Genomic DNA, 144,179 nt, shown 5'->3' with positions numbered 1-144,179 from the left:
TACTCGCATCTACTCGGCACCTCCAGCTTCTCTCTGCCTGACAGAAGGGTTTTCAGCATATTTCTGACGGGTTTTTATTAACATCTGTGCCAACACAAGTTATTATTAATTGCATTTTCTTTGGCAAGCACTCACCTCCAAAGAGGTTTTATGCACCAGCATCCTGATCATCTATGGCTGCGAGTGTAAGAGTCACTGCAGTCATCCCAAGGAGGAAATTTTCTGGTCTAAACCCATCCGGATGTGTTCCTATGCAACCTGATCTCTGGAAACCTGCAGGAGAGTTTGACTAGATGGTCCCCAGAGGACCCTTCCAACCCCTGCCATTCTGTGATTCTGTAATTTTGTAAAGTTAATGCCTAAAGTGATGCAGATTCGCTTTATAGCCAGCAGAACTCTAAGTGATAGAGTCTAGAACGGAATTAATTCAATGCTAAACCAGATGTCTGAATAGGTCAGGTAGGTAATGACTTCAAAATAACTGATTCATTATTTTGCTTGTAAAAGAATGGGTATGCATTGTCACAGCTATTAATGCTGAAGTTACATGAAGACAATTCCACTCCACTCAAAAGCCACTCACATAAAAACAATCCAAATCACAACTGTCTCTGTCACTCAAGATGGGATTCTTCTTCTACACTACTGAAAAGGAAAATTAGATACTTGTTCAGACCTGCATGATTTCAGGCTCCATCTGAAGGCAATGGGGAGAGATAGGTGTATTCAGAGGATGATTTTAAAATAGCAGCCTGATGTAGATGAGAGGAACCATCTCCACCCTTACAAAAAAATGAAGTCAGTTTGCTAAGTAATAAGGAAGAAGGTTGCTGCTTTTGTTGGCGTTGTGGCTGCTTGCAAATATGTCCTTTGTGGATGACTCTGGATGACTTTGTCATCAGCCCATGTGCCCATGCAAGCTACTTCTGGGCCAGACAAAGCCTGTTTTCATTCTAAACATTTTCATTCTAAACATTTGTTTGCTTAGTTTCTTATATCTCTCCACAAAGGCCTCTTGTTACTCTCTAATGACCCTGATGCAATTTCCCAGATATCATGCAGTCAAATGCAAACCCAAATATCACATGAAAACTGAGGCTGTTGCTTTTTCCCTCTTCTAACTTTCAACTAAGTAGATATTTGCCACTCTTGCTACTGTAATGCCTCAGCAACAGACACCTGACCATGATGAATTTTAGTAAATTCCCTTTAAAACTATAGAGATTAAATAAAGGTCTGTTGCATATTTCTCCCCTAAGCCTTTAGGCTGTTAATAAACAGAAGAAAATCTTATTTCAATGACTTCTAATTAACAGTCTTCTCTGCTTCTCCCTGGATATCTTGAATATTTAGTGCTTAACTGGGACTCAGATGGCCAGTGTTTCCTACAGACATCCCTCCATGATGATACTAGAAGATGGATAACAAGTAATGTCCAATTTTTGTTAAAAGCTGCACGTGCATGGAAAGCCAATGGCCAAAAATTGCTCACTCCCTTTCCCTTTGGCATCGACATTCCTAATTGGCCATTCCTAATTATTTTGATCGAACTGTAATAAAACATTAATCGAATGCTTTTGTATTAATTTTTAATTTCTTTTTGAAGGCAAGAACTGCTACAATTAAATCAGCTACTATTTATATATAGCAGTGCTCATATAAGCAACTTCTCCCAGTCCACCTTCATGGGGTTTTTGTCTGCTGTTTCAAGCACATTATAATATTGTCAAAACCTTCAGGCTTGAGCAGTGTTTGTGAGTGACAAGAGGTTGGTTGTCCTTATGGGATACATCTGGTTTTGTTCAAAGCTGACTGATTCTGGAGACTTTTCTCCCCTTCCATTTGATCTCTTTGAAAAGGGAACTCATTTTCACTTCAGAGTCATTGAAGGCTCCTCAGTAACAAATTTACAAGGCTTATGTGTCACAGCACATTACTGTTCAACCCTTGAGAAAATAACCACAGTTATTAGCTTATTTTAGGGCCTTCCATTAAATTTGAGGGTACAAATGAAAATACATTAGTCAGATGAATTCAGCTGGCTTTGGAGAGATAATGTGTTCAATAGGTGTTCTGATGAAAGTATTTAGCTGTGTTACTTCATGTACGTGCCATAGTCTTCTATGATGTCTTATATTTCATCCCTGAAGAACCTGTCTTTGGCTGGAATTATGCTTATTTTTTTCCAGTCTATTTTTATGCAACTATTTATGCACTCAGTTTATTTATTGAAGTAGTAGTTTCAACTGGGTCCCAGAGATTGTCTTGCATCTCAGAATGCCATTTCAGATCTTGTCGGTCCTTGTCTCCTGCTGTGGACCTGGTAATGGTCTTACAATTCCTTTTTGATTCCCACATAATTTCTGTGCACAGCTCATTAGCATTGAGTCTTCCAACTGCATATAACTCTGACCATTTGAGAATATGGCAGGGTTTTATCCCATGAGGTTAAATGAGGTGCATTGGGTTGGGTGTAGGTTTGCCATGATTCTTGAAAATTTGTCCACATTAATTTAGGGCCACCAGGATGATCAGAGGGCTGGAGCACCTCTCCTATGAGGACAGACTGAAAGAGTTGGGGCTGTTGAGTCTGGAGAAAAGAAGGCACCAAGGTGAACTTCTTGTGGCCTTCCAGTATCTGAAGGGGGCTACAAGAAAGCTGGGGAGGGACTTTTTAGGATCTCAGGTAGTGACAGGACCGGGGGGAATGGAAATAAAGCTGGAAGTGGGGAGATTCAGACTGGATGTGAGGAAGAAGTTCTTCCCCATGAGAGTGGTGAGAGCCTGGAATGGGTTGTCCAGGGAGGTGGTTGAGGCTCCATCCCTGGAAGTGTTTGCAGCCAGGCTGGATGAGGCTCTGGCCAGCCTGATGTAGTGTGAGGTGTCCCTGCCCATGGCAGGGGGGTTGGAACTGGCTGATCCTTGTGGTCCCTTCCAACCCTGACTGATTCTATGACTCTATGATTCTATGATTTTGGAGTTTCATAACTTGAGATGAACACATTTGGGCCACTCCCTGCAAGTGAAGTGCTAGAGCATAACCAGAGAAGGACAACAAAGCCAGTGAAGGGTCTAGCAGCTTATGAGGAGCAGCTGAGGGAACTGAGGCTGTTTAATGTGGAGAAAATGAGGCTCAAAGGAGAACTTCTTATTCTTTACAGCTCCCTGAATGGAGGTTGGAGAGAGGTTGGTGTCAGTCTCTTCTCCCAAGTAACCATCAACAGAACAAGAATAAATGGCCCCAGACTGTGGCAGGGAAGGTTTAAATTAGACATTAGGAAAAATTTCTTCCCTAAAATGGTTTTTAAGCTCTGGAACAGGCTTCCTACAACAGTGGTGGTCTTATCTTTTTGGGAGGGATTTAAAAGCCATGCAGATGTGGTGCTGAGGTTTAGTGATGACCTGGCAGTGCTGGGTTAACAGCTGGACTTGATGATCTTAAAGGTCTTTTCCCAACCTAAATGATTCTATGATTTTTCTGTCAGCAACTCCTTTTTTTTCCCCAAACTAATAATGTGTGGGTTGCCCTCTATTTATTGGATTTTTCAATTTACTTTTTTTTTTACGTTTTTTATCCTAACCCTGAATAACAATAATACAATAATACAGACTATCTTAAGTTTTCCAGCCAATTTAAACTCAAATGTTTTATATCTATGTGTAGCAAACTATCATTGTTCTACCATATGAAAACACTTTGTGGAAATTAAGTTCAAACAAAACTAGAACAATTGTTGTTTGAAGCCTCTGCTTTCTTCCAGGGAAAGAAAAAAAAATATCACAAGACTCAGTCTCACAACTTGGAAAACCTTGAGAATCCCTTTGTCTTCATACACTATCCAGAAAGATTTATGGCTTTCAGAATAATGTAACTTGGGTACTGTGGAAATTCAGTAACTCTCAGAATAGGGCTGACATTTTAATCTCAGCCTGACTGATCATATGAGACCTTCTGTGAATGTAAAGGTCTGAATAATCCTTCTTAAATCCATTTCTGCTTTACTATTCCTGATTGATAATGCTGATTCCACCACCTCCACCCCCACTATTTTCCACTACTTATCAGTACATCCTGTAAGAGCAAATGGTTTCATGAGGACTTTGATAGACTTTGGTGTAGCTGAAGGTTGGTACCACCTCACTCCATTCATTATCTGCCACAAGCATGTAATGGCCAGGGCACTACACTGTTCTATAAGGACCACTGATGAAGACCAGCAACTGTGTGAGACAAATTATTCTGACAGCAGAAAGGTGGTTTGGTTTGGTTTGGTTTAGTTTGGTTTGGTTTGGTTGGTTTGGTTGGTTTGCTTTTGTTGGTTTTGTTGGTTTGGTTTGGTTTGGTTTGGTTGGGTTTGGTTTGGTTTAGTTTGGTTTGGTTTGGCTTGGTTTGGTTTGGTTTGGTTAGGTTTAGTTTGGTTTGGTTTGGCTTGCTTTGGTTTGGTTTGGTTGGGTTGGGTTTGGTTTGGTTTAGTTTAGTTTGGTTTGGCTTGGTTTGGTTTGGTTTGGTTTGGTTTGGTTTAGTTTTGTTTGGTTTGGCTTGGTATGATTTGGTTGGGTTTGGTTGGGTTTGGTTGGGTTGGGTTGGGTTTGGTTGGGTTTGGTTTGATTTGATTTGGTTTGGTTTGGCTTGGTTTTGCCAGGATTTTTTATGTTCACACATTCTGTGAATATATTTCTAGATGATTTAGAGGCTTCCTGACAGAGATGGGTCTGGGGGATGAAGAGGGATGTCTAATTTTTGAGGATGTAGATATTAGAAAGAAATTCTTTATTATGAGGGTGGTGGGACACTAGGGCAGGTTACCTGGAGAAGCTGAGGATGCCTCATCCCTGAAAGTGTTTAAGACCAGGCTGGATGAGGCATTGAGCAGCCTGGTTTAGTTGGAAGTGTCCCTGTTCACAGCATTCACAGCTGGAACTAGAGGATCTTTAAGGTGGCTTCCAACTCAAGCTGTTCTATGATTCTGTGATGTCAGAAGAACCTACACACCTCTGGTGATCTCGTCTGGCACAGCTTCCTCATTTATTTTCTCTATCAATGCTACAGCCATTAATTGTGGCTGGATAAAGGAGACATGAATATGCTGTCAATGTCTTCATGTTAAATTTGTTGGATTAAATGATGGCTTTAACAACTGCAGTGAAGCCTCAAATTTGGTAGCACTGCTGGGAAAAGAATGGACTGATACTAACTTTCTTGATATTGGATAAAATTGATCCTAGCACCATTAAAGTGGGTGTTTTGTCTCTTCTTCACTTCCTCTGTTGACTGAGTCATTGAAATCTTAGTCCCGGTGTGTGCCTGTCCTGCTCTTCAAGCCCTGATTCCTGAACGAGACAGTGAATTCACTCAAACTGTGAACTTCAGTATCTCTTTTACTCTATTGTCAGGTGCCTAGCAGCTTTGGTAGTGCTCACCCAGCTTAAGCTAACTCTTTTTTTCTCTCCTGGATGTGTACTAAAGCTTTTAACACTGCTGCCATTTAACCAGTTTAATGAAACCAGTACTTCTGGGTAGGATTCAAAGCCTACTCCACAGTGAGAGGTTGCCATTACCATGGGTTGGGCTTCAGGTCTTACTCCTCATGATGTACTGGAGGCTTTGAAGCCTGTGCTCTGAGGGTAAACCTCTAATGCCTACCAGATCACAGGACTATCCTCTCTTTAATGAAAACGAATGGTCCTGTGATGAAGAGTACCAAGGCCAGCCACATGACTGAAAACAATCAGTATCCCTCTTCTGATTTCTGTGATGATTTAGGAATGTTAACTGACCATCAGCTCACTGGAGCATTAAAACAGTGTTACACAGGAGAAGAGGAATTCCCCCTGTGATTATTGAATAGGTCTGTGCAGGGCAGTGTGTGTGATGCTCATTTTGGTAGTGCAGCCTCAATTCTGGTTCACAATAGGATTGGTTTTTTCCCTAGCATGAACTCATTCAGTAGCCTGTGTGCTCAACAAAGGCACAGCCTGCATTCCAGCCTCTTGCCAACAGCTCCATGGTTTGTGTTTGGCTTGGTCTTTGTTTTTTGGGGCATTGTTTCTGTGATTTAGTGATATAAACAAGGTTGAATTTAATAACTGTGTTGCATGAGCCTGAGGGCTTCATGTATTTTTAGCATATACCAGGGATGGGGTTTTTTTGTCTGGTTGGTTTTGCAATTTGGATGTTAAGTGTTTAGTTTATGAAATGCAAACCACTGATTTTCCAGAATTTGGGATTAAACTAGGAATTCCTAGATTGAAAACAGGAGCATTTACTGCTTGCCTTCGTAGTTTCATCCCTTCCGTTTGTGCTAGTGCTCCAGATGGTTTTGCAAATGTGTCTGAAATAGCCAGTAAGTGTTGTTTGTTTGTTTGTTTGTTTGTTTTCTGAGTCCTCATCTATCCTGGAAAAACGTGGCCACAATGGATATCTGAGCTCTGCAACATCATCACTCTCAGTATCTCTACACTGTTGTCCCTGTTGAGCCTGTCCCTCATACTGACACGGGGGGGTCTTCAGCAGGCAACGGAGTGGTCTGGTGCAACATCTGTGATGGAAATGGACTAAAGAAGGAATAAAGGAGATTTCCCCTAAGTGCTGCCTCGATTTCTTCTCATTAGTCAGTGTAAGTTTTGAACCCCCCAGAATCTGGAGCTTTTAGCTTCACGTTTCCCCAGTGTACACAAGATGAATGAAGATTACGAAGAAAAATCTAAGGACAATTTAAAGGATTTTATCTAAATGAATCTTGTTTTTAATGAGACCATCTTTTGAAACCTTTATGTTGTTCAACCAAGGGTGGATTGTACCTTGGAAGGCTTACCTGTTACTGGCTCTAGTGGATAAGAGTTTTTAAAGGTGAGTAGGTATAATGAATATATTTATACTGAAGATCTACTTATTTGCTGTTAGTTTAATTGATGATTTCACCTTTCAAAACCAATGGCAGCATTCATCTACCATCATCTTACCCAGTTCTGTGACTAATTTACCTTTCAAAACCGATGGCAACATTCATAGAATCATAGAATCAGTCAGGGTTGGAAGGGACCACAAGGATCATCCAGTTCCAACCCCCCTGCATGGGCAGGGACACCTCACACTAGATCAGGCTGGCCAGAGCCTCATCCAGCCTGGCTGCAAACACCTCCAGGGATGGGGCCTCAACCACCTCCCTGCACAACCCATTCCAGGCTCTCACCACTCTCATGGGGAAGAACTTCTTCCTCACATCCAGCCTGAATCTCCCCACTTCCAGCTTCATTCCATTCCCCCCAGTCCTGTCACTACCTGAGATCCTAAAAAGTCCCTCCCCAGCTTTCTTGTAGCCTCCTTCAGATACTGGAAGGCCACAAGAAAGTCACCTCAGAGCCTTCTTTTCTCCAGACTGAACAGCCCCAACTCTTTCAGTCTGTGCTCATAGGAGAGGTGCTCCAGCCCTCTGCTCATCCTGGTGGCCCTTCTCTGAACACCTTCCAGCATGTCCATATCCCTCTTGTAACAGGGGCTCCAGAACTGGATGCAGTTCCTCTACCTCATCTTACCCAGTACTGTGGCAAACGTATAGAAAAGTAATAAGGAGGAAACTATTCAATGTATCAATAATATTTACCATTGGAATAACTTTGATCTTCTAAACAAGCATGCTCCACCAGGACTGTTGTCATCCACCCTGTGCCCGTAGCACGATTGTAGCACACATGCCCCTCACACTCACCCACACCTGTGGCTGATGTTGTAAAAGCCCTTCATGAGGATTGGTCTCTTTGATTTGTGACTACACAGCAGATAGCTTGGTCAGTCCTGCTAGAAGTATTCTAATCTGTACTTGTTGCTCCTCATTCTGACACTGGTCAACACTGAAAAGTGTCTGGACCCACCCTCTTGCCCACCCCCTTCCCTATGCTTTAGCTCTTGCTGAGCATTGAGAAGATTCCCTCTCAGGCTGCTCTTTTCCAGGCTGAGCATCCCCAGGTCTCTCAGCCTTTTCTCTTTAATGAAATGCTCCAGTTCCTTCAACATCTTTGTAGCTTCCACTGGACTCTCTCCAGTAGTTCCTTGCCTGTCTTAAACTGGGAAGCCCAGAACTGGACCCAGTACTCCAGATGTGGCCTGACTAGAGGAAAGAAGAGGGGGAGGAGGACCTTCTTCAGTCTCTGGTCACACTCTCCTAAATACACCTCAGGACACCATTGACTTTTTTGTCCATGAGAGCACATGGCTGGCATGTGGTTAACTTAGTGTCCACCAGGACTCCCAGGTTCTGCTCCACAGAGCTGCTTTCCAGCAGGTCAACCCCTATCTTTTCTATTTGCTGTGACACATTTAAAAAACAAAAGAGAATAATAATTCCTTTGTGAAACAGGATTTGTGCAAAAAAAAAAAAAAAAAAGAAAAAAAAAGAAAGAAAGAAATTTTTCAGCACTATTTCAAACAGTGTAAACCAAGAGTGTCTCCCACAAAGAGTTTGGACCACATCTAGAAGGATGGTGTGCTTGTAACCAGTGCTCATTCCAGAATAACAACTAAACATTTCAAGTGTATATCTGAATGTTACCTAAACCTTCTAATTACATTCAGATTATCCACAGAACTGAGATGCTAAATGAGATTCTGATTCAACAGCTGCAGAGATAAAAATAACCCCAACCTACCCATCTTTTCATAATGTTCTGCTTGCCCCAACAGCTGGTGCCAGATTCAGACAGCACAGGAACTGCAAGAAAATGGAGGTGGGTTGGGCTAAACACCAGCAGAGTATTTTGACCTCCTTCGTGGGCTGGATCCTAACATGGGGTGAGGCTTTTGAAACAGTGCAGCTGAGAGCAGCTAACTTGAACAAGCTGAGATTTCACAGCTCACTTTCCAAAGTCACTTATTTATATCAGATTTGAGCCCAATCCAAACCTGTAGATCTCACACTCTAGACATTAAAAAGCAGGGGAAAACCTTCAGCTTTTTAACCTCACCCTGTTGATCTTTACCCAGAGGATAAACAAGATTCTCTCTCCATTTTCCAAGTCTCCTGCCCTCAGGATACGAGGCCATCTTTTCCTGTTATCCTGGATCTTTGTTTATATTTTGCCCCCCATCCCTGTATGTTTTGGAATTGCAAACTTTCCCAAACAAGTGTCATTTGACGGCCAAAGCAGATGTGCAATAGCAAAGCTTTCATGCAGCTTATGTTGGAGACCATGTGGCTGTTCAGTACTTAAAGAGGGTCCAGAAGAAAGATGGGGACAGGTTTTTTAGCAGGGCCTGTTGTGGCAGGACATGGGGTGATGGGTTTAAACTAAACAAGGGAGATTCAGATTAGACAGAAGTAAGACATTTTTTAGAGTGAGAGTGTTGAAACACTGGCACAAGTTGCCCAGAGAGGTGGTGGAACTGTTCTAAGTCAGGGTTTTTGGGGTTCTGAGCACCCTACTCTAGTTGCAGATGTTCCTGCTGGCTGCAGGGGCATTGGAGCAGATGTCTTTTAAATGTCCCTTTCAACCCAAAGCTTCCAATGATTCTATGTTCCATTTTTACCCTCTACTGTTCACCAGGGCTGATATCCCCAGATTTCTTTGTAACAATTGCAGACTTTTCATAGCTGGGCATGAAAATCCAAAAATATCACTCTGATAATTAAGAAGCCTATGAGCACTGCATGCTAACAACCAGAGTTAAGCTTGCTGGGCTAAGTATACCACTTCAGCTTTAGCTGAGGAAGCTACATACCTTTATCCATGATGTCTACCTGACCTATCAGAGTTTCTATAGCTTCTTAGATTTTCTTTCACCCACCTAGTTTCAGGAAGCAAACAAAAAAAGTCCTCCTTTAGATGTCATCCTTCTACTGAATAGCCTGAAGATCTGCTGTGGGTTATGTCCAGTGTTAGACAAAACCATATATAAGCTGGCTTATGGCCAAAGTCAGTACCTTCCAGCATATGCAAAGCCAAAGGTATTCAGAAAAATATACAGCTTGAAACAGCATTCCAGCCAAAACCCTACACCTCTCACAACAGGAGACAATTGAGAACATGAGCAAGAGACTTCTTTTTTTGTGTAGTCAACATGCTGTAAGGTTCCCAAAACACTGTAAGTGGGGTTCTCTGAATTCCCCAAACCCAAGAATCTCACCCCAAAAGACAAGCATGTTCAAGGTGCTTCAGAGACTCATTTCAATGGGAATGCATTTTCTTACAGCATTTTAGAAACTCTAGCCCAGACATGCATCTCTAAATTTTTATGAGTCAACCCAGGTGACTTCTCAAAGAGCCCCATTGCAATCCCAAGACAGATCTGCTCCACCTAAAAGACACAGATGGAGTTTTGTTTGGGATACATCTCCCCTAAGATTATTGGAGACATATAAGGGCACTTTCATCAGGAATTATCCTGCTTTGCTTCACAGTTCATGGAGACAAATAGGCATCTTGAGGTCCTGTCTATCTAACCAAAATTAGACATCTACTTCAGAGAGAAGCAGATCATTTACTGCACCTCACAGGTCTCTGTTGTCCAGAAAAAGAGATGAGGTTTGTCAGCTCAGTGGCAGATGTCAGATATTGTAACACTCTGTGACCTGAGCAGTTACAGTTCCTGATGTGTACCTCAGAGACTCTCATCTTTTCACCACTTAACCCTTCCTGGTTTTGGTTTGGTTGTCTGGATGCAAGATCTACCAGGGCTAGTCTCATGGGTTTTCATAGAATCCTAGAATCAACCAGGTTGGAAGAGACCTCCAAGATCATCCAGTCCAACCTATCACCCAGCCCTATCCAATCAACCAGACCATGGCACCAAGTGCCTCATCCAGGCTTCTCTTGAACATCTCCAGGGACGATGGCTCCACCACCTCCCTGGGCAGCACATCCCAATGGCAAATCTCTCTCTCTGTGAAGAACTTCCTCCTAATATCCAGCCTAGACCTCCCCTGGCACAACTTTTAGCTTTTTCAGCAATTGGAGCCACATGTCTCTCCTGTTTTCCAAAAAACTCTCTAACCAGGCACCTCCCAAGCTTGTCCCACCTCTTCCCTCTTCCACAATCCTAATATTGCTTCCATTTACACTTTCAAGCTGGCCACTCTGATCGGGCTCTTGGTTACAGCAATATAAAGTATATACTAAAAAGAAAAGAAAAAGAAAAAGGAAAAGGAAAAGGAAAAGGAAAAGGAAAAGGAAAAGGAAAAGGAAAAGGAAAAGGAAAAGGAAAAGGAAAAGGAAAAGGAAAAGGAAAAGGAAAAGGAAAAGGAAAAGGAAAAGGAAAAGGAAAAGGAAAAGGAAAAGGAAAAGGAAAAGGAAAAGGAAAAGGAAAAGAAGAAAGAAAAAGAAAAATAAAAAAAGGAAAAAGAAAAAAACAATCAAGTGGCTTTCTGCCACAACTCACTGGTGCCCTAGTTCTGTTTGCTGACAAATATGTTTCTCCAAATGGGTATCAAGCAGGTTGAGAATGTGATTTTCTTCTGCTGGTAGAGCCTTCTTCCACCCTGTGGACTTCTCTTTGTGGAGTCCTTTCTCTGTAAAGATGACACTCACTGACATACATTGTCCTCCTTCTTCTTCCCAGAGGGGAGCTGGCACAGACTTCAAACATCATCTCTAACTGCACCAGGCCAGCCCTCACCACTGTTATTAGTTAGTGTCTGCAAAACATCTTGCTCAGGTCAGCACCACCATTAACTCCTACTTTGTGCTTTCCTCTGGAGAGTGCAAAATGCTTTGCAAAAGAGAGAGGGCTATCAGAACTGCTCTGCAGGTGGGAAAATCTGGGTTCCCAGTTCATCCAAGCTCTAACCTGAGGTTCAAGCAGTTCCCAGCCAGATTGCCTGCTCTGTCGATTTGCTAGGGATTATCTTCCCGGCAGAGCTGGTGGAAACAAGTGTACAAGCTCTCATAAATCAATTCAGGTTGAAGTTCAGGAGCTGAGCTCTCGTGAATCACTTCAGGGTGAAGTTCAAGAGCTGAAATTAAGTCCTTTCCAAGACCTGAGCACCTCAGGCATGTGCACATAGGCTGCTCTGCTATGCAGAGTCTAAGTGCCATCAAGGTAGCAGGGAGAGACCTGACCATAGATGTGAAGTCATCAAGAGAGATTACAAGCTTGAAGGGCTGCTGCTAGCCCTTTTTATGTCATCCTGGAAAGCCACGTGGACCAAACATTCTGCACCTAGTAACATCTGTCCCACAACTATTGCATCAGTCCTACCCTGTATCTACCCTGCAGCAATCTGCTCACCATAGACAGGACCTTACTCTTTTAAGTACAGCACTGCACACTGTCTGCCTTCCAACCCACACACAGCGTGGTGGGGAGAGATGAAAAGTTCACAGCTCATTCACAGAGACATAATTCAGGTTGTTGGTTTTTTGGTTTTTTTTTTTTTGCTGTGGCACTAACTCAGAAATTGTTCAGACTCCATCTCCCATTCACTCATAACCCAAAGCTGTCAGCAGGAGAAATCCTTCATGCTGTCTAAGGTGTGACGCTGTTAGAGTGTGACTCACCAGGCACATTTTGGGATTAATGGAACCACAGCCTAAGGGGTCTCTAGGGAAACCAACTCAGACACTGGTGTCTAGAACTATGTGGAATGAATCTCATCTTTTGGCTGATTGTTTCTGCATTTTCTCTTCTCTGTGGCAGCACTATTCCTTCACCAGCCATCCATTCTCATTCTGAGGAGCATAAAAATGCCTGTTTACATCTTGAGAGTGTGTACATCTCTGTGCCCACAATGCAGAGGAGTCATCTCCTGCAGGTACCTGATGGTTTGGGAGTTTAATCCCCAGCTGGCTTTGTGCTTGTAACACCTTTAATCACATCTGAACATAGAATCATAGAATTGTTAGGGCTGGAAGGGACCTCAAAGAACATCCCATTCCAACCCCCCCACCTTGGCCAGGGACACCTCCCACTAGATCAGATTGCTTAGAGCCACACCTAGCCTGGCTTTAAAAACCTCCAGGGATGAGATTTCCACCACCACCTCCCTGGGCAACCTGTGGCAGTGTCTCACCACCCTCCTGGGGAAGAATTTCTTCCTAACATCCAATCTGAATCTACCCTTTTCTGTTTTTTTTCCATTCCCCCCAGTCCTATCACTACCTGACACCCTAAAAAGTCCCTCCTCAGCTTTCTTGTAGGCCCCCCCTAAGATAGTGGATATTTTTCTCCAAAATACTGTCAACTTCAGTCCCTTTAAGGGAGATCACAGGCAGATCACAATGCACAGAACAGTGAAGAGACAGAAAGATTCACCACTGTGAGAGCAGCTGTGGACATGGAAATGACTTCTTAGAAACATTGTCAAGGGAAAAAAGAAAACCAGAGAAAGGCATTTAAATAACAATACCAATTTTCTTCATAAACCTTTCAGCAGTTCCCTTTGATTAAATCTGATCCAATGTTTCTCACTGGAATCATTGATGATGCCTGACAATTAAAGACATTCAAATGGATACATTTAATTTTTGTCATGTTGCAGTGCTCAAAGAGATCCAAGACAGATGACATCAGAGAGGTTTAGTCATGTATCCAGAAGCAAAAACATTCCTTAAAAAGGAATAATAATAATAATAAAAATCTCTTTGTGACTACCTTTTAGAAAATTCCTGGGAGGTAATGCAAGAGATCATAAGAGACCAGAACTCTGTTGCAAGTAATTAGACTGGTTGACAGTGGCTGAACATGAGCCAGCAATGTGCTGGCAAGAAGGCCAACAGCATTCTGGCTTGTGTCACAGTGTGATGAGCAGGAGCAGGGAGGTGGCAGTGCCCCTGCACTTGGCACTGCTGAGGCCACACCATGAATGCTGGCTTCCCTTTTGGGCTCCTTGCTGCAAGAAGAACACTGAGCTGCTAAAGAATGTCCAAAGGGCAACAAAGCCAGAGACAGGGCCTGGAGAAGAGGTCTTGTGAGGAGCAGCTGAGGGAACTGGGATTGTTTAGTCTGAAGAAGAAGATTCATTGCTCTCTACAAGTCCCTAAAAGGAGGTTGTAACGAAGTGGCTCTTGGTCTCTTCTCCCTAGTATCAAGTTACAGAACTAGAGGAAATGACTTCAGGCTATGCCAGAGGATATTTTGCTGGGGTATTAGTAAAAACTTCTTGACTGAAATAGTGGCCAGGCATTGTAACAGGCTGCACAGGGAGGTAGCGGAGTCACCATCCTTGGAAAAGTTAAAATATATGTGTAGGCATGGCACTTCAGGAAATGGTTTGATCACCATGGAGGTGTTGGTTTGACAGTGCACTTGATGATCTTAGAGGCCTTTTCCAAGTGAAACAATTATGTGATTCTATGTTTTTAGTTTTCATTTGAATAAGAGCATATGAGGAGTGACCCAAAGCTGACAGGGACTAAAAGAATTCTGTATCTTTTAATCTCCTTCCTTCATGTTTGACCCATCAGTACTTCTACTGGAGAGCTCCACTGCAGTCATTGAACAACTTGTGTCAAATTGGCATCCCAGAATGATGAAGCAAATGCTGAATTCCCAAGGAATCAGTTGTCAATGGTGTGCATTGATTTTGTGCACTCGTTTCTTCTTTTGCCACTTGAGGAGTGAAGCCATGAATATGGACAGGGCCCTAATGAGGTTGTACAGCATCACTTTGAGAACATATTGAGTCCACAGGCAGCAATGATTGCTCTTAATGAATCTTCATGTTTCAATTGTATTTACTTTAGCATAATAAATCAATAGTGCATGCTCTGGCAGCTGGAGGATTGCTGCCTATACACCCAAGCTAAATCAGAAATGTCAAGACAAGCGCTCAGGATGCAAATCATACAAGTGAGTGTAGAAAGGACTTCAAGAAGTGATTTAATCTATTTCCTCTCCATTCTAGCCAAGCCCAGGCCACTTCATGACTCCTACTGCAACCAACCCAGACCCGTCTCATTTTATGCTGTAACTTTTTTAACACACCTTTTGTTTTATTTTTTCTATCAACAGGATCTTAAGCAGCAGAGATTAAAAAAGTCATTTTCCCACTCAATTCAGCACTGGTGAGGCCACAGCTGGAATTCTCTGCTTAGTTTTAGTTCCTACTGTACAAAAAATAAGATGTGGATGTGCTGGAGATGGTTTAGAGAATGGCCACAGAGTTGGAGAAAGGACGGGGAAGCTGCCATGTGAAGAAAGGCTGAGAGAACTGAGTTTGTTCTGATTTGAGAAAAGAAGGCTTATCACCATGTTCCAGTATTTAAAGGGTGGCTACAATGAAGATAGACTCCCTCTTTACAAAGAGTCACATGGAAAAGATGAGGGGCATTGGGTAGAAATTATTCCTGGGGAGTCTCTGGTTGGGCACCAGGTGTATTTTGCTCTGGGTTAGAATCATTGATACACAGAATCATTGAATGATTTGGGTTAGAAGGAGCTTTCAAAGGTGATCTAGTTCAATCTCCCTGCAATGAGCAGAGACATCTTAAACTAGAGCCTCATCCAGCCTGACCTGAAATGGTTGCAGGGCATCTACCACTTCCCTGGGCAACCTGGGCCAGGGTTTCACCACCTTCATTGTAAAAAATGACTTCCTTCTATCTAATCTAAATCTCTCTCTTTTAGTTTTAAACCATTACTCTTTATGCTGTGGCAGCAGACCCTGCTAAAAAGTCTGTTCCATTCTTTTTTGTAGGTCCCTTTTAAATATTGAAATCTTGTAACAAGGTCTCCCAGGAGCTTTCGATTGTCCAGGCTGAGCAACCCCAACTCCCTTGGCCTTTCTTCATAGCAGAGATGTTCCAGCCCTCTGGTCATTGTTGTGGTCTCCTCTGGCTCTGCTCCAGGAGGTTCATTTCCTCCTTGTGCTCAGGACCTCAGAGCTGGACACAGCACTCCAGGTTTGCAGTAACTCGAAAAGTCTGCCACATGCTGTGGGGCCAAATGAACCATGATTTGATCCAAGATAGTAACATCTTATTTAAATTTTACTTAGGCAGCTGTAATTGAAGCAGAGCCTTCTTCACAAGGCAAATTTCCATGCTGGATATTTTTTTAAAGTCCAGCATCAAAAGAGAATGTTCAATACTACTAAATTAGCTTGAAAAATGAATCTGGGGACATAGCCTTCCATTTCTTCTCCCAAATGATCATGTAATTAAACATTCTTTTTGCATTTGAGTAATTTCTGTGAGTTTCAAGCCTTTGGGCTATATTCTGAAGTGGAAGATTGATTTTATAGGGGATTTGATGAAAAAAAAAAGCTCTATTTTTGAAACTGATTCCATTTCTGTACCACATCTGAGTGAGATTCATCCCCCTTATGATTTCCATGACTTCACTGGAGATTGATGTGAATTAAATATGACTGGTGGTGCCTCATAAATTTCCAGATACCCATCTGGTAAATGGTTCTGCACAGTTATAGGACCTGTGGCTTTGGATGTATTTACAGCTAAAGGTATTGCAACGTGCCAGATCCTATTAGAGGGTGTAGTCACTGACACAGTAGTGGAGTGCTGACTTTGCAGATGGCATTCTCTTCTCCCAGTGAGGAGACAGCTGTTGTAGCTGTTCTGAAATGGCAAAAGAATACCCCACACCTCAAACTGTCCTGTGGCCAAGAAAGCCAATAGTCTCCTATAGCGTGGCTAGCAGATCGAGGGAGATTCTTCGCACTCTACTCTGGCCTGGTGAGGCCTGGTGAGGCCTCACCAGAAGTACTGTGGCCAGTGCCAGGCTCCCCAGTTCAAGAGGAGCCTGGAGACAGCCCAACAGACGCCCACAAAGATGATGAGGGGTCTGGAACACCTCTCTGACAAGGAGAGGCTGAGAGACCTGGGGCTGTTTAGCCCAGACTAATAGGGGATCTATCAACAAATATAAATATCTAAAGGGTGGAGGTCGTGAGGATGGGGTTGGGCTGTCCTCAGTGTTGCTTAGTGACAGGACAAAGGGTGACAGGTACAAAGTAGAGCACAGGAGGTTTCATTTGAACTTAAGGAGAAACTCTGAGGGTGTTGACGCTCTGGAGCAGGCTTCCCAGAGAGGTTGTGGAGTCTCCTCTGCAGACTTTACAAACCCACCTGGATACATTCCTATACATTCCTATGTAACCTGATCTAGGTGTACCTATGTTAACAGGAGGGTAGGACTAGGTGATGTCCAGAGATCCCTTCTAACCCCACCATTCTCTGGTTCTGTGATATTCAACACATCAACAACCCAGGCATATATGGCATAACAAGTGAACCAATCACATCACTGTGTTGATGTGCCCAGGTTAATTTATCCTATTAATTAATTAATTAACTAACATAATTTTAACACCTCTTACACTTTTACAACGAAGCCACTGCTGCTCTCTCTTGGCTCAGCCAGTGTCCAGCTCTGGTGTTCTCAATGTAAGAAGGACACAGTTAATTAATTAATTAATAGGAGCATCATGCTCACCTCGTGTGTTCCTTTCACTGTAGGGGCCTGGTCTACTCAGGCTTCGGAGAGTGCACCCAACATTGCACTTCCTAAGAGAAACCCTCCTTGTGGGGGTTTGTCAGTCAAGGCAAAGCCTGGAAACACTCTAGGTCAGGTTGTTTGGGGCTCTGAGCAACCTGCTCTAGCTGAAGATGTCACTGCTGGCTGCAGGGGGTTAGACCTTTAAATGTCCCTTTGAATCTAAACCAATGACCATAGTGTCTACCACATCCAGACCAAAAGCAGAATCACCTTTCAAGAGCTGAATCAGCTCATTCTGACAGAAACACATCTACTTCTCAGGACACAAGCTGTGTTCCCTAAAATCTGGTCAGATTTGGAGGCTGAGTTGTCCTTCAGATTCATTTCTCATCATGTTGGTGTGAGTTTTCTCTGCTACCTTTACTGTAATCCATCTTTTCATCTGTTGATCTAGCTTATCAATGAGGCAGACTCATGAATAGTTGCCTGAGGATATAAATAGTTTGCTGATTAACCCAGCATTGGAATGTTGGCTATGTCTGCATGACAGCCTAGCTAACTCTTGAACTCCAGATGGTGTTTTCCTTAAACCACCCTCTCTGTGAGTATGAAGGACTTGAAACACTTCTACAGCACTGGAGCCCAGCCCAATGGGATCACCTGGCCAGCATGGGAGGGCAGAGTCCTAGCACCCTCTGGCATGTCACATAAAACAGCCCAGCTGCCAGAAATCAAGCCCTGAGCAAACACACACCTTGTGACAATGGTGAGCATCAGACCTCTAAGTCCCATGGGCATAGTCAAAGCATTTGGCCACATGGAGCTCACTTCAGAGCATGCAAAATTCATATACCTCAAAATAAACACAGTCTCAAGTTCTCCACAGTATATGAGGTGAAACGCTTGAGGTTCAACAAGGCCAAGTGCAAGGTCCTGCACGTGGGTTAGGACAACTGTCATTAACAATACAGGGTGGGGGATGATGGGATAAAGAGCAGCCCTGTAGAAAAAGACTTGGGGGTGCTGGTGGGTGAGTAGCTGGACATCAGCCAGCAGTGTGCACTTGCAGCCCAGAAAGACAGTCACATCCAGGACTGCATCAAAGATGTATGGTCAGCTGTGGTGAGACCTCACCTGGAGTACAGTGTCCAGCTCTGGTGTTCTCAATGCAAGAAGGACACAGACCTTCTAAAACAGGTCCAGAGGAGGGCCACGAAGATGATCAGAGGCTGAAGCAGCTCTCCTACAAAGACAGGCTGAGAAACCTGGAGAACAGAAGGCTCCAGGGAGATCTTATAGTGGCCTTCCAGTCCCTGAAGGGGACCTACAAGAAAGCTGGGGAGGGACTGTTTAGGAGGGCTTGTAGCAATAGGACAAGGGGCAATGGTTTTGACCTAGAGCAGGGTAGATTTAGAGTGGACGTTAGGAAGAAGTTCTTTACAGTGAGGGTGGTGGAACACAGAAACAGGTTGCCCACCCCTGGAGACATTCAAGGTCAGGCTTGATGGGGCTCTGAGCAACCTGCTTTCGTTGTGGATGTTCCTGCTTACTGCAGGGGAATTGGGCTTTAGAGGTCCTTTCCAACCAGAGCATTCTATGGTTCTATGATAGCTATGCAAATACTCTCACTGTTATGAAATACACACAAGAGAAGATTTTAGGTACATAAGATGCCAAGGCTTTATAACCTAGCCTCTATAAACATTCTTCTGATTCTTTCCACAATGTAATTATTAATCCACACATGACAGGGTAAGAAAAGGAATATATTTTTTTTAAATCTTCCTAGTGAAGGTCATGGATTTTTTTAGTTATATGCCTCTGGTTTTTTCCATTTCTTTGAAGAGCAGAGAAAAGGAGAAGTTTTGCTAGGCTTTAGAAATGAACAGAATAAGGATGACACTAATCTATGTCGAGTTTTTCAGACCATTTATCATTTTTAATTAGGCACCAAAAGCAAAGGACATGCTTAGAATCATAGAATTGTTTCAGTTGGAAAAGACTTTTAAGAGCATTGAGTCTGAGGGTTTGTAACAACAGATCTCAAGTGGATGACCATCCTTTGAAGGAGCCCACAGGTCACTATTGCCCTGTTTCCCAACTCAAAGTGGAAATCAGTCCAAGCAAATAATTTCAGCTCAGATTGTTATTGTTTGTATAACTGTGGCACTTACTGGCTGTATCAATTGAACAAATTAACCTAAAACCTAACAGAAATAAAAGGATACAAAGAAATGGCAGCTGGCTGGAACAGCTGAAGTAAAGGACTCTGCCAGATTTGAACTGAGGGTCCTGCTTAACAGCCTTTGCTGTCTTTCTTGATTAAACCTCCAACAACACAATGTCTGAGAGCTTTGCAGCACTGAGATTTGTGTTCCATGTGGAGACCAGAGATGAGTGACACTCCTCAAGGGTTTGTATTGGGACTGCTGCTGTTGAATATCTTTGTTGGTTGGACAGTGGGATCAAGTGCAACCTCAGCAAGTTTGCCAGTGACGCTCAGCTGTGTGGTGTGGTCAACTTGCCAGAGGGACAGGATGTCATCCAGAGAGATCTGGACCAGTTTGAAAGGTGGGCCCATGCAAAATTTGTGAGGTTCAACAAGGCCAACAGCAAGGTCCTGCACCTGAGTCAGGGCAATTCCAAGCACGAATGCAGGCTGGGGGATGAGCAGATTGAGAACAGCCCTGTAGAAAAGGACTTGGGGGTGCTGGTGGATGAAAAACCAAGTATGACCCAGCAATGTGCACTTGCAGCTCAGAAGCCAACTGTGTCCTGGGCTGCACCTCCAGAAGTGTGGGCAACAGGTTGAGGGAGGGGATTCTGCTCCTCTGCTCCACTCTGGTGTGATCCCACCTGGAGTACTGTATCCAGCTCTAGAGTTCACAGCACAGGAAAGACATGGATCTTTTGGAGCAGGTCCAGAGGAGGGCCATGATGGTGATTAGGGAATTAGAACCCCTCTGCTCTGAGGACAAGCTGAGAGAGATTGGGGTGTTCAGTGTGGAGAAGAAAAGTCTCTGGGGAGACCTTATAGCAGCCTTCCAGTACTTAAAGGCATTCTACTGAAAAGATGGGGAGGGACTTTTCACCAGGGAGTGTAGTAATAGGACAAGAAGTAACAGTTTTAAAGTGAAAGAGAGTAGATATAGATTCAACATTAGGAAAAACGTCTTTACTGTGAAGGTGGTGAGACACTGGAACTGGAAAGTTGTCCCAAGAAGCTGTGGATGTCCATCCCTGGAAGTGTTCGAGGCCAGGTTGGATGGGGCTTGGAGCAACCTGGTCTGGTGGAAAGTGTCCCTGCCCATGGCAGTGGGTTTGGAACTAGCTGATCTTTAAAGTCCCTTCCAACCCAAACCATTCAATAATTCAATACCCAATTTCAACACTTACTACCTCAAGAACTACAACCAGAGTTTGGAAGAGTTAAACTTCTTTTGCCACAGCCCCCCACGTCTTGCCCAGCCTCAGCTGCCTGTTCAGAAAAGCAGAGATGAACTGCAGGTCCTGCAGATCCTGTATGGTGTTTGCCACACACATGGCTGTGACAAGGCATCTCAGATGATATTGTCTTGCCTGTGTTTAAGCAAACAGTTGCCACCCAGAAAGCCCAACCAAGAGGTTGTATAAGGGAGCAATGCCCTTTCATATGTACAAAAGCCACAGTGGCTCCAGGAAAGCTGGAAGATTTATCTAAAGATGCAAACTGTGGTGCCCTGTGATAATAGTTCACTGTTTGCAGGCTGGCTTTTGGCAGGGAGTGTGCTTGCTTTTGCAGCCACAATTAAAGAAACATATGTAAATACTGGCTTTTATTATGGGGCCTTTTGATATCTAGGAATAGACCAAGCCTTGCACAGCATGAAAAGCACAAGTGGTGTGGAGTATGCACAATGTTGAGCTTTGCTATCCTGACCATCTTCAAGCACAAGACTCCCTGGAGGTTAATGTGATGAGTGATGCAGACTTCCTTGCAGTGAAACTCATCCTGTTGGGAACTGCCTCAGCAGAGCCCAGTTCTGTGGTCTTGACAACCCCTGCAGAGAGAAGAGGAAGTGATCAGAGGAGGTATGAATACCACCACTTCTTGAGGTGGAAAAGAATTCACCCTGCTTGCACCAAAGAGTTAAACTCAGCTATCTCCCTTGCAGCCTGTGGTTCACCAGTGTGGCACAGAATCACAGAGTCCTTTTAGTTGAAAGAGACCTTTAAGATCATCAAGTTCAACTGTTAACTCACTGCTGTCAGGTCACCACTAAGCCATGTCCCTCAGCACCACATCTACACAGCTTTTCAGTCCCTCCAGGAATGGTGACTTTTCTGGGCAGCCTGTTCTGGGGCTTCCACTGGCAGCAGAGCTGATGGGGCACAGACTCTGCTCACATCTAACTCTTTCTATGATGTTTGGATCTTGCCTGGGCTTGAGTGGTTGCTCTGTTGTACAGTCCTGTTTATTTGATCTGGGACACTACTGACCCAGCTCAGGAAAGCCCCAAGTAAACCCCCAAAAAGGAGGCAGTTTGAATAGATGTTGAGCTTTAAGCAGTTACTAAAGCCTCATCAGCTTCAACAGGATTTGAACAACTGACATTTAGAACAAGTCTTCTTTTTTTCTCCCCTGACTGTAGATAATTTCTTAAAATGAAGCCTTAACTGATTGTAACCCCCTATTAAGAGATTCCCTGTCAGCTTTACATTGTTCAAATTGATTATTTTCTCACTTGCAAGCAAATTGGAAGACAGGATTTCATTTTGAGGTTAATTACGGTTTCACATTTTATCATTATCTTTGGTATTCAGGGTAGCAGAGGACCTTGGTTCAACCTGTGCAGGGATAAATGGGTAAATCAGAACATCTTTACATCTGCACATTGTGTCTGATGTTAAGTCCTCCAATCTCCACCCATACTGCTGAAAAACTTTGATGGAAAGTGCAGAGACTTGATGCAGCAAGTTTCCAGAGCTGCATGCATCATCAATCAGATATGCCTGGAACACACACATAAACAAAGGGAAATTGGTAAGCTGCAGTTAAACAAGATGAGGATGACTCACTACACAGTGAGTACAACCCACTCACCTCCCCAGACAGCGTGAGATATGGCACAGCTGCTTTAGAATTCACCCTCAGTGTACCAGTGGCGCTGAAGAGGAAAAAGATACTGTAAGTTTTCTAGCCCAGCTGCTCTTGGCAGTGGGGTTTTATGTACAAAACATTTCTGTCAACCTCATTTTCTCCTGGGAATCTTGCTTCCTGTGAATGCCTGAAGAGAGCAGGATCTCAGGGAGGTCAATAGAATTTTTTTTTTTTTTTTTTTTGCTTAAAAACATCAGTCCTCTGTCTTACTTGTGACCAAAAACTTGGATATCTGAGAATAAAATTTTCCAAATCCTTGATGCTGTCCTCAGGATCCATCAGGATATTTATTCCTTGGGCAACTACATTCAGCCTGGATTTTAGGCTCTATCCAGCCCAAGATGAACCAGTGTACAGACATCACTTCCACCCTGCATGAAATTGTGGAGCATGAATGATTGCTCTTTGCTATTCCTAGCCAGAGTATTGATTTGATGGCCAATATATGTGTGATGGAGCATGTAACACAAATATGAAAAACTCCTCTGCTCTGAAGGCTTTACAATCTGAGAGAAAAGAAAACACTGTAAGAACACTGTAAGAACATAGAGGACTGAGTGCAAATAGAGAGATAAGGTAGAGCTTAGGGAGAAGATTGATGTTATAAATGCCAAGAGTCATATTTTCTGTTGAAGCAAATAAAACTTTGTTGAACTCTACTGAACCTCACTAGGGCTATGACAAAGCCTTGAATACATGAGGAGCAAGTCCAAAGCACAGCAATGGAAGAAAAATCTAGTACCAAACTCTTCTGCCCTTCAGAGAGGTCACTTATCTCTCCATGAAATCCCTTTCAGAGTCACCAGGTAATAGAGAAGACATCAGCACAGAGCCTACACACCAGAAAAGTTTAATACATTTGATACCATTATCTTAAAAGCACTGGAGCCTGATGTTTCTCTTCCCTCAACATATATTATGTCATCTTCCTGGATAATGTGCAGCTCTCCATGGGAAGCATGTCTTTCTATGCCTGACATTTTCTAGATGACTACAGCAGCACCCACAATTTACCAATCCTTTCCCCTGGAAAACCCAGTGCCAAACCTCCTGGAAGATGGTTGCGATCCCTAGGCATCGGAGTTATGCTAATGCACTTTAACTCCTTTGCTGTTATTCATCTCTTGATGCAGAAAAAAAAATAATAAAAAATGAGAATGGGGTCTCTTTGGGAAAATTATTGCTTCTGGAATATCATTATGTCATTGGCATTTACTCTGCCAGAACATGAGAGGAAGAGTGGCAAATCGTTGCTGTCAATCTGGTTATATCTAACATGATTTGGTCTGCAAATAACCCTGGATTAGAAGAGGGTTTGCCTGGTTTGTGCAGTCAATCTGGCAGGTTTTGGCCATGGAATTATTTTCTGTTTACAAGGAAAGATGAGTTGTCTGGGGGAAAAAAAAATACAAACAAAACACAACAACAAAAAACCCAATCCAAACCAACCAACCAAACAAAACAATCAAAATCATCTGGAAAATTACATTTATGTCAGATAAATTCTTCCCAGACAGAATTAATTCAGGAGAACCAACTGTCATTTCTTATTCCACCTCCCCCCCAACCCCCCCCCCCAGCTGTATTATTTTTCTTATGCATTGAAAGGGCTTAGAACATAACACTTCTCTCCATTAGTAGATGTAATGTTTTGCTAGCATGTAGTAAAAATGCCTAATTTGCTTGCACAAATATATCCTGGAGGCAGCAGATATAGAAGAAATGCATCATATGAGGGAATCAAGCAAGCAGTATAAACTCTTAACTGTAATATTCAGCAGCTCAACCAAGAAAACTAAACTGCAGCAGACAATAAGTCTTTAAGATCTGATTCATAGTAAAAAGAGATGGAGGAAGAGCTTTTGACCATAAGACTTGCTGGGATTCTTCCTCTGCAAGAGGTTATAGTTCTGAGTGAAAAAGGATAAGCAGAGCTGTTCTAATTTTTTTTCTTTCTTTCTTTTTTCTGCAAGAAGGATTTTGAGTAAGCAGGTTTAAGTTGGAAACAAGGGATATCCCAGCTAAACAAACAGAAGAAAAATCAATAGTCTTACAAAGGGTGTTCAGTGACTGCCAAAAAATACCTGCAGGGGGCTGCAGGAATCCAACCTTCACTGATGTGTCAGTGACATTGGACTGTTTGGTGTGGGAGACAACCAGCTCGAAGGAGAGTCCTCCAAGCAGGCAGGTACCTTCACACTACCCACTCAGAAAGGCTCTAATTTAAGTTTTTGTTTTGAAAACAATTCTGAGATTTCTGAGAAGTGTGATAGAAAGCCAGCAAGTTTCAGACTCAGATGGTTTCATAGTATCATTTTGGCTGGAAAAGATCTTTAAGATCATCAAGTCCAACTGCTAACCCAGCACTGCCAGGTCAGCACTAAACCATGTCCATCAGCACCACAATGCTTTTAAATCCCTCCAAGGATGATGAATGCATCACTTCCCTGGACAGCCTGTTCCAGGGCTTAAAAACTCTTTCAGGCAAGGAATTTTTCCTAATGCCCAGTTTAAACCTTCCCTGGCCATTCCCTCTTGTTTTATTCCTGGTTACTTGGGAGAAGAGACCAATCCACAGCTCACTACAACTTCCTTTCGGGAGTTGTAGACATCAGTGAGAACTCCCCTCTTCCCCCTCTTCTCCAGGATGAACAACTGCAATTGCCTCAGATTCTTCTCACAAGATTTGTGCTCTAGACCCTCCACCAGCTTTTTTTCCCTTCTTTCATAGAATCATAGAATCAACCAGGTTGGAAGAGACCTCCAAGATCACCCAGTCCAAGCTATCACCCAGCCCTATCCAATCAACCAGACCACGGCACCAAGTGCCTCATCCAGGCTTCTCTTGAACATCTCCAGGCATGGTGACTCCACCACCTCCCTGGGCAGTCCATTCCAATGGCAAATCTCTCTCTCTGTGAAGAACTTCCTCCTAATACCCAGCCTAGACCTCCCAACTTTCATACTGAGCTGCAAAAAAACCCCAAACCTCAGTTTGGGGAAAGAGGCAACTGTATTCCCCTCTCCCTGTTTTCCATTGACATGCCCAAGCCCCAGGCTCCAGTGAGATCCTGTGGCCTCCATGCCATCTGACCAACCAGTGTCTGCAGGCAGCCCAGTGCTGCTGGGGAAAAACCAGCATGGCCCAGGCATACCACACACCTGGCCAGCTAGGATTCTGGAGAGGCAGTTCAAGCAGACAGCTTGGCAAGAACCCTGAGTCTGTTATTCACTGTGTACTGCACTTGTCAGCTTACATCATGACTAACAACATTTATTTATAACATCAAACATTTATCACAGAAATTAGTTACTGTGTAGGCATTCCTGTTTTCAGCTTGGAAGGTCTTAGACTCAGTTGATGCTATTAGCCACAGAGGTTCTCATCACTCAGTCAGAAACTGTTTGAGGCTTGATCCAAGGACCCACTAGCAACCACTCTTTGTACATATGAGCTCTATGATGCAGTTGACCAGGCTGTGTAAAATGTTCCATTTCCAGTCCCCTCCACAGAAATGTCAAGTGTCACATTCTCTAATGAGAAGGTGCAGACTTTATCTCAGCCTCCAGAGGGTTGTGCTCTAGCCCAAGCTTTCCACATGTATGATCTCTGGTGTCAATCAATATGTTTGTTGCCCTGCTTCAAGCAGCTTTTTCTTCCAGACTTTTCTTTGAGGTAGCAAAATGCTTCTTCATGGTGTCCATGACCTGGAAGGAAAACTACTTCCCCTGGATGCAGAGTTGCTGGAGCATATCCAGGGAAGGGCAACGAAGCTGGTGAAGGGACTGGAGACCAGGTCTTATGAGGAACAGGGATTGTTTAGTCTGCAGAAGAGGAGGCTGAGGGGAGACCTCATTGCTCTCTAAAACTCCAGAAGTTGCAGCCAGGTGAGGGTTGGTCTCTTCTCCCTAGAATCAGCTGATAGGATAAGAGGAAATAGCCTCAAGCTGCAAGAGGTGAGGTTTAGGTTGGATATTAGGAAAAATTTCTCTACAGAAGGAGTGATCAGGCATTGGAACAGGCTGCCCAGGGAGGTGGGGGAGTCACTATCCTTGAGGGTGTTCAAAAGAGCTGTAGACATGGCACTTTGGGATATGGTGTAGCAGCCATGGTGTTGTTGGGTTGATGGTTTGACTCAGTGATCTTAGAGGTTTTTTTCCAACTGAAACATTTCCATGATTCTGTGAAATATGGCTGTAGTGATGCTAAGTGTTCTGCTTATCAGCTTTCTGGTCACACATCACTGCCATTATTGTCTCCTCTCTCTTTGCTCTGCAAATCTCTAAGGAAGAGGTAGAGAGGAAGAGGCAGGCACCCAGTTTCCTCTGTGTCTTTTCACACATCCTGTACCCTGGAGCAGTTTTACCATGTTCCCAGTGTAAATAGTGCTGGTTCAATAATGCATGGGTTTCTACTCACCTTAATTCATCCTAGTTCCAGCAAACTGCCATCTTGAGTTCAGAGAACATTCTTGCTTGTTTCTTTGCAAAGGGGTATTTTGTTTATTCTTCCTGAGCCCAAAGAGTTTACTTTTTTTTCTGCCTAAACATAAGCAGGACTTTTTTTTAGAAACTTATTTTTAAGAAAACTCTTTTATCCAAGGACTTCATGAGTGAATGGTCCCCTGTGTATATGTAATCATAATTGCAAAGCTTATTTTGCTGCTCCCAGTGGCATTGATTGTGTGAAAATAAATGTTGAGTACTGTGAAGCAATTAATCCTCAAGTCTCTTGGGAGTTTGGTAGGTAATTATTGCTGTTCTCATCTTCCAGACTGAGGTGAGCAACAGGAAGTGGAAAAGTGAAGACTGGGAGAAAAATCCTCCTAATGCTGATCAATACCTAAAGGGTGGGGGTCATGAGGATGGGGCTGGGCACTTCTCAGTGGTGGCCAGTGATAGGACAAGGGCCAGTGGGTACAAACGAGAACACAGGAGGTTTCACTTGAACTTGAGAACAAACTTCTTTCCTATGAGGGTCATGGAGCACTGAGCAGGCTGCCCAGAGAGGTGATGGAGTCTCCTTCTCCTAAGACTTTCAAAACCTACCTGGACACATGTTCCTGTGCAACCTGATCCAGACATAGCTGTGTTTGCAAGGGGATAGACTAGATGATCCCAAGAGGTCCCTTCTGACCCTTATCATTGTGTGAGATGCTGTGACAAACATTCACAGCACAAAGTGTAGGACTTAGCAGCATCTATGTTTATGTCCACAGTGCTTCTGGCCAGAGCATGGTTAGAATCATAAAACACCTGTACTTCTTGGCAGAAATGAGTCCACAGATCAACAGAAATTAATTTTGAAAATCCAGACTGCTAACTCCCCATATTTATTATGACATTGGAGTAAGAGACTGCACCAGATGAATATTTGAAGTAAATTCAGAGAGCTCTTTGTATAATAGTAGAATGATGCTGCTTAAACCAGCTCAAGACATGGTTCAATGTCATGGTTCAAACCTACAAAAAGAATTCCACAGGGAGAGCTGGAATAAAAATAATTTTCTTTTAAAAAGAGCCCTTTAGATCCCTTTCTGATTGATAATGATTGATTTCTGCCCAGGGAAGTGGTGGAGTCATCATCCCTAGAGGGATTTATAGACCATGCCAATGTGGTGCTGAGGAACATAGTTTAGATCCAAACTGGCAGTGCTGGGTTAAAGGTTGTACTTGATGATCCTAAAGGTCTCTTCCAACCTAAACAATTCTATGATAAATAAGGAAAGTTAAAAGACAGGAAACAACCAATGGTTTATGCCACGTTTTGCAAATAATGCAGTCCCACACGTGGCTGCAAATTGTGTTTGCAAAACAGCCCAGTGAATGTTGTCTTGCCTCTAATCCCCATGCAAATCACACACAGGAATGTATCTCACAGTCTGCTTATGGAAACGTGATGGTATTACTTTATTTAAATGGGGTCCCAAAGTGGAAAGTGGAACAGATGCACTGTGTTGGGTTTGGAGAGAAAGCTGAATGGGGAACATAACCCCAAGGGCACAGAGCAGCAAACCCAATCCAGCCTTCAATGAACTGCTGCATCAATCAGCTCTCAAATATTGCCTTTCTAGACACTACCATTTAATAGTCTTTGTATTTCTGATTGCTAGAACAGAGAGAAAAATATCAGACAGGAAACAACTCAGTTGCTTTTATTTACCTCTGCTACTATCCTCCATCCAAAATTTCTGGTATTTTTATGGGGTTTTCCCAAGCAATACCCAGAAAGAGAAGCCATGTCATGATGCATACCTCAGCTCTGATCTTAATTAACTTCAAGGAAGAGAATTAAATAATGGTAATGAGAATAGGCAACCACAGAAAAGATTGTAGAATTGGTTTGGTTAGAAGAGACCTTTAAGATCACCAAGTCCAACCTTCAGCCTAAGAGCACCATGGCCATTGAACCATGTCCCAAAGTGCCATGGCCACACGTTTCTTGAACACCTCCAGGGACAGTTATTCCACCACCTCCCTGGACAGCCTGTTCCCACTCTTTCCATAAGGAAAATTTCCCTAATATCCAACCTAAACTTCGCCTGGCACAATTTCAATCCATTTCCTTCTATCACGTGGTACTAGGGAGAATAGACAGAGCCTCACCTCACTACAACCAGCCCAGGACAGTGATCACTGAAGCAACTCTGCTGCTGCTGATGTGAGGAGGAATTGGAAGAAGAGTTTCTTAAAATGCCCAGGACTGAGATGAGAAAAAACACCTCCTAGTCTGCTACATCCAGAATAAAAGCAGAAAGGCTGTTTAACCCCAAACAGTGACTACCTTCTCAACCTCACATCACAGTCCTGAAGCACAGTAAAATCTTTTGCAGAGATACTTTGAATAGAATCAGTGAGGTGGGTACCAGCCTCTCAGCAGGGGAGTCCCAGTGAAAGAAAAGCTGAACTTCAGAGCAGTTCAAAGGAAAGTGAAGCAAATGAGCAAAATCTTCCACAACATATCTGATTGATCTGCATACACAAAGACAGGCACAGGAAATGCATCTTGGGTTTGTAATACATTGGCTTAATACTTAGGAATTCTCCTGTCCCCACCCAAACAAGGCAAAAAATAATGACCATCAGCATGCCAATCCAGAAAACCACTGTGCAACAGTATTTTGAATCCTTATGGCTCCTAGCATTGTCTCAGAAAGGATATACAGGAACAAGGAGCTGGACATCACCTGGCAATGTGCTCTCACAGCCTAGAAGGTCAGCTACATTCTGGTCTAGCCTGGAGAAGAGGAGGCTCAGGGGTGACCTCATTGCTATCTACAACTACCTGAAGGGAGGTTGTAGCCAGGAGGGGTTTGGTCTCTTCTCCCAGGCAACCAGCACCAGAACAAGAGGACACAGTCTCAAGCTGCACCAGGGGAGGTTTAGGCTGAAGGTGAGGAGAAAGTTCTTCACAGAGAGAGTGGTTGGCCATTGGAATGTGCTGCCCGGGGAGGTGGTGGAGTCACCATCCCTGGAGGTGTTCAAGAGGGGATAGGACGTGGCACTTGGTGCCATGGTTTAGATAGGCATGGGGTGTAGGGTGACAGGTTGGACTTTGATGATCCTTGAGGTCTTTTCCAACCTTATTGATTCTGTGATTCTGTGAAAAGAAGTGTTGCCAGCAGGACAAGGGAGGGGGTTCTCCAACCAGGTGAGATCTCACCTGGAGCACTGTGTCTGGCTCTGGGCTCCTCAGTGCAAGAAGGACATAGTCTTTTGGAACAGGTCTAGAGGAGGCCACAAGAAATGACCTGAGGGTTGGAACATCTATGCCATGGGGACAGGCAGAGAGTGGTTAATCAGTGTGAGGAAGAGAAGGCTCTGGGGAGACCATTTTGTGGCCTTTCACTAATTAAAGGGGCTGGAAAAAAAAAAAGATGGGGACAGACTTTTTAACAGGGCCTGTTGTGACAGGACAAGGGGTGATGGGTTTAAACTAGAAGAGTGAGACTTAGACTAGAGAGAAGGAAGAAATTATTTAAGCTGAGGGTGGTGAAACACTGGCACAGGATGCCCAGAAAGGAGTAAAAGCCTCATCCCTGGAAACATTCCAAGTCAAGGTGTTTGGGACTCTGAACAACCTGATCTAGTTGGGGATGTTTCTACTACAGGGTAGTTTGACTAGGTGACATTTAAAGGTCCCTTCCCACCCAAAGCATTTTATGATTCCATAATTCTATGAGTGCAGAAGAGGGCAACAGGGATGCCAGAAGTATGGCCCAGGCACCAGGCTAGAGAGGCATACAAAAGAGTGACTGATATGCAATGCTAAGCCACATGTAGAAAGGAGGGTATGTTCACTGGCATTGGAAGATTTGAGGGCATGGGATGAAATGAGCAGGGGGTGGCTTGAAATCAAACACCAAGGCTGCTCCTGGCACTCTGGAGTTCACTGGATACCTACAGGAGATCAAATTACTTGGACCTCTATCCAGTGCAGCCCACGGGGCAAAATGTAGCAGTAGTTGCAAGTTTTCCTGTAAATTTCCTGTAACACTGAGAGTCTTCCTATAATGTTTTCCTTTAAAGTAGTTGAGACTTTTCCTGTAAAGTCAGTCACAAGCCACAAAACCTTCAGATCCACTCTCTGCAGAGAGACTAAAGAGCAGCATTTGCCAGTACCTTCACCTCTGCCCTCAAGGGAAATCTGTCTTTAACAGACACTTGAAAGCATTCAGGCTGCATGAATAAATGAAATCAGCAAACACAAATGGCTATTAATAGCAGCGAGGGGCAGTGACCAGCTAATGGGCCATTCCCCTGTCATTTTACTATCCCAGAGGAGCTTTATATAGCCTCCTGGCCCTTCAAATTGTTGTACAACTAATTGATGTAATTAACATCTCGTCCCTCGTTTTACGCTGGCAATTATAAGCTGTGGCAGGCTACTGATGAGAAACAGGATATAGGGATGAGATTTTTCATAGCAAATGCAAGAGATATGGGTTGGCCTTGCTGGAAAGCAGCTCAGAGGATAAGGACATGGAAGTACTGGTGGGCAACAAGTTCATCATTAGCCAGCAATGTGCTTTTGTGACCAAAAAGGCCAATAGTGTTCTGGGGAGGATGAATAAGGTGGTGACTGGCAGGTTGAGGGAAGTTCTCCTCTTCCCTTTACTCTGCCCAGGTGATACATCTGGAGTATTGTGTTCAGTTCTGGGCTTCTCCGTTCAAGAGAGACAGGGAGCTACTGGAGACAGTCTAGTTAAGAGAGAGAGAGAACTACTGGAGAGAGACCAGTAGAGGCTACAAAGATTCTGAGGGGAAAGGAGCATCTCTGTGAGGAGGAAATGATGAGAGATCTGGAGGTGTTTAGCCTGGAGAAGAGCAGCACAAGAGGGGATCCTCTCAATGCTCAGCAAGAGCTAAAGGGCAGGTGTGAAGAGGATGGGGGCAGATTCCTCACTGGTGCCCATAAAGGGACAAGGGGCAATGGGTACAAACTGGAACCCAGGAAATTCCACCTAAACACAAGGGAAAAAAACTTCTTTCTTTTGAGGGTAACAGAGCCCTGGACAAGACTGCCCAAATAGGTTGTGAATTCTTCTCTGGAGAGTTTAAAAACTGCCTGGGCATTGTGGTCCTGAGCAACCTGCTTTGGGTGACCCTGCTTTAAACAACGGTGTTAGACTAGATGATCCCCAGAGGTCACTTCCAGCACCCCACCATGCTGGGATTCTGTGACTCTGTTTTTCTCATCCTTTGCACATTACCTTTTAAAAGTGAATGGTTTATTGATTTGTTCACAAGAGCCAGAGACTGGATATAACTTTAGGATTTTTACAGTTAAGCCCTTTCTCTAAAAATGAGCAGGTTTCCTGGTCACATCAGGAAGTTCAAACAGCCTGGAATTAGGGAGCTGTCTCCAGGGCCTCCCCAACAGGGGGATTTTCATTTTCCCTCCTCAGCAGGTAGTTTAAAAGACAAAAAAATCTGTCCATCTGTCTGAGCTCAAAAACCTAGCAGGACTGGGGAGAAAAGAACAGAAAGGAGGAGGTTATTTTTCATATTGTTACCCTTATTTATGAAACTTGTTTGGGTCTTCACACTATAACAACCATCTACCTGTGGTTTCTCTTGAGCTAAAGGGACCATTGCCCTTATATTAAATTAAACGTTGAACATTGTGCTGGAGAGTGGAGAGACTTCCACATTTGCATTTAAAAAATGCAGGTCAATCTGGTCTTGAGCTGTTCATCCAAAATAAGAAATACAGAAATGTTATGCCACTGACCTGCACCTTGGAATTCTTGCTCTTGTTGTGCCTTTCTCTACCTTTTTCTGGGAAAACAGCAGGGAGAGAACACACAGATTGACTGGATCAGGTTGGGATTTGTAGACTTTGGTCCACTTAAACCCTTCTAACCCAGCAGCAACTTCAGAGGAAGCCCCATCCCTGGGGAATGGGAAGGCATTTCCATGGAAGCTTTGCCTTAACCATTCCCAGCAGTGCTGGGCTGCTTTCCCAAGCACAGTTCAACCCACCTATAAAGCTCATGGCAATGCTGGACCATCTCATGTGCCTCTAATTGCTACCCATTTGCCATCATTCTCAGCATTTCTCAGTACTGAATCCAATAGGGAGCCCCAGGCTCTGCCAAGAAGTGAGATGCTTTTGCCCTGCATGCTGTAGCTTTGCAAGCTTCTTGCTCTGGAGCTGGAGGAACCCCATAGTGACAGCATCAGCCAGGGGATGAAAATGGAAAATAAAGCTTTGCTGTTTTCCTCAGCATTGGTTCCTTGACAGCTCATCGTAATGATCTAAACTTAAAACAAACAAACAAAACAAAACACCAAAACAAAGTGAAAAAGGAGAAAAAATACTGACAGAAGTAAAAATTAAAAGAAAGAAAAAAAGGAAAATAAAAAAGAAGAAAGTAGAAAAGAGAGGGGTGGAGTGAAAAGGTATGTACTACGGGCAAGTGATAAAAAGAGAAAATAATTAAAATGAGGAAAAGGAAGGAAATGGGGGGGAGAAAAAAAAGGAATGATAGAAGGGGGAAAGCAAAAAGAAAGAGGGAAACAATAAAAAATAGGAGAGGGAGAAGAGAAATGGGAAACAAAAGTGGTGGAACAGGAGGAAAGAGGGAGAAGAGATAGAGGGAAGACAGGAAAAAGAAGAAAAGGGGGGAGAGAGGAAGGAGAAGGGAAAGAGGAAAAAGAAAAGAGGAGAGGAAAAAGAAGAAATGGGGAGAAGGGGAAAAGAAAAACAAAGGAAGGGGTGAGAAAGGAAGGAGGGGAAAGGGAAAAAATGAGGAAGGAAAAGGGAAACGGGAAAAAAAGGAAAGGAAGGGGGAAAGGGAGAAAAAGGAAGGGGGGGGGAAGAGAGAAAGGGAAAAGAAGGGGGGGAAATCAGAAAAGAGAAAAAAGAAGGAAGAAGCAAAAAAAAAAGAAAATTAATAAAGGGGGACAGAAGAAGGGGTAGGAGGAAGGCGGAGGGAGCAAATGGGTAAAGAGCGAAGACGCGCGGGAGGGAGGAAGGTGAAGGACCTCAGGGACAGCCCGGGAAGTGCAGCGGGCACCTGGGGCGGGGATGGGGGGACGGGAGGAGGCGGTGCCGTTCCCGCCCCGCGCAGGGAGGCGGCCGGGGGCGGTGCGGAGGGCTCCGGCGGAGCGGGCGCGGAGAGGCACGGAGCAGCGGGCTCAGAGGTGCCGCCTGCCTCCCTGGATGCGCTCAGGCCGGTGCCGGGAGCGGAACGAAGCGCTGCCCGCGGCCGCCCCGCCGGGACTGTGCGGTGCGGGGTGTCCCCTGGTCCAGCATGGAGTACTCAGTCCTGGGCATCCTGGTGCCGCTGCTCGGCTGGTTCCTCTCCGCGGTGAGTCCGCCCGGAGCTCAACTCCTGGCTCTTCCCCGCTCGACGTTTATCGGTTTAGCCTCCGGCAAACTTTGGGCAACTTTGCAGGCGCAATTGGTTTAGGGCAGGTGTTTTTGTGTTGGGTTTCCTTCCACCCTCCCCTTAAGATAAGGTAGAAAATAGCAGTGGCTTCAATTTCTTTTTGGTCAAGGTGTGCTCCCTGTTCAAGACTGAGAGGTTCTCCCGAGCTAGAGGAATTCACCCTAGAGGAATTCGCCCTAGGTTTTCAGTGGTTTATTTCAGGCTCTTGGGTTCCTTGTCAATCAGGTTTGCAGCCTGGCTTTCGGTTTGCTTTGGCATCTCTTCAGGAGCTTGACCGTTTCGTGCAAAGATCCGTCCCAGACCTGAGAATAACAGGATGAAATTCCTAGAGGGGGTGCAGTTGGGGCTGGGGGGCTCTCGGATGGGACCTTCCTCTGGTTGAAGAGCAAATGCCCGTGAGAAGTTCAGCAAAGCGCTGCCCGCTGATACTAAAATCTCACGTCAATGACCCGTTTGAGGAAACGGCAGAAACTGGGAGCAAAGGACGTGTGTGCTTTCTGGCTTCTGTGTCCCTTCTCCTTAGAATTTCTAGGCTCTGAGTGGGGCAGGGCTGTTTCCTCCCCCGCCGCGGATGGCTCACAGCACTGCGTGGAACTGGGGAACGGGATCGTTTCTGCTGGAGATGTGGCTCCGTGTGCACACACGTGCGTGTGGAAGCTGCTGCTCCGAGCAGAAAGCGCAGGGTTCCGCACACATTGCTGAAGCTTTGTTCTTGCAGATCATTTCCTTGCAGGGATTTCTCTCATGAGACCATTTTTATTCAGCAGACTGAGGTGGGGGGGAGATGGGTTCTGGCTCTGGTTGAGTTTCCCTCTTGCTTCTAATCTTCTTCCACATTTGTTTCCTCTCGGTAGAAGGTGAAGTTGTCTCACCAGCATCCTGTTGGGTTGGGTGATGTTGCCCGCAGGAACTAGGTTGTGCCACTGGTACTTGGTGGCAAGTTGCTTCTGTTTGCTCTGCTCTGCTGGTGATAGTGGCTCACTTGGAGGTGATCTGATCCCCAGCAAACAGTCAGATCACCTAAGCTGAGCCTCAGAGGGTGGAATGTAACCCAGATTTGTCACTGCATCACTTGTCTCTCCTTTCTTCTACCCCTGTCCCTTAAGAAATTAGACAAATGGACTGATTTTTTTTTTTTTTTTTTTTTTTTTTGGCTGTCATCTTGAGCTACCCAAGATGGGTACCCAATGTACCCATCTACATTGCCAAAGACTTTCTTTGAGGAAGCAGAGGCTGGGAAAATGGATTTAAATATTTTTTTTAAATGACCAGGCAATTAGTTCCTGGAATTCTAGAGACTTTGCTTAGGAAAGATCCAAAATAGCTCATGTCTAGGGCTGGAGCTAGGGAAATGAGAAGGGGACAGAGCTGCTGGAGCTGCTCCAACTCCTGCTTCCACTGAAACCCATGGCAAAAATCCCATCACTTTAAACATCACTGGCATGAAGAGGTCCTCTGGAGCCAAATCCTGCAGAGTTGAGTCACATAGTCTGCTGAAGTTCAACATGCAGTTGGTGGCAGGATTGGTCCATTTTGCTGGTTCTCTTGGGTTGGTTGGTGCTGTCAATAAGTAGAACTCCTAAAGCTTTGGGACAATGCAAGGCACAGCCTGGGTGCAATCTTGTCCCAGCTCCTCCTTTTCAGTCCTTTTATGATCTTGTTGTTTCATGCTTTATCTCACTTCCTTGCCCTTGGTTTAGTGGAGCTGTTGGTTGCTTTCTCATTCTTTCACTGTGTTAATGATCCTGGTTCATACCAGTGGGTTAAAGAGATTCGCATGCTCCTTATCAGCCCTGATCTGAAGTGACTGATACTGGAGTGCCTTAATGCCAGAGAAAATCTCTGCTGGTTTTGTTTCTTGGTTTAAACCTGGGCTAACACCACCCTGCAATGTACAAACCTGGTGCTGGCACCTATGATGGCTCAGCAGGAAAGGTTTTTTTTGTTGTTCTCATGATTTCTTGTGATAATTTTTATTGGTATGTCCTTGGGAAAAACTCTGGATGAGAAGGATTGGCTGATTGGGAAGTTCAGTGTTATAAAGCTGTTGTGGTCATGTGGGTTCTAATGGCTGTTATAAACTTTCACCTCTGCCTCTCATGATCTACAAGTGTGGGGAAGAAAAAAAAAAAAAAGGAAATTGGGCAAAACTCATTTGCTATAGTTCATCACACCATGCTCACCAGGGCCCTGCCTCCTGCAGCAGTCAGCTTTTGACATTGGCAAGTGCTAAAGTCAGTGGTGGGGGCATGGGGCAAATCCAGAGTAATCCCTACAGGGTCAGCTAAGGTTTTTAGGGGTGTAACTCAGATCATCTGGACAGGAGAGCTACAACTTGGACTATTTTTTTTTTTCCTTCAGAGTGTGTCTAGTAAATGAGATGTGGATAATTTGAAGCAGTTGGTGGATTCCACATGCCTTCAGATTGCAGACTTGTTGAATTAGCCAAGTCCGTCCAGCTGGTGTAATTTGTGCTTTTCTTCAGAGTTTTATTCTGCTCCAGTCACGAAGTAGATGAGTGATGGAAAGGAATAAAATAACTTGTCTCTGATCCTTCAGCAGTCTGAGTTTAAATGCTGGAAACAGGATCATTGTGAGGAAAAAAAAATCAGACAAATTGAAGCTCATGGGACAACCACTTCAACCCTGTCTGCATCTCTTTCATCCTGTCATTGACTGAGAAGTTAAATGCATTTAAACCAAAATAATCAATGTTTCTGGCAAAGAAGCTACATGCTCACTAGAATCCTCTAACCTAATTCCTGACACACAAAGATCCTTTCGAAATGACAGCTTGTGTTTAACAAAGGCCTTGCCCCAAAACCTCAGTGTGTTACTGGGTATAGGGTTTATTCAATTTATAGATTGTATAAATGCATGACTGACTTTATTTAAAGTTATCCTGGAGAACCAGTTTTCCAACCCTCTGTCTGGGTAGCTCAGAAATTCTCATTGCGTCTCTATAATGCTGGAAGTTTTCAGAGGACATATTTTCAGCAGCACATATCCTTGGAAGCTCTTATTTAGGGTAAAGCAAGGCAAAAGAGCAAAACAGGCAAAACCACAGTAGCTAAGGGGGGGGAAAAATTCTAATGTGGAGTGTTTAAGACTAGTTTCCAACAGCAGGTTGCTCCAGCCCCACAGCATGTCAGCAGGAGAATTCACATCCTTAAATATCAAACTCTACCCACAGCCAAGAGGTCTGTGTCCAGCAGAAAAACTCAGGAGAACCAGCCAGGAGGGAAATTGTGGTGTATCCTAAAAGGAAATGAGGCTACATCTGGAGTACTTGGTCCAGTTCTGGGCTCTCCAGTTCAGACAGGGAGCTCTTGGAGAGAGCCCAGTGGAGGCTACAAAGATGCTGAGGGGACTGGAGCATCTGTGAGGAGGAAAGGATGAGAGCCCTGGGGCTGTTGAGCCTGGAGAAGAGCAGAGCCAGAGGGGATCTTCTCAGTGCTCAGCAAGAGGATGGGACCAGGCTCTTGTCAGTGGTGCTCAGTGACAGAACAAGGGGCAGTGGGCACAAACTGGAACCCAGGAGGTTCCATTTCAACATGAGGAGAAATTTCTTTGCAGTGAGTGTGCTGAAGCTCCAGAGAGCTGTGGAGTCTCCTTCTCTGGAGAGATTGCAAATCTGCCTGGACATTGTGATCCTGGGCAGCCTGCTGTGGCTGACTCTGCTTTAGCAGGGGGGGTTAGATTAGATAATCTCCAGAGGTCACTTCCAACCCTCACCATGCTGGGATTCTATGATTATGAGACCATAGGGTATTTTTTAGGAAGAGGGATAGTTGCTGAATATTCCACCTTAGGAGGCAGATGGGACCATGGATAGAGAAAGCTGCCTGACTTGTGAATTTGGAGGTGTATGTGCTTGTCATTCCCTTTTCCCCCTTTTAACAGTGCTTTAAAAGCTGTTTCAAACTGCTGTGTGTTGTACTCTCAGCAGCAATGTGACAGCCAGAGGGCTGCACCAGATAAAAATGCAAATTCTGGTGCACTGTGTTTTGTGCAAAGTCCATCCAGTGCTGACTTGAAAGGCTGCTGTGACATTTTGTTCTTGTTTTCATCGTTTGGTACTGACATGACTTTGCTGGGTGGTTATTTGCCTCTCTCTTCTCACTTGAACATCTGAGGAGGGGGTCACAGTAGTTGGTGGATGCAAAGCAGGAAAGGTGCTCTTCACATTTTGCAAATGGGCAGCTGGGACATGAGTAAGTGATGGGTCCTGGGTCATGGACGAGGTGTTTCAGCTCTCCTGAGGCATCAGTCATGAGAGCACCTTGGAAAGTGGAATTTCTGCTGTATTTTAGTTAGGAAATAAAGCAAAAGACAGCCTTTTCCCTTTATCAGATGGTCTCCAGTAAAAGCAGATGGAAAGATTGGTATCTCACCGAATTGGAGGGTTTGGAAGGGACTGCTGGAGATCTAGTCCAACCTCCCAGCTAAAACAGGGTCACTCAAAGCAGGGTGCCCAAGGTCACAGTGTCCAGGCAAGTTTTGAATCTCCCCAGAGAAGTAGGTACCACAACCTCTCTGGGCAGCCTTAGCCAGGGCTCCAGCACCCTCAAAGTAAAGAAGCTTTTCCTCATGTTCAGATGGAACCTCCTGTGTTCCAGATTGTGCCCATTGCCCCTTGTCATGTCACTGGGCACCACTGCCAAGAGTCTGACCCCATCCTCTTGCCCTTTAGCTATTTATCAGCACTGAAAGGATCCCCTCTCAGTCTGCTCTTCTCTGGGCTAAACAGCTCCAGGTCTCTCTGTCTTTGCTCATTAGAGAGATGCTTCAGTCCCCATCTTTGGACCCTCTGCTGGACTCTCACCAGAATTTTCTCATGGAAGTCCATCTCCCATTTGCCATGTAATATGCTGACTTCATCTGGTAGGACTGGAAAGTCACCTGGTGTTTGGGCTAGCTTGTAGGCACAAACCTTTGTTGGAGGTGGAGAAGAGAGGGAAGAAGTACAGGAAGGGTATCTCCCTATTCAGCATCAAGTGTCCCATTTATTGGCAGTCTGAGGAAGGGCACCAGACACCAGGTAGAGCAACATGACCCAAGATGAGACCTGACCACACTTGGAGGAGATTTGTCACACTCTGCGTGGCATCCCTGGCTCAAGCTCAGGAAAGGAGTCACATTATCTGTGCAAAATAAAAGCTCTTACTCAAGTTTTGATGAGGAGTGGGACTTTGCTTGGTTTTGTGAACACAGGAGGTCATGTCCTGCCCTCAGATCAAGTCAGCACAAGTGCGGCATTGTCATTTCACAGCTGCCAGTGGGATCACTGCTGCATCACGCTGGCTCAGTGGAAATGGGTAGGTGGGTTTCTAGTGCTTGGGAAAGGTTGTGTGATGAAATACAGCTCTAGTCTCTGCTTTTATCAATTTTTTTTTTCTCTTCTGTATTGGAGAAAAGAGGATTTTCTTTTTTTTTTTCTTTTCGAGAACCAAAATCTGGAGGATGCAACCCAGAAAACCCTCAGTCATAGGCCAAAACCACCTAGGTCAAAGGTGCTTGGAGACCCCAGAGCAGGACTAATAGCCAAGAAGGTGGAATGGAGGCCATGGACAGGCAGATCAGGAGCTCCTGCTCCCTCTGTGAGACTTGCCAAGCCTGCCTGCACAGCAGCACTGGTTTGTCCTCCTGTCCAGTTCAGCCAGGCAGAGTTTTACTCAGTGAGTGCTGAGTGTGTGCTGTGTCACTGCTCCCTTTCTTCCATGCTCCCAGATGTTTCCAGAAGTCACAAGGCCTTACAGCTTCATTTGGGTGGGGTCTGAGCCAAGAGGGGAAACGTCTTTGCATCTGAAAGTGAGATTCCAGAAGACTGCAGTGGAAGAAAACTCAGACCCTTTGATTTGAGGTATGAGAAGGGCAGGGAAGTGATGCCAGCCATCAGATTGGCCTCCCTCCAGAGCTAACACAGCTATTGCTGTGCCAGGAAGGTCCTGTGCATGGCTGGGGAAAGCTGTTCACCAGCTGGCCAGTCTCCTTGTCACCATTCTTTTTTGGAGCAACCTGCAGCTTGCTTGGCTTCATGCCTGACCACCAGGGATTTCTCTGGGATGATTCATTTCTCCAGGCATGAGCTTCACCTTTCGCATTACAAGACCCATAACAGAGGGAGAATTCATTCATTAATGCTCAGAAAGTGCCTTGGGGAAGGTTTGAGAAGAGGATGGACTTCCTGAAGCCACCAGGTGCTGAATGCTCCTTGAATAATACAGCCCTTTTAATGGGGTGATGCCAGACTTCCTCAGCAGTGGCTTCCTAGTAAAGCAAAAGGCTTCTCAGGGTGTAAATAAAAGCATAAAGTTTCTTTCTGATGAGGATGTTGTTAATAAAGCACCAAGACTCATTTGTGTGTGTGTGTGTTCTGAAACCTCAGCTTTATTAGAATCATCTACTGGCTGTTAGCCTTGCTACAAATCACTTTGAATCTGCTTACCCTAACGAGGAAAGAGCTCTAATGGCAAGAGCACTTATGCTTAGTAATTGCCAATCTGCACAAATATGAATATGCTGTGTGAACACAGCTTGACCTGCTGGAAGTCAGCAGGTGAGGTTAAGAGGTGGAAGCAGGTGTGATATTTCCTTTCTGTTCTGGTTCTTGCCTCCATAATCCTTCCCCCACTCACCCACTGGTGATGCAGATGCAAGGCAGATGTGGTGCCCTGAAGCAGCCCTGGTGTGAAGGTAGCTTGGGTGACATCCACACTCAATTCAGCAGTTTTTAGGTGGTTGGTTTAAAAAGGTAACTCAGGGACATTTTTTTTTGTGCACAGGGTTATGTGTGGTGGCTTGCTCGAGGCTGGAAGGCACACATTAGTGCTGCTTTGCTGGTGGCTTATTGTGCTGGATTTTATCCACAGCACTAACTTTCTATATGGTATTTCCAGGACTTAAAGAGCTATTTGAGCTTCTGAGCCGTGCCTGGATTTTATAGAGCCTGATGTACTTTACATTAACAAAGTCACTTTTCCAGTCAACTGAAACATTGGATATTAACAGCCTTAAACTTCTCAATTAGTCCCATTAGGTGGATTTCTCACCCCCCAGGGCAGTCACTAACCATCCATTTCACTGTTTGCACTGCTGGGAGATGGAGATTTAACACTTCTGCCATTTGCATTGAAATTCAAGTGTTAGAACTGATTTGGGGATGTTTCCTCATTCAGAACCAAAGTGGGATTATTTGATGCATTTCACTAGTGGGCCAGACAACAGATTGGTGATGCTCTTAAGGTAGTCTCCTGGATGTCACACCTTAGCTTCATTGATTGACATGGATTAAAAGTCAAGAAGAGACCAAAGGAACTGATTATGGAGATCCCAGTTCACTTTCCTGCTTTTGCAGCAGGCTCAGGGATGTTCTGTCCTGGCAGGTGGAAGCTGAGTGCCAGCTTTGCTTTTTTTCTTTTTTTTTTTAAATCCTCATCCCTGTGAAATTGCATCTTGTCAAGAGAGAAAGGGAAGGGGGGAAAAAATCTATTTAAATAGAATTCTTGTCTGGAGGGGGAAATATCAATACTTTGTGTCTCCTTTGAAGGATGAAATCTATTGGTTGTCTTCTGTAAAAGATTTTTTTTTTTTTGTTTGAGGCTCCAACCTTGATTCTGTTTAACAGATGTTTCAATTAGTACTTGGGGATCTGTCACATCACAACCAATATCTCAGCAGTAAGTGTCTCCAGGGCCCTAATGAATGTCATTGTCTATCACAGCTAATCAGTCTGTCAGCTTCCTTGCAGGTGACCTCAGAGTGGAATTCACCTTGCAGATTAGGACATCCTAGGGGTGACCCAGATACTCTGAGCTCCTGTTGTGATCAGCAGTGTTGGCTGGCTCAGTTCAACTCCTCGCTCTCAGGTACCTCAGGCCATTTGAGATGCAGGAAAATGCTCAATTGTCCCACACCATCCTTTTTCTGCAGAGCAAAGCCCTGGCAGATGCTGTGCTATCTGTCAGCCTCACCTGGATGCTGTGAACAGAGACTACAAAGTATCTCAAATGGCACCATGTGCCCCTGTTATGAACCTCTTTGAACCCTCACTGGCTGTGGTGGTCCTTCAGTCCTCAAGCAGACACCTGCATTTAGAGATCTTAAACTGCAAGCTCAAGCCCCTCCCCAGGCTTCTCATGTGTTGTGTAACAATAAAAGAAGGAAACCTGCTCATGCTGAGCTTTTCTCTGCAGCCTGCTTTATTCATTACTGAGAAGGAGCTTTTATTTCATCTCTCCTAAGTGGCCAGACTGCTGCAGTTTAAACTTTAAGGAGCATATCCCTTTGCAAGGAAAAAAAAAAAAAAACAACAAAAACCAACCAACCAACCAAACAAAAAAACCCTCAAAATTAAATATGGTGACTGTGATGTCCACCCACCAACCCCCCCCCCCCAAAAAAAAATAATCCCTAACAGCTTTTTACACTTGCAACAAAATGCAAAGCTGCTTCAGTGCTGACACTCAGCATTTTCATGTGCTCAGCTTGGAAAGAGCCAGAATCCAAATCCTGCTGGAGGTCATACCTCTTCCACCACCTTTAATTTACTGTAGCCTAATTAAACTTTTATTTTAAGTGACTGTAGTGATTGTGTTTGTACAGCTTCTTTCCCGTTGCAGACCCCTAGCCAGGTATCAGGTGAAGGATGGACCTCTTTGGAAAGCTCATCCCATTCGTGGCAATGTGGTAAACAGAATCATAGAACTGTTTCAGTTGGAAAAGACCTCTAAGATCATTGAGTCCAACCAGCAAGATAAGACCACCATGGCCATTAAACCATGGCCCAAAGTGCCATGAAATAAGCATTTTTAATATTTTGTAAGTCATTTTCCCCTGCCTTCAGGAGTTTGCTGAGCAGAGATGGAACCCCTTTGCGCTAGCAGCAATGCTTGCTTGCACAGAGAGGGAGGGAGAGATTTGTTCCCCAGGACTGTTCAGCCCTTGCTTGAAGAAAAACTACTCAGCTGTGGAGCTGCAGCAGGGCTGGTGGGTCAGAGAGCCAGAGAATCATTTAGGTTGGAAAAAGACCTTTAAGTTCATCAAGTCTGAGCAATCTGGAGCTGATGTAGGTCACAGGATGTTAGGGGTTGGAAAGGACCTCCAAGATCATTGAGTCCAGTCCCCCTGCCAGAGCAGGACCATAGAACCTAGCACAGGTCACACAGGAACACATCCACAGAGGTCATGAAAATCTCCAGAGAAAGAGACTCCCCATCTCTACTTCGCATGTGTCCAGCTGCTAAAGTGACTTTATCCTCCTTGCCATCAGTGACTGGGCTCAGTCCTGAGCTGTGCTTAGTATTTCTTGGCTGTTTTTTTTTCCTTCTAATTTGGGGCTAGTAATCTGGGACAATTCAGCAAGGAATGCAAAGGGATGTGGCTACTTTCTTCCCCTTCACCAGTCCTGCCATGTGCTGGAAGCTACACAAACGAGTGATGGAGCCCTTCCACCAGCCTTGTGCTTCTTGGGGACCCTTTAGGGACTCCCTCCCTGAGGAGGCTGCAGGATTTTCCTGTTGCCCTGAGATCATTTCAAAGACAGGTGCAAGTGCAAAAGAGCCAACACTGAAACAAGCCACTTGATTCCTGCAATTTCTGCATCCCTCTCTGTGGTTCCTTTTCATCCTGACTCTTAAGCATAATTGAGCTTTTCCACCTTTTTTTTTTTTTTTCACAACAGAGATGTTTTTCATTTTGCTTGACATCCACAAAGGCAGAGGAAAAAGGCTGCTGCTGAGATGATTCCCAGCTTCACAGGGCACCAGAAGGAGGCCAAACACTACATGAAGAATTACAGATATGCTCAAGTGTTGACTGCTAGGCTGCTTGTGGGTTGCTTTTATATTTTGGGGGGGAGGCAAATGATATTAACCATAGTGGCAGAGCTGTGTTTTGCACTTAATTCAGGCTTCACAATGATTGCTCTCAAAGAATTTTCACCCCCCTTTTGTTCCTCGCTGCTCTGACTCCTGTTGCATAGTCTTATTTTTGCAGAGTTTCTCTGTGCAAAGCCTTTTTCACCTCTTGGAGCTGGTGCTTTGCAGTTGGAGTATTGGATGTGGGTTTGGGTGCAGGAATTCTTACTCTTTCATCCTCTCCACACAATTTCTTTGGCAGCAGCATTTTTGGCAAAATTAAACTTTGTTCCTTCTTGCCCTGCTCTCTCCTTTTTTTTTTTTTTTCCCTGGGAAGTCATACCTGTTTCTGCAAACAGTGTGTCAAAAGCTTATCTTCAGGCAAGAAATAACAGCCTATATTACAACAACTGGAATATATATTTATATATACTTAGAAATACACAATTAAAAAAAATCTAGAATAACATCTGTGCTCTCAATACTTCCATAAGCCTGAAAGAGAAATAAATCTGAGTGGTAATTGCTCTAGGTTTAGCTTGAAGATGCTTATCAGTGGGCCAACATGAAAGAAGAGCCTGCTGGTTGGAGAGTGTCTCACTGCAAACCCATCTCTACCACCCTTTGTGTTACAGGTCTGCAACTTAGCTGCAAAAGCCAAGCCCACAAATTAACATTTATGCTTCTGGTGTGCATTGAAAACCTCAGACATTGATTTTTTGTGGTACTCCATGGTTTTCTTCACACCTTTCCACCTGCCCATTTCTTGCTGTCACAGAGGTGCTAGTGTTCACCCACCCCTGCAATTCTACAAGGTCTGATGGCTATTCCAGCTCTTTCCTGGCACAGTGATTTGTCTACTCTTCAGGTCTTAATTATTATTATTTTTTCCTTTTTTTATTTTTTTCTGTAATTAACAAACTTGCCTAAACTCATAATGGTTATTTCAGAGCAATGCATAGCCTGGAGTTTCCTGGGTGTGTTTCAAAGAGCTTCAAAAACATTTTTTTTCTACCTCTAGCTGCAGTAGTCAGTCTAAAAAAAAAAAAAAAAAACAAACACCAAAACAAAAACAAAAACCAAAACAACAAACAAACCATGTCCCATTTATCAGTAGTCAATCATGGCTATAACAGCAATTAATAAAACTCTGCTGTGAGGTGTTACCTTTTGGAGATCCATTTATCTTTGTCCCTAGCTCTTTGGGAGGCATTAAGTTGGGTATCTGTCATTGGGTGAGGCTGCACTGGCAGTGTGTGAGTTGCACTATAAATGAGTTTGCATACAATGAGCAAGAAGCTCCTGATGTTGGCACATGTATTTGTACCTTCCACCTTATCTTTTGGTTTCATTTGGCTCTTACAAGCTTGGGGATATAAGGAAGGAACAAGCAAGTCTCTGCCAACACAGGGCTCCTTTTGTATTCATTCAGTTATTTACCTTCCCCTTCTTAAAATGTTTTCTGTTTTGTTTTGTTTTTCTTATGCTCCTTTGGGTAGGAAGCTGTTCCCAGAGCTAGACAGTGCTGGTAGTTAAACTATGTTAGCTAAGCCCTCATGACTCTGTAGATGGAAAGGAAATTAAAAGTTGGAGCTTGCTGTCTTGGGTCTACTTGACCTGAGCCTCAGGATTGTCTTAAGAGACCAGTAAGCATCTGGAAATATTTTTAAATCTAGTAAAGCTGAAGCTTTGGTTGTCTGTTCAATTTTTTTTTTTAATTTTCCTACATATTCTTGAGAGATAAAAGCAGGATTTATTGAAGGGATGTCTTCCAGAAACAATAAATTTAGCTGTGGAAGAAAAGCTAAGTGAAGGACTGAGTAAAGATTGGAGTTTCCTAAAGGAAAGATACCAGTGCTTGACAGCACTGGAGTTACTGTGGAAAAAGAGATGCAGAAGGGAAAAGTATCCAAGTGGCTGTTGCAAGCTCTGATGGAGACTTCAGCAACTGGCCAGGATGTGTGATCCCAGTATAATATTTGCCTGGGAATATGGTGAGGACTAGGATGAAGGAGAGGAGGAGGTTGTAGTACTGTGTGGGAGAGCAGCTGGGAGCAATGGGCAAGAGAGACATGAGGGCAGCAGTCCTGAACTCCAGCTGAAAAAGGGGTTAGGAACTGTAGCCTGTGTGTAACAATCCCACATAGGAGCTGAATCTCCTGTGTGGGTGGATCACTGGGTCTGCTGATCCCACTTGGATCACTGCTGTCTAGAAGCATCTCAGTGCTGTAACAGTCTGAGGGACAACCCTGGGGGACACTCAGAGCCTAGGTGCAGTTGTCTCTCCTGTACTGCCTTTTCCCAGCACTTCCCCCTCCACCTCCCACCCTGCACAGTGCTCTGACAATGTATTTCTCCTCCTGTTTCTCTGCTGCAGATCTGACAGGAGTGGTTATTGCACAACTGAAAATATCATCATCATAATGAGAGAGCAACTGAGTCTTTGACTCAGACCTGATTTCTCTTGCACTCTGGGACTGCTGAAAAGTCAAGCCTGTGATTCTAGGTGGGGTATTAAAATGATTGGCAGGTCGATGCCCCTCTACTTTGTAATTATTTCTTTTCTTCCAGTTCACCACTCAAGCTTCCTGGGCTGTTAGCTGTGGAAACAAGTATTAAATATATATTGCAGCCCTGGGAGGAAAGGCCAACCAGTCAGAGTGCAATGCACCTAAAAATAAATGCTTCTTTCCCTGGCAGAGTAGCCTGAAGAGTAATACAGGCAAGGAACAACATCTGCTGAGTTAACTATGAGTAGAAGGAGAGGAATCAAGAAATTCAGATGGAGCTGGAGAGGGGCAGCATTTCAGGATGAAGCTGAGAAGGTCTTCATTCAGTTTCAGGCTCTGTAAATGATCTCTCTACTAGAGGTTGATCTTGCAGCTGAATGTCCAAAACCCAGATTGGAAATGAGACAAAAATACACTCCCTTTGCTTGCCCATTTCTTTTCACTGTTGTCTGCCTCCATCCTAAAGACCTCATACTTCATGTTTGGCTTGCAAATCAAAGTCATGGAGAAGATGTGGTTACCCCCTGCACAAGCACTTGGGATACCATCAGGGAATGGAAGCACCTTCTAAAGTAAGGGGCCAGCGCTGGTGCTGGAGTGTTTGTATGCTCCATGTGATTGGATTTGGCTGTGGGAATGTTTGTAGCAGTGAGAGGAGTGAGATGTGAGAAGAGCTTGGCCAAGAGCAGCATTGAGAGCCAGAAAGCCAACTTCTCTTGTGCTGGGGGTTGGCCCATTTCTGAGAGGGGTGTGTCAGGTCCCAGGACCTGTCTCAGAAGGAGCCTTCCTGTGGGATGTGTATGCTGTTCAGCTGCTGTAGGGAGGGCAGCTGTTGTGGCACTGTTCACAATGCAGTGCTGGCCGCCTGCAGGGCAATGCCACCTTTAGCTGGAGCAGAGCATTACTGCAGTGTGGATCTACCTGCCAGTGCAAGAATGGGAGTTTAACTGGGCTTGGAGACACATCCATGTTTGGCTTTGAGACTGGTGAGAGTAGGAGATGGAAACATTCTCTTGGAAAGCTACTTCAGAGAAGAGAAGGCTGAGGGGAGACCTTGCTCTCTGCAGCTGCCTGAAAGGAGGTTACAGGGAGGTGGTTGTTGGTCTTGTGTCTCAAGTGACTAGCAACAGATTGAGAAGAAATGGCCTTGAATGAACCAGGGGAGGTTTGGATTGGATGTTAGGAAAAAAAAAAAGTCTTTATTGAAAGGGTGGTCAGGCTGCCCAGGGAGGTGGTGGAGTCGCTGTCCCTGGAGGTGTTCAAAACCATATAGACATGGCACCTCCAGACATGGTCAAATGGCCATGGTGGTATTGGGTTGATGGTTGGATTTGGTGATCTTAGAGGCCTTTTCCAACCTTAATGATTACATGATTCTGTACTGGTTTGTTGAGACATGAGTAGGTTCTCTTCAAGGTTTCATGCAGTTGTCCTAGTATTAGAGCTTTGCCAGTTTTTCTGTGGGTTCCACCAGGAGATGATTATTTCAGCCTCTAATCCAGCACCTGGTGGCTGCAATGGCCTTACTGGAGCTAAAAACAGAGTACCTTTCTTTCCCCATTGAAGCAGCATCTGATCTCCTTTGTGTCTGCAAGGAAAATGCAGCTGAGTTCTGTGACAATGCTATCCTGATGGAAATTCCCATAGGATCATTCTGAACAGCATGGATTCAAGGCCTCACTTCTAGCATCTGCCTCGGCATCCCTTTCCCTAGCAGGAGCTGTCACTGAAAAGAGAAAGATAAAAGCATGCAGACACTTGGTCATATATTCATCCAGCCCCAAGAATTTAACTAATAGTTGTGCTTGGGAAAATCCTCCCCTGCAGTTACCATCCTCAGCCAGAATAAATCAGCTTAGCTCTGCTGACGTTAGGGCTGCCTTGCCATGCTGTCTGAGGATCCCACTGTGAGACTAATGCTTATGAAAACTCTTACAGGAGCAACCCTGGAAGGCTGAAACCCAAATGCAGCACAGGCAACAGCAGTCCTCCCTGTGGCCCAGAGGCTGGGGTTAAATGAGATGTTTCTCAGGGAAAACCTCGAGGTGGGTGGGTGGGTGGCACAGCCTTGTGTGACCCAGCCTTGCCCAGATCGTGAGGTGGGAATTTTGTTGTCACCATACGGAGGAGCCTCCACCAAAATAAGAGGACTCTAGAACCAAGCCAGGATGATAGCAGTTGGAGGGGGAAATAAAAGAAGAGATCCTTAACTGCTGCAATGGGATGGTGAGGTGTTTAGGTTGGACTTGATGATCTCGAAGGTCTTTTCCAACCTGGTTAATGATTCTGTGATCCATGAGGAACAGTTCCAGCCTTTGGTTTGAGGGCACTTTTGAGACAATCGGAAACCTCTCAGTTCCTGTGAAGATAAATAACAGCACAGCCAAGGAGTTAAAATTAAATGTATAGAGATTCTGTGCTTCCATGGGGAATTTCCAGGAGTCAGCAAATTAAAACAAGAGTGAACTCCAGCAGCTTCAGCCAGAGAGAGGAATCTTTTGTGTACATTTTCTTGTATACACTCTGTATGGCCTCTAAAGTAGTAGGTTCTGTATTCTAGGAGGTGTCCCTGCCCATGGCAGAGGTTTGGAACTAGGTGATCTTTAAGGTTCCTCCCAACCCAAACCATTCTATGATAATATGGCTTTATATGACTTTTTCTGGTCCGTAAATGGGGTGAGGAGAGCTTATGTGGGGCAGTCTCCAAAGGGTTACACACAGCTTAGCAGCATGAGTTTGCTGTACAGGCTGGCTGGGGAAGGGAGAGCAGGATGCCAGAGGTTTCCACATTTCTTTTGTAATCAGTTAAGTGTTCTCACTCTGATAAGCAAAGTATGATTTTAATTAAAAAGCCATTCCAGATGGATTTAACTTTTATGCCACCAAAGAGGCAAATTACTGAGGATATAAAAAGAAAAAAAAAAAAAAAGTAATCTTCTCCTTCCAAAGAGTTTTAATCCACAGTGGCTTGGATCCCAGGTCAGGAATAATTTCCCTACTCCTCAGAAAAAAGTGTTGGGATTTTTGTTTCTCACATCTCAGCAGCAGTCCACTAAGAGATCTGTGCTTTGACTCTATATAGTGAAGAGTAAAGTTAATTATGTAATCACAGGGGGCCTCTGCACTCAGGGAGCCAACCTTGATCTTTGTTGCCTTTTAAACAGTGGCTTTGCAGGGAAAAGCTGCACATTTTGATGGACTCTGATCCATCCAAGGAAAGCACTTCCCTCTCTTTTCTCTCTCTTTAATATGCTTCATCAGGTAGCAAAGCCTGCAGCTGGCCATGGGCTAAATCTAGGGGACTGTGTTTGGTAAAAAATGGGTGTAAACCTAGCAGAAAGGAAAGATGTACTCAGCACTGCTGAGGCCACACCTTGAGGACTGGGTTCAGTGTTGGGCCTCTCACTACAAGAAGGACTTAAAGGCGCTGCAGCAGGTTGAGAGAAGGGCACAAAGCTGGTGAAGGGTCTGGAGAACAAGTTTTGTGAGGAGCAGCTAAGGAAACTGGGAATGTCAAGCCTGGAGAAAAGGAGACTCAGAGAAGACCACCTTGCTCTCTACAACTACCTGAAAGGAGTTTGGAGCCAGGGGGTTGTTGGTCTCTTTTCCCAAGTGACAAGTGATAGGACAAGAGGAAATAGTCTCAGGTTGCACCAGGGAAAGTTTATCTTAGGCATTAGAAGAAACTTCTTCATGGAAAGTTTTCTCAAGCTCTAGAACAAGCAGCCCAAGAAAGTGGTTGAATCTCCATCCCTGGAGGTGTTTAAAGGATGCAGAGCTGTGGTGTTGAGGGACATGGTTTGGCACCAGACTTGGTAGAGTTAGGTGACGGTTGGACTCCCTGATCTTAAATATCTTTGCCAAATGAAATGAATCAATGGTTCTATGTTCTTCTGTTCACTTCTGTTGTTTGGTCTTCTCTGGTCATGCTGTGGCATGAGATGCTACTGTGAAATAACTCCAGTGACAGCTGTCTGATAGCAACTTGTGTCATCAAGGATATGACCAACAGGGTTCTTTCCCATAGGCTGATGTACAAAAATAGCAGCTGGATCAGCAATGAAGCAAGGTGATAAGCACCATCCAGAACTCACCAAGATCTTGCAGATTTTTCAAGTTGTTTATTTATTTAATTTATTTGCCCACAAGAGTATTTCCAGCCCACACAATCACAATCACAGCCTGGAGTGGTGCTATAAATAAAGGAGGCAGGATCGCTGGGTTTCATTTTCCTAAAGCACTTTGCAAGGCTCAGTTTTGGATGTGTAAGCTGGACAGGCACAGCAGTGGATGGCTCCTTGCCCAGGCTGGGAAGGCTGTGGAGGAAGAGATTTCCCTCCTCACCTGCAGTCTTGTCAGTAGGGAAAGCACATCACTTACAAGTGACAGTAAATGCAGCTGTGAAGCAGCTCGTGTGACCCTGCCTGGACTGCTGTGTCCAGTTCTGGGATCCCAAACAGGAGAAGGGCATCAGACTGTTGGAGTGGGTCCAGAGAAGGGCCAGGAAGATGATCAGAGGGCTAGAGCACCTCTGCTATGGGGTGTTGGGACAGTTGGGGCTATTTGGTCTGGAGAAGAGACCTTATAGCAGCCTTCCAGTACCTGCAGTAGAATACAAGAAACCTGGGGAAGGACTTTTTACAAGGGCTTGCAGAGATAGGACAAAAGGGAATGGATTGAAGCTTGATGAGGGTAGGTGTAGAGTGGATATTAGAAAGAAATTCTTTACAGTGAGGGTGGTGAGACACTGGAAGAGGTTGCCCAGGGAGGCTGTGGATGCTCCCTCCCTGGAAGTGTTGAAGGGCAGGTTTGACAGGCACTTGAGCAACCTGGGCCAGTGGAAGGTGTCCCTGCCTATGGCAGAGGGGTTGGAACTACATGATCCTTAAGGTCTCTTCCAACCCAAACCATTCTATGGTGATTCTATAATTATGGAAAGAATAGGATTTATATTAAAAAAAGGATTTATATTGAAATCTATACCTCATGAGAAGGTGTTGAGATTTTATTTTATTTTATTTCAGGATTTGTTGCTGCTTCTCTTTTTTCACCCTCTGATGCTGCTGTGTCTTCTGTGTGGTTTCCTTGATCCCAAGTATGGGAATTTAGGAATGAGGAGACAAAGCCACGTTTCCACACCTGGTGAAGCCACTTTCTCTCAGAAATGCCTGTACCTTGACAAACTCCTGAGGGATGCAAAAGGCACAGCTGTATCCTGGTGCCAGTTTTGCTGTGGTTTAAAAGCACTCCAGCTTTGTGCTGTGTCATAAGTGCCATAAAGTCTCATCTACAAACAGCAGACCTTGACAGTGCTTGCAGGGCTGGGAATGGGATGCCCTGGGCGGGAAGAAACCTCTCCAGGCAGGAAACCCAATTAAGGGAAGTTAATGGCATGAGGCAGATGATGGTGAACATAATTTTTTGTCATTGTGGTGGGCAGACATCAGCTGCTGAATAGAATATCCTCATTTTTCTCTTGTCTAGCTGGCAGCCTGTGTAGGTGGGAATTGTTTCTTAAAGATTCCCATCCTCACATGTAATGCCTATTGCCAACAGCCTGTGCTACATTGTCTGGAAGACCTTCCCTAGCTGGAGCAACCTCTGCTATGGCAGTATGAGCTTCCATCATTGAGATGCATCTTCAGCTTTGACTGTTGAAAAGCCTCAGGGAAAAGGTTCAACTCTTCACAGGCTCAGTAAAGGAACTGGGTTATGAAATCCCAGCACTGCAGATGTGTTCTAGCTCTGTGTTCCCAAATTAACAGCCAAATGAATCTGATAAGGCATGTGCAACAAAACCCTCCTTTATGTGGATGGGGCATCTAAGACAGCAAGTAAGTTCAACCACTGACCCACAGCACATCTGCAGCCCCAGGAATTGCACAATCCATTTGTTTTTATTCCATGAAGTATGTCCAAATAGTTTGCAATTGGCAGAAGTAACCAGAGTTCACTGTGTCCCTGGCTGATGATTCCAAGCCTGGGCTTGTAGGGTGCAGCAAACCCAGAACTGATAACATGGATGTCCCTGCTTTGAAGACCAGAAAATAACAAATAAGAATGGTTTCTCTTCCCTGGAACAGCAGGACAGCTCCTTTGTTCAGGATGGGTTTATTTCTCTCAGTCACTGGAATAGAGAATCACAGAATCACAGAATGGGAGGGCTTGGAAGGGACCTCTGGAGATCATCTAGTCCAGCTCCCCTGCCAAAGCAGGTTCACCCAGGCCAGGTTGCACAGGAATGGGCCCAGGAGTCCTTGGAATCTGTCCAGAGAAGGAAACTCCACAACCTCTCTGGGCAGCCTGCTCCAGGGCTCCAGCACCCTCACAGCAAAGTCATGTTGAGGCAGAAATTACTGTATAGCAGTTTTATATCCATTGCCCCTCACCCAGTCAGTGATCACCAGTGTGAAGAGTCTGGCTCCTTCTTCTTGACACCCACCCTTAGGTTATTTGTAAACGTAAAGAAAATCCTCTCTCAGTCTGCTCTTCTCCAGGTCAGGGAGCCCCAGGTCTCTCAGCCTTTCATCATAAGTGAGATGTTCTGTTCTCTTAATCATCCTTCTAGCCTCTGTTTGGCGAAGGAAGAGGAAGATATGCAAAGGACAGTTAGACTCACAGCATCTTTCATCCATTAGTAACAATTTGGTGCAGACCCTCCTTTTCTCCTGTAAAAATGTCCACAAGGTAGGCTGTCAGGTAGTGATAGGACTGGGGGGATGGAATAAAGCTGGAAGTGGGGAGATTCAGGCTGGATGTGAGGAAGAAGTTCTTCCCCATGAGAGTGGTGAGAGCCTGGAATGGGTTGTCCAGGGAGGTGGTTGGGGCCCCATCCCTGGAGGTGTTTAAGGCCAGGCTGGATGAGGCTGTGGCCAGCCTGCTGTAGTGTGAGGTGTCCCTGCCCATGGCAGGGGGGTTGGAACTGGATGATCCTTGTGGTCCCTTCCAACCCCGACTGATTCTATGATTCTATGACTGGTTTGCAGATTCAGGTGTCAAACACAGCATTTCAGATAGCTTGGGGCTCCCAGGTGCCTGTGCAGAGGACAATTGTCTCCTACATGCCCTTCCTTGTACCAGCCAGCCCATGTGCTGTCCCACTTCTGCTCAAGTATTTAATGTGGGACTGGGCAGGAAAACTTCAGCCTAGTGAATTCTGTCTGAGTTTATTTGTGGGTACCAGCTCAACATCACCAGCCTGTGCTGGTGCAATGCCAATAGCTGCTAGGCACTGTTGGCAACCCCAAAGGCTAAAGATGCAAAACAAGTAGGAAAAAGTCATGGAATGATTCTGGAAAAGTTGAATTTCTCACCTATCTATGTCTTTGTTTACACATATTTGGTGTCTTTCTTTTCTGTCCAGTCAAGATGATTAGAAGCCTGCTGCTGCTGCTGGTCTGTTGGCTGGGATGAACTGACCATGCCAGGATGAAGGGAAAATACTGCAAGTGTTCTGAAGAAACCTTAGGCTCCAGCAGGATCAATATGACTTTGCTTTGTCTCTTCTTGCTTCATGGTGTGGATATTTAGACCCTGATAAGGCTTTTTCTAACAAAAAAAGGTGTTGATCAAATAGGATTGCCCCTAAAGTGGAGTCATAAGGATCTCTGTGTGGCATCTCCTCCTCTTGAAGCTCAGAATGTTGTTAAAACTTCATCATTTTAAGGAGTTTTTTCTAAACATGCAGCAGCAAGAGCAAGTGGGCTTCCATGATTAGAGGCTAGCAGCTATTTGGGAAAATACAAGTGGAATGTAACATCTCCCTGCCTGGGCCAAGATCTGACATCAAAAGCCCAGGAAGTCTGTGCAGTTGTAGCTATATTAAGATTAGAGCAATCCCTGATGTGAAGGGATTGTTTTATTTGGCTGCTTACTGAAAACAACTCATTGTCACCAGTTACCTCCAGTAACTGCAATCCAACAACGTGTTTCTGGTCAAGCATAACTCACATTTTATCGAACTCTTCTTCTTCTCAGGAGCTGAGATGGACAGCTCAGCACATCCATATCTCCTTCTTTGGATTTACCCTGCAGAGAATTAGGAATTTGCACAGGCTCCCACTCTACCTTTCTTTGCTAGATTGAACTATTTTATAGCACAGATCCTCTGAAGACATTCAACATCTGATTGATTCACCTAAGCATAGGGGTCCAGTGTCTACTGAGATAACCTTGTGATCAGACACCCAGGTCTTGCTCCAGAAAGATGTGGAGCTCCTCTAATTGCTTTTATTCTTCCTTTCCACACCCTCCCTTGGTCTTTATTGCCCTTTTAAAATGCCTGACATGGGTTTCAAAGCACAGGCCTTGCCAATACTGTGTAGAAAAGCATTTTTATCTTCTTGTTCCTCATTGCTGCTCAGCTCATACAGCAAAGAGTTGTGTTAACCTTTTCTCAGCAGCACATATTGGGAGTTCACACTGAATTATTTGCCTCTTTTATTCACCAAATCCTCTGCCACATTACTTCTTCTCCATACTGGAGGTTTCTGATGAATTTGTTCTTTCTACAGTGCAGCTTCTGCATTTGGCTGTATTCAAATAAACCTTTCTCAGCCAGCTATTGTAAGTGCTCTTAGGTTCAAGTTAGCCAGGCCTGCTGATTTTAAATGTTTATCTCTTGTAGCTGTTGTTTAACATCTGCCTTTGTTACTAATGGACTGGAAAATCTTCTTCATCATCATCAGACATATGCACGTTGCCCTGCTGCTTTCTAAATCCAGCTCAGGATCACACATGGAACTTTCCTTTACTGGGCTTTACCATCTGTAAGCTTTTGTGTATCAAAATGCTTTGGCTTAAAAAGTAAAATAGAACAACTGCCAGGAAACCCCAACAAAACAAAACTCAAACCCAACTTCCAACCAACCAACCAACCAAAAAAAAACACCCTGAAAATAAGTTCTCGTTCATCTCTTTTTTGTATCAGCTTTGGATTTTTTCTGGAGTCCTGAGGTTCCCATAATGTGATTCTGAGCTTCAGGATTGTATTTCTTCACCTGTATTTCTTTTGCATTTAACAAACATGGCTGGGTTGGTTTGCTTGTTGATTTTCACTTCCAATTTCTCCTTTTTAATTCATAGCTGAACCAAGGTTAGTTTTTACTCAATGTTCAGAATTACATTGGGAAATCATGCTTAGCTTGCATCATTATTTCTTTGCCCTCATGGCTCATCCTTCCAGAAGAACCATGGACCTGTCTCACAGCACTGGGTACTGATATGACAACCAGAGATAGGTAGTGAAAGAGGTTCTCCACCATCAGGTTGGTGCCTGGATATCAGAAGGAGAATGTTATGAGGCAGGTACAATGCATGGATCACAAAAGGAGTGAAGACAAATCTTATTGCAAAAGAATATTTTGAGGACCAGTGGAGATATTTGAATAAGGTGCCTCAAAATGCAGGGGTTGCTGTGTGGTAGATAAAGATCAAAAAGCTGAAGGTGGAGAAGAAAAGATAACTATAGAATGCATTGTGTTGGAAGGGACCTTTAAAGGTCAACATCATCTAATGACAGCATTCTGAAAGTGTGGGCATATGTTCCCTGAGAAGCTATGAAGGATCCAGAGAAGAGCACACAAAGTGCAGCAATCAGCTTGCTACAGTTGTTTGCTCAGAAATCAACATTTATTAAACTTTAGAACTAGTGCAATGAAGTTTCCCAGAGTTCACAAGCAGGATCTGAGAAGGAAACTTTATTCATTTCATAAGGAGATAATTTTACAGCTGTTAGGAATAATTCCAGTGCTGTTTCATTAATGATTTTACACTTACTACAATTAACAAATACCTGAGAAGAAAATGAAAAGCTCCTTGTATTAAACCCAGCTTTCAGGAGGCAGAATATGTGCAAATAGGGATCTCCTGCTTGGAATCATTGTTTCTAGGGATAGACCACACCTGGAATTCTGTGTCCAGTTTTGGGCTCCCCAGTTCAAGAGAGACAGAGAACTGCTGGAGAAAGTCCAACAGAGAGCCACAAGGATGCTTAGGGGACTTGAGCATCTCCCCTGTGAAGAGAAACTGAGAGCCCTGGGGCTGTTTAGTCTGGAGAAGAGAAGGCTGAGAGGGGATCTGATCAATGTCTATCAATAGCTGAGGGGTGGGGGTCAGGAGGAGTGGGCCAGGCTCTTTTGGGTGGTGCACAGTGATAAGCCAAGGAACAATGGGTTCAAACTTGAACATAGAAGATTTCATCACAACATGAGGAGAAACTTCTTTACAGTGAGAGTGACAGAGCCCTGGAACAGGCTGCCCAGGAGGTTTGTGAAGTCTCCTTCTCTGGAGACTTTCCAACCCCACCTGGATGCATTCCTGTGCAGACTACCCTAAGTGATGCTGCTCTGGCAGGGGGGTTGGACCTGATGATCTCTGGAGGTCCCTTCCAACCTCTGATATACTGTGAGACTGTGAGACTGTGATCTATGTTTATAGAATATATTCCTGTTCATATGACCTGGCTGGCAAGCTTAAAAACTTGGCTGGGTTTTGTCAGTTAATGTTTTAAGAAAATTCTTGGACGTAGGTTTGTTGTGTGTCCATGCTTGAGTGGTGAATGCCTTCTCTGGGAAACCTCTGACATCTGGGAGTTTGTAGTGTGGCCAAGAGACTTCTGCTGAAGAGAAAAGTTTGGAAGGAAGAGGGACTGCTGGGTTTGGGTTTCTTTTTTGTGGTTTTGGTTTTGGTTTTGGTTTCTTTTGTTGTTGGTTGATTGGTTTGGGGTTTTTTTGTTGTTTTTTTTTGTTTGGTTGGTTGGTTGGTTTTAGTTTGTTTTGTTTTGTAGTTTTTTGTTGCTGTTGGGGGTTTTTGTTGTTGTTGTTTTTTGTTGTTTGTCCTTAGTTGCTGGGGTTTGTGGTAATGTCCTCTATAAGGCATTTTGTGTGTAGAAGCTTGGCAGCTTGAACTATTGCAGGGGGACTTTTAACAGGGTTTAAATCTGCTTGTACAATTTCATCTCTGCATACACCCAGAGCTTCTTGAAGCAATGAGTTTGTTTTTTTTTTTTTCTCTTAATTTTTTGTTCTTCATAACTCTGTCATCATTATATATATGATTCAAAATCTGTTGTAAAGTAGATGTAGCCAAATCCTTTGGATGCTTGCAAAGGTACAATCTTAAAAGGCTGAAATGAAGACCAAACAGCCTTAGATTGCTTGAAACAAATGTGTTCACTAAACTCTGGGAAGAGATGGAGAAGTCACTGTGACATGAGAAAGAAGTGGGAGCAAAACTAACAGCGAAAAAGCAGCAATGAAGAGAATGGAGCAAACTCCTGGAGAGGTTTTTAAGGTGCCCATCTTCCTTGGGTGAATAACTCATTGTTAGTCATCCCTTGTGCATATGGATGCTTAGCAGGTGCCATCTTATTTTGTTGTATCCTAAATAAACACTGTAACAAGACCATGGTGTTTGCTGGGGGTTGCAGGTGAAGGTCTTCAACTGTTTGCTGTTAAAGTACCAGGCAAGGCATTGCTAACCTGTGAAGTTGTTTTAGGCAAAAGATGAGGGAATATCATGGATTACAAATGAACTGGAAAGGGTTGTCAAGGGCTGGAACATGCTGCCTAGGGAAGTGGTGGGCTTACCATTCCTGGAGGGATTTTAAAAGCTGTGTGAATATGGTGCTGAGGAACACAGTTTAGTAGTGACCTGGAAGTGTTGAACTTCACGATTTTAAAGGTCTCTTGCAAGCAAACAATTCTATGATTCTACTTGGTGAGACAATCCTGAAAGACTTTCCTGGCAAGTTATGCCAATCAGTGTTAAACCATTCCCAAGCAATGCTTTACTTCTAATCCTCATTTGTCTCACTAGAGAATTCAGTCACAGGAATTTGTTAAGCCTTTTTGTTGCATTAAATAGATATCCTTGGTAGGAAATCTGCTTATGGTTTGGGCACTTGCTGCTTGTGATTGATTAGACTTCTTGTTTTTCTGTCTCTCTCTGTAAATTTAGCTGTGGGGTTTTGTTTTGGCTACTAGAAGGTTTTGCAGATATTTATGCATCATCCTCATCATGCCGTTCTCCATGTTTGCTCAGTCAGTTAGCCAGGATGTGCACTGTGCCAGCTCCCTGGAAATCAAGTGAAATTCTGGCTGCTTCCAAGTCAATGGAAATCTCTTTGACTGAAGTTTGTGTCTTACAGTTTACTCTGCAAAAAGGCTACTGCTTCCCCCTATAAATTTCTTGCTCATTATTTGAAAGAGTGGGCATCTAACTATGCAGATGACCTTTTGCTGTAGGAGAGGTGGTGGAATGGCTCTTCCTTGAGCTCAAGTTATATTGTCCCTAAGGTTGTGTTCAAAAGTTAGACTCGTAGATCACAGGTACTTGAAGAGCTCTTAAAAATGAAGCAGATTTCTACACTGCAAGGGTTCAGCAGCAAAGAAACAGTTGTGCAGTCTCCATGCTTGGATATTTTTAAGACTTGGCTAGAAAAACTTGTGGCACTGGTCTAGCTTTCAGCTAGTGCAGCTGCAAGCTGAAAGCTAGAGCAGGGCTCTCCAGAAATCCCTTCCAGCCAATGTTTCTGTAATTCAGTGATTAGGTAGTGCTAGGCATTACCTGATCTCCTGTATTCACCAAGGTGCTTCTGCTGAATCCTTGCAATGAGCAATAGTGGGATATTCCTCTGGCCAAATTTACCACTGAACAGGTTGTTAAAATAATGACTATGAGACATAACTGACACCAGAGTTACTTTGCTGGTATGTTGGACACACTTCCACCAGCTTGAAAGTGGAGAGAATTAATCAGGCCATGATTATGTTATTAGCTGGAGGCATAATACCAGGGTCACTAATACTGGATGGGGCTTTTTCTGAGGCTCAGGCTCCTGCATTCAGCTTGTCAGAGGATCTGCTTTGTATCGTCGAGGCTAGAGGTCGTTGCTCTGTGACCACTGAGAGGGTATCAGTGGATTTCTAGGCTGCATTAGCAAGAAATGAGCACTCTTGTTATTCATAGAATCATTTTGGTTGGGAAAGACCTTTAAGATCAAGTCCAACAATTATCTACCTACCTAGTCTGGTGCTAAACTATGTCCCTCAGAACCTTGTACTGGCTTTGTGCAGAGACATGATTCCTTATGCATGCAGGGAAAAGCTGAGTGTCATCTGAAATAACCCCACTTCCTGAGGTCATTTGAGAACTGAAGTCTCAGTGAAATGAAAAGCCTGGAAGCTTCTTCTGGTGTCCCATATAATATTCAGCATTTGAAAGGCACACAAGACAAAAAAAAAAAAAGAATAAGCAATAGGTAGAGCTGATTTTCTCCCTTCTTTTGCCCTTCTGGATGTGAATGCTGTGGATGTAGATGTTCCCTTTTCCCCCCACTGATGCTCTCGCTGCTCAGCATGCTGCTGACTGACTCTCAGCTCATTTACTTTACAAACTTAAAGGAATTTTAGGGAGTCAGCAGAATGGTTTTTGGCTTGGTTTCATACTTTCTTCCTCAGAACCAAAGTTGCATTTAGCTGCTTATCTTTCTTTTTCTGTCTCTCTCCATTTTTTTTTTTCCCTTCCCTCCTCCTGGCTTTCCAGAGTTGTTGTAGCTAACCTGCAGGACTGCAGTTTCTGGGGCAGCTGTCTGATATGATTGCTGTCTCTTGATTTGATGTGACCAAGCATACAGCATCAAGGGCTCTTGGAGAGCAGCCAGAAAAGATCAAGCTCTGGATGAAACCTTGCTGCACAAGCAGTGCCTGCTAAGGCATAGAGGAGGTCACTGGAAAGAGTTGATTAATCATAATTAATCCAGAGGCCCCTTTTCAAGGGTCCTTGCCCCAATCTTTAGGTGCAGGCAGATCTGCATTGGCTATTTGCAGCATGTGTGCACATGAGTCAAGGATCTTGCATCACTCTACTCACTGAGATCACCAAGGAGTGTTCTCAATTCATATTGAGAGGTGTTTGCTGGGTACCACATGGAGAAAAATTTGTTGCCTACTACCTATCTCTTGGACAGCTTTGAGTTAGGTGGTCCAGCACCTGTCAAGTTCAGTTAGCCACCAACTCCTAAAGATCTGTTGTTTCCAGCAGAGGTTTGAGATTCTCATGGACCTTCTTTGTTGGTCACTTCCTCTTTCCTGTTCTATCACTGCATTTCATTCCATCTTTAATAAAGGAAATGGATCCCTAACTAACAGAACCATGAAAGGTCTTGAGTTGGAAGGGACCATAAACAACCCTGCCATGGGCAGGGACACCTTCCACTAGACCATCTTGCCCAAAGCTTTGTACAGCCTGGTCTGAAACACTTCCAGGATGAGACATCCATGTCTGTAGACAACCAGTTCCAGTGTCTCACCATCCTCCTAGTAAAGAACTAATAATATCACTGCAGATCCTGTGGCTTTGTATTTCTGCCTTCCTCCCAACCTGATGTTTCCCCACTGGACACTTTAGTTTCCTTCCAGTTGTATTAATCCCCATATCTATTGCTAAGGCAGTCATTCCTTTTGCCATGCCATCAGACTATTAACTGCTTAGAAAAGCTTAAATCCACTGATTTTTCCTCTCTCCAAAAAAAAAAAAAAAAAAAAACAAACCACCAAACCCAAATAAACCTCTTTGAGGAACCTTATCAAAAAAAGCCATCAGTTATATTGCCACAATTTACTTTCAATAAACCACATTGTGTATTCTGTCCAAGTCTCCATTTGCTGCCACCCTTTCAACTACTCTTTCCTTCAAGTGGTGTCCTGAAGCCTTCTGTACTTCTATGCTCAGATTAACTTGCTGGGAGCTGTGTGCATCTTTTTCACCCCCCACCCCCACCCCTCCCTTCCTACATAGAAAGAAAAGCTTTATATTTATTGACTTGCAGCCAGATGGTACCACTCCCACCATCCAATCTGAGCATGTTGTGCTCTTTGGAGTGGCTTTCACCTCATACACAACTGTTTCCATACCCTTGTTTGCCTTCCTGCACACAGCACCAGCCCCTGCTGTCATTCTCAATTGTTCAAGCTAAATCATTTGCACCATGTGCAACTATTCCACTTTGTATTAGGAAAATTATCATTTTTACCTCCAATTCTTTGGAGAAGCCAGTGAATAGAAGTGGGGGGAAGGGGTGGGACTGCATGTGACTTCTCTCTTCTTTTTCTTTTTTTTTAGAGGCTATATTTAATTTTGTCTTGAATTTCAGCATTTTGCATAGCAGTCTCACTTCCCCTCCCCCCTCCATTTTTCTCTTTTTATTCATATGGTTGAAAGATTTTTTTTCCTCTTTAGCTGAGTTGGTTTTGACAGCAACCAGCAGAGTTCTAACAGTGCTCAGAGGTTTGCTGATTCTCATACTACTCTAAGCATCATTTCCCTTGTAGAAAATGACCAGAATTATCAACTGCTCTGCCCAGATGTTCTGATCATTCCTAATGTCCATCACAGGCTTTATCTTCCTCTCTCTTTGTCCTCCTCCTCCCCTCACTCTGCTTTACCCTAGTAAGGCCACATGGGACTCCTGTGTCTGGGCTCCCCTGTTTATGAGAGGCAGGGAACTACTGGAGAGATTCCAGTGGAAAGCCACCAAGATGCTGAGACAACTGGAGCATCTCTGTGAGGAGGAAAGGCTGAAAGGCCAGGGGCTGTTTAGTCTGGAGAAGAGCAGCCTGAGAGGGGATCTGATCAATGGTTATCAATTTCTAAAGGGTGGGGAGCAAGACGACTCTTTTCAGTGGTGCCCAGTGACAGGACAAATGGCAGTGGGCACAAACTGGAACCCAGGAGGTTCTTGAACCTGAACATGAGGAGAAACTTCTTTCCTGTGAAGGTACTGGAGCCCTGGAGCAGGCTGCCCAGAGAGGTTGTAGAGTCTCCTCTGGAGAGATTCCAAACCTGCTTAGATGCAAGCAGCCTTCTGGGACTGACCCTGCTGTAGCAGGGTGTGTTGGCCTAGCTGATCCCCAGAGGTCCCTTCCAGCCCCCTGGGATCCTGTGATGCTGTAATTATCTAGTCTAATGTTTTTCTCATATCCAATATTCCTCAAATGAGATTTAAAGTCTTTCTCTTGTTCCCATGGAACAAGGGCCAATTCTTTTCCCATTCTTTTTTCCCAGAGTGAATTCTCTTTCTCTCTGTTGGCTTTTCACTGGCTGACCCAGAGTATTTTGACGAGAACATTTCAATATTTCATAGAAACCAGGGGATCTCTGGCTCTGGTGGACATCTGCAGACAATGGTATATGGAAATGTCTTAGATACATGCAAATGCTGGTAGCAGGGGGAGGTTGTGACTCTTTTCATCTCTCTTTGGTATTAGGAAGGAGTTTGGGGAGGCAACCAGGCCTGAAGCTTTTGGGTTAGGTTTGGTTGGCTTTTGTTTTTTTTTTTTAAGGTTGGATTTTTTTGGGGGGATTGTTTTCTATTGTTTGGAGGTTTTTAGCTGCTAACTTGCTGAGTTTGATCTTGAGCTTTCTACCTTGATTTCTCCATCTTGTCTAAAGAGCCTAGAGATAATATTTCTGTTGAACCTTTTGAGCACTGCAGCCAGTGGCATCACCTGAGAGTGGTCTGCTGGTGGAGTACCACTAAAATGTAGGTTTAGAAGCATTCATTTTCTGTGTCTTCTGTGGCTGTTATATTTTCCCTTCCATGTAACCAAAGCAGAAGCATCTTTTCTCTAAGCTTCTCCCCCATCTGTGGTGTTAGCAGGTAGGGAATGACAGAAGAAAAGGCTCAGGGTGATGAAGCAGAATTAATTATCTGTCTGAACAGCTGGTTCATCACAATCTGCTTGCACAGGGGAAGGCAACTGCAAGTTGACTTTGCTTCAGGGAGCAGTGAGAAGCAAAGCTCTAGCTAACAGGTGAGCTGGGATGGTGAGGCTTTGAAGGAAATGACAGTGTGAGATCCTTGCTTCCTTAAAGCCCAGTGGTAGACTTTTCTGGCCAAACCTCTCCATGTTAGGCTTGATCTTAGATATCTTTTCCATCCTTAATGTTTCTATGTTCAAAACATGGAACTTGCTGGCAGGTTGCTTTGATTTGTGATGCAGCTGTTTCTAACATCTGATCCTTCCTCACTATGGTCATCTGTCCAGCTTGACACTCAGCTGTGTACTCAGCAGAAGTGGTGGTGGTTGAGGTGCAGCCCTGACACGTTGTAGAATCTTGAGTCTGTTTAGAGCCTTTTTAAGAGGAAAGTGGTTGGGGCTGCCAGGGAAGTTAGTTCTGGCTATCAATGCCATCTTCAGGTGGATGTTACATGCATGCCTGGTTCAAGCTGTGTGTGAGTGTATGTCGTGTCACATTTGTTAAACTGCTCTGTGTGTCTAAGGCTCTTCTTGTTTAGTCTATGGCTTTAAGTCCCTTTCAGCTAGGAAGACTTGAACCTTGTTTTGAATCATTCCCATGTTTTATACTGACCACTCAGAACTGTGCAGGGTCAGTGCTGAGAGTTTCAGCGTTTGTTTATTGTCCTCTCCAGACACATAAGTCCCTCCTAAATTCTCCATCTTTACTCACCTTACTAAATCCTGTTGAAAATATCTTCCTTTGCATCAGTTGCTCAGACATGCTGTGGTCTCTGTGCCTTTGGGCACAGTGAGGGCTATCAAAAACAATGCCTGAATGCAAAGCTTTCATGTAGGAGAGCTCTGACACCCAGGCAGTGATCTCCAGAATGTTCTATGCCGATAAGTCAAGGCTGTATCCATCCTGCACTCCTAGGTAATGATCTCTGTAAGATTTCCCCTCTTTCTGTGACTCTTCTCCATGGCAGCAATGCTTCCTGTTTTGTCCTAATGTTGCTCTCCCTCTCATACATTTCAGCAAGTGTCTTGGGTTTTTTGCCTCTTCCCATCCTCAGTCAAAGAATGGAAGGATGTCCCTGTCCTCATTTGCTGAAGATGGTAGCTCTTGTGCTTGGGGTGGTCCAAATCACCAGGATACTCTTGACTCCCTCATTATTAAGACTTGAGGTTATCCTTTGTTCTGAAACACAGCCTAGATTGGGAGCTCATCCCAGTAGGCTCTTCTTGCTGGCAGACTGTCTGTGAAGAATCTTTCTATAGAGAGCTCCCAATGCTTTGTAAAGGACATTTTATAAATCCACAAGTAACATCCTCACCCAGAGCCTTCTTGTCTGAATCACTTCTGCTTCATTTGCAAGAGGGAAGATTTGTTTCTTCTGATCTCTGAATTATCCAAACTCACCTTGTGCCAACATCTTTGGGTTTTGCACTCTCCCTTGGAGGTAATCAGGTCTTTTGAAGTGAACTCTTTGAAATGAGGTGCATTTATAGACTGTTGAAGGCAGGTACCTGGATTTTGATAGAAAGCTTTGACTAGTGGCACAAACAAGCCTTGTTAGGGGCACTTTTTTAGAATGGGAAGTGGTGTAGGAATTGTGGAGAGCAGCCAGGCAGAAAGGGACCTGGGGGTACTGGTTGACAGGCACCTGAACATGAGCCAGCAGTGTGCCCAGGTGGCCAAGAGAGCCAATGGCATCCTGGCCTGCATCAGGCATAGTGTGGCCAGCAGGAGCAGGGAGGTCATTGTACCCCTGTACACAGCACTGGTTAGGCCACACCTTGAGTACTGTGTCCAGTTCTGGGCCCCTCAGTTTAGGAAAGATGTTGAATTGCTGGAGCATGTCCAGAGAAGGGCAACGAGGCTGGGGAGAGGCCTTGAGCACAAGCCCTATGAGGAGAGGCTGAGGGAGCTGGGGGTGTTTAGCCTGGAGAAGAGGAGGCTCAGGGGAGACCTCATTGCTGTCTACAACTACCTGAAGGGAGGTTGTAGCCAGGAGGGGTTTGGTCTCTTCTCCCAGGCAACCAGCAGCAGAACAAGAGGACACAGTCTCAAGCTGCACCAGGAGAGGTTTAGGCTGGAGGTGAGGAGAAAGTTCTTCACAGAGAGAGTGGTTGGCCATTGGAATGGGCTGCCCAGGGAGGTGGTGGAGTCACCATCCCTGGAGGTGTTCAAGAGGGGATTGGACGTGGCACTTGGTGCCATGGTTTAGATAGGCATGAGGTGTAGGGTGACAGGTTGGACTCGATGATCCTTGAGGTCTCTTCCAGCCTTCTTGATTCTATGAGTCTATGATTCTATGATTCTATGATCATTGTTACATGCAGATGGTTTTCCTTATGTTTTCTATGTTTCTTTTTTCCTTTATCTTATAGAATCATAGAAAAGCTTAGATTGGAAAAGACCTTTAAGTCCAACCATTCTCCCAGCACTGCCAAGTCCACCACTAAACCTTGTCACTAAGAACATCTCCTCCTACTTGTTCTTGGGGAAGTGGTACTGACCCAATTTATATTTTCTTATGTCTGATGAACCACAAAGTTGGAGGATCCATGTTCTAAAGTCATTTACTGTTGGGTGAGCTCAGGAAGGTTCAAGCACCAAGTACTCCAAATGCTGAATGTGTCTAGTTTTGCCTCTTTAGTTGGAGATATGAGGCTTCTATTCTAAAGCAAGGAGAGGGCACCCAGTACATGCTGAACAATCTCTTCCTCCACGTTGCTAGCTGCCACTGAGCTGCAGAGAGCCTGCTCTAAGAAAGCTATGCCAGGGACACTGACTGCTGGACTGCTCTGTAATGCTGTCACTTCACTGTTCACATCCTTGCCTGAGTGCACGAAAAAGAAAAAAAGAAAGAAAAGAAAACCTGAGTTTGCAATGAGAAGCTGTGCATGGGAAACATGACCTCTCCAGAGCTTCAGGTGAAGTTGCTGCTTAGTGCAGCTATGATGTTTCCACCATGAATAGTGGGCCAGCAGGGTGTCTGTCACTCCAGCCCTTGCTCTACTGATGGGGCAGTAACTTTGGATTTCCAGACATTTGCAGAGCTTTCTTTGGATTTCCAGACATTTGCAGAGCTGTCAGTGCCCCTACAAGTCAAAAGGAGCTGCTGCCCATGTTGCTAACCAAAGCTCTGGTTCCTCAAACCAGACCACTGGTTTCTGAGAACTAGAGAACATCCAGCCTGCTTTATCCAGCTGCCTGGCTGCAAACACCCAGTAGTCAGCCTTGCAGGAGATGTGTAGGGTGTTGTTTGCTGGAGGGTTTGTGTACACAGTGTGTGTACACAGCTCCCAGGCAGTGTGGGAACTCTAGGGATGACTGAGAACACGAAGGGCAGGGAAGGACCCACAGTGACTTCATGGTGGTTTCAATAATGCTCTTCCTTTGGTCACAGCCTTTACACTGAACTGCCCACTTGCATGCCCATGGACTCAAAGTGCCAGTCTCTATTGCTCTGTATTTGGGATCCCCTTCTGCTTTATGCCCCACTCAAAGCCTTGCAGCTTTCTGGGGCCATCTGAGCAGATCTGAGTTCAGTCCAAATCTTCAATATTGTGGATGGCTGACTTGGTGACTGGTAACATCTGGGTTGGTTTCAGGAGGAAAACAAGACTGGTGCCACGGCTGGAGTGAACTGGGGATGCAGTGGAGAGCAGACAGGACTGAGCAAGGGCCTTCTGTGGTTGCCCAGGGCAAGAATGAGAGCTGGCTAGGTGGAGACTTTGTCAGGAGTTAGGATCTGGTCTGGCCCAGAACTGATAGAACTGGAATGAGCACAAGCAACTCACAGGGTTTGCTGAGACATCTGCTCAGGGATTTCTAGTCCCTTCTGGGCTGCAGTTGAATTAGAGACCATTTCTTCTGGCAGTCAAGAGGTGGCTGCTCAGGAGATGATTCAGTGCTGGTTGAACAACAATTCAGGAGAGTTTTAGCAGGTTACCTGCACATCCTCCTGAAGCCTAGTACCTTTTTGAACAACAGCATTGCCAAGCTGGTGTATCTTGTAAACAAGACAACCTGTAAACAGATTAGAGCACTTATTAGTCCTTCACTCAACTTCTCTGTAGGGAGCCTGCCAAGTACCATCTCACACCTGCTCTTGGAGTATGCTGAGGAAGGATGGGGCTGACTAGAGAGGAATCTTTCCATTTAGATGTAAGCTGAGGTCTTGGGGATTATCTAATTTATTTTTAGGTAGTTGCAGTGCACACATCCACCCCTCAGACAGTTGCCTAAGGCAGCTTAGGGCAAGTTCCCCCAAATCTGTTTTAGATGGTTCCCTTAGATTGAAGTGACTTTTTCCCTGACCTAGCTTCTCTCTTCAGGTAAGGAAGGATGATCAATGTGAGGTAGACAGATGCAGATATTTACATTATAGACCCATACTTTTTGCCCATGTTTCTGAGTCCTGGAGGTCAAGCAGTTCTGGGTCTGCATTTCCTTTGGATTTTTGCTGTTCCTGTAATTGGCAGCAGAAGCTCAGGGGGTGAATTTCCTGCAGAAGGTTTGATCGGTTTTGTAGTGAAATTTCTGAACAGTGTTTAAGAAAAGAAACAGAATTTTCCTCAACCAAGCTTTGCTCCTTAGACCTGAAGGTAAAAGGAAATTAAAAGCAGTCCATGACTAGTAGTTCTGGCAACAAGCTACTTTGCTGCCCTCCAATTTCTGCAAAAGTCAGATAGTGGAACCCATTGGCTTCCTTCCTTTGCTGCCCCTGTGTACTCTTGGGATCATCACTATTGTTCCTTGCTTACTTTTTCTCAGCCCTAAGATGGGTATTACAACACTTTGCTCTTCACTCTGAGCTGCAGATCTAAACACCACTGATCTCAGCGTTGCAGCACGTCTGTATTTCTGCAATCTCTTCAATTCGAATCCTTCAGCTGAGCTTCTTGGAAAGGAAACTCCTATTTAACCTCCTCCAGATGGTAATCCAAAGAAGGAGCTAAATGTGCTTACCCAGCCATCAGAGCTGTCTCCTACTCAGTTGTAGGAATTTACTCCAGTGCTGCCTCTCTTTTTAAATGCTGTGTGCCATTGCTCCAGTGCCAGGTTGTCACTTCTTCCTTCAGACCCGGATTCAGCCCTGCTTTCCAAGAGAGGAGTATACAAGCTTGGCACTGAGGAGTTAAGCAACACAGCTGCTCAGCCTCCCTTTCCTTCTGGTTCTCCAAGCTCTTTGCAAAACACTCTGCACATGTTTCCTTGCTCTTCCAACCCCTCACACAGAAAGGGGACAATCAGACTAAATGAAGTCTCCGTGCCTCCAAGCTGCTGGACTGATTTGGCCAAGTTGCCTTTGTTTAACAGGGGCTGCTTAGATGGGCTGAAAAAAAACATCTGCTTTCCCTGTCAAAGGATGGATCTGTTATTGGCATGATTATATCTGGCAGAAGCATTCACTGGAGTGGTTTGAACAGCAAATTGAGAGTCAGGATACTTGGGTATCTGCCTGGACCTCTTTTATTTGGAGAAGTCTCCTCGGGACACATGCTGCTACTCTGAGTCCCTTCCCTGCCTGCTGGCTGCTTGCAGAGGGGTGTATGTACAACGTGAGCAGAGGTCACAGCAGAATATGGTTTGCCTCTCATTGAAAAACAGTGGTTTTGCAAGTACTTTATTGATCCTACAAGGGCCACACAGGGTGTTTTGGTATATTTTGAACTTGGTCTTATCTCCCAGTTTCAGTCTATGCTAACTGGTGTGGTAGTTTCAACCCACCACAACCGGTGTCTGGTATTTACTTCCCCATGCTGCCAGCACATACTGCAACATGATTTTGGATCCTTAGACAAAGGTCCTTTAGAAGAGCAAATAATTATCATATTACATGAATACTTTTCTTGGTTTTGTTTTTTTTTTTTTTCTCAAGACCATCAGAGCTTTTGGCATTTTGAAGTTTTGACAGAGTTACTGTTGGAAATTGTGCTGCCCATCGTTACAAAGAAAAGTCCTTTGTGGTGTCTTCCTTTGGTCCATTCTCTTTGCTCATTCTTGCACTTGTACACAGTGGGGTTTTTTTGGGGGCTCACTCTGAGGGGTTTTAGGATTAAAACTATATTTCTCTGAGGATGTTCAGCAGGCCAAAATTGAAAAGATTAAAATCTAGTTTGAAGGTGGAGCTGAATGGAGTTATGGAAGAAATCAAATACAAAGTTACTGTGCAAGAAGTTTCCTCAGTCCTGTGTTCTTACAAATAATGAGCACAAATAAAAGCCCCTGGACTGAAATTAATGGTGAGCAGCTAGCCAGAAGGAGATCCTTCAGGTTATGCTACTGAGGCTTGAAACAAGACCTGCTTGCTAAAATCTCTCATTTCCTGTTCTATCCTCCACCTCCATCTACAGCTCTGACTGAAGTCATTATAGAAACTGTAGGAAGACAAATGATTCTCTTGTCTTGTGGTGTTATCTCCTTCACAGAAGATATGGGAAGGTAGGAATAGTATAAAACTTTGCCATTTGGGTAACTAGAAGTGTACTCATGTGTCACTACTGTGCAAGCTCTGGGATTTGAACAGAGATAGGTGAGGGGTGTGATTTCATCTTCCATAGGTGTTTTTATTTCTACTCATTCCTTGTTTAACTCCAAATCCTACCACTTACTTCCTTACCACTGTCATCACATAGTCCCCATCCTCTGCTAGAGACTCCATACACATCTTTTACATACTTCCCAGGATGGGGACTCTGCACCTTCCCTCAGCTGCCTGTTCCAGGGCTTGCCAACCCTTTTGGTGAAAAATTTTCTTCTAGTGTCCAGTCTAAATCTCCCCTGGCCCAACTTGAGGCCATTTCATCTTGTCTTATTGCTTGCTGCTTGGGAGAAGAGACTGACACCCCCCACCTGGTTCCAGTCACCTTTCAGACAGACAATTGCAGAGAGCAAGAAAGTCTCTCCTGAGCCTTCTTTTCTCCAGGCTGAACAATCCCAAGTTCCTCAGCCACTCCTCATAAGACTTGTCCTCCAGACCCTCCACCAGCTTTGTTGTCCTTGAACTGTGAGCTCCAGGTAAGCCCAGGAACACTTTGGGATCAGGAGAAATGGAAATATTGAGGCTCAGATCACTTCTTGTGGGTTCATAATCCTGCTCACCTACAGCTGTGACTTCACTGTGACTGCTACCTGCCTTTGAGTGGTTGCCATGGGAGCAAAGGAGCTGGCTGTTGGTTAGCCTGGCCCTGTTAATGAAAGACAGCATCGATGAGACCCAACATTTCTGTGACTCCTTCAGTCTGTGACAATCCTTTGAAGTGTATTTAATTAAAGAATGTGCACAATGGCTTTCCTTGCAGCAGCAGACTGTGCAGTAATCCTCCAACAATTGTTGGGATCTGGCGAGGAAGGAAAACTCTCATTAATAAAGACTTTGGGGATAATTCCACTTAAGAGTTGCTGCAGAATTCAGAGCTGCAGGAAATCACATCCAGAAAACCACTCCCTTCGTCTTTCTGCTTAGGGCTTCAGAGTGTGTGCAGGAAAACATGATTCTGACAAACCTGCCACAGTTTCACAGTGGTACCCTGAGCATGGAAGGAGGGCTTAGTGGAGGAGGGTTTACTGAGTTTCATAGACTCACAGAATGGTTTGTGTTGGAAGAGACCTTAAAGATCATATAGTTCCAACCCCCCTGCCATGGGCATGGACATCCACAATGGATCTTCCCAGGAAACTGGATTACCATTCATGTGAGCTAACCAAAGCTGGCCATGCTTTTCCTTTATCAACACTTTTTTGGATGGGAAAATGTGGATTAGTGTAATCCTCAGGCCTACAAGTCTGCCTTTTCCACAGGAAAAATCAAACAGAACAAAACAGCACAGGGAAAAAAAAAAAAAAACAGGGAGAAGAAGTAAAATGAATTTTTACCAAGCTGTCTAAAAAGCATTCATGGGGTGGTTGTGACCCAAGTGCAGGACCTAGTACTTGGCCTTGTTGAACTTCATCCCACTGATACTGTCCAGATCCCTCTGTATGCATGAGGTGGCTGGTTTGAGGTTGGCATATCTAAGGCAGTATGTACATGAGCCTGTGGCCCCTGGATTGAAAGCTGTTGGCCAGCAGACATCCCCTAGCACATCTCAGCTGAGGCTACATATCTCTCTTCAGGAGACTAGATCCCACCTCTAGTGTCTGACTCTGCTTGGAATCAGTGGGAACCAGGCATCTAAATACTCATTCAGTCCATGGAGCCACCCATCTTTCTCAAAAGCTCTCACCAAGTCAGCACCAGCCCTACAAAAGCCAAAATCACCTCTATTTTGGTGCTTTAGATTTTTCCAGTGGTTTGCATAATATAGATTAGCTTTTGGACTGGATGGAAAAAAAAAAAGAGTTTTTGAATCAGATCTATAATGAAATTTACCTGAATCTATCAGGAGTCCCTTTTTCAGAATGCTACAGAATGAATTTCAGAATGAATTGGCCTCATTTTTGCTTTGAAAGGTGATGAAACATTTACTCTAAAGTAAATATCGAGCTGTTGAGGGAAATACGCAATCAACCAACTCAGGTATTTTTAGGGAAGGGAAGATGCAGCAGTGAAGAACTTGCTGATGGGGTTGGTAGAAAATGTATTGCATTAAAAAAAAATAGGAAAAAAAATTAAAATGTGTTGTAGATGTACACAGCACTTTGCCAGCCCTGATCAAAGTTAGAGCTGTATGAATTCATTTATAAAGTGAAAACTTGAGTTATTTATAGATGTGAGATTAATTTGGCAATGGTTTAAGTCCAGAGAGTTAAAACTTCCCTTGGAAGAAGTCAGAATATTTTGAAAACATGTTAATCTTGATTTTTGCAGTAGGTGTTTCTGCAAATCTCTCATGCTTTCCCCTCACTCTTTTTAAGGTTAAAGTATAAAAAGATAATAAGCACTATCAATCAAAGAAAAAGTGAATCTATGGTATTTTACATGAACCAAGATAAAATTTTTACAGATCTGTTTCCTTTTGGGAAAAATAAATATTTGAGTACCAAGACAACTACAGATAAATCCCTACCCTTCTTGTGTTTGTTTGGTTTGGGTTTGTATGGGTTTTTTTATGATTATTATTTTTAATTTGACTAGAAAAGCAGATAATTAATTGTTTATACACTGCTAATCAAAGCCCATTCCCAACCTAAAGGAAATTACAGTCTGAACAAAACATGGGGTGAAACAAGGGAAAAAGAGCAGGTTAGATTAATAAGAAGTGGTGAGAATAAATGTAATGTGCTAAATTACTGCAGCATTTTGATCCAAAGGGCAATTTGCATCAAATAATTGTTCCTTTGAAGGATTTCTGGGCCTTGTCTGGTGAATTCATGGCTAGAGGAAGAACTCACACATTTTGGAATGTACTCATCACTGGTTAGACCACACCTTGAGTTCTGTGTCCAGTTCTGGGCTCCTCAATTTAAGAGGGACATTGAGATACTTGAACATGTCCAGAGGAGGGCAATGAGGCTGGGGAGGGGTCTGGAGCACAGCCCTATGAGGAGAGGTTGAGGGAGCTGGGGGTGTTTAGCCTGGAGAAGAGGAGGCTCAGGGCAGACCTCATTGCTGTCTACAACTACCTGAAGGGAGGTTGTAGCCAGGAGGGGGTTGGTCTCTTCTCCCAGGCAACCAGCACCAGAACAAGAGGACATAGTCTCAAGCTGTGCCAGGGGAAGTTTAGGCTGGAGGTAAGGAGAAAGTTCTTCACAGAGAGAGTAATTGGCCATGGGATGTGCTGCCCAGGGAGGTGGTGGAGTCACCATCCCTGGAGGTGTTCAGAAAAAGCTTGGATGTGGCACTTGGAGCCATGGTTTAGTTGTCAGGAGGTGTTAGGTATTAGGTAATAGGTTGGACTTGATGATCTCTGAGGTCTTTTCCAACCTGGGTGATTCTGTGGTTAAAAGATCTTTGTGGTTTTTAACTTCCTCTGATTAATTCTGATGAATATATGTGGGGTTTTTTTCCCCCAAAACCCATTAAGAGTGGACACTGAATCAATGTATTCTTACAACAGTGATGGTGTAAACTCAAGCCAAGACTTCTGCTCTCTTCACATCACTCCCCTCTCGGCATTTCTTTGCAGCTGAGCTTCTCAATAGATTTATCCCTGCTGAATGTCTTTTTCCATCTCTCCTTCCCCTCTGCTGTGCCCTGCTGAGACCTCACCTGGAATATTGCATCTGGCTTTGTGCTCCCCAGTTCAAGAGGGACACAGGTCTGCTGGAGAGAGTCCAATGGAGGGCTATGAGGAGAGGCTGAGGGCCCTGAGGCTTTTTAGTCTGGAGAAGAGAAGATTTAATAGGGGATTTAATAAATGTTTATAAATATCTGAGGGCTGGAGTTCAAGAGAGAGGGGACAGGCTCTGCTCACTTGCACCCTGGGATAGGACAAGGGGCAATGGATATAACCTACAGCACAGGAGGTTCCACCTCAACATGAGGAGGAACTTCTTCACTGTGAAGGTCACAGAGCACTGGAACAGGCTGCCCAGACAGGTTGTGGAGTCTCCTTCTCTGGAGACTTTCAAGACCCATCTGGATGTATTCCTGTGTGACCTGTGATAGATTCTGTGGTCCTCCTCTGGCAGGGGGGTTAGACTCTATGATCTCCTGAGGTCCCTTCCAACCCTTAACATCCTGTGATCCTGTGAGATGAGATTTTGTGCAGCCCTGTGCATAGTGGGACCTCAGTCTCTGCTTGCAATGATGCAATGAACTTTGCAGTGAAGCAGCAAAGTTCCCTCTAACTTGAGAGCAGTCAGTGGCAAGGGGACACTGTGTTATGTGACCCAATGTCCAGCTCCTGGCTCCTTTTTTGGACTTCAAATTGTCATGTTGAGCATTTTATGATGAGGCAGCTCATGAATTTCATGTTGTAAGGAGTTCACAATTAATTACCTGCACGTTTATAGCCATTGTTGTATTACAGACACAACATAATTAGGTCTGACTGAGGAGAAACCACTTGGGGAGAAAGAGTCTTGCCATTGGGAATTGCCTGCTTTTTTACCTCCTTGATCTCTTAATCTGCATCAGAGATTTCCTTCTTATTTGATTTGGGTCTTGTTTTGCTTTGAATTAGCATAGGCTAGGAGGCAGGCCACGTGAGAGTGGAATAAACCATGTAAGCACAGATCCCACCGCTCCTGGCATGAATATTGAAACTGCCACCTTCCTGCCCTAGATAGCTGGTGGTGTGAGCTTAGTCAGTCAGGGCTCCCAAGGCATAAAGAAGCAGAATTCCTCCTCATCATCTTTAAAAAAAAAAAAAGGTTGTTTGTTGGGTTTTTTATCTTAAGGAAGGCATGGAGGGAAATACTGGGGTTTTTTTCAGCAGGCTGTGGTTTGTACTGCTTTCTCTGAAGCAAACACAAAGTGAGGCTGGCTGTATATCTCCTGTTGTCTAGTGGCCTAGGAGAACTCAGGTGATCAGGAAGCATCCCTGAGCATAAATGAGCTTTACTCACTCTTTTGCTCTGCCCTTTCTGCAGGCATCCAGCACACGCCCCGAGTGTATCATCATGCAGGAGATTGAAGAGGAACGAAGCCAGTGCTTTGCAGATCTCATTGGGGATAACCAAACTTCAGGTATGGGCATGCTCTCTTCTCTTGCCATCATTAGGGCTACAAAAATGTCCAGAGGGCTAACACCTCTGCTGTGAGGAAGAGCTGAGAGAGCTGGGGTTGTTTGGCCTGGAGAAGAGAAGGTTCCAGGGAGGCTGCAAAGAGCTTAGGAAATCTTGACACAGCCACCCAATCTCGGTCTTCAATTGTAGAGATCTATGTGGTAGAGAAAGAAAGATTTTGGCTTTGGTGTTGTCCCATCCCATCCTACAGCAGTGCTGTCGAAGCCATTAAGTTGGACCTCTCTCCCTTCAAGTGTCTCTCAAGTTACAGGTCCTGGTTTTGTGAGTAAAGGTGGTGTAGGAACCAGTGGTAAGCTGTCAGGCTTCAGAAAAACAAGGGATCATGTTGCTGGGGGAAGCAGTGAGGAGATACATACCATGCCTGATGTTTGCATCCAGCCTTCTGAAAGAAGAAAAAGTGGAAGATGTCTTCTCATCTTCTCTCCCTTGGCAGTGCTCACAGTTAGGCTGCAGACTGAAGGACTGTTTTGCACAATGCTGCTTAATGACAGAAGTGCATCCTGGGGTCAAGCTGATCCCTGGAGGAACTTTACTGAGTGTCAAGCTGATCCCTGGAGGAACTTTACTGAGTACAAGGATGGCTTTTGGCCCCTGCTTTTATCTACTAAGATATGGTTTGGTTTGATTCAGAATCTGTTTCAAGTGTCCCTGAACAGTTACATGGAACCATTTGAAGAAATGTTTTCCTGGAATCCAGGAAAGGGAAAAATCAGGACAGTTAGAAACAGTCATCTGAAATTCAGCTAAATGCTTCATTTCATTTTCATGGATATTGAAATAAATTCAATTAAGTACAGTTCAAAATAGAAGAATAAATACTTGATGTTCTGATTATTTTGTTGTTGTTGTTTTCAAAATGGTTTTTCTTATTGCAAGGTTTAATCCAAACCAGAATTTTCTCTGTTTTTTCCCCCTTTTTTAATTTTTATTTTTTTATTTTCGCTGAATTAAACTGTTGAAACAATTTTCCTCATTCAGATATATAAACACACTTGGTCATGTTGCAAGCTCTTCATGCACAGGCACCAGCAAGTGTATAAAAATCTATTTGGAATATAAAAATCTAATTGGATTGCTGAAATATTGGACAGGGATAATTCTGCATTTCCACCAGGCACTACCCATAGTCATTAAACTGATTTAGAAACTGCAGTTGTGAACACTATGAAATGGATTTTTTTTTTTGTCCATGGAGACGATACCTCCTACTCCTGAGTTAACATCAGATGTCAGCTGTATAAGTCTTGGGTACAAATGGTCATTGATGACATCAGTGTGTGTAGGGAGGCAGCATGTGTTCAACCAACTTTTATAAGGCAAACTGTGTGGAAAGCAGCTGACACCTGATTAAGAGTTCAATACCTGAGTCCTATCTCGACACTCATGGCTGCCCTTGCAATCAACAAAGATTGCAAAGAAAGACAGAAAGAAAGAAAGAAAGAAAGAAAGACAGAAAGAAAGATGAAAGAAAGAAAGAAAGATGAAAGAAAGAAAGATGAAAGAAAGAAAGAAAAAGAAAGAAAGAAAGAAAGAAAGAAAGAAAGAAAGAAAGAAAGAAAGAAAGAAAGAAAGAAAGAGAAAGAAAGAAAGAAAGAAAGAAAGAAAGAAAGAAAGAAAGAAAGAGAAAGAAAGAAAGAAAGAAAGAAAGAAAGAAAGAAAGAAAGAAAGAAAGAAAGAAAGAAAGAAAGAAAGAAAGAAAGAAAAGAAAGAAAGAAAGAAAGAAAGAAAGAAAGAAAGAAAGAAAGAAAGAAAGAAAGAAAGAAAGAAAGAAAGAAAGAAAGAAAGAAAGAAAGAAAGAAAGAAAGAAAGAAAGAAAAGAAAGAAAGAAAGAAAGAAAGAAAGAAAGAAAGAAAGAAAGAAAGAAAGAAAGAAAGAAAGAAAGAAAGAAAGAAAGAAAGAAAGAAAGAAAGAAAGAAAGAAAGAAAGAAAGAAAGAAAGAAAGAAAGAAAGAAAGAAAGAAAGAAAGAAAGAAAGAAAGAAAGAAAGAAAGAAAGAAAGAAAGAAAGAAAGAAAGAAAGGAAAGAAAGAAAGAAAGAAAGAAAGAGAAAGAAAGAAAGAAAGAAAGAAAGAAAGAAAGAAAGAAAGAAAGAAAGAAAGAAAGAAAGAAAGAAAGAAAGAAAGAAAGAAAGAAAGAAAGAAAGAAAGAAAGAAAGAAAGAAAGAAAGAAAGAAAGAAAGAAAGAAAGAAAGAAAGAAAGAAAGAAAGAAAGAAAAAAAAAAAGAAAGAAAGCAGCATCTCTCAAATGGGTGACTGTAGCTGACTCCTCTTTTGGAGAAGTCTTTTTTGGAAGTGGTGTGCACAAGTAACTGCAAAGTGCCTTTGTTTCCCCCTTGCAGTGTTCAAGGCACAGTGTGTGAACACAAGTAGGTTGCAAAAGATTGTTTTCTGGGGTAGGGCTCCATAACTCAATAAATGTAGCATAGCTGCAAAGAAAAAAACTTTGAACTTTGACAGTAGGAATAAGATAGAGGTTTATTGGGGAGAAATCTTCTCTAGGTGATGATGTGAGATCATATGAATCACAGGATCACAGAATCATTTAGGTTGGAAAAGACCTTCGAGGACATCAAGTTCATCTGTAAACCTAACAATGCCAAGCCCACCACTAAACCATGTTCCTCAGCATCACATCTCCACATCTTTTAAACATCTCCAAGGATGGTGACTCCACCACTTAACCTGGGCAGCCTGTTCCAGGGCTTGACAACACTTTCAGAAAAGAAATTTTCCCTAGTAGCCAACTCAAACCTCCTCTGACACAACCTGAGGTTGTTTAAGGCCTCAGTGACTCTGGTGATGACTTTGAATCTGAGTATTACTGAGAAGGAAAAAAAACTCTAACGAAATTCCCAGGAAAAATATCATTTTAGCACAGTTCTGTTCCCTGGAGAAAAACAATTGGGCTTCCCTGCCATTTGCAGTGTGTAACACCTTGATTTATGGCCAGGTAGGTGTGTTGCCTTCTGCACATTCCTTTTAGCAAAAAGAAAATCACTTGAGGGTTAACAACCATTTTGTTTTCCTTTCTAATTAAATGAGTGGAAATAAGGAAATGCACTCTTTGGGTACAGGCTGGAAATAAAGCTTTGTTTAGGAGCCATTATCAATTGTATTGATCAGAGGGGCTTAATCACCGATGTAATTTGATGTGTCAGAGAGATTAGTCAGTTATTAACACCTGAGGGTGGTGCTGAGATTGATCACCAGCTTGGGATAAGAAGGTAGATTTCCACTGGTGAACAATAAATGTTTGTCTTAATGCTGTTTTGTTTTCTTGGAACACCCATTCCTTCTGGTGAGTGTATATCTGTGGGTGAAATCAATGCTTTCTTTTCCAATTAAGCCTCTGGATTTTCAGTGCTGCTATCAGATGCCATTTGCTGGTCCTGGGGTCACCCATCCTGGACCATAGGACTGCTGTTTATTAATAGGAGGATGGGAGTCTCTATATTCACTCTGAGGAGTGTGGATCAGTATCCATGAAATTACCTGCATCTGAGGAGTCTTTAGCAGGAACACAGGGGAGACAAAACCATGACCACCTCTGATGAGGAGAGGTTAACTTTCCAGCATGAGAAGGGGAGAAAACAGCAGCGGAAAGCGGTTGAAGCTGGTAGTGTGTACAGAGAAGAGTCAAACAGCTGTGAGATCAAAGTCTGGACTTAAAGGAAGTTTGTTAGGATACTGAACAGCCTTTCTGGAAGTCTGCAGGAAGGAGTGTTTTATTGACCTCATGGCAGAGCTTGCCTGGTTTGTGTAAGGGTGTGTAGGATGCAGTTGCGTATTGCGGCACAGGATTGGGTTTCACCAGCAGCTCTGCCCTTGCGGTCCTCTGCCCTTGCAGTCCTCTGCCCCTCACCCTTTGACCTCTGTGCTGAAGTAACATGAAAATGTGAAGTGACAATTGGGATTCAATACAGAAGTGGATTCTTTGCCATTAAACTCAAGACTAAGTGGTTTGTTTCACACACCACGTAATCATTGAATGGGAATGACTTTTGGTGAGGAATTTCATTTGATTGTAGGTAGCTCCAATGTATTCTGGCCACAGGTAGGCATCTCTGTTAGGATGTGATGGATCATGTTCAGGTTGTTTTGCCTGTTGACAAGGTCTTTGCTTAATGTAAGGGGATTCTTAGAGTGTAGATCAGATCTGTTGGAAATACTTAGACTTTGCAAATGATTCCTCTCCTGGTGTTTGCTGGCTTGCAGGGTCTTTGGCCAAATGAAGTACTGCATTTGGCCTGGGGGCATCCCAGTTTAAAAGAGACATGGACCTACCTGAATGGATCCAGAGGATGATCAGAGGACTGGAGCACCTTCCCTGTGAGGACAGGCTGAGAGCATTGGAGTTGTTCAGCCTGGAGAAGAGAAGGCTCCAGGGACACCTTATAAGCAGCATGTGGGAACAATGGTGATGGACACTTTGTCAAGGAACGTAAAGCTAGGACAAGGAGCAGCAGTTTTAAACTGAAAGAGAGGTGATTTAAGTGAGATATTTGGATACCTGTGATAGCAGATGACAAGCTGCCTGGTAGCTGCCTGGGCTGTTGTCTTCTTTCCCTTTCCCTTTGCTCTCTAGCTGTACAAGGCTGCTTCTCTGGTGGCATCTCCCATCACTGCAATATAAAACAAATCAATAAGGCAATTCCTTAGCCTGGAGTTCCCTAAGGCACTTAGTAGTTTTGGGAGCTTATAACAAACAGAATTCCTCAGTTCTCTGCATTACTTTGAAAATGCTTATCAATGTCTTTCAGATGTGAAGAAAGTAATCCCAGCCCCACCAGAAACCAAACTTTTACTGCAGATACATTTTTCAGCCAGGACATCTGTATGCAATACAGGGATGGCTTAGCTGGCAATATAGTTAGCAGCAGTAGGGAAATTCTCCCAAGGAGGAGAGGATGACCGAAGGGCTTTTGCTTTCCAGACTCACAGATGGTGGCAAACCTCTAGGTGAAGTGTGGCTGACATCCTAAAGGCTTGCTGCCAGGCAGGTCTCACCACTGTGCTGCTTCTTGCTGGCTTCCACATGCTTTTCTTATGTATTTTTTTTTTATGTGCTCCTGGAGCACAGAGAGCTTTGGGGCTTTTTTTGCTTTGTATTTAAGAAAGCTTCACCTCTCCATGGCTGTAGTTCACAAACAGTTCAGCTTAACCTGAAAGCATCCAAATAAAACAAAATAACCTAACCTTCTTGGGTTTATTTATTTATTTATTTATTTGTTTATGTCTTCTTTAAAAAAAAAAAAAAAAACAAGGAAAGCAATCAGGTCTAGGTTGGTTGACTCCGCTCCTTACCTGTTTAATCTGTTACTGATAATCAATTTTCTCTGCAATCAGATATTCTTTCACAAGCAGGAGAGTCATTTAGAGGCGGCAGTTGAACAAAGTGCTGTGACTTAACATTTGAGTGGAATGAGCAGCTGTGGAGACCATACTTCTGTCTGGGAAGCATGGTATCATATGGTAAAAAGTCTTCAGGAGAGTGGTGGAAATATTAGGCAGCACTTGGGCACAGGGATCATGGCTCAGTTTTGGAGTTTATTTTAGTTGCATAGAAGTTTGAGTCTGAGAGAAAATATTCAAGACCAGAGAGAGAAGATCTCTAGACCACAGAAGACTCCTGATACCAGACCTTGACCTGCTGGCCACACTTGTCCTAATTCAGCCTAGGACAGCATTCACCTTTGTGGCAAGGGCACGCTTCTGGCTCTTGGTCAACTTGGTGTCCACCAGGACCTTCTCTCCAGAGCTGCTCTCCCTATGGTACAAGTTTAAGACATTACGACTTCCCAGCTGCAGGATTTTGCATTTTCCTTTGTTGAACTTCCATCACTTTATCATTTCTCAGGACTTTTTCTCCAAAAGGGAAGGCCTTTGATTCAATTGGAATGTGATATCCTTGAAGTTAAATTTGAGTGAAACAAGCTCAGAACTTCACAGCCAGAGGCTGTCAGCATCTCACAGAATCAGACCAGCATTTTGCCTGTCTGTTCTCCACAATTCAACAGCGTGGAGATAGCTGAGATTATTTTCTGTGTCAGTGGAAATTGCCAATAGCTACCAAGGTGCTGCTACAATCAAGCTGCTTCTCATACCTCAAGTACTTCAGCAGCACACTTTATTTTTGCCATCTAGACCTGTCTGCCTCGAAAGCAGAATCTGAAACCAAATCAAAAAGTCAGAAAAATGGAAAACATGAAAGGAAATAATGCCAGTCTCCCTCTCAGTGCTTGTTCACATCTGCTAAACTTGGCCACGCTTGGCACCTGTGGACAATAGAGCTGAGTCCTGGAAGCTCATAATCATCATTGCCACATGCAATGAAATCTAGGTGGGAAAGGGCCCATGTTGTTTAAACTCCAATTACTGCTTTTGCTGTTCCCCAGGCCTGGAGTGGAGGCTGGCTTGAAAAGCCAAATTTGGAGCTTGGGGTTCTTTGTCAGTTCTCCTTGAAGTAGTCAAGGCGTGTTGGATGGGAGGAGAAGCAGCAAACATATGGAAATTAAAAGTCAAGCTGGAAAAACATTAATGAAGTTTAATTTAGGAGTCTGTTTATTCATCACCATCTGTTTATAATGCTGTAAGATAAGAAATAATTAATAGTTCCTTTCTTGCAAAAGTTCAGGTGAATTCTCACCTTACAGTTGCATAAGACCTCCTGTGATAGATGATGTGTTAGTTGGACCAGTGTGACAGTCTGGTTATCAGCAGCTCTCCAGAAATGGGGAGATTCAAATTGGATGTTAGGAAGTTTTTCACCGTGAGGGTGGTGAGACACTGGAACAGGTTGCCCAGGGAGGTGGTGGAAGCCTCATCCCTGAAGGTTTTTGCAGCCAGGCTGGATGTGGCTCTGAGCAACCTGATGCAGTGTGAGGTGTCCCTGCCCATGGCAGGGGGGTTGGAACTGGATGATCCTTGAGGTCCCTTCCAACCCTAACAATTCTATGATTGTACACAGCACTTTCATTTTTCCCTGTTAGAGCTAAGAGCTGATTTTTGCCTTGACTTCACCTATCTACAAATAGAATCACAAGCTGAGATGTTACAACATTTCATTTCTGCTATGAGATGCTATGGGGGTGGAGGTTTTGCTTGTGTTTTGCCTGCTGCTGACATGTCCTGACTGCAAGCCTTCTAACCAACAGCAGTGTTTATGTGCCTTGGGAACAGCTGTCTGGTGGCTTGTTGGGATTAGTGGCCATTTAATGGACCCAAGTCTTGTGCTGAAGAAGGCATTTTGGTAGGCATTTTGGTTTGGAGAATATACGACATCTTTAAATGCCATCAGGCCTTTCAGTTACTTTTTTTTCTTAGCATGGGATAAAATATAAATGCACACAGCCTTAGTTATGCCAAGGCTTTAAAAAATAAGGAGAAAATGCCATTGCTGCAGACCAATGGACAGGAAATTCAAAGCATTTTCAAAGCTCTGCACAATCGCTCAGATGAAATCCTTCAATGCAGAGCTTTTGTTCCTGATGAAAACATGTATTTGTCTCCCTTACATCCTGTCAGATGAAGAAATCTCTGTTTCCTCATATTTTTTTATTTTTCTTTTCCTCCTGACTCTATCAGAGCATTTTTGTGATGGTATCCCCCCCTTTTTATCTCGGATAAGTGCATTTGAAAGCATTGCACATTCCATAAATTATGTCAAATTCCCATTACAGTATGTGGCCAAGATCCAAAACCTGCTGCAGCCAGTGCTGCAGCTGATTTTCCTCTGCACTGAACTTTCTGTAATCCAAGTGGCTTTGTTTCTTGATCTCCAGACCTTTTAGCATAGGAATGTGAAATTGCAGGGAGCATGCAAAGCTGAGGTCAGAGGTACCACGCTTTACATCCACTAGCCTGAAGTAGGGTTTCTGTTATGAAAAGCTTTTAAATTATTGATGTCTCCTGAGTTTAGCTTTTTTTCTTCTTCTTCTTCTTTCCTTCTAACCATTAAATATGCTTCCAAGTGAAATCAAAGCTTTCTGGTCCCTTCCTACAGAGCTGAGGTACAGGGCTTCAGCACAACCTTCCCTGCTTCTGCAATGGACAATAAGAACATTTCCAGCACAAACTCCAGCACATTTAATAAGCAAGAGCCAGATCATGAAGATTTTACATGGGAAAGATCTCTCCAACTTTGTGGAAGGACTTTAGTGACTTTAGAGTTGCAGGTCTGTGGCTTCCAGTTTGCAGATGAAACTTACATTTTACCCCTTCTTTTTAAAAGTGAGGAGTCACATCTTAGCCTAATATTTACCATGAAGAAGAGCAACACAGCATTGGCATAAAGCCTTTTTCCACTGCAAAGCACCTCATTTGGTTTTGAAGGCAGAGGGTGATCCTTTAAAGTAGCAACAGGGTAAGATTCCTCTTAATCATGCCATAACCTGTAGGAGAGCTCACACCACAGCTTATTGAACACTTGCAGTCATAGTGTACATAGAATCAACCAGGTTGGAAGAGACCTCCAAGATCATCCAGTCCAACCTATCACCCAGCCCTAAGCAATCAACTAGACCATGGCACTAAGTGCCATGAAGTCCATGAAGACACATCCAAAGGGGCCTATCACTTGCCTGTTTGCCTTCAGTGAGCTAGCCAAGAGTTGGTCAGTTGGAGAATTTGCACTTCAGTAGGCTGGCCACATCTCCTGGACTCTCAACTTGATGCTGCCATTCAGGTTGCCACTTAAGCAAGTCAAGGAATCCATGCAGATGGGACTAAATGTTGGAAAGGTGCAGCAGCTCTCCCTGATGGCTCAAGTGCTCAGGGGACTTGTCCTCAACTTTCCAACATTTAGTTTCCAACATTTAGAGGACAAGTCCCCTGTGAGCCATCAGTGAGAGCTGCTGTACTCATCTCCTTGTCCTTGCTTGGCCTTTTTTATTGAGCAGACCCACAAAACCTCGAATATTTTTCTCTTTGCAATATCCCAGTCTCCTTCTGCTAGGCAAGATAGTGAGGTATGAAGGACCTACAGCTTGAGAGAGTCCCATTTTAGATCTTACATTACCAGAGTGGTCACTTGCCTCCTTAAGAGTCAACAAAACATTGCTAGGGTTGAGCATAGTCATCTTCACTATTAATTGCTGTCTGGTAGTCCCAACATAGGAAAAGCCATATGGGAATAGTAGGTACTTAAACTCATCCTCTGGTTCTCTCTAAGTACCAGTTCTGTACAACTTCTGGAAGACCAGGAGTGCTTGAGTGAGTAATGAGGAACCCCTCTAATCCTCCTTTAAGCATGTTCCATGTCAGAACACTAGAGATCTACCACTTGTTTAGATGCTGGTGAGGAGATAAGTTATGGTTTTGGCAGCCTGCTTCGGAAATCTTTGCCTTAAATCTTGGACCTTTTGTTTTGGTTTACATGCTCTGGGATTAAGCAGAGGGCTCAGCTCACAAATTTGGTTTATAGTGATCTGGAGGGATGAAAACAAAAAAAAAAAAAGTCAAGTGTTTGTTTAGTCTGTTGCTTAAAGAAAGGCTGAAAGATTAAAACGTGTGTGTTTATTTATTTTCAACTTGTTTCCTGGTAGATGTTAATGATGGAAAAACTCATAGGATTTTCATGCTTACAAATAATCCTCCAGAAATAGACTCTGGTGATTTCTTTCATGCTGTTTACAATGACTCAGTCTGGGGGCTTTAAGGTGAGGTTTCTTTCTTAGGTCTTCGAGTCCAATTTCTGCAAACCCTTATGAAGAAAAATGTCTTTTAATAGCTGTAATAGCTCCTGTTGGAGAAGTTGCTTGGACAACTTCTGCAGAAGTAAAGCCCAGGGGCTTGCAGCAGGTAGTGGTATTCCTAACACTCTCCAGCTTGTACACAGAGTGGGGAAAATGAAATCAGTTTCTGTCTTGCCATGGATATTGTGGCAAAATCCGTGGAAAACCCTTTTCCCCTCAGTCTGGGGATCCTTTTTGCTTTCTGTGGTTGCCCAAGAAGCCTCATCCCTGGCAGCACTCCAGGCCAGGTTGTTTGAGGGTCTGAGCAACCTGCTCACTGGAAGAGGGGTAGACTACATGACATACAGAGGTCCCTTCCAACCTAAGACATTCTATAATTCTGTGATTTTCTGCAAATTTGGACTGCAGATCCCTCACTGAGGGATGAATAAAGGAGAATCAGTGCCCCACAAAGAGCACATCGGTGTTGAAAAGGAAATGCTACAGTGCTGGGGTGTTGCATGCCCTGGCAGGATTGTGGTTTTCCTTCAGCTAAGTGGTTTCTCTGTTACATCCTGCCTGCTGTGCTGGAGTTATAGCAGGCAGCATGACAGGCAAAAAATAGCCAAATTAAATGCAAAGCCATAGAAAGTTGAAAGGGAGGTTCTGAGGGTTTGCTGCAGAGCATGCTGTCAGTGTTGATAAAAGCACAAAGGTGATGGAGCTGAGAGAGGATGCTCAAGTGAGTGGGGCTGGAGTTGGGGGAGGGCAGAGCAGTGAATCCAGGAGGAAAGGGGTTGAATTTTCAGGGAAGTGTGGGAGGATTCATTTAGTGAAACCTTGGAGCCAAGCTAGCCCTGGTCAAACCAAATCTGTCCCAGAAAAATATGGTAAAACCCATGCTCTGCAAGTCCGGGGCAGGACAGGGTAGAATTCAACCCACAAAAAGATACAAGGGAGAAATGATAGGAAACTGCTTCCATGCTTGAAGAAATGAAATAGGCCACAACACTTCAGCTTGAAAAAGAGATGCCTGAGGAGGGATGTGAAAGAGGATTTTGTTTTTTCTCCCCAGGTCAAGGGATATTATGGTTAGATTGTGAATATTTCTGTCTTTGGAAAAGATCTAGGCAGTTCCTAATGAAACTAACAATGAGCAGGTTCCAAGTGAATTCACAAAAGGATGCATTTTGTCTTTCAGTGGGCACTTAAACTGTGCAACCCTTTGGTCCTGGAGGTTGTGAATTTGAAAAACTTCAGAAGCAACATCATACTGCATTAAATGTCTAAGTTTTATGGAAGAAGAAGAAACTATCAAAGGTCTTTGACCTTCAAAAGAACCTTCCAGCTCAAGACATTCTACAATTCTTTTGTTTGTTTGCTTGTTTGTTTGTTTTTTTGTTATTGCATAAAACTTTCAAGATTTAAATACAAGATTATCCCTGATTTAGGAAGTCTCTATTCTTTGGAGTCTGTGGCAGTACTAGTGACCCAAGGTTCATGATGTGTTTTCCTAACCTCTACCATGACTGAATTCAAACTGCCTGTCTGGAACTGAGTTAGCAGACTGTTGCAGGGACCATCTTTTGGAGTCTAGTCTCTCCAGTCAGGCAAAAGCTTAGTGCTCAGCTGGGTCAAGAAGTTTGATGCAGTGATCATTAGCTGTAAGGAGACCCAACTGGACAAACCACAGGTGAGCACCTGGGCTGCACTTCTACATGAGCTTTGCAGTGAGAAAATGAATGTCACCCTGTAGCTATTTACAGTTCTAACTCCAGAGAGATTGGAAACTGGCTGCCAATTTCAAATTGGAGAGGAAATGAGTTTCCATTACAAGCACAACAGCCTCCGATGGTACTCAGTGATAGCTCAGCTTGGCTTTATCAAGCTGTGCCTTTGCCTTGCTGTTATCTCCCAATGGGTAATGAGAGGCATGCAGAGATCCCAAGATTACCCCAGGCATCAAATGGATATCTTTACATCTAAACATGAATTCAGACAGCCAAAGTCTTGTGTGAGAACATCCTTCAGAAGAGACCAGGAGTGACCTCGTTCATTGGGCAGAATTTGGTGGGAACGAGAGATGTGCTCAAAGGTGATTTTTCTGAACTAGGAGTTCACCAGGGTTAAAAGAGCACCTGGCACCAGCCACTGGCATTCATTCCTCTCCTCAGCCACACCTAGTCACATCCCAGAGCCATGCCAGAGCTCTGGAGGTCATGTTTATTCATGAAGGAAAGTTATTCTCTGCTGCTTCCTAGATAAGCCTTGGCTGCATGTTGCTGGAAGTGCAGATGTGACTCAAACAAATGGGGTTTGTGCTCTAGTCTGCCAGTTCTGCAAAGCACTGATGATTGACCTGTTTTCTGTTTATTAACCTTTTAAAGGGAGAAGAAATGAGGGCCTGAGCTCTGAGTCACATTCAGTGGGGACAGTGGAAAAGGTTACTGTCTGTGGTGGGATTTCCTAACCAAGTGCAGCCTGGACTGTGTTAGTGGTCTTCAGCCAGTTGGTCTGAGTCAGGAGCTCTTAGAGGAGGGCTCTTCAAAGCCCAGCTAAGGCTGAGCTTGCACTTGGAGCATTTGTCTTGCAGAGAACGAGAGGCTGAGCTGCTGGATAAAAAGATCTGAGCTCCAGCATGTGGCCAACAGCCTCCAGCCCATTCCTTGAGCAAGACTTCAGAAGCCCACTTCAAGAACAAGAGTTGGCTGCTAGCAATTACACTAATTATGTGACAATTCATGCAAGCCCCCTTCTCATCTTTGGAAAAGACCTCCAAGGAAGGATTCACCTTCTGAACTCTAGAACACCCACCAGCCAGAGCTGTGTTTTCCACTGACTTTTTTATATTTACACATCTGACTTTTAGATGCAGAAACACAGGGATATGAATCCCACCTTTAAAACCTGGACCCTTCCAGGAAGCTGTGCAAATATTGTCAGCACGTCTGTGGGGAAGAGTGATGTTGGAAGAGCTAATAGGCAGGTGGTTACAGAGGCAACACTTTTCCAAGACCCACTTTATGTGCCTTGCAAGGCCACTCTTGTGTGTCTTCTCTGTATTTTAACCAAAGAGAGCTCTTGTTGCAAAACTGAGCACTTAAACCTCTTTCCATGCATAGCGATGGCAAAAAACACTGCCAGAAGAAGATACAGATGACAAAACTTCTCAAAGTGCCTAATTGACAGGGCATTTAAAAAGCCCATCTGATACCATCACCTTGTGTTTTGGTTTGCATTATAACCTGTCCTGAGGTAATGGGCACACTAGAATTTATTGAAGTCAGTGAAGGAGAACATTATGGATTGTGAATTTTCAGGCATGGGAATGGACTGCCCCTGAGGTGGTGGAGTCACCTAGTGACACATGGATGTGGTGCTTAGGGCTGTTTAATGGTAGTAGCTTCGAAGAGGAGGCTCAGGGGAGACCTTACTGCTCTCTACAAGTACCTGAAAGGAGGTTGTAGCCAGGGTGGGGGGTTGGTCTCTTCTCCCAGGCAACCAGCAACAGAACAAGAGGACACAATCTCAAGCTGCACAGGGGGAAGTTTAGGCTTGATCTTAGAAAGAAGTTCTTCCCAGAAAGAGTGAATGCCCATTGGAATGGGCTGCCCAGGGAGCTAGTGGGGTTGACTTCCCTGGAGGTGTTTAAGAAAAGCCTGGATGAGGCACTCAGTGCCATAGTCTGGTTGATTAGATAGGGTTGGGTGATCAGTTGGACTTGGTAATCTTGGAGGTCTCTTCCAACCTGGTTGATTCATTGATTCTTAGCAGCAGTGGTAGGATTGTGAGCTCTAGGAGAGCTGTTGGACTTGATGGTCTTAAAGGTCTCTTCCAATCTCCACAGTTCTATGATTCCGTGAGAAATTCTGTCATGGAATCATCTGGGTTTTTTTTCCCATGGGCAGATTATCTCATATCTTAATACTTTTGGAGCTGCTTGGCTGTTTGGTGGCAGATAAGTTTGATGTGGTGGAAAGTGAGCTTTGCACATGAAAATAGAAACCTGAGGAGTGAATTTTAATGAGCACTACAGGAGAGGGTACATGAAGATGATACCATCGGTTATGCTGCTGGTTTTCAGGCTCTGATAAACTCACCTGTACCAGTGTGAGAGCTGAAATCCGTGCCCCCCCACCGACAATAACCAGGCTAGCTCAATCTGGAAAGCAAATGAAAGCTGTATTTACAAGCAAACTGTACAATCTATGATGAAATGCAATGGATATGTACAAATAGACACAATTCACAACATTTACAAATATATACAATCAACAGAAAAGCACAATCAAGCTCCCTTTGCTTCCCCTGAGAGGACCTCCCAAGGGGCCTCCCCTCACAGATCCCACTGGCAAAAAGCAGAGAGATAGAAGCAGAGAAGCTGTTAACTTAGCTCACCAAGGTCAGTGTGTTATCTTCAGCCAGAAGAGAAGCAGCAGCAGCAGCAGCAGCCAAACAGCCCAGCAAGGAAGCTGAGAGCTCAGACCCCAACTGTCCCTCTTTGTTTTGAGTAGTGGTTCTTAAACATTTCTCTCTATCCAATGGAAGTATTTAGAACAATCATTATTTTGCTTTCTTACACCCAATAGTGACTTATTTACATTCTTCAGCTTTCTCTGCTTGAACTTTGCAAAGAAAAACTAAAAAGGCAGTTTCAAACCATCCCATCATCTCAGGCCTTGGTTTGAAAAGTTGTGGTTGCTCCTGAGAGAAGGAAGGAAAAACCTGGAAAATAATTTTGAAAGTGAGCTGAGGGGTGGGGTTCTCTTAGCTCCAAAGCATGTAGTGTGCTCTCTTTGTGGATCTGAGACAGCATGCTTCCTCATTCTGACCAGATGAGGACACCAGCCATTTCCTTAGCTCAAGTAGTAAAAGATGATTTGAAGGAGGACTTACAGGTTGGGATAGAATTGCCAAGAAATGCAGCTTGGCAGTGGTTTTCCTTGGCAATAGTTTTCCTTGACAGTGGTTTTCCCAGTTCCCTTTGCTTGCACATGAGAAGTATTTTCTCCAAGCTTTCTTTTAATTCTGGTTTCTTTTGCTAGGCTGTTGACCTGAACAGCAATGTGTTAGTCACATTTAGGGAAGTGTTGCAGCCTAATGGGGCATTACAAATAACCAAGAACAGAGGTGCTATGAAAAAGTGAGCTCTGATGACAACCCATCTATCTAACCCAGGCAGCAGCTGCTAGTGTCTGGCTGCTAGAAATCTAACAGGGGAAACAAAAAAAAAATCATGTCTTCAGCATGCTACTAAGAACTCCAAAATATGGAACATGTCAGAAAGCTGCAGCACATCCCCTATGGGAACTGAATGTCAGAGTTGGTTCTGTTCAGCCTGGAGAAGGCTCCAGGAAGACCTTACAGTGGTTTTTCAGTACCTGAAAAGGGCTACAAGAAAGCTGGGGAAGAACTTTTTACAAGGGCTTGTAGTGATAGGATGAGGGGGGATGGCTTTGAGCTGGAAGAAGGGAGGTTTAGACTGGATGTTAAGAAGAAATTCTTGACAGTGAGGGTGGTGAGACACTGGAACAGGTTGCCCAGGGAGGTCATGGATGTCCACTCCCTGGAGGGGTTCGAGGCCTTGTGGGTTTAGTGGAAGGTGTCCATGGCAGGGAAGTAGGAACTAGATGATCTTTAAGGTCATCCCAAACCATTCTGTGATTCTATAATTCTATGTTGAGGCCAAACCACATCCGATTTTGGGGTTTTTTTGTTGTTTTTTTTTTTCTTTGTTGTTGTTGGGTTTTTGTGTTGTTTTTTTTTTTTTTAATTCAGGTCTGCCACCTCTTTTGGGGCTCAGTGCTGATGTTACACTAATCAGCAGTGCAACATGTATGTGGTGTCATTAATGTCTTTTGAGAAAGCAGAAATAAAAGGGCAAAATCAGAACAAAATACTGTCACTCTGTAGGAAGGACATGCAAATTTTTTTTTCCAGGATATTTTTATTAAGAAAAATCTTCAGAAATGCTTAATTTTAACAAAATCTTACATTTTCACCCTGAAGTTAGCTCCCATGGTGATATCTTCATTCCTGACTTGGATGGCTGGGAGAGTGCCACTTTGCACCACCCTTCTATAGGTCTCTGGATGCATCTCCTGGTGACAACCTCCAGCAATGTTTTGCAACTTCTCTCTTTCTAAGGAGAGAAACTGCTTTTGGGGGCGGGATTTAGCTCCTGACCCCCTGACTGTCATCAGTGTCCCCTTCCTGCTGGGCATATCACCTGGCAACAGAAGTTTAAGGGAAGCAGAGAAGGACAGGCACCATGTCTTGCATGTTCAGAACAGGTCTTTTAATGCCACAGGGAGAGATAAGGTCAAGGAAGAGAGATATTTAATCAGATATTTCTTTTTTTTTGGCCTGAAAAAAAGACACTCTCCTCTATTAACATTGATTTGCCTGCTTCTTGCACCACTCTGCTGTTATTTCTGTTCTGATTTCTGGAAAATTACAGACACCAGAAGGGCTGAATTTAAGAGACTGGGGTAGATGAAAGCTGCATGAATAAAGGAAAGCATTTCTGTGCCTTTCCTTCCCAAAGGTGCCTCCATACCTTGCAGAGCTGCTCTGCCCTGGTCCCTCTGCTCCATCCAGTAGATACCACAAGTGCTTGTCCTACCATCTGCTTTTCTCTTTCCTCCAGGTTGCAGAAGGCAATGGGACAACATCACATGCTGGCCTGAGGCTGAGGTGGGAGAAGTTGTGGTCCGGCCATGCCCGAAGTACTTCAGATTCCTCACCACTTTTCTGGGTAAGCAAAACCAGGCAGCTCGTTTGTGTGGGCTTTACCATCACACCACAGGGGAAGCTTCTTGGTGTAATCAAGAGAAACAAACTCTTTCCACATGGTAAAGGAGGTTTCCAAGCCCTACAGAAATGCTCATACTGTTAGAACATCCTCCCTATCCCTCTTGAAGGGGAGGGATATCCCCTCCCTATCCCTCTTGAAGCACCAAGTTTTCTTCTGGATCCATAGGTTTGATGGTGTGGAGTCTCCTTCTCTGCAGGTATTCCAAACCTTCCTGGACATGATCCAGGACATGCTGTGGGTGGCCTTGCTTTGGCAGGGGGCTTGGACTAGATTATCTCCACAGGTCCCTTCCAAACCCATCATTCTGTTACTGGGATGCAAAAATGGCTCTTGGTGAAATCCAATAATATGGATGTTGTGCAGGGGAAATTGGATCAGGCTGTGTAACAGTATGTTTGTTGAACAGTTTAGCACTACAATTAATTAAGTCTCTGACATAAAATAAACAAGCTGAAACTGTAGGCAACAAAGTATTTTTCTGCTGAAATGACAAATTTGGCCACAGGCCAAGAAATTAACCTGAAAAGTAATAGACAGGGAAGGTTAATGGAGAAAGTGGCTTAACTCACTCTTCAGGATGTTCTGGGAAGCTTTAATTTAAAACTCAGGTCTCAAGGGCTGTGCAGCAGCAGGATTCTTTGTATCCTGGTAGTTTATAGTCATTATTTACCATTTTTATTGTAGGAGCCCTGCAGAGTGCCACAGAGAATTCAGCACTTCTGCACTGGAGATTAGGCACTGAGCTGATAAGTCTCCCCTTTTCCCAGCCTTGCATTCCAACCACACATGATAGATTATGAATAGGAATAAGGATACAGTATTGTTTCCCAGGTCAGAGCACTGCACTGATTAACCAGCACACACTGATTGCATGACTTGACCAAGGCCACACCAAAACTCTGCAGACCTAGGAGGGAAACTCGAAACTCCCAGAATCCTATCCTGTTTCTGCAACCTTCTGCTTTCCAAAACTCCCCAGTAGTTCACTGCTGATGCATCCACACCCAGGGGAAGCAGGCAGAAGCTGCTGCAATATCACATCTTGCAGGACAAGCCCCCTGTGCCTTGGTCCAGCCATGTGGAATAATTTCCTGCTGTTGGTGCTTTGTGGCCTCTCCTTTCCTGAGCACCACATTTGCTCACTGGGTTTTAGAGACTGGGCAGAGTTAGTTAAATAGGAAGACAAAAAAGCTCTCTAAGAAGTTTTTCTTCATCCAGTGAGGGCAGAGCAGTGGCATTATATGTATTTGATCATAATGATATATCATTACATATGTGATCTATAGATGCAGATGTTTAGCTTATTTTACACTAAGGATGGTGAAACACCAGCCCAGGTTGCCCAGAGAGGTGGTAGATGCCACATCCCTGGAACCATTCCAGGTCAGGTTGTTTGGGGCTCTAGTTGCAGATGTCCCTGGGGTTTGGACTAGATGACTCTTAAAGGTCCTTTCCAACCCAAACCATTCTATGATTTTATGATCCTGTAAGATAAGGGAAAATGGAGAATTTCCCAAAATCCAGGGTGCAGATAAACCCCATATTTGTCTCCATTGACAGTCAAATGATGGTAGAGTGTCTCTGGCGGGTGTGAGGGTCTCACAGCACATGTGAATCTCACCTTTGCAGAGCATACATGTGAGGCACCTCCTTCTGTGAACAGAGAAACCAATGTCATTTCCAAACCAGAAGCAACATCTTTGATTTTCTCTGATCTGTGCACTTCATGCAGTCATGTTCAAAGGTAGAAAGCAGATATGATCCTAAATGGAGAGGGAGATTGGCTCTGGTTTTATAGGATTTGTTGCTAAATTAATGCCATTAAAGTTTGTGAAGCAGCTCTTCCTTTGTAGCAGTGAGTATCATTGAAGAGGTTTCAAGGAAATCATTCACCTGGTCAATGTTTATGTCTTACTTTTTGATCCCTCTGCAGGAGCATGAAAGCTTATAGCAAATTGTGAGCAAAGGAAAATCTTTGTTATGTATTTAGAGCAGGGGTAAAAAAAAGGTGAAATACTGGGACACAAACAGTTAATGTAATTTTCCTGCCTAATGGAAAATATACTCTTCAAATGACTAATATCCTGTCTCATGGTAAATGAAGGATAAAATATCTCAGGGCATTTAGAAACCTTAAAATGCCTAGTACAGTCGTGATGTCATTTGACATTAAATTTTTATGCCATTCACAGATCTGGAAGATTTTCATTATTCCTTGACGTTTGTCAGTACCACGTGCAGGAGACAGATGAAAATAGTTTTGGCATTGCTTGCTAGCCCTTGACCAGAGTGTTCCAGCTTTCCTTCAGTACATGGAAGATGACCTTTGTGAGAGGGATTGTCTTCCTGTGGTTTCTCCAAAAGCCAGTTGTCCATCATGCACAAGTTAAACAGTAACATTTAACACTGACATTGTTTGCAGCTTTGATCATGAGGTTAGTTGACTTGAGGGGGCAGAGATGGGAATAACCAAGCTCTGGAATCCCACCAAGTGAGATAAGAGCCTTCTGAGTTTCAGGCTTGCCAAACTCCTTTTTTTTTTCCTCTAGTGTTTTAAATCTACTTCTGATCTCCTTTTTCCTCCCTCATGAGTGTGTTTTACTTCTCTTTCCTACTCTCCTTCCTTGTGCTTGGTGGTCCTACTGGCTGCAAGGACTGAACTCATCATTAATTTGGATAGATTCCTATTTTTAAGCCATCTAGAGCAGAGCTATCTGGATCCTGCCCTTCTGCATGAGGGTAGCACTAAACACACCAATATGTGCATGCTTTTGCATAGTTTAACTCAAAATCCTTCAATCTTGGTCAAGTACATTGAAACAAGACCAGGACTGTTACTAGATATCACTGCAGCTTTGGCTCTCTCTTCCCACCCTTACTGCACAAGTTCATAGAATGGGTTGGGTTGGAAGGGACCTCTGGAGGTCATCTCCCCTTGCAGTGAGCTTCTGGTTCCCCTCCATTCTCTAATGCAGTGTCTTAATCCCCTCACTTGTTTTGTTCATCTCCATCACTTTTGCACCTTGCCTGATGGTAGAAACACACAGCCAAGCACAGACCTGTGGATGGCTGATGTGGCCTCTACAAAACCCAAAAGCCCAGGACTTGTGGGGTTGCTGTGCCTCCACTTATCCAGAACTGTGTTGGTTGGTTGGTTGGGTTTTTTTCTTGTGAATATTTCCTGGTATATTATGATTGCAATATCCAGAGATCTAATGAGACATTTATCCTGAAGTTTGATAGTTCTGCTTGTAGTATGAGAAAGCAAATATATTTTACAGAAGGTGCCTGATTAAGGGGCATGTGTGATGTTACAAAGAGTGGAATTATCTGTATGTGTTAAAGATTGACTTAGAAATGTAATGTCTGCACATTGCACTTCTGGACAGGGCTCTGAGCAACCTGCTCTGGTTGCAGATGTCCCTGCTGACTGTGGGGAGGCTGGGCTAGATGACCTTTAAAAGTCCCTTCCAACCCAAGCCATGCTATGATCCTGTAAGATAAGGGGAAATGGAGAATTTCCCCCAATCCAGGGTGCAGTAGGCTTTGAAGCCCCAGAGATGTGGCAATGGTAGCTGCAGACTGAGGGATGTGGAAAAGAAGATATGAAGAACCTGGAAGTTGTGTCCACTATGTGATGTGAAGACACCATGCCACAGGTTGCACTATGGCATGGAGCCATAAAACACTAAACAGGATAAGAACACTAAGCAGGAATTGTACTGAAAGAATGATCTTATGAGAACATGACGGAGGCAGATAAAGCAAACCTGGAAAACATCTTGTCAAGACCTACCCCACAAGTTGCTCTCTGATAAAACTACTTGAGCATCTAGTTTAGTGCAAGCTACAGCCCTCTGAAAGTCTCAGGTGTTTCCCCAGTAACAGTGGGACAGATCAATAATAAAAATGGAATTTGAGATGTTCCAGTAGACAGAACAGCATCTCAAAAAGAGTAAATGATAAGAAATGCTATTGCTTTAATAGCTTCTGCTTGAAAAAATCGATTTCTGACCATGGAATATGATGACAGAGAAGCAGGACAGATTGCCACTCAGCTGATCTTCCCTCTTTCCTACAGAAGCTATTACAGAAAAGAGCAAGAGAAGCAAGAGGGAGAAAAAAGCAAACAGCCCTTAGCAATGGCTGACCTTCTATCTCTTTGTATGAATTCAGGCTCCCATTAAAAGCCAGTAAGAGTTTTTCTTCCACTAAGATCAAAGAGGTAAAACTTCACCTATGGCACAAACTTTCAGTTGTGTTTCTGAGTCTGAAGTGTGTATTTGAAACAGATGAGAGGCAAAAGGAAACTAAAAAGGGGGAAAGCCTTAAGAGCTGGACATAGGCAACAAATTGCTTGGAATACAGTTCTCACTCATTCATTCATTCATTCAGTGTTTAACTCCTGCCCAGATCAAACACCTTTTAAAAAGAAAATGTTGTGGTTTTTATCTTGGTTCCACTAACTCCTCAATTCTCTTCCAACATGTCATGAATACATCACAGAATCACAGAATGGTAGGAGCTGGAAGGGGCCTCTAAGGCTCATCTAGTCCAAGCCCTTTGCTAAAGCATGGTCAACCAGAGCAGGTTCCTCAGGAAGATGTTTAGGTGAGTTTGGGATATTTCCAGAGAAGGAGACTCCACAGCCTCTTTGGACAGCCTGGGCCAGTGCTCCAGGACTGTCACAGGGAAGAATTTTTTCTTTAAGTGAAACCTCCTGTGTTCTAGTTTGTGCTTGCTGCCCCTTGCCTTATGCTAGGGAGGAGAGACCAACTCCCAATGCACCTGCAAAAAGAGCTGGACCAGGAAATGTGGTGATTTGATTGAAGAATTATGACCCCTCATGCTGTGTGTGAGCTTTTAAGGCAGTGTTGCAGTGAAACTTCCCCCAAACTGGTATTTCAGGTCTGAGGCTTCCCCCTTTGCCTTTCAGTAGTGGTTATGGATCGAGTGTCATAAACACTTTGATATAAATGAGCCAAAGGTGAGCCTCATATTTGCACTTCTAATTCCCTTATGTAAGCAGTGGCTTTTGTACCACAGCACACTTTGGGAAAGCTGACTGCTTATTTTCCCATCCTGGTTCTCCAGCAGTAGTTAGAATTGCTTTACCTTGTATAAGGATTCCCTTGCACAGTTTATTTGCCACCTCCAGAGAACTAATTATTATTTTTCCCCCTTCATTTCTGCACTGTTGTTTTGGTTCTTCTGTGAATCCATCCCCTCCTGCCTGGCAGGGAGCCTTATGAAAAGGTCATCACCTTGTGCCCTTTAAAACCTCACCTTTAAACTCCTTTGTCCTGGTACCTGCAAAGAGAGGAGACAGCACTGGAAGACCTGGGGTGCTGAGATCACTCTGATATTCTCCCTGCGATGCTTTGCTCTGGACTCAGATACAAAATCAAGTAACTGCACCTCAAGAATGATTGTGTGTCTGAGGATCCTGGACAGCTGATTTACACCTGAGATTTCACTGAATTTGCATTGCAGTGAGAACAGTTCAGCCTAGTTGCCTAGTGACTCTTTGCCATATGCAGAGTCACTGTGGATCAGCAGGACTATGTCACTGCAGCACCAGTAGCAGCATCTCATAATGTCCCATCCCCATGGGGCCTTACACTTGGTGCTTCTGCATCTCAGAAACAAAATTCCATCCTCATAGGACCATACACCTGGTGCTTCTGCAGAGATTGTTCACCCCTGAAATGGAAACCAGGGATTTTGTTCCATGCTCCTGACAGCACCCAGAAGAGGGTTTCTCCTGCACACAAGGCTCCCATTCACAAATGCACTGCTGAGAAAAATGAGAAGATTAAGCTGAAAGAAGCCTCCCCTAGTTCATTGAGCATAAGAAGCAAGCAATCAGAAGCATTATGAAAGCTGAAGGCATGGCCAATAGAGTTTTGAGCAGGAAATAGGTTCAGATAATGGGATCTGTTGTAATGAGCAAGAAATATCTGGAATTACATAGTACCTAAAAAAAAAAACCTAAGGAAGTACTGAACAGTCATGTCCTTGATTTTTTTGCATGAGATCTCTTATGGTCCTGATATGAATCCTGGTAAAAATGAAATGCAAACAATGACCCTGCAGAAAAAAAAAGCCTGGAGAACAGCAACCCACCAAACTATGCTAAATTTAACTGCTTCTGGAGCAGCTGTTAAAATGAGCAGGGGCACCAAAGTCTTCATGGGCTGCAGATCGGTTGTAGAGACAAATTACAGGAACATGTTTTAGTGTCAAAATCCACGTGTCACAGTGAATTCAAGAAGTGAATTAAGTCATGGGAAGAACCTGCTGCTGATTTCAGTGCAAGACAGGTCTATGGTCTGTGGTTAGGAAGATGTTCAGATGACTCAGTTGTCAGAAATTCCTGGAGGTGATGCTTGAATATCTTCATGACTCATAACTGCATAATTGATTTGCTCCTGTTTGCAGAAGTTTTATTATTCCTGTGTGCAAAGAATCCCATTGTTGGAAATGTTTGCAAAGCTCTCGAGTTCCACTGATGCAATTCTTCATCTAAGCAGCAAGTTTTGTCTGCTGTTAGTTCCTTCTGATTTATTGTATCAGCTTTCAGGTCAGGGATGGAAGGCGTGTGATAAATGACACCAAAGGAAACCTGCTCTAGTTGAAGGTGTCCCTGATGACTGCAGGGGAGGTGGACTGCATGACTTTTAAAGGTCCCTTCCAATCCAAACCCCTCTATGATTCTATGAAAGCCACAGTGATGTGATTCACATGAGATGGACAGGGTATGGACTGGTGGTCAGAGCAGGTGCTGGGACAATCACACTGTGTTTCTGTCTGAGAAACCTCTGTCTTGGCCTTTTAGACTGCACACCTTTCAGGGTAACACCAGTAGGGTCAGAATCATGTTCTCTCCTTCTTTTGCTTGATAAATGTCTATACAGCCCCTGGCCAATGTAGATTTGAGATCCATCTGGAACAGGAAGCAGAGTTAAAAATGCCTTGCACTGGACAGCCACCTTGCAGTCCCAGGTGCAGGACCAGGACAGCCAGAGTACCAGAGAGGCATGTGAACTTCTTGTTCACTTTTGGCTGAAGGAGATGTCTTTATGTTAATTAAGGCTCTTTTCAGTTGGTTAGAGGCCCTAAGCATTCATTTGCTTAAGAGCCCAGGAAATCTTCCTGCCTTTGAGAATACATGTTAAAACAGGAAATGCAAGTTGTCAGTACCTGTTCTTTCTCCCCTCAGAGCCAAATTTTGAAGTGCTTGGTTCTCAAACAAGAGTATAGCAGATTTCCCAAGAGTCACATTTGATCAGGGTTCATCTTGCAGGCAAGATCTGGGGTTTGAGGATTGTGTTCAGATTCCAGACCTCCAACCTTACCTACCTAATGTCTTGGCTGCTTGCAGGTGAATAGAAAGCTGTCAATACTTCACTGCTCTGTTGAGATGAACATTTTTCCAGGAACAAAGCCAATATGACAATAACACATGCAAAAATCTTGGTGCAGTGCCAACAACCAGAGATCTGAGAAGAGCTGACATTGTGGTACCATTAAAGCAGATGCTTTGTCAGCACCTCAGTATTCAAATATACTTGGTTTTGAAGTCTGAACTTTCAACCCAATAAGTTGGAACAATAGGTTCTAACAACTCAATAGGTTTAGTGGCCAGCCCAGCCCTAACCCTTGACACCTCCCTTTTATTTCTTCTGTATAACATTAACACCTTCCACAGGAAAAAAAAAAAAAACAAAAAAAACTACCAAACAAACCAAAACAATAACTATGTGAGTTTTCCTGTTACAAGATATGTGCTTTCTCTTCTTGAGAAGAGAAGACTGAGAGGGGATCTGATCAATGTCTATAAATATCTGAGGGGTGGGTGTCAGGAGGAGGGGGCCAGGCTCGTTTCGGTGGTGCACAGTGATAAGGCAAGGAACAATGGGTTCAAACTAGAACAGAGAAGATTTCACCTCAACATGAGGAGAAACTTCTTTCCAGTGAGGGTGACAGAGCCCTGGAACAGGCTCCCCAGCGGGGTTGTGGAGTCTCCTTCTCTGGAGACTTTCCAACCCCACCTGGATGCATTCCTGTGCAGACTACCCTAAGTGATGCTGCTCTGGCAGGGGGGTTGGACCTGATGATCTCTTGAGGTCCCTTCCAACCTCTGATATACTGTGAGACTGTGATAGAATTGTTTAGGTTGGAAAAAAGCTTAAGATCATTGTCTCCAACCATCAAAGGAGCAATTCCAAGTCCAGCACCAAGCCATGTCCCTCAGCACCACAGCTACACAACTTTTAAATGCCCTCAGGCTTGGGGAATCCACCACTGCCTTAGGCAGCCTGCTCCATGGCTTGGCAACACTTTAGGGGATAAATCTTTCCTAATATCCAACCTGTGTGCCCTGACACAACCTGAGACTGTTTCTTCTGGGCCTGTTCCTTGTTACTTGGAAGAAAAGTCTGACCCACACCTTGGTGCAACCTTCTTTCAAGGAGATGTAGACAATAAGAAGGAAGGTCTCCCTTGAGTTTCCTTTTCTCCAGGCTGAACAACCCCAGTTCCTCAGCTGCTCCTGCAGATGATTTGAATCAATTAAAAGCAGGCATTTGTTCAACAGCAAGCTCAACTTTTATTTCTAAATCTTCCTTTTCTCTTTTCTTCCAGGGAATGTGACCAGGAATTGTACAAGCCAGGGCTGGACAGATGTGTACCCTGCACCATATGCTGTAGCTTGTGGATATGATTCCAACAGTACTCCAGGGGAAGAGGTTTGTAAACTTGGATGGGTAGACATCAAGATTTACCAAGGATCAAAATCAGATTCACATGGCCTTCCCATGATCAAAGTCTTCATTCCCACTCAAGAAGGAAGGATCCTCTTCAGCATCCCTGGAAGCAGAGATCAAATGTCTGGTCAAAGAGAGAGTCCTTCCTTTGATTTTCAGGGGGGTGGCAGGAAATCAGCCAGATCTTTGCAGTGATAATGACTCCTTCTCCTACCTGACCTTCAAAAGCCACAGATGTGCAAATGTGAGGTTGTTTTGCCGTTGCATTGCCAGATGTGAGGTAGAATTTCTCCCTTGTGTACTTCCCTCTGGTCGGATGATGGACTACTCCAGGCATCCACACAGGCTCTGGCTGAAAATGGTGAAGAAAATAGACACCTCCAGAGATCAGCTCTCGGTTACTACTGAGCTACTTCTCAGTTAATCTTAGTATAGAATCCACTAATTCATAAGAACAATTAACTAATTGTTCTTATCAAGCTCCTGTGAAATTAAATGGAAGCTCTCAGAAGTCAGAGAATGATGAAATTGCCTAAATTTTTCCTCTAAATCAGTCTAGGTCTACAGCAAGAACTCAGACATCCTGACATGAATTTCCCTCACAAACTTAGATTCTCATAAAAACTTGAAATTTTCATTGATTAAAAAAAGAGTCCAAATACCAACTGATCTTTTGTATTTTCATTTTCATTACATGAAAATCAAAATATATTGATTCAGAGTGTTGTTGTAGAACCTTATGAGAGCTGGAGTTTTGTTGCCTTGCTTCTTTATTTTATTTAGGATTCCCTGTTTAAGTCCTGTGGTGCCATATGATCAGAGATTCCCTCAGTGTGCTGTCAAAAGAGAAAAGCCATGAACTAATTTCCAACTTAACACATATTTCTGAGTTAGCCTATCTGTGAGTTCAGTGAAAACATTTTGACTTTTTATGTGCCAAAACACCTTCCTCAAAACCAAACCAATTTCCAGACCAGTTCTGTCCTCAAATCTCCTTCATAAGGTGAAGCTCGTTGTGCTCATCATCTCAGAGCCAATGTGTCAGTGCTCTGTGTGACTGAACAATAGTCATTCTTGGTCCACATGTTTCTAACCATGTAGCTGTCTCTGCAAGTGTCAAATCAGACTCTTTTTCCTTGTGTAACTCTAACCTGGTTTTCACAGGATCACAGGATGTTAAGGGTTGGAAAGGACCTCTGGAGATCATCAAGTCCAATCCCCCTGCCAGAGCAGGACCATAGCACCTAGTGCAGGTCACACAGGAACGCATCCAGATGGGTCTTGAAAGTCTCAGAGAAGGAGACTCCACAACCTGTCTGGGCAGCCTGTTCCAGTGCTCTGTGACCTTCACAGTGAAGAAATTCTTCTTCATGTTGAGGTGGAACCTCCTGTGTTGTAGTTTATATCCATTGTCCCTTGTCCTATCACAGGGTGCAATGGAGAAGAGCCTGTCCCCTCCCTCTTGACTCCTAGCCCTCAGATATTTATAGACATTTATTAAATCCCCTCTCAGTCTTCTCTTCTCCAGACTAAACAGCCCCAGGACTCTCAGTCTCTCCTCATCAGGCAGTGCTCCAGTCCCTTCAGCATCCTGGTAACCCTCTGCTGGACTCTCTTGAGTAGATCCCTGTCACTCTTAAACTGGGGAGCCCAAAACTGGATGCAATATTCCAGGTGTGGCCTCACCAGGGCAGAGCAGAGGGGGAGGAGAACCCTCCTCAATCTGCTGGAGTGATCCAAGCTTCTACAGCAACCAGACAGGTTCTTCTTATTCACCTTGGTGGTCTTTGAATAATATACTCTACCGGATGTGATGTTAAATGATGAAGGAGTTGGAGATTCTTTTAAGACAACAAAGTAGGATGGTTTCCTTGTCTCACCAAGCAAATCAGTGAAAGCTTAGTGATGGTGTATTTGGGGATGTATGCTTGCAGCTCTTTGGAAGACCTTTTTCCTTTGCTTCCCTTCATGTTAGCAGACGGCGTTCTACGGCACGGTCAAGACTGGCTACACCATCGGGCACACGCTCTCGCTCATTGCTCTCACTGCTGCTATGATCATTTTATGTCTCTTCAGGTAAGACCATCAGTAAAAAAAGGCATAAGTAAGGCAATGGCTCAAAGGGCATAGTTCAAGTTGGGGCTCTGAACATTCCAGATGGATGCAAAAGAGTTCTGTCAAGTTTCTCTCGGACCAGGGAGGCAATTCCCTCCATCTTGCAGTACCACTGTGTGTGGGGTTGAAAATTGGTCCCCCAACACTGAATTTGCCAGAGCAGCTCAATTGGAAGTGAATGGAGCTGTATTTACAAGCAAAACCACAGGCTACAATGAAATGAAATGAATGTGTACAAAATATACAGGATTTACAAATTTTACAGGCATTTACAATATATAAACAGCACAAGAACCTCCCTGGCCAAAAAGCAGGGGAGCTAATAGCTTTCCACTCCCTGCCCCCACCCCTCCTTACCCCCCTGGACACAAAGGGGCAAGAGAAAAGAGCAGAGAGTTACTTTCACAGAATCACAGAATCAGTAAGGTTGGAAAAGACCTCAGGGATCATCAAAGTCCAACCTGTCACCCAAGACCTCATGACTACTAAACCATGGCACCAAGTGCCACGTCCTATCCCCTCTTGAACACCTCCAGGGATGGTGACTCCACCACCTCCCTGGGCAGCACATTCCAACAGCTAACAACTCTCTTCATGAAGAATTTTCTCCTCACCTCAAGCCTAAACCTCCCCTGGTGCAGCTTGAGACTGTGTCCTCTTGTTCTGGTGCTGGCTGCCTGGGAGAAGAGACCTCCTGGCTACAACCTCCCTTCAGGTAGTTGTAGACAGCAATGAGGTCACTCCTGAGCTTTACTTTGTTAGGATACTCAACAGAAACAAAGGACACAGCCAAGGTCAAGCAGAAGCGAGCAAGCCCAAAGAGAGAAACATAGTTTACAGAACTAATTCCTTTGGTAGATATCTCTCCAATGGGATTGTTTAGGACTATCGTTATTTTCCTTTTTACACCCAATAGCGGAAAATTTTAAAGGTACAACTTAAAACTGTTCTCTGGTATGTGACTTGTGGCCTTTGTGTGAGAGCTGTCATCCATTAGATGGGATCCATCTTTCTAAATGTAGAGTTTTACATTTGGAACTCTATACTAGAGGCCATAGTCTTACCACAGTCCACAGAGATGTAGTTGAGTTACATAGTTGGGTACTGTGGAATGATGAATTTCTACTAAAGCAGATGTTCAGAGTGGTACAGGGCAATCACACCCCAAAACTGCTTCCCAAAGTCTACTTCAGAAATAATTCGTGCTATAGTTCTTGGCAAGATCTAGGCACCCAGAGATGTTTTAGGCATGCTGGAGCCTCTGAGATGTGCACAATAGTGGCAGATGTGATGCAGGACCTTCAGGACACACAGGCCCTTATGGATCGATGGGCAGATATTCTACAGCACATCAAATGATATTAAATTACTAGATCGCAGCAAATTAATTAATTACCAGTGTCTATAATAAATTCAAGCATCTAAATTTGGATGCTTCCAGTGAAGAAGTCTGTATATGAGGTGATCGTCTGTTATAGTATTGTTTATGTATAAGGAGAACAACAAAAGGCTGACCTCTGTGAGAAGGAAGAGCCTTCAAGATGAGACTCCATCTCCTCATGCCAGTCTCCAGTTGCTTCCCTGTTATGCCTTACATGGTTGTCCAGTTTAAAATAGTCTGATCCAGACATCACCCCCAAAGAAAGCTGTAGGAAGCAGCACACGTTCTAGGGCAACTCTCACATTCATTCCAAGATTAGCTTCACCCTTCAACTGCTTTGCAGATCTCAGGACACATGATCTCTCTGCTTCTCTTACAAGAGAAGAGTGAATCACACACACACATCTCCACGAGGTACAAGGTGCCAGCCAAGCTGGAGAAACTCTGGAGGATGACAATCTTCATTTGTGGGAAAGTGTAATTTGACTTGCCTTCACCTGCAAGTACAGAGGACAGGGCTCAAGTCACATTATCTTGCCATTGTCAGCCATTAAGAGCATAAATCCAGGCCATGCTCAGTGACTCATTAAAGAGGTGGTAATTTGGTCACGTTGCTGAGCAAGGTCTGTGGTGGTTTCGATGACTGTACAAAGTGTCCATTTCTAGGGTATTAGACCTTTCACTTCAGCTGGTGGCAAGCCTCTCTGGAAAAACAGACCTGCTTGATCAGAATTCATCTTCAAAATGTTAGTGGGCAAGGGGCAGAAAAACACTGGTGTTCTCAGTATCATTAATGACTAGTCAGTTTTAAGAGAAAAGGTGGTTCTTATTGCTCCAGAAAGCCTGTTCTACGTGCTAATTTTGGCAGCAGCTACTAAGAATTTATTTCTCTTCCTGAAGAAACACTTCACTTTAGAAAGAATTATTGCAGTACAAACATTCTGTGCAAAGCAGACCTTTATTCTGAGCAGCTTACCCAGTCAAAACCATTTCTTCTCCGGAGGAGAGCAATGTGATGGGCTCGTTTTCTGACTTCCTGTATTTTGTCTTTGGGGGTTTTTGTGGTTTTGTGGGGTTTTTTGTTTTGTTTTGTGTTTTGTTTTTTTCCTGGGAATTGGACAAACAGCAATACTGCTGCAGATGTGTGGATTGCCACATGTTGTGTGGGTTTTAAAAGGCTTAAGTGGATTTGTGATGATTTACATCAACACATAGTTGCTTTCGCGGTTGCTGCTGATTAATTGTAAGTCTATCTCTTGGCAGAAGAAGCATGTAAATAGACAAACAATGCTTTGGAGAAGCCTTGCTATTCAGAAATGTTGTTTCATCTCTGCCCAACAGAAAACTGCACTGTACTCGCAATTATATTCACATGCATCTCTTCATGTCCTTCATCATGAGAGCCATCGCGGTCTTCATAAAAGATGTCATCCTGTTTGAAAGTGGAGAATCCGAGCACTGCTTTGTCAGCTCAGTAAGTAGTTGTGCACTTCGAAGTTCTTCAAACCCTCTTTCACAGAATCACAGGATTAGTGAGGCTGGAAAAGACCTCTGAGATCATCAAGTCCCAAAATTGCAGAGACCTGCTGGAGAGAATCCAACGGTCTGCCAGGCTTCACCAGGAGGATGCTCAGGGGACTTGAGCATCTCCCCTGTGAAGAGAGACTGAGAGCCCTGGGGCTGTTTAGTCTGGAGAAGAGAAGACTGAGAGGGGATCTGATCAATGTCTATCAATAGCTGAGGGGTGGGTGTCAGGAGGAGGGGGCCAGGCTCGTTTCAGTGGTGCACAGTGATAAGGCAAGGAACAATGGGTTCAAACTAGAACAGAGAAGATTTCACCCCAACATGAGGAGAAACTTCTTTCCAGTGAGGGTGACAGAGCCCTGGAGCAGGCTGCCCAGGGGGGTTGTGGAGTCTCCTTCTCTGGAGACATTCCAACCCCACCTGGATGCATTCCTGTGCAGACTACCCTAAGTGATGCTGCTCTGGCAGGGGGGTTGGACCTGATGATCCTTGAGGTCCCTTCCAACCTCTGATATACTGTGAGACTGTGATCCTGTGATACTTTGCAACTGAATGTGAAAGAGCACTTTGGGAAGATTTCTTTGGGTTGTTGTTTGTTTTTTTATCTCGTTCAAAATCATGCAGTTGCAATTGTATGGAGAAGGCCTAAAATAAATTACCAGGGTCAAAGGTTTATAGGCAGCTGGTCCCTTGTGAGGTCAAACACTTGTGGGGCTCACAACAATTCCATGCAATGCTGTGAGACCAGGGAAGAGCGGCTGGAAAGCTGCCTGGTGGAAATGGTCCTGTGAGCATTGGTCGACAACCAGCTGAATATGAGCCAGGGTGTGGCCAAGAAGGTCAAAAACATCCTGGCTTGCATCAGCAGGACTGTGGCCAGCAGGAGTAGGGCAGTGGTTGTCCCCTGCATCAGGGGACAATCCTCCCCTCAGCACTGATGAGGCCACACCTTAGGTACTGTGTTCAGTTTTGGGTCCCTCTCTACAAGAAGGACATTGCAGTGCTGGATCGTGCCCAAGGAAGGGTAATGAAGCTGGTGAAGGGACTAGAGCACAAGTTTGAGGGGTGTCTATGACAATGTGTCCCTGCCTATGGCAGGGGATTTGGAACTAGATGATCTTTAAGGTCCAACCTAAACCATTTTATGGTGGAACACTAGAACAGGCTGCCCGGGGAGGTGGTTGAGGCCCCTTCCATGGAGATGTTCAAGGCGGGCCACCTGGTCTTGTTGAGGATGTCCCTGATGACAGGGTGAGAGGCCTCGAACACAAGCCCTATGAGGAGAGGCTGAGGGAGCTGGGACTGTTTAACCTGGAGAGGAGGAGGCTCAGGGGAGACCTCATTGCTGTCTACAACTACCTGAAGGGAGGTTGTAGGCAGGAGGGGGTTGGTCTCTTTTCCCAGGCAACCAGCACCAGAACAAGAAGACACAATCTCAAGCTGTGCCGGGGAGGTTTGGGGTGAGGAGAAAGTTCTTCATGGAGAGAGTTGTTGGAATGTGCAGCCCAGGGAGGTGGTGGAGTCACCATCCCTGGAGGTGTTCAAGCAGGGATTGGATGTGGCACTTGGTGCCGTGGTTTAGTAGTCATGAGGTCTTGGGTGACAGGTTGGACTTTGATGATCCTTGAGGTCTTTTCCAACCTTATTGATTCTGTGATTCTGTGACTGCAGGGAGGTTGGACTGGATGACCTCTGGAGGTCCCTTCCAGCCCGGACCATTCTATGATTCTGTGAACTGGGGTTGTTTAGCCCAGTGCAGCTATAATCAACTGAGCTCTAATTATTGTCCCCCCTGGAGCCTGGAGGACTGCTCACCTCACTTTGAAGGAGGCACTTGCATTTGGATGGCTGTCTGGGCTCCATTGATTGCAGTGGCCAGACCTCTGCAAGAGTTTAGGCAGGAAATCTATGGGTAGACATCGCTGTCTGGTTTTCATGTGGGTGTTTATCCCATGTTAGCTGTCTGCAGCAGTGAGATTTCCCCCACTGGGATGATAAATAAGCAGAATAACAAAGCTGGAAGTATTTTTTTTTCACTTTCAAATTCAGTGTTATCAGTTTGAGCAAACATTAAGAGGGGGGCAGAGCTGTTTATCTAAAGGTCATGTTGACATAAGAGGACACTAAGCATGAATAAGTTTAGGCCAGGAAATCCAAATCACCAAAATAAAGAGATGTGATCAGGAGTCATCTATAAATAAGTAAATAACCCCTCCATAATAAATTCATAACATTAGATGAGCTGCTTTGTGGTCATAGCAGAGGACTGGACACAGCAGGCCAGTAGATCCCTTCTGGGCCTGTTTTTATGTCATGCAGCAACAGAATTAAAAAATATTCTTTTCTCTCTTCCATCACCCAATTTCTTCCTCGCCTTCTGGCTTTTTCTAGATCCTGTCCCTACTTTTATAATAGCCTTTCTCTTTGAGTTGATATCAAAGAGCAGCCTGCTCCCAGCTTTCCCCTGAGCCCTGTCTACAGCTCAGTGCAGGACTGCAGTTACCCTCTGGGGCTTTTATCCCCACTCTGTGGTTCCCTGGGGTTTGATTATGAAGGTCCATGAATGTTTAGAAGGACTGGAATAAACAATTGCCTGATGTCTGCTGCCACAGATAACTGCCAATGCCAGTTGGTAAAGGAGCCAACAACTCAATGAGCCATGGAGTTTGAACTAACCTCTCACCCCTGAAGGAGTTTGCACTGGGTCATGACTGAGGCATGGCTGCAGAAAGCTGTATGCAAAGTATTTGTTCCACCCAGAAACACCTCAGTGTATAAATGAAGGAATTTGTCCTGCAGAATCCACAGCTCCTGGAAGCCAGTGTGCTTTCAGGGGGACCCATTGCTCCCACCACTGTGTGTGTTTCTCACTATCACAGGGTTTTTGACCTTAATTGCCAACTCAGATTGAACGGCTGATGATACACAAGGGTTTGTAAAAATATCACAGACCCATAGAATGACTTGGGTTAGAAGGAACCTGGAAGATAACTAGCTCCAGCCCACCTGCCATGGGCAGGGACACCTTCCACTCCATCAGGTTGCTCAAGGCCTCATCCAGCCTGGCCTTGAACACCTCCAGAGAGGGGGACATCCACAACTTCCCTGGGCAACCTGTTCCAGTGTCTCACCACCCTCACTATACAGAATTTCTTCCTAATCTCCAGTCTAAATCTACCCTTTTACATCTTAAAGCCATTGCCCTTTGTCCTACAATCCTTTGTAAAAAGCCCCTCCCCAGCTTTCTTGTAGGCCCTCTTCAGGCATTGTAAGGCTGCTAGAAGGTCTCCCCAGAGCCTTCTCTTCTCCAGGCTGAACAGCCCCAACTCTCTCAGCCTGTCCCCATAAGGGAGGTGATCCAGCCTTCTGATCATCTTCATGGCCTCCTCTGGATCCACTCCAACAGTTTGATGATGTAGAATAAATCTGTCTCTGATGCACTAGACTGAGCACACCCCTTGCAAAATGTGCACCTGTCTTGACCCAGCATTTTGAACAACCTTTTAGGTCATAGGAGTGAATTGGCTACATGAAATGCAGTCAAAATGTTTTGCCTGATATTCGTCTGTTTGCAGAAATAGATTTAAAGATGGAGTGTGTTTGTATGGGTTTGGTTGAGTTAGATTGACTTGGGATAGGTTCAATAATTGGATGGTTTGTGCTTTGAACTTGCAGGATAGAGTTTTGACTTGTGACACCTGTCTGCTGGTTAATATAGCCAGGGCCTAAAACACAATTTCCTGAAAGGTTTGTGTGTAATGGCTAAATATGGCCCTAGGCTCCTTCAGGCTGAGAAGAGATTTGAACAAACAGTGCAATTTACTGAGTGCTCTCACCACTGTGCTGCTTTGCAGCAGGGCAAACCCAGAGCCATAAGTGTTTTGTTAGAAGGGGAAGTGCTGCACTTAGTTCCCGTAAGGAAAAAAGACAAAGGCATCCCCACTTCCAGAACAGGTTCAGGCTTGTAAATCCCAAATGAACAGAGACCTCTCCCGGCATTCCTGATTAGGGGACCAAATACCTGAATTTGGCCTTACCTGTTGCAGTAAGAAGACTTAAAGTTCTGGTTTAGGCACCAGTCATACAAAACTCCCACAGAAGAGTGGAAGTCTTTTGATGCACTTGTGCAAAAGTGGAATGAATGTTAGAGCCATTGGGTTATTAAAGACTTCTACTCCCACTTAGACGAGTCTGCATCATGAAGACCAAATTCTAACATGGTTTTACACAGTTTTTGCTTGAATTAATGATCTCCTTGCCTTCTCCTTTGCTTGTGGAAATAGCCCAGGAAAGAAGGCAGAAAGTTAGGCTGTGGAAGAGCTCTGAAGCAGGAACTTTCTTTGCCTAACTGACTCACAGGCTGGCACCTTAAAGCAATGCAGTACTGCCAATAACGAAAGAAGATGTGATCACTGTGGGGAAGGACATTGTTAAAACTCTGATCACCTCCTCTCTTTAGTTGCTGCCTTGTGGTTGACTTGCTTTCTTCCTGAAGATGCCTTCAGAAGTGCCATTAGCCTGTGATTGATGAGCACAAAGGAGGGACAGTTAGCACATTTACCAAGATAATCCTATTTCCATATCTCAGCTCAACTCTGAGTCATCTGAGGCAGAGGCTAGACTGGCTAGAGCTAATCACCATCTTAGAAATACTCACAAGACTGCCCCCAGAAATCAGAGTGCTCCTAAGAGGCAAAATAGAAAGGCCAAGTCCCTCAAAGACTGATAGTTACATAACCCCGTTAAAATAGGTGGAAGAGAAATGCTTAAATAGCCTTGGGGATCACAGTCATGGGGCTTAAACTTGCTTCTTATGTGAGGAGAAGCAGCCATAAGAGCTTCCTCCTGAATCCAACAGTTTGAGGAAGCCTGCGTGGGAGGTGGGCAAGGCATAAAAGTGCACTCATGTGCACCACATTTGCTGCTGATGTAAACTGGGACAGCTCCATTTATTTTCACAGAATCAGAGAATTCTGCAAAAGACATTTGAGATCATCAAATCTAATCGAGTTTGATAGAGCCTGCAAGGTTGCTGCAAGTGCTGGGCTTTGCTGTGTTGCAAGCAGGTAAAAGAGGTTGTCTGGTGTAACTTTCATAGCAGCAGCAGAAGGCTTTTTAAATGCCTTGTCATTGTGAGTGGCTTTCATCTGGCATTAAAGAGGTGAAAGCACAAAGAAAGGCCAAAGTTACCTCCTGGAACTTTGGGGTCTGTACAGATTGATCTATTGTTAGATAAAGGATACCCTGGTCAGAGAAATAATACTCTACCCATGTTCAGTAGTGGACCAAGCTTGGTTTAGTGGTGGACCTGGCAGTGTTAGGTTAACAGCTGGAGCTGATGATCTTAAAGTTCTTTTCCAATCTAAATTATTCTGTGATTCTCTAAGATAAAAGTTAAATAGCCCACAAAAATGACAAAATATCTTTGGAAACTAAGTCTATCCTGACATCTCCATGCAACATGCACAGAAATTGCTGGACAATGCATAGCTAAGAAGAGTGCTGCACAATGTTTAGGTTATAAAATGAGTTGGATTGTGTCAGTTGTGTGAATTCCAGTGCCATGATGGTGAGATGGGGAATTAATCATGCCATGTAATCTTACAAGCAGAGCCAGGTTTGATTGTTGCATCAATACTACAGATTATATCATCCTTTGGTGGACATCTCAACAGAACATGAGCTGGGGTGGAATTCAATCTGATTTAAGCCTGTGGGGTGGGAATCAGCTCAAGATGGAAACTCCTGAATTTAGTTATGATTATGAGATGAGTGTCTAAAATGGCACCATAGTCCTAGAGAGGTTGTGATACACCAGTCCCTGTGCTTGAAGACCTTCATTCCAGCATCTCCAGAGCACATGGTGCTTGCCTAGTGCTACCCCCTCTTCCAGGTGTGTCCCAGGAACAGAATCACAAGTGGGAAGCTCTAAAAAGCTTTAAATAGTACTGAAGAAGCTGCCTTGACCAAGATGAGGAGAAGAGCAGCTGTTGCTGTGGGCAAATTCAGAATGAGTCACTCAACAGCTAGCCCTTCAGATAGGTCATGCCTTCTGAGCAACAGATAAGAAAAGTGCTGGATAAATCTGTCACTGAGAAAATGAGTTTTCATCTGTCTTGAATTGAAGAGGCCTTCAGAAATCTTGGTGTAAATCTCTTCCTTCTGCATCAGGTTTCAACTGGATACTAGGAAAAAATTCTTTACAGAAAGAGTGGTCAGATGTTGGAACAGGCTGCCCAGGGAGGTGGTGGAGTCACTGACCCTGAAGGTGTTCAAAAAACCTGTAGGCACTTCAGGACATGGTTTAGTGGGCATGGTGGTGTTGGGTTGATGGTTGAACTCAACCTGAATCTTTTCCAACCTGAATGATTCCATGATCCTGCGATCAGTGGTGGCAGTCCAGGTAAAAGGACCTGGACTTTTACCTTAAATATCTAAATACCTTTTACCTAAATAACTTAAAGGTGATTGTGAGGCCTCTGAGCTTTATGGTTATTGAAGCAAATCTAAGGCCATGCTTTTGCTGACGACACAGGACTGGAAATACAGTCCCAACGTCATAAATCATGCCAGGAGTGGCAGCATTGACAGGATTGCATGTGATGCCTTCCATAGACCTTTAAACTGACTTAAATATGTCTTAGTGCCCTGCCATCAACCTTCCACACTACAGTTGAAGAACTCAGCCTTTCAGGACAGCAGTGTATTGCAATGTGTATGTTTTTTTCCCAGTCTTGCTGTCTCAGGAAGGATTCTCTACAAAGAGCAGGCTTCTGTCATCTGGGCATGGGCATCTCATACACTTTAAATGTGTGGGAATATAGAGTCACAGAATCATTTAGATTGGAAAAGTCCTGTGAGATCATTGAGTCCACTCATTAACCCAGAACTGCCAAGTCCACCACTAAACCATGGCCCTCAGCACCATATCTACATGTCTTTTAAATCCCTCCAGGGATGGGACTCAATCATTTACCTGGACAACCTGTCCAGGACTTACCAACCCTTTTGGGGAAGAAACTTCCTAATGCCCAACCTAAACCTCCCCTGGTGCAACTTGGAGGCCATTCCCTCTCATCCTGTTACTTGGGAGAAAACCCCCACCACACGCCAACCTCCTTTCAGGCAGTTGTAGAGAGCCAGAAGCTCTCCCCTCAACCTCCTTTTCTCCAGACTAAACAACCCCGGTTCCCTCAGCTGCTCCTCAAAGATTTCTGTTCTCTAGTCCCTTCCACAGCTTTGTTGTCCTTCTCTGGACATGTTCCAGCACCTCAATGTCCTTCTTGTAGTGAGGGGGCCAGAGCAGGACACAGTACTCAAGATCCACAGGGATTCCCCATCCTTCTGAAGCCCAACACCATACTTGTCATTAGCTAAAATGACACTGGTAGTCTCTTTTTAAGCAGCTGATTCTTGCAGAGTGTCTCCTTTTCAGATAGTCCTCAGTTAAACAGTCATCAGTGTAGATGTTTATAGCATGGATGGTTGGGCACACTCAGGCAGGGAAGAGTTGGCTCATACAGTAGATCTAAGACATGCCTCATCACATCCTTAAGTAAACTTCTACAGCAATCAAGATTAAATTTTCTCACTGACTAAGAGGAATTTAAAGAGAAGCCCAAAAGTGTTTGCTGGGGTCAGAGAGGGGATTCTCTGTCTCACTGGCTGGAGGCAGAATCTGACTCAGCTGTTAAGTCACCAGTAATGAGTATGGAAAGAGAGAGGGCCTTCATGAAAGCAAATCATAGAATCATAGAATGATAGAATCAGTCAGGTTGGAAGGGACCACAAGGATCAGCCAGTTCCAACCCCCCTGCCATAGGCAGGGACACCTCACACTACAGCAGGCTGGCCAGAGCCTCATCCAGCCTGGCCTGCAAACACCTCCAGGGATGGGGCCTCAACCACCTCCCTGGACAACTCATTCCAGGCTCTCACCACTCTCATGGGGAAGAACTTCTTCCTCACGTCCAGCCTGACCCATGTTTAATGCAGTCCCAAAGAGGAGAAGCCCCTTGGGCAGATGTGCCATCTGCAAAGTACCAGGGAAGAACTTCTCACTACACCACCTCATGGGTGTGAGCAGGATAAGACCCCTGAAGAAAGAGAGGTAAATAAGCTGTTGTAAATGAGATAGTGGAAGGGGAAATAACAGAAGAAGCAGTGCTGTGAAGCTGCTTCTCCTGCAGAAAATCTTTTCTAAACAAAACCTGTGTTAGTCTTTCAGCACTGACACATCATGAAGTCTGCTCTTTAGGGAAAAAAAAAAAGTCTTTGGTGAGACACAATAACTCATCTCTGCCTAGTGTCTGTCATCTAAAGGGTAAAGGACCTTATATAAACGTGGGTTGTATTTCCCAGCATCATAACAGCCATTCTGAGGCTGAGGCTGATCGATCAGGAAGGTAGAGACCCATTATCCAGGGGCTGCATGTAATAAGGTCTCTCCAAAGCCTGGAAGGGCTGTGTTATAAACGTGCTGCTGAGGTGGCTGTCAAAAAGGATTCAGAGGAAGAACAATACTGCAATCAGCCCTGAAACTACATCTCTCACATAAATACCTGGTCTGCTTTAAACTTACCCAGCTTAGGCAGTAGTAGTAAGAAGCCCAGGCAGTGAGAAAATAGAATGATTTAATTCGTAAGTCAGAGAATCATAGAATCAGAGAATCAGTCAGGATTGGAAGGTACCACAAGGATCATCCAGTTCCAACCCCCCTGCCATGGGCAGGGACACCTCACACTACATCAGGCTGGCCACAGCCTCATCCAGCCTGGCTGCAAACACCTCCAGGGATGGGGCCTCAACCACCTCCCTGGACAACCCATTCCAGGCTCTCACCACTCTCATGGGGAAGAACTTCTTCCTCACATCCAGTCTGAATCTCCCCACTTCCAACTTTTTTTCCATTCCCCCCAGTCCTGTCAACTACCTGATATCCTAAAAAGTCCCTCCCCAGCATTCCTGTAGGCCCCCTTCAGATCCTGGAAGGCCACAATAAGGTAACCTCAGAGTCTTCTTTTCTCCATACTGAACAGCCCCAACTCCCTCAGTCTCTCCTCACAGGAGAGGTGCTCCAGCCCTCTGATCATTCTTGTGGCCCTTCTCTGGACACAATCCAATATGTCCATATCCCTCTTGTAATAGAGGCTCCAGAACTGGACAGTCAGGAGAGTGCATCCGATTCTGTCCCAGTGCAGGACTTCTCCATGTTGCATGTCCACCTTAAGCAAACTTGGTAGGGCTTTTGACTTTTAACCACAGAGCTCATTCCATAAGGGCTTCAGGTACTGCAAAAAGCAGTCCCAAAGATACACCCACAGCAAGGTTTACTGGTGTTGTGGTGCGATACTATGGAAATATGCTGCAGTTCACCACTGTTCCTTTCTTCTCTTCCAGGTAGGCTGCAAAGCCATGATGGTTTTCTTCCAGTACTGCGTCATGGCCAACTTCTTCTGGCTCCTTGTGGAGGGGCTGTATCTTCACACCCTGCTGGTCATCTCCTTCTTTTCAGAGAGGAAGTACTTTTGGTGGTACATCTTGATTGGCTGGGGTATGCATCTTCTCACAACTGAATGCCAAGAGGAGACCCTGACAGTCTTTGTAAGAGTGATTGAATCCACAGACACGGGGGCTCAGGCAAGGCAGAGATGTAGTGGGCAGGTTACCTTTTGCCAGGAATCAGACCAAGGGATGTCCAGAGCAGTTCAATAGAATTAGACTAAATTTTCAAAGGTATTTAAGAATTTAACTTGTGCTAGATTAATTGAGCACCTCACTGTCTTTAACTACTGTGGGCCTGAAACTTCTCATCTCCTTTATGGTCATTTTGTCCTTTGATCCTGACTGAGTTCCCAGGGTTGATACCATGCAATGCCCAGAAAGTGCAAGGAAGGATCCCAGCAAAGCAAGACTCCTTGACTGAAGTAAACACTGCAATCTGTCACTCTCATTGTCTTACTGAATTCAGGGGAAAGGAAAAAAGAAAGAAAAAGGAAAAGGAAAAGGACAAGGGGAAGGGAAAGGGAAAGGGGAAGGGAAAGGGAAAGGGAAAGGAAAAGGGAAAAGGGAAAAAGGAAAGAGAAAGGAAAAGGGAAAGGGAAAGGGAAAGAGAAAGGGAAAGGGAAAGGGAAAGGGAAAGGGAAAGGGAAAGGGAAAGGGAAAGGGAAAGGGAAAGGGAAAGGGAAAGGGAAAGGGAAAAAGAAAGGGAAAGGGAAAGGGAAAGGAAAATGACAGAATTAAGCTCTTCACAGAATAACTCAGAGCTGCATTGCTAACTTCTGCAAATTAATTCTACCAGATCAAATTTGTTTCTTTCTCCAAAGAGGAAACTGAGATCTCTTTTCCCCTTCCGGCTATTTAGCTGAAGGTTTTTGTGTAAGTAAGCAAAACAGCTTTCTGTTGCGTGCTCTCAATAGCTGAAACTGAGAAACAATTAGAGCAGAGAAGAATCTCGAAAGGAAAAGGAAAAATAAAATTGTGTGATGTAGAGGGGTATGCCTGGACTCAGGGTTTGATCAGTTGGGTGGAGAGTAAGTTCCATTGAAGGTGATAGGAGTTACACTTGGGTTCACACTGCAGCAGAGGGAACTGCTCTGTGCTATGAGCATACGAAGAGATGATGTTCACAGACCTTTTTTCAGATGCAGTTAATCAGGTCAGACCTTCTTTAAACCTGCCTTGTGCATAGATATTTTTTCTTCAGTGCAGTAGAGCTGGCTGATTTAAAAGAGAAGTGTATGCAGCTAATGACTGAGTGTACCCTCAGTGAGTCACTGATGGTATGAAAGTGGCAGGGGTGGCTGGCACACAAAAGGCTGTGCTTCCAGCCAACGAGATCTGGACAGGCTGGAGAGCCAAGCAAAGACAAACCTCATGTTTGAATAAGTTGAATAAGGACAAGTGCAGAGTCCTGCATCTAGGGAGAAATAACCTCAGGCATCAGTACAGACTAGGGGTCATCCTCCTGGAAGCAGCTCCATGGAGAAAGACCTTGGAGTCCTAGTGGGCAGCAAGTTCTCCATGGGGCAGCAATGTGTCCTTGGGGCCAAGAGGGCCAACAGCATCTTGGGGTGCATTAAGAACAGAGTGTCCAGCAGGTCTAGGGAGGTTCTCCACCCCCCTCTACTCTGCCCTGGTGATACCACCCCTGGAATATTGTGTCCAGTTTGGGGCTCCCCAGTTCAAGAGAGACAGGGATCTGCTGGAGAGAGTCCAGCTCTATGAGGATCATTGCAGGACTTGAACATCTCTCCTATGAGGAAAGACTAAGAGACCTGGGGCTGTTTAGTCTTGAGAGGAGAAGGCTGAGAGAGGATCTTATTAATGTCGATAAATACCTAAGGGGTGGGTGTCAGGATGAAGGTGCCAGGCTCTTTTCAGTGGTACTCAGTGGTAGGACAAGGAACAACAGGTACAAGCTGGAACACAGGAGGTTCCACCTTTACACAAGGAGACAATTCTTTACTGTGAGGCTGATGGAGCACTGGAGCAGGCTGCCCAGAGAGGTTGTGGACTCTCCTTCTCTGCAGACTTTCAAAACCTGTTTGGATGTGTTCCTATATGACCTGCCCTGGGTGATCCTGCTTTGGCAAAGGGATTGGACTCAGTCATCTCTGGAAGTCTCTTCCAAATCCTAACATTCTGTGATTTTGTGATTTTAAACCAAAGGAAATCTGCACTCATGATATATTCTGAGGTTGCTTGAGTGAGAAAGGATTCTCCTCTGGAGAGATTCTAAACCAGCCTGCTCCAGGGCTCCAGTGCCCTCACAGGAAAGAAGTTTTCCCTCACTTTTAGATGGAATCTCCTGTGTTACAGTTTCTGCCCATGACACAGGTCATCCAAGCACACAGATCATCTGAACTGCTTTAGATGTTTGCTTTAGGACAAGAAATATGCCCTTAGACTCTCATTCTGCCAAGAGAGGTTGTGGATTCTCATTCTCTGGAGAAATTCCAAACCTACCTGGTCATAGTGGTCCTGGGCAACCTGCTGTGTGGGTGACTCTGCTTTAGCAGTGGGGATGAAATAGGCGATCCCCAGAAGTCCCTTCCAACCCCACCATGCTGTGGTTCTGTATGAGAAGTATGTATTTTTCCCCATTTATGCTAAAGAGACCCCATGTGACTGTCTCAGATACCAATGTCCACACTGCAGATGTCTAAAGTGATTTCTTTTCCTAGCATTTCACCATCAGAAGTTTTTTGTAGGCACTACAACAGGAAGATAAAGCTGCTAGAGAGCAGTTAGAGGAAGCTCATCTTACATGGCCAGGGGAGAGGAAGGCAGCATGCTGCTTGTTAGGGATGTGAGCAGAGAAAACATGAAGCATTTGCTCAGTCTTGATGAAAGGCATCATCACCTCAGTCCCTCAGGATGCATGGAGAGTGAGGGAGAATAGACTGAAAACACTAATAATGATTTCTGCCAGTAACATCATCTCTTCTCTTGTCAGGAGCCCCCTCCGTGTTCATCACTGCTTGGACTGTTGTCAGGATTTACTTTTTCGATGTTGGGTAAGCCTGTGGACTCAGTTATCTGTTCCTCAGAGTTCTGCCTTCCTTTATCTCAAGGGAAAGGGAGGGCAAGGAAAACCCTGCAGTCTGAGCAAGGCAGCCATCCTGCCCTAACCCAAACAGCAGGCAGAGCAGAGGCTTTCCTCTGGCACTATGAACCAGGAAAGGCTCCAAGGTCTCCTTCTAGACACACTTAGGCCAGACACTCACTCTTTTTTTTTTTTTTTTTTTTCCCCAATACCATGTTGAGGATATTGACAGGGAATTTGTTCAACTCTCTACAGCTCTCTGAAAGGAGGTTGGAGTGAGGTGGGGGTTGGTCTCCTCCTATGTAATAAGTGATAGCACAAGAGGAAATGTTGTGCCAGAGGAGGTTTAGGTTGGACATTAGGAAAAAATTCCTCACCAAAATGGTTCTCAACCCCTAGAACAGGCTGCCCAGAGAAATGGTGGAGTCACCATCCCTGGAGGTATTTAAAAGCTGTGTAGATGTGGTGCTGAGGGACATGGTTTAATGGTGACCTGGCAGTGGTGAGTTACCAGTTAGAATCAATGCTATTAAAGGTCCAACCAAAACAGTTCTATGACTGTGATTCCATTTGACTCTGTGATTCCATTTGACTCTGTGATCCTGTGTACAACAAGGCTACCAGCTGAGCAGCTCCATGCTCAGAGCAGAGCTTTGCATCCTGCAGAATTGGCTCAAAATACACTCATGCAGCACATACTTAATAAACACACCTATTGCCTGTCCCACAGAAGTCCAAAACCTCTTCTTTTTTGCCTCTGGCACATCTCAGGAGCTGTTCTTTAACCTCTTTAAAGGTTAAAGGATGCTGCTTAACCTAGGAGCAGCTTATGTTGTATACAAGGATGAGAGGGAGCGTAGCTAAGCAGATGAGGTAGATATCCAGGATATGTGCAAGCAAACAGGATCTGATCCTGCAATCCTCCATCATGCTTTCATCCAAGCAATCAAACTGTATTAATTGGAAAGGCTTGGATGCTAAAACACTCCAAAAGGGTTACAGAACCAGGTACCTATCCTGTACTCACTGCATGCCCTCACTTCTTGCATTTGCAGCATGTGGTTAACTCCATTTCCTCTCCTGCATTCTCCTGCTCCAAATGTGTCCTGATTTGTCCTTATTCTAGTAAGAGAAGCAGCTTCTATTTCTCATTTCATTTTTGATTTATAGTCATGCTAACACATTTCCTGAGGGCTACTGACTTCATTTTATGGTTTCACTCTATCTGCATAAATCTGTCTTTATTTACTTTGCTAATAAATAGCCTCTACAATGAGATAGAGACAAAAAGGATTTAACCAGTTTGGGGACCAGTTCTTCTTCCTATATATTCCTACCCAGCTCCATCAATTCCTAATAAAAATACAGACTTTGCATTTTCTGGAGGCTTTAAAGCTCTATTTTTTTTTGTGTGTGTGAGTGTGCCAAATGTGAATTTAGAGGATATGCTAATGCCTAATGAATTTATTATTGTATTTTTTGCATCCTCAAATTATTTGCTTTAGTGGTGGACTTGGCAGCACTGGGTTAATGGTTGGGCTTGATGATCTTAAAGGTCTTTTTCAACCTAAGCAATTCCATGATTATGTCTTTAGCATTTGGGGAAAGCAAACACCTGAGAAGGTTACATAGCTGCTTGCTTGCTTTGCTTGATGTTTTAAGTCTGGTTTTGTTTCTTTTTAGGTGCTGGGAGGAAATAGTGGAGTCCCCATTCTGGTGGATCATTAAAACTCCTATTTTGGTGTCTATTTTGGTAAAGTATCAAGACATTCTGCTGGCTGCAGAGCCATCTTTAGTTCTAAGCGTGGAACGCGAAGGGGTATTGAGAAATGTTCTGTAAACGCCTGTGGGAAATGCACTGACATATAAAATCCCAGTGTGTGCTGAATGTCTGTCTTACAATGAAGAAACTGGACCTGAGCAAAGCCTTCAACACTGTCCCACACCACATCCTGGTCTCCAAACTGGTGACACATGGGTTTGATGGGTGGACCACAAGATGGATAAAGAACTGGCTTGATGGCTGCACCCAAAGAGTGGCTGTCAATGGCTCCATGTCCCAATGGAGGCCAGGGACAAGTGGAGTCCCTCAGGGCTCAGTCCTGGGACCAGTCTTGTTCAACATCTTTGTTGGTGCCATGGACAGAGGCATTGAGTGCAGCCTCAGCAAGTTTGCTGATGACACCAAGCTGTGTGGTGCAGCAGACAGGCTGGAGGCAAGGGATGCCATCCAGAGGGGCCTGGACAGGCTGGAGAGGGGGGTACAAGCCAACCTCATGAGGTTCAACAAGACCAAGTGCAGGGCCCTGCAGCTTGGTCAAGGCAATCCCAAGCACAAATCCAGGCTGGGCAGTGACTGGCTGGAAAGCAGCCCTGAGGAGAGGGACTTGGAGGTGCTGGTGGATGAGAAGCTCAAGCTGAGCTGTCAAGGTGCACTTGCAGCCCAGAAAGCCAACCAGAGCCTGGGCTGCATCAGGAGAAGTGTGGCCAGCAGGTCAAGGGAGGTGATTCTCCCCCTCTGCTCAGCTCTGCTGAGACCCCACCTGGAGTACTGCATCCAGTTCTGGAGCCTCTGTTACAAGAGGGATATGGACATGCTGGAAGGTGTCCAGAGAAGGGCCACCAGGATGATCAGAGGGCTGGAGCACCTCTGCTGTGAGCACAGACTGAAAGAGTTGGGACTGTTCAGTCTGGAGAAGAGAAGGCTCCGAGGTGACCTTCTTGTGGCTTTCCAGTATCTGAAGGGGGCTGCAAGAAAGCTGGGGAGGGACTTTTTAGGCTATCAGGTAGTGATAGGACTGGGGGGAATGGAATGAAGCTTGAAGTGGGGAGATTCAGACTGGAGGTGAGGAAGAAGTTCTTCCCCATGAGAGTGGTGAGAGCCTGGAATGGGTTGTCCAGGGAGGTGGCTGAGGCCCCATCCCTGGAGGTGTTTGCAGCCAGGCTGGATGAGGCTCTGGCCAGCCTGCTGTAGTGTGAGGTGTCCCTGCCCATGGCAGGGGGGTTGGAACTGGCTGATCCTTATGGTCCCTTCCAACCCTATGATTCTATGAGTGTCACCCTCCAAGATAAATATCTTCAACTTTAAACATTGACTATGGAAGGAGTTTGAGTGAGTAGGCAACACAGTGAAGCTCATTTGGTTTAATTTTAGCCACCTCCAACTCAGGCCACTCTGGTGCAGTAGTCAGGAGTGTATCTAGCCAGGGGAGGTTGAGGAACGTGGTTAAAGATCCAGGAAAAGCTCATCCTGTCTAATGAATTGGTGAGTGTCTAAATTAGATCAGATGAGTTGTGCCATGAATGGTTTTGTTTCTCCATGCATGACCATATGCAGAGCCCAGGATGACTTGTTCAGTTGTAGATGTCAACACTACGAAGTAAAATGGGATGAGTGCTGCCATAAATGTCTATGTAGATGAAAAGAGGTTAGATGAATTCCTCCAGATATTTGCCCCTTGCTATGGCATCCAGCACAAAGCTGGATTCCATCTATGGTGTTTTTAGAGTAAGTTCTTGAGAAGCTCAGCTGATTTCCAGGTAAATCAGTGGAAGTGCTTCACTCCTCCTCTGTATATGATCGATTCTGACCACAAAATCTATGACACTTCTGAGGAACTCTGGGTCCTTTCATCCTTGCTGAATATTGCATGCTTCCTCTGTCAGGAATCAACCCAAAACTTAGTGTTGAGGTTTCTTTAATGAAGGCAAGTAGGTGGGAAGGGAACAAAAAGAATGAGACAGGAACCAACCCAAATTTAAACAGAAATTAAATTCAACAGAAGTCTTTTCTTAGACACACACCCTTCTTATTCCTTTTATACAAAGATTTTTTTTCTGTATCACTTTTCATACAGGACTCCAAACTGAAAGTCTCTGAATAATTACATCTTACTCTGTTCACCTCCCTGAGGAGAAATACAGTACTTGGAAGGCACATCTCAAAATATTGATGTCATCGTAGAAAGCTATAGATAGTGTCTTCCATTTCTCAGGATACACTTTTTATCCAGAAATGCACCTTCCTCTCCTCAGATCAGTGAGCCTGTTTTTTCTGTTTGGCAAATAAATCATATTCCCATTGCCAAACAAAATTCACTCAGCAATTTCTGCTTTTCCTTCTGCAGATATCCTGTCACAAAGGGAGGGCATGATATGCTCTGGCTGATCAACAGTAGGCTTCTGCAGGGAGGAATGCAGCATTTTCTCCATATCCATGGGAATAAAGCATAGGTCGTAGTAGAAGGAAGAAACACATGTCTAAGATCTACAAGATCTATGAGATCTATAAGATTTATAAGATCTGTAAGATACATAAGGCATTAAGATACATGAGACATTAAGCACAGGGAGCAGATGAAATGCCTTTGATTGTACTCTAGGTTGAAAAATAAACTTCTCCAGTAGCTGATGGTCATATCTTCTATCATGCAATGTTAAGCCTCTCCTAAACACACTCCACCTGACTCACCACTGCCCTGTGCCCACGTTTGCTTTTGACTACTGCAAGCCAACACAGTCGGTACATATCTACTCCAATCTTACTTTCAGTGCTGCAGTTCATGTGCTAACACTGCTCATTAGAGTAATTGATTTAGATAATCCTGGTTGGAGCTGATGAATTTGACTTGCCACCGAGTCAGATGCAAACCATTTTTATAAGAAAATAAATATGAACCGAAACAATGATAAGTGGCATGGGATAGAGAAAAAGTGATCAAGCAATACATCATAACCAGGAAATGTAATTAATTTCCAGTCACTCATATTCTTTGAGTGAATGCCTAAATGAGAGATGTGCTTCAGTCTCCTTCATTCACCTGTTCTTAAGATAAATGTAGGAATGGCTGGAGGAAATGTTGCCGTCTGGTTTTGCAGGAAATCAGACTGGCTGCTTAACACAATCCCTTCCAAATCACTGCAAATCAGCATCATTTGTAGATTTGCTAGCCATGGGAGGATAAAGAAAGTGGTTGTGTGCCAAACTAGAATTAAATTAAGTCCATGGAAATCTGTCATATGTGGCATGAGTAACAGCATGATTCAATGGGTAAGAGCTTAAAGCAGTTAGATTTGCATTCAGTTCGTACCATCTACTACATACCATCAGGAAGTTACCATTCCTAGCTCTACTCTTTTGTTATTAAATAAGGTTTATATTGCTTGAGTGTCTTGGTGGAGCACTCTGAGGTTTTTTTTCCTGAGTGAAGAGCACCATCTAAAATGTATTAGCTGGACTCCTCTGGTCTAACATCCTAGGAGAGGACATTTTCTGCTGTGTTGATGAGGTCATCCCTTGCTATAAAAAAGGTCTCCAGCTTCTCTCCAGAGAAGACATGCCCCATAGCTTCGAGTAGAGGCCTGTTGAGTGGCTCCTGCTGTGTGTTTTGGTTTGGTTTCCTTGGCTCACCACCTCAGTCTCTGACACGCTCAGCAGCCGCTCCCCTGTCACCGTCTCCCGAGGGCTTTGACGTCCGTCGCTCCGCTCATTTCCCAAGGCTCTTTCCCCACTCTGTCGTCGGCACTGCCCCGCGCAGCAGGACGTCGTGCATAGCTGTGCTCTATGGGTTTGACATCATCATACTTGGGATGTATTGACACAAAGTCCCAAGCAGGCTGATGTCAGGCCCAAGATGGCTGCCACCCTGTGTCGGTTTACTATGTGCTCCCAGAGAGGGCTTCTCTGCTCATGGCTTTTTAACAACAGCTTGCTCCATGGCAAAAAATATTGCAGTGAAAGGATTTCCCTTCTAATGATTGGCTCTTTGCCCCAGGAAAAACACACTTTTTTTGGTGTTTGTTTGGTTTTTTTTTTCATTTTTCTCTCTTTCTCCTCATCCCAACAGGTGAACTTCATTCTCTTCATTTGCATCATTCGCATCTTAGTGCAGAAGTTGCACTCTCCAGACGTTGGGCACAACGAAACCAGCCAATATTCGTAAGTCCTGGACTCTTTCCACCGTGTTGTATGGGTTTGGGGGCAACCTGTTTGTCTCAGTTCATTGTTACCTCTGTCTGCACTGATCAGAATGAGGTATTTGTGAATTGCTTGAAGGCTATCAGATATCAGGAGCTGGGCCATTTGCAGGACATGTTTTATGTGAGTTTTATGACAGGTGAGGAGGTGTCTTCTGGGATTAATGATGAGAAAGGGAGAGCAACAATAATGACCATGAAACAAAATGGAATTTTTCTTAATATATTCTGAAGGCAGAGGGACTCTGATGGGGCTTGTTTTTTCTGAAACCTCCCTTTTTCCAAGGAGACATCTAGAAAATTAATACATTCAGGAGAATCCATGGTAACTTTTCCTTATGCTAAAGCATACCCCTAAAGCAGATTGGATTAATTCAACACAGTTCTCCTTGCTCTTCCAAAGGAGCACCCTCTCAGAAGTTTTGCTTGACATGTTACTTTTATTTCAGGGATAGAAGGTTAACCTTAATGGGGCTATTTATAAGCCTCTGCCTCAGTGGCTAAGACAGGTCTTAGTCATAGTATTCCAAGATTGCAGGAAATCTGCCTGTCTGCATGGATTTATTCTGGCTTCAATGCAAACAAAATAAAACTCCAGGCTGGCTCGTTTTTGACTCTTGGCCTAGTCCTAGCTCAGCAGACAATATAGAATCATAGAATCATAGAATCAACCAGGTTGGAAGAGATCTCCAAGATCATCCAGTCCAACCTATCACCCAGCCCTATCCAATCAACCAGACCATGGCACTGAGTGCCTCATCCAGGCTTCTCTTGAACATCTCCAGTGATGGTGACTCCACCACCTCCCTGGGCAGCACATTTCAATGGACAATCACCCTCTCTGTGAAGAACTTCCTCCTCACATCCAACCTAAACCTCCCCTGGCACAACTTGAAACTGTGTCCTCTTGTTCTGCTGCCTGGGAGAAGAGATCAACCCCCACATGCCTACAATCTCCCCTCAGGTAGTTGTAGACAGCCATGAGGTCCCCCCTGAGCCTCCTCTTCTGCAGGCTAAACACCCCCAGCTCCCTCAGCCTCTCCTCATAGGGTTTGTGTTCCAGACCCCTCCCCAGCTTCGTTGCCGTTCTCTGGACACATTCCAGTACCTCAACATCTCTCTTGAATTGAGGAGCCCAGAACTGGACACAGTACTCGAGGTGTGGCCTGACCAGAGCTGAGTACAGGGGAAGAATAACCTCCCTTGTCCTGCTGGCCACACTATTCCTGATACAGCCCAGTAGATAGATAGATAGATAGATTAGATAGATAGATAGATATCTCAGTATGGTCCTTAAGTACTGACCCACCATGGCTCTGAATTTTACTCTCTGCTGATGGTAAATTATGGATTTCATCTGCCTCAAGAACTTCTCCCATTTATGAAAGGAAACTTCAGCATTTGACCTTAACTTCGCCCACCAGCAGCCAAAGCCACTTGCCTCTTTTTCTCTCATCCTAACACGCCAACATTACCAGGCCCCATGCTTTCTATCACCTCTCTTTATGTCCTTCCAACTGGGCATTGTGTACCCCCAGGATTGCAACATCTTTGGCCAGGTACTTAGATTAAATCAGCATATTGAAATATGTTCCAGTGCTAAGCAGCAGCCTGGAGCAGTTGGCTCCCGTTCCGCTCAGCAGAAGTGCTGCCAAGACACATTGGAAGGGTAATGCCCAGATTACCTCAGAGGTCATGCTGGGCTTTGAGTTCATGACTTTTCACTTCACATTTTACAATGAAGTGGGAGCTGCCAGGAGGAGCTCTCTTTGCCTTATAAACAAATGCAGTACAGCCAGCACTTCTCTACACTGGCCTGCCAAGCAGGAGGTACTGCTGAAGTACAAATGATCTTCACATCTACAGTTCCTCACTTTCCTTCTCCACCTAGAAGAAAATCTCAGTCCCAGTATGGAATGAATCAGTTGATCATTTTTAGGTGTCCAAGCCGTGTGAGATACGACACAGAGCCACAAAAATGATCAGAAGGCTGAAACACCTCTCCTGTGAAGAAAGGCTGAAAGAGCTGGGATTGTTCAGGCTGGAGAAGAGAAGCTCCAGAGAGACCTTATTGTGGCCTTTTAGTACCTGAAGAGTGCTACAGGAAAGATGGGGAGGGACTTTTTAGCAGAGCCTGTTGTGTCAGGACAAGAGGTGATGGTTTAAAGTTAAAAGAAGGAAATTTGGGCTAGATGTAAGGAAGAAGTTTTTTTGTACAATGCAATAAGTGAGACCCTGGCCCAGATTGCCCAGAGAGGTGGGAGATATCCCATCCACGGAAATATTCCAGGCCAGGTTGTCTGGGGCTCTGAGCAACCTGCTCTAGTTGAAGATATCACTGTTCACTGCAAGACAGTTGGCCTAGATGACCTTTAAAGGTTCCTTCCAACCCAAAACATTCTATGATTCTATGGTTTGAGATACTTGCCTAGACTTTACACATAGGAGCCAGGACCTAGTGGGGACTTTTACACCCATACAGTGGCAACTGGCTACCATCCAGATTCTCTGGAACATCTGAAAGTCCCTGTTGAGTGTATTTATCTCAGTGGAACATGAGACACCACATTTGCCTATGAAAATGAACATCTAGTGTCCCAACCTGAAGGCTGGATCCCACCAGTGGGTGTCCTTAATGTGATCAGGTTGAGTGGAGAACACACCATCACAGTTCATCCTAACAAATCTGAGATGAATATATCTTAAACTAAAAACATCAGGGATCTCTCATTTGCATTTCTCCCTCCTTCTCTTGTTTATTTTGTATTGTTTATTGCATCAAACCCCTGGCAGGCTGACATGTTGACAGTGGTGGTGTTCAATTCCAACCAGTTCCAGTTTAGCTGCAGGCTGGATGTGCAGGTGTGCTTCAGACTCACTCATTAATGCTACAGGCAGGGAACTGGGCTTTAATGCATTGGACACTGTGACAACAAGTCTCCCAAAACAGTTTTCTGGAGATGACAGAGACATCTAAGAATGGGACAGCAGCATTTGAAGCTACTAAAAGTTGTTTTCTGCCACAGAAACCTTGAGCAAAATTCATCTCTTTACATTCTCTCCATGTTCAAAGATAAATCTTATCATTAGAGGTTTTCTGGGTAGCTTTTCCATCATCCATTCAAGAAGCACAACTGAAATGTTGATGTACTCTTGTCCACTCCCAAAGAGAGGAGAAGGTTCAGTTTATGACAGTGGAGATGTGTTGTCCATAAATTACTTGTCAACAAATATATCCATCTGAGAAGTGCAGCCCATGCAGTGAGTGGAATTAATGAGTGAAGATTCCAGCAGGTAGCTTTGACCAGCTTTGAACACTCTCCCAAGCATTTCTACCTCCTGCAGAGCCAGGCTTTAGCTTCCTCAGAGAAATTACACCATGACCCAGGAAGTTATACCTGCAAGTGAGGGATGTGGTGGGAAAGGCAAATTCATAGAATCATAGATTGCCAGGTTGGAAGGGACTTCAAGGATCATCTGGTCCAACCTTTCTTGGTAGTAGTATAGGTCAAATGAGATGGCCCAGCACTAGGCCATCCAGCAAATTGCTGGAAAGTTCCTTGGCTTCCTACAGACACTCATTTTGCCTGGCATGAGTTGTGCACAGATGCCTTTCAGTCAGCAGGTATCCCCTTGGGAACCACAGCCTCCAACCACAACCTCAATGTCAAGCTGTATTTGGGCCAGGCCCAGGAAAAGGTGCAAAGGTCTCCTGGGAGATACAGTGATGAGCATCATCTGCATAAAGCTGGCACATCAGCCTTCCCAGGGGGGTTATGCAGATGGCAAATAAATGAAGATGGTCTGAGAGGACTGAGCCTGATGAAGGGTTGGAAGTGAAGGGTTTGCAGATGGAGGAACAAATATTTCCAGCATCCCAGCCATAGCTTCAATTCCTCCAGAAGGGAAAGGGGGACATGGAAAGATGTGGGTCATCATGGGAGCCAAAACCACCAAAAGCATCCTTAAGCCCTTGACTTCATTTTATTTCCCTCAGTTATATTTTAGTAATGATTATACTTAATAAATTATAATTTCTTCATAATTAGACCTCTGATTAGCCAGCCTGATGCCATTAAGCACTAATACTGTTCATCCCCCTCCTTTGGAGACATTCTTTGTGCAGTAGCCTGCCATTATTCTGAGCTAAACATACCATTTCTCTCCCAGCAGCTGTAATTTTCAGCAATCCCAAGCAAACAAAGGCAGCACTAGATGATGATTTAGCTTGTAGAGATGCAAAAAGATCTCTGGTGGGAGGGGAAGAAGAGAGGAAGGAGAAAGAAATACCTCCATTGGAGTTCCTAGGAATAAAGATGTCACATTTTATGTTGTTGCCACATCTGAAATCAGCAGCCACCTGCAGGCTGTGGGCCAAGGGGAAATAGTCTGGTGTTGATTGTTCTACCTTAGCTGGAGGCATGTCAATATTTATATGAGAGCTGTTAATGAGGAGGGAAGCAAGGCTGTGGAAATGCTCCCAGCGTGGACCCTGGTTAGTCTGAACTGCCATACAATGACTGTCCCTAGCTGAGGATCCACTTCCAGGAGCCACTGCATCCCACCTAAGGTCATCCAAAGAATCCTGGGGAGGTGAAGCTGTAAGGAGTTATCTCAACACCCTCAGTTTCACTGTACCCCAGAGACTTCTTCCCTCTGGGCAAGGGCAGCCTCTTGATTCTGCCTTGCTCAAGACTGCTGCTGAAAGGCTGTAAGACCCTGGGGAGGGACTTTTTGGGGTGTCAGGTAATGATAGGACTGGGAGTAATGGAAAAAAAATAGAAATGGGTAGATTCAGATTGGATGTTAGGAAGAAATTCTTCCCCATGAGGGTGGTGAGACACTGGCACAGGTTGCCCAGGAAGGTGGTGGAAGCCTCATCCCTGGAGGTTTTTGCAGCCAGGCTGGATGTGGTTGTGAGCAACCTGCTGTAGTGTGAGGTGTCCCTGGCCATGGCATGGGGGTTGGAACTGGATGATCCTTGAGGTCCCTCCCAACCCTAACAATTCTCTGATTCTGTGTTCCCAGGACCTCATGGTAAAGTGGCCTATATCACATCTGCTAAGAACAAGCAAAGGCTCTTACCATGTATGACACAGGCCACACCATCATGATGTGCTGCAGCAAGTTAAAGTTTGGGGATTGCATGATGCAGGATTACTCATCAACTCACCCTTTAGCTCCTCTTTCTTCTCCCCTTGTGAACTGATGTTTGTCTTTCCAACAGGCGGCTGGCCAAGTCCACCTTGCTGCTGATCCCTCTCTTTGGCATTCACTACATCATGTTTGCTTTCTTCCCTGACAATTTCAAAGCAGAAGTTAAGCTGGTCTTTGAGCTCGTGGTTGGGTCATTCCAGGTAAGCCACCCTTTGGGCCATCACTAGATGGGAGAGAGGGAGAAGTCAGCAGGGAGAAGTCAGCAGGGAGAAGTGTTACAAGCTGGACAAGGGAACAAGCAAACATGTGAGCTGAGTTTTCCCTGGATATGCCCAATACTACTCTTAGACCTTTGGTGAAAAAGCTCCTCACCCCAGTTTGGCCACTATGGAAGACAGTTTGATACTTTCCCTCCTGGAATTCCAGAAGGAGATTCTCTCTCACCTCATTTTTGGCACATAAGAAGAGAATGTACCTCTATAAGTTAGTCACCCTGGGAAGTTTTGTACTTAAGGGAGAAAAATTAGCATCTCAGTGAAGTTTATGTTTTATTGACATGGTGTATGACGAGCTAGATCAGCTTTGGGAGCAGTGTTTCTGAACGTTACTGAAGCCTAGTCAGTTGACATGCATGAACTTTCTCCTCTGTTAATAAGCCAAGTCATGCCTGTAGATCCTGCTCAAGCAGGATTCCAGTTCATTGTCATAGGAGGCAGGTTCTGCATGATGATGCGTCATGGGGCTGTCCTCCATATGAATCTTTAGGAAGCCTTGATGGAGTTTGCTTCTTAGACCCTCCCACATGCTTCACTTCAGCCAGTGCCCATGCTGGGCTGTTAACCTCAGCCCTGAGCTTGCATGAGAAGAAGCTCTTACTGATGTATTTCATCACATTGAATCCATCCACTACTCAGCTCTAGCCCTTTTGTGTTCTCACAGCCTGCAGGCAGGATCCCTTGGTCACCATGTACCATACCTGTGTCAGTGCCATCCTTCACTGAGTAGTGAATGAGTTCATGTCCCTGCCTACAGCATCATCACTCCACATCTGGCATCTCTTATGAGGGAGACAAATGGAGCAGCTGAGGAAGCTGGGGTTGGTTAGCCTGGAGAAGAGGAGGCTTAGGGGAGATCTTGTTGCCATCTGCAGCTACCTGAAAGGAGGTCATAGCTAGATGGGGATTGGTCTCTTCTCCCAGGCAGCCAGTGACAGAAGGAGAGGACACAGTCTCAAGCTGCACCAGGGGAGGTTTGGGCTGGATATGAGGAAGAAATTCTTCCCAGAAAGAGAAATTGGCCATTGGGATGTGCTGCCCAAGGAGGTGGTGGAGTCACCATCCCTGGAAGTGTTTAAAATAAGACTGGATGAGGCACTTAGTGCCATGGGTTAGTTGATTAGATGGTGCTGGGTGATAGGTTGGACTGGATGATCTCAAAGGCCTTTCCAACCTGGTTAATTCTGTGAAATGGATCTGTACTCACTTGGGAGTGTAGTGTCTTTAAGTTGTCTTTAGTGTTTGCAACCAGGAAGGCTAGAGAGGATTGTTTGACTGTGTGCAGTGAAAGCTGGCATTCTCAAAAATGAGGTGTCCCTGCAGGGCAGGTGGGAAAGAAACACTTTAGCCCCACATCATGTCTAAGATCATTCTGGCCTTGATGATGCAGTAGTGAGCATATTTAGATCTCCCCAGCTTCAGCTGGAAAGACCATGGAGGAAAATTTGATCTAGTATCCCATCCAGTTCTCTCCAGTGCCCCAGTTTGAATGACCAAGTGCCCTTCAGAGTTAAAGCTGTCTACTGGTGGCTTCAAACACCAATCTGCAGCAAACTTTGAACTAAAACACACACATCTGCTGCAAGGTACTTTAACTAAGCTTTCCCTGCTGCTTTTATAGGGAAAATGCAATCAAGTGACTTCTAGGAGGCACCTTTCAGTGCCCCAGGAGTTATACTCTTCTGAGAGGTGCTAAAAGCCTGTTCTCTCCTTCTCCCTAGGGATTTGTGGTGGCTGTGCTCTACTGCTTCCTCAATGGAGAGGTAAGACCAACAGCATTTGCAGCTATTGAATACTTGTGGAGAGTTGATTGAGAGGTGTCCCATTCCTGACATTACCATACTGAGGGGGAAACATTCAAGTCAAACCTCTGACTCCAGCAAAACAACTCAACCATGGACCTGAGAGTTTATACCACCATTAAAGAAACATATTATGACTTTTTGTGTTGTATTGCTGCTGCTGAATCCACCATGAGGCAGAATCAAGAGAGCTCTGATCTAAAAGGACTACCTTCAGCAGGCAAGGATAGAGCCCATCTTCTCAGCCCTGCTCATGCTTAACACCTCAACGTGTTACACCTCCACAGAATCAGACTGACTGTCAAGATGGGGGCTCATTAGTGCAGTGGTATTGGTGTACCATGCTCCATCTGCCTGCAAGGAATTCAGCAGGGACTGATTAAACCTGTATCACAGAGGCCATAGTAGATGTGGGCAACTGAAAACTTGGATCTGCTTGGAGCTGGAGCACTCTCAGCTCAATAAACTGAGCACGGACAAGAAGCAGCTGTCATCTGGGTTTGCTTTCCAGCTTCCCAGGGAGAGAAAAAGTGTCCAGAATCACAATTTGCTCTCTTGGAGCTCTGATGCTGCTTTTGTGTACCTCACACAGGGCAGCTTGCCCAGCTCCAGCAGAGACCTTTGCCTGTGAGCCTGTGTGGAGCAGGGCAGGGCCACCAAACTTATGAATGATCCAAAGCTCATATTGGCGTTGATGTGACTTGTTAGACACAGAGTAGTGCCAGGCAAACATATTCCTACCTTACAGGCATTGATCTTGTCTTTGCCACATTTCCAGTCCAGGAGTTTGCATCCTGGTGTGCTGTTCCAGCTTGCTGATCCCAGAGACCCTCAAACAGAGCTGGTTTATCTAATTCACACTGTTACCTAAAAATTTGGACTGGAAGGCTGCAAGAAGAGACAGGGAGAGTGGCCAGAATTGTTCAGGTATTGAATCTGCACAGTATAAACCAGCCCATGTCTGTAAACTCCCTGAGCAGGAACTAGTAGCATCTACCAAAAAACCCCACAGCTGTATTGACAGCTTTGCAAAGAAGTTATGGTTAAATCAGTTGTATCTGGACAACATAAACAAACAAACAAACAAAAACCACAGCAGTGTTAAAAATAATCTTAACTATGCTCACTAAGTGTAGAATATATTGCCATTAAAGTTAAGTAGAATCATAGAATGGTTTGAACTGGAAGGAACCTTTCAAGGTCATCTAATCCAAACCCCTTGCAATGAGCAGGGGCACATTGCTCAGAGCTGCATCCAACCACTCTTGGAATGTTTCCAGGGGTGAGGGAAGTAGCCAGGCACCTTGGCTGTCCCAGATAAGAAATTCTCTGTGCTCTCCTTTCTGCTGCAGCTCAGGGATTTCAGCTGTTGTTGTTCACTCACTGTCTGGATTGTCACCTCTCTTCTGTGTGGCTAAAAGTTCTGGTTGGGTTGTGTTTAGTGACCTTAATAAACAAATCCTTGGCCCCTTGGCAGGAGGGTCAGCTGTGGCTGCTCACACAACCAAGTCAGAGCAGTAGGAGGTGCTCCCCTGTGCTGACACTTTTGTCTTTCCACCACCTAGGTCCAAGCGGAACTGAAGCGCAAGTGGCGGAGGTGGCACCTGGAACGGTTCCTGGGCTCGGACATGAAGTATCACCACCCTTCCTTAGGCAGCAATGGAACTAACTTCAGCACCCAGATCTCCATGCTGACCAAGTGCTCACCAAAGACACGCCGGTGCTCTGGCTTCCAGGCTGAATTCTCGCTGGTGTGATGGGTAGAGGCTCTCCAGCCGCTGGACACCCAAGAGAAACACTGCGAGACAGAGGGATTCAGTGATCCGATGACAAACCCTTGTGAAATGACACTCTCCACATGAGCCAACAGAGGACACACAACTGGAAAAGCCTCTGGCATCCAGGACGAGATCAGACAAGCTGAGAGGCAGAGAAATACTTTTCCTCTTTCCAGACCTTCAGCTCTGAAGTTTCAAGCCCTCAGGGGTTGATAACACTGAGTAAAGGTCCCATTCACTTGAGGAAAGCCTGGGAGATCCTGATGTGTCATACATAATGAAGTATGGGGGGTGAGGGAGGGGAGAGCCTGAGTCCTTGGTGGCTTTACCAGAACTGGCATCTCTGACACAGATCATTTGCACTTTTGAATAAATGAGCCAGTAAAGGAGAGAGGGAGGCAAGAAGCAGGAAAAAAAAATGACTGTGCCAAATCTATGAATGTGCCAAAAGTCTCAATGATAAGAGGTGGCAATAAGGCACCAAAGGCAGACTTGGGGTCATGGGGAGAAGGGACAGGAGTAACAGGAGCAGGAAGGGGAGAGGCCAGCACGTGGTCCCTGCCTCTGCTTTTTACACGTGAAGATGAAGCTGCAGTCCAGGAAAGCCCCTCAGAGGATTCTGCAGTAAGTTGTGCTAATTGCCCACCATCCTTGTTAGCAAAAGCTTTCCAAGCACTTTGGGTGCCCTCTGGAAAAGCAGGTGGCTGAGAAGGGGCAGCTTGAATGCCCTTCTCTGTGCTGTGCTCATGACACTGTGTTGTGTTTGGTTGTTTTCAAGGAGCAGGACACTTGATTTGCATGTATAAAAACCAGGTACAGGTGCCAAAAAGCAGAGCACAGCTGGGGTGTTTCTTCTTTTGAAGTCCACCCAGAGATCTTGGTGCATGAGGGATCAGGGGAATACAATTGGTCTGTAATTCATTTGCACTTGCTTAGCACACACTGCCAGGAAAGGGAGATGTAGAACCCTGCTTCAATCCTTAATTGAATCAGACCTGCTGTGGAGGAGCCACTCTCCAGATGAAAGAAAATTAGTGTCCCAGCAGCAAGCAGAATGGCTTTCATCAGGACCAGGTTGTCTCAGCATGTAACTGGCACTCCTGGGAGTCGGGAAGGAGTGAAGGAGATACCTTCAGCTTTTGCAGACAGCTTTCCTCCTCCGATGAAGGCGTTGGGAGATCTTTAAGATGTGGATGTGTCCTGTACCTCCTTTACTTTGCTTCCACATAGGAGCAATCCCTACTTGAGGAACACACAGAGATCCTGTTAAAACCACAGGAGCTGCTATTTTATTCTTTTCCTTTCTTGGTGGAAGGGTGAAGGAAAAGTGTGAAACCAAATCCTGCTCAGACATGCCAGGCTGGCAGTTTGCAGGGCATCACAGGCAGCTCATGCTCCAGGTACGCATTTGAGACAATCCCCCACAGTCCCAAACTCAGGCAAAAAACAGACAATTAGAAGACTGAACAACAAGAAGAAGTTCTTTGGACATTAGAAAGAAGTTTCTTCTTTTACTTTGAAAAGTGGTGGAACACTGGAACAGGTTGCTCAGGGAGGTGGTGGAGAGCCCATCCCTGGAGCCATTCAAGATCAGGCTTGATGGGGCTCTGAGCAACCTGATCTAGTTGAAGATGCCCCTGCTGACTGCAAGAAGGTTGGACTAGGGGAGCTTTAAAGGTCCCTTCCAACTCAATGCATTCTATGATTCTATAACAGACAAGACAAGGGTGCAGGTATGCATGTTTGAGTCCCACCCAACTGCATCACTTGGGGTTGCAGCAGTTTTACACTGGGTGTGGGAAATCCCTGTCCAGCTGACATGTAAACTCTTCAAGCACTGGAACAGGCTGCCCAAGGAAGCCAACATCTCTGGAGATATTCAAAAACCATGTAGATATGGCACTTTGGGACATGGTTTGCTGGTCATGGTGGTGTTGGGTTGATATTTGGACTTGATCTTAGAGGTTCTAATAATTGGGCTGCTGTCATCCTACTGTAATGCATCATAGCTCTCTCCTCATGAAGGAGAGTTTAGGTCACCAAAGTACCTGGACAGGAAGGTGGACTCCTTGTTCAGAGGTCAGAGATCTCAATTTAGGCACCAGGTACTAACAGCACCTGGACTTCTTTTTCTTCATAATGAAATGTAGTTCTCTGAAGCATCTTTAACTTGGTCAGTTTGGGATTTGTTCTGCTTGCTTGCTTGCTTGCCTTTAAGCGTCTGTGATTCATTGCCAACAAACGACACGGAGCACAAGAGGAGAGCTGAAGGTCTGGACATCCAGTTCTTTTCTCAGTTCTGGGAGGGTGGTTGTTCCATGCTGTAACCATCCCCAGAGCTTTATCTGTTATCATCTGAGCTCAATCCTTCCTGAATAATTCTCCACATGTGAGACTGAGAATAGCATAAAAGACCGCAGTTCATAAGAGCATGAGATACTCTGGTACAACTGGGAAGGGTAGACTTCAGGTCATGAATTTTCAGTCAGCTAAGTCAGATGCTGCCACAGTGGATACCCAGCCTGCAAAAACCTAAGAGGATAGATAGATCTTGTGAAGATAGTCATAATGAGCTGCATGGTCCTGGAATTCAAATGTTGACAAGATCCCAGGCTAGCTAGGTGCAAATCATCTTTGTTCTGGCTCCATTACACTGAAGCTGTACCATTAGCACTTAGAATCCAACACTGATGTGCCAGAAGGTCACTGAAGCCCTCTCTTAGCAGTTCCCAAATCCCCCAAATCCAGAGAATTAGATGCTTGAAGTGTCCCCATGTTGCTTGCATTTTCAGTGCCCTTATGCCATGCCACCCCAGGAACAAGGTCCCATGGAAATATCCATGAGGTCCTCAGAAGAAAGGACCCTCTTTGTGTTTGGTGCTGCTGTCACCCTGAGGAGTGCTTTCAGACCTGGATTAGGCTTCACACAGAAGATACTGGAGAAGTCCCCACCAGTCCCACCAATTCTTCTGTGCAAGCTTTTGGCTTAGCTATGCATTTCATAAGGTGAATGACTACTTGCAAGAAAGCCCAGAAGAAGCAAGGGAAAGCTTACTTTCAGCTTCTAAGTTTTTCCATTTGGTGTAAAATGCTTCTTCTCAGTGGTTCAGAGTTTGTAAGCAACATCTGTCTGGGTGACATTTGACTGATCATTTGATTTGCCAAGTCATTCACTCTCTTTATCTATACTGGTGGCTATTGTGCCCCCCATAAAAGTGATGGGCTGCAGAGAAGCTCTGCCTAGTCTTGATAATGCATCCATTGAGGTGCCTAAAATGTGAACTTAAATCCCAGGCCCCAGAGAAGCAAAGGAGGGGTTTGGGCCACTGAGTGTAAATGCAGCACCATCACCAGCAACCTTGTGAGATGTGAGGGAGACCCTTCCCACCAGGTTTAGGCAGCACCACTGGTAAAAGATCCATGAGCAGTGACTAGCCTTGTGCATTTTCACTCTGTTCTTCTTCACCTCCCTTTCCCCCTTCCTGTGCTTGCAGCTCCATTTGCAGGAGGGACCTTCTGCTTCCCATTTCCAGCTTCTATTCCATGTCAGCCCTATGCAAACCTGTGCCAGTATCAACCATATGTCACAGGCAGCAGGGATGGGCTTGCCTTATAGAGACATGACAGGGAACAATTTGCCTGGTTATTTACTGATGCCACAGGGCCTTCTGCAGCCCTTGGGGTGCACCAGCAGACTTCTCTACGCAGGAGCCTTCAGATAGGATGTGGCTTGAACTGAGGGGCTCCTTCAGAAGATGTTGACTTACATTAACATGCCAGGAGCAGTGCCTCCAGGCATCTTCCCTGCAATTATTTCATCACCCAATGTGCAGCCACATCACCATTATGTTGTCAAGGGTGTTTGAGTGTGCTGAGTGTACCTGCTGTGACAGGCATGGCAATATTCATGATGCAGGCAGAGCAGAGCTACCAGCCCAGCTGCCTTGGCCTCATATTTCAGGAGATCAGAGGAGTCAGTGTGAAATCAGAGCTTTTCACTCTGGGGATATGAGCAATCAAGTGAACAATGACATTTGGATCAAGCTGTCATTTAGCTGGCTTAGCACAGGAATTTGGACTGATTGTCTGGACTCCTCTGCTCTGTTTCTCATCCAACTCATCAATAAAATGGAGCTCTAGGACTTCAGTGCAACCCAAACTGCAAGCCCAAACCCAAACAACCCAAACTGCCCTGTCCTTGTGCAGAACACACTAGGTGGTGCTCAGGCCTGGTGCTGCTGCTCAGGACACACCAGTCTGACCCCCTTCCCCCTGCTGGAAGACAGGATTGACTCCAGTGGAAGCACCTACATTAATTTTCTGCAAAATAAAATTGAGAGGCATACTTGGCTGAGGCATATTTGGCTGAGACAGACTTTTGGATGTGGTTGGAGATCATGAATTTAGATATGAGAACTCTATTCAGAAATCAATACAAAGTCTGATCCCCCTTGCACCAAGCAGTTCACTTCAGTGACTCCTGAATTACACCAGCATGAAACTTCTTGTGGCCTTTCAGTACTTAAAGGAGCCTACAAGAAAGATGGGGACAATCTTTTGTGTCAGGGCCTGTTGTGACAGGACAAGGGGTGATGGTTTAAACCAAAAGAGGGAGGTTGAGATTAGAGGAAGAGATTTTTTTTTTTTCCAGTGAGGATGGTGAAACACTAACCCAGGTTGTCCAAAGAGGTGGGAGATGTCCCATCCCTGGAACCATTCCAGGTCAGATTATCTGGGGCTGTGAGCAACCTGCTCTAGTGGGAGATGTCCCTGCTGACTGCAGAGGAGTTGGACTGGATGACTTTTATAGGTCCATTCCCACCCAAACCATTCTATGGTTCTATAAAACTGGAATTTACCTTTAGAATAATCTCTTTTTCTTCAGCCTGGAACTTTTTAATCTCTTTTTATACCAGTGAGACATCAACCCCCTCCTGTGAATGAGTCACTCTATGATTAAACTATGAATCAGTTATTAATAAGTATGAAACAATTAAAATATCTGTTATTTTCTCAAGGTCTGCAGGTGCAAGGGTCAATGCTAACATCAGACTGTAGATAATTATCATCAGCTGGGACCTGTATTGCTCTGTGACCCACCTATAAGCAACAAGAAATGAGAGGAGGACCATGAGAGGGTTTCAAAAAGAGCAGAGAACTGCTTCTAGGCCATTGCAGAATTTCAGGGCATTCACTTGAAACTAGGTTTGAAAATCAGCATTGTTAGTGGAGTTATGGAATGAAAAAAGGATCCCACAGCAGAAAGAATATCTAAATTATTTGGGTTTATTTGAATTTGGTTTATTTTATTTTATTTGTAATTTTATTTTATTTGTAATTTTATTTTATTTGTAATTTTATTTTAGATTTTTTTTTTTTTACTGTATTTTATTTTTTCTGCCTGGGAAGCAGTTGTATTTTCCTCAATGTAGGTGTTGCTGGTGAACATTAACTAATCACCATTAACTAATCACCATTAACTAATTAGTGCATTAACTAATCAGTGCATTAACTAATCAGCAAATTTATGTCTCTCTCAAGCATTCCATTTGATCCCTATTCATCACAGAAGCAATGGGACATGGTGGTAACTGTCCCAGGGCTGTAGAAGTGAAGGGATTGAACCCAAATCTCTGCTCCAGTCTGATGGGAATCCAGGGAGAGATGTACCTGCTGAGTAACAAAAGGCTGCCAGTAGATTGGGAAAAGCAAGATGAATTCCCAAAGGAAGTTCAGCAGTGAGCAGCACTTGGCTCCATGGCAGGGATTAAAGGGGTTGGTGGGATTGGTTTGTCTCCATTCCTTCCATCTTCAGTGTTAAAACAGGGCAAGTCCCCAGTGGGTTTCTGCAGGAAATGTGAAATATTTTCAGACTAAAAGGGAATCTCTCAAACTGGGAAATGCCAGTCCATGTCCTGGTGAAGCTTATTTCATTCTGTCTGCACCAGTCCAGCTTGCTCTGATAAATGGGCTGTGGAAATCTCTGTGGTATCAGAAACAAGGAGTCTGCCAGGCACTCTCTCTTCTCTGGCAGATGAACCAAGGTTTAACACCAAAGCCCATGTAAAACATGCTTCCTCCCCTCTGTTCTGAGCCACTCTGCTTTCAGGCAGGGTGTGTGGCTGAAGAAAAGATCTTGACTAGGGTGTTGGCACAGCCCTCTGCTTCCTCCCAAGGCATCCCTGCACCAATCAATGTGCCAAGCTCTTGGAGACAAGGACTGAATTCCTGAGCTCCCTGGCTCACAATGCAACTTTGCACTTTTCACACAGGGATGCTTATGGTGGCAAGGACCAAAACGCTTCTTGATTGAAGATGAGGCTCAGAGAGCTGGAGGCCAAGCTCTTGGCCTTGCATACAGCCCTATCAATTTGGAATGACTCTGCTGGTATCGCTCTGGAACTAAACTGATGTAACAGGAAAGAGAACGAAGTCCCAGCCTGGTGCATGGAGTCAGCTGCCCCAAAATCCAGAACAGCATGGATTTCAAACCATTTTCTCTCAGTCAGTCAACTTTTCCCCCTGTCTCCAAACTCCATATTGACACACGAGTCTGATGAGGTATAATTACAGTGACTGATTTTGCTATTTCCCCTGGAGATCTGTATGGTTGTAAACCATGGCTTTTAGGAATTAGGAGGCTTCTGGGCCCGTGGACCATCTCTTCCACCTCCTACTGTCTGAATGTCCTAGCTCCCTGTTTGCTTGCATGGTGCTGTGATACATACTGAAGAGCCCTGGCTTGGAAACCTCAGCTATTTCTAGCATACTGTGAAATCACAGAGAAAAAGACAGAAACATTGTGACTGGAAACTACATAAGAGATCTGTAAGGGAAATAATATCCATTTGGGTTTTGAGGGTCAAGCCTTGAGGACAAATGTCTTGGCATCAGCAGAGCACTAGTGTTTTATAACCCAGTTTTGAGGATTTTGTACATCTGTATATAGAGGAAATCTGAACAGCAGCTAAAAAAAAAAAATAAACCCACCACACTTTTGATACTCTGATGATGATAAATTAACTTTCAACAGGCACTTTGGAATTCCAAAGGGGATTTTTTTTTCAGGCTGTGTTTCAAACACCTCAAGTTGTTGTTCAGTATCTGGTGCCAAACTGACTCTTCTCACTCAAACTGTGAGCTCCTCTGCTCTGCCCTCCTGTAAATAGGCTTTGACAGCAAAGAGTGATGGAAACTGGCTGTGAACAGAGGATCACTCTCTGTGGGCTCTATGTACCTAGGTGCTTGTGATGTATTCTTCATGCCAGTGAGAACAGGCCTGCTTGCTCAGCACAGGTGAAATCTCTGCCTTCTTTCATGGCCTTTTGCCTGATGTTATTTATTTTGTTCTGACTCTGTACATATGCAAGGAATTGGCTACTTCTTTTTTGTTTGTTTGTTTGTTTCTTTGTTTTCTCCTTTGTATTTGGTACATCTCCTTGATTCAGAGGAGGTTCTTCTCTGTGGTTGACACTGCTGAAAACAAGCAATAAAACCATTGTGAAGACATTGTGTCTAAGACATTCCAGCTGATACTTCTATTTTTTTTTCTCAGTCCTGAGGAAGACACAGAGAGGAGGAAACACAAAGGAGAAGGTAATAAACTGGTTAAGGTGGTTGCCTAGTTAGGCATGATGAAATTAAGGGGGCCTTCAAGAAAGCTGGGGAGGGATTTTTTAGGGTGTCAGATAATGATAGGACTGGGGGGAATGGAAAAAAATAGAAATGGGTAGATTCAGATTGGATGTTAGGAAGAAATTCTTCCACATGAGGGTGGTGAGATACTGGAACAGGTTGCCCAGGGAGGTGGTGGAAGTCTCATCCCTGGAGGTTTCTAAGGCCAGGCTGGATGTGGCTGTGAGCAGCCTGCTGTAGTGTGAGGTGTCCCTGCCCATGGCAGGGGGGTTGGAACTGGATGATCCTTGAGGACCCTTCCTACCCTGACAATTCTCTGATTCTATGATCTCATAATTTGTAAGGTTATCCAGATAAACCAAATCACTATCAAATCTGGAGACCTCTACTCCTCACCCAGAACTGAACCCAGGATTTGAGGTGTGGCCTCCCCAGTGCTCAGTGCAGGTGGACAATCACTTCCCCAGTCCTCCTGGCCACACTATTTTTGATAACACTCTGCCTGCAGCTCTTACCTCCAGACCCTTGACCCACCCCACCTCACTACTGTACCTGCATACCACCTGCATCTGCAAACACAATCTCTCTGACTCAAGCAGTAATTATATGAGTGATTAACAGCTTGCATGGACAAAGGGAAGCACAACAACTGAGACTGGAGCTAAACATCCTGCTGCTTGGGTGTTGCTTTAGATTGCCTTTGGGACAGAATTCAAGTTAGTCCTCTGAAGGTGTTTATCTACCTCAAAAGGAAAGCCTTGATTTTCGGAAGTGCAGGGTTCATTGGAATTTTTTTTTAAATGCAGAAGACAAATTTGTTTACTTAAATCTCTTCACATACTCTCTAAGCTGAAAGTAGCTCTCTCCATGGAAAGAAGTAGGCTGGTGTTTGCACATGGATTTTGCAAAGCCTCCAGATCTCTGCTAGTTGAGTCCAAGTCATTAGCAAGGCATTTAAATTAGCACTGCTTTCAGGCACAGGGCTATTGAGACTTCCAGACTATGCCTTTCCATTCCTACTGCATGAAGCTGGTGGTGCATGAACTTGGCTCTATCTCTGCCTCCTCCAGACACTGCGTGTGCCAAGCTCTGGCATCCTGTACACTAGTCCCTGTAGCAGCAGACACAGCAGCAGTGCTCAGCTTGTGGGGTCTGCATGCACATCCCTGGCAGCTTTCTCACCTTGCAAGGTGCCCAGATACCTCCTGAGCCTTGGATGGTGACCTAAAACATGCATCTACCTGTGCATGATAGGATAAGGGACAATGGCTTTAAACTAGAGCAGGGTAGATTTAGAGTAGACATTAGGGAGAAGTTCTTCACTATGAGGGTACTGAGACCCTGGAACAGGCTGCCCAGAGAAGTTGTGGATACCTCATCCCTGGAAGTGTTCAAGCTCAGGTTGGATGAGTCTTTGAGCAACCTGGTCTAGTGGGAGGTAACCTCCTAGTAACAGGAGAGTTAGAACTAGATGATCATTAAGATCCCTTCCAATTTGAGCCATTCTGTGAGTCCGTAATTCTGTGTCTGTGTTTCACCCTTGCTGGGTGCCCAGTTTAGCACCACCTTTTCAGGTCTTTATTGCTCACAACACAGCCTGAGCCTTCCTGTCCCCTATGTTGGGGACATGCCTAGCAGGCAACAACAAGTGAGCAATAATTAGTCATCTAAAATTGATCACAGGGAGAGGTCAATGAGCTTTTCCTTGTCCACAGGGCTAGTACCACAGCTCACCCCATTTGAAGCTGATTTACACTCACTGTTCACTCTCTTGAGAAAGGCCAAAGCTACAATGAGGGGTGACAAGTTTTTGCTGTGTGCCCCTCTTTCCTGCATTTAAAAACAAAGAGCCTGATGCTCTGGGCCATTCTGAGAAGCAAATATGTTGCATGCTGACTTCCACTGAATCCTTCTGTGGATTACATCAGAAGCAGAGGATGCAAGGGCTGGGGAAAGAGAAGATCAGCCAGTTGGATTGATTCTGTGTCTAGAGAGGTGATGATAATCACACACTGCCAAAAAAATGTCTTCTATATCAGGAACTCCAATCACTTCCCAGGAATTGATTTGTGTGAGTGCCTTTGATGAAGGTCACCCAAGAAGTGTGAGGCATCTTCATTCCCTTCGATGTCCTCTGAGCAAGAAATTGATTTGTGTGAGTGCCTTTGATGAAGGTCACCTAAGAAGTGGGAGGCATCTTCATTCCCTTCGATGTCCTCTAAGCAAGAGCCACCCCTCCTGGGTGACTGTGAGGGCAGCATGGCTTTCCCTAGACACAGAGTGTTGCACTGGGATTGCTGGAACATGCCCTCACGTGCACCTGGGCATTTCTGAGCTCGGCTCCTACAGATTCTTTGTGTAAGTTCAGTAGCAGAGTGGCTTTTCCTGACTGCAAAACCCTCATTCTCTACAAGAAAAGCACATGATGAGAAATGGCCAGTGCTTTGATCCCCCCTGGTTTCCATGGCAAGGTGCCAGGAGGAAGACTTTCATGATCTCCATGGCATTAAAGCAATTCCCATGTCATGAATCAGTTCTAGCAGTTACATTATCTTCACTCCACATGCAACCAGTTTCATCCATTCCCTCCCACTGGGAGGATAAAGTTTAAACTGCAACTCAGTGCAGTCTGCAGAGAGAGTCCAACTGCCCTCAGAGAAGGTCAGACTCTGGATTGTCCAAGGATCACAAGGCAGTGTGGCACAAAGAGCCCAGGCAGTGTGTCACTGCTGGAACCCCATACACTTTGAAAGCCTTGAAACCTCTTCTGCTGCTGCTGTGTGCTCACAGACAGGTCATTCCTGTTGGTATAACCCCAACTTGTTGTTGGGTCATATGAACAAAGTCAGGTAAGATGAAATTTCATCTCAAAACTGTCATTTCCCCCATAGTGATATTCTCAGAACCAAACTGGCCTTGTGGCCCAAGACCAGAGAAGGTAAGAGTTTTATTTATGTGGCATTATCTTGCTCTTTGTGGTGCTCAACAAGGAACCTTCTCCTAGAGCTCTTCCATTCCCCAGCACACCACTGACTGAACCTCTCCCATTGGAAATATCTCCACTCTGGGATCCAAGCCTTGAACCCTTACCACACACAGCCTAACAGTACAGGAAATCACCTGGCTTGCTGAAACCAGCCAACATCACTCCTGCTTTCCATTGGCAGAGCAATTCTGCATATTTATTGCACATTGACTGGGACAGAGGTGGGAAGGAAAACATCTGACTTGTAAGCCTGAGGGTTGTTGAGCTTCTTAGGGGACCAAGATGCTCTAAAGCACACTTCATCATCTAAGAGGAGAATTTCTCCAACTCAGAAGTTCCATATCTTGATAGATAGACATCCTGGGGGGCAAACAGGACTCATGTCACTATACCAACTCCACTTAAGGAGAAAGGAGGCTTGAAGTGGGATCTCCAGCCAAGATGTCACACAAGTGAGCACTGCAAGCATGTCATTAGTTCTGCAGAGTTCTCACTTTCCCAGCAGGTGACATAAGTCCTTAGAAACTGAGGGGAGAGGTAGGAGCTGAGAAGCTGCTTTTAAGGTGCAGTAGCG

General features: G+C 44.5%; 1 protein-coding gene across 1 annotated transcript; it reads left to right on the top strand.

Annotated features, from left to right (window-relative positions):
* Positions 1 to 34,059: 34,059 nt before the first annotated feature.
* VIPR1 (vasoactive intestinal peptide receptor 1) lies at positions 34,060 to 132,963 on the top strand. The gene is made up of 13 exons (XM_054389955.1): positions 34,060 to 34,449; positions 75,021 to 75,117; positions 91,494 to 91,601; positions 100,308 to 100,411; positions 102,405 to 102,505; positions 105,267 to 105,399; positions 114,849 to 115,002; positions 117,907 to 117,967; positions 119,680 to 119,749; positions 123,843 to 123,934; positions 129,200 to 129,329; positions 131,126 to 131,167; positions 132,772 to 132,963. Exons 1-13 carry the CDS (start codon positions 34,060 to 34,062, stop codon positions 132,961 to 132,963), a joined length of 1,674 nt encoding a protein of 557 aa, XP_054245930.1.
* Positions 132,964 to 144,179: the final 11,216 nt, after the last annotated feature.

The sequence above is a fragment of the Indicator indicator genome, chromosome 20 (assembly GCF_027791375.1).
Source record: "Indicator indicator isolate 239-I01 chromosome 20, UM_Iind_1.1, whole genome shotgun sequence".
Lineage (NCBI taxonomy): Eukaryota > Metazoa > Chordata > Aves > Piciformes > Indicatoridae > Indicator > Indicator indicator.
Note: the sequence above shows the minus strand (reverse complement) of the source record. Positions and strands in the feature narration are given on the sequence as shown.

Excerpts from the sequence above, each read along its gene's own strand:
- VIPR1 (XM_054389955.1), top strand. The coding sequence starts at position 34,060 with ATGGGGGGACGGGAGGAGGCGGTGCCGTTCCCGCCCCGCGCAGGGAGG. Across the intron at positions 75,118-91,493 it reads TGGGGATAACCAAACTTCAG|GTTGCAGAAGGCAATGGGAC; the intron begins GTATGGGCATGC and ends TCTTTCCTCCAG. Across the intron at positions 100,412-102,404 it reads ACAGTACTCCAGGGGAAGAG|CAGACGGCGTTCTACGGCAC; the intron begins GTTTGTAAACTT and ends CCTTCATGTTAG.